Consider the following 144,179-nt stretch of genomic DNA (forward strand, 5'->3'; position numbering starts at 1 on the left):
CATGTAATGTACTGAGAAGCAAATCATGGAATTTGCTTTACAGGATCTTTAACTTCCTTGAATGCGGGTACTCTGTTGAAGTGTAAACTATTGGATCTGCCCAGAGCCACTCTGGATCTGCCATAACCAATCACTAGCGTTCACCTTAGCCAACACCTTCACCACTAACGGAGCTGGCTGGAAAATCAAACATTTCCCGAACCCCGTGGGGAGGAGAGCCACAACATCATGGCCACCAACAAAACTCAGCAAAGATTGTACTTGCTCCGGCTTTAACTTTTGGATGCTCGCATATTTCTCCGCCGCCATTACTGAACTACAACTTAAACTAGTGCAAGACATCAACGTCATCGTTCTCGCTCTGTTCGCTGATTGGACCGGTAAAAAGTTGATTAGAAAAATCCGACTAATATGACGAAATCCCAGACTTAGTACAGAAGCAAAATGAAAATTGAGCGGAAGTACGTAGGAGAACCAGGCTAGCTCTCATCCTCGTTTTGGTATGAAAAGGAAGACGCAAGTTTTATTAGGGACCTGTTTCTGATTGCTTGTTTAATTGAAGGTTTCTGATTAGTTCTACAAACAATGCTAACCAATTGGAAAAATAATTGATAAAAAACAATTACTTTTATTTATTTTCTTTCAAAACTAAGTCAAAACATCACTCCATTTTAGACCAACATCAAATACAAATATTGTGTGTAAATCAAGTGCATAGGTATCAGCTTTTAACCTGGGTTACATTGTTCTTTGGAAAAGATACCTGTATTAAGAAATCAATTTGTTGTGTCTTAAATCCCTTTATGTTTCTCATTAACAGTATGTCTACATAGTCTATGCTTGCCTTGGAACCTTGGTCTTCTCTGTTGTAAGTACAATACAGAAGCTTCCAGGAACAGTTTTACAAGAAAACATGCTAAACTAGTCCTGCACAGAAAAGGGCTCAGTGCTTTATTGTCTTTTGTTATGTTTCTTTCTCTGATAAATAAGAATAGGATTAGTTTGGATTAGGGCTTGAGTTATAAGACACTGAATAGGTGCACACTCTGGACAAAAGAGCAGAACATTTTAAATGTATTCAGTAGAGACTATCAATTAAAAGGGACTTTCTAGAGTAAGCTTATCACCCAAGCCATTAGCACCTACAAAATGTTCTTACCTGCCACAAATTAGGGTTGTAACACAAAATATCTGAAGGGTCAATTGTCCTGTCATCTCAGTCTTTGACAAACAGTGTAACATTGTAATTTTGTCAGTTTCATCTAACATGTAACTTTTTTACTCTTTCCATCTCACTCTGTCTATTACTTGGGGATTGATACTCAGCTTATTCTGGGTGGGAAACATGCTTATAGCATCTCTCCAGAGGAGTAATCTTTGCTGCCCTCAACCTCTATCTGGACATCATCTCACTCTTCCTCCTGTTGCTGCAATTTATGAGTCGTTGAATTCTCTCACCAGATTCAACTAAAACACTACCACCATACAGAGGACAGCGTCTTTCCTCAAAACTGATTACTGACAATGTTTGTCAAAATGCTTAACGATTTACTATATTCACAGTCTGTAGATATGACATAAATGATCCAGTATGACTCATGAAGGTTTTATTAATATGTTCTGAGTAATGCAGTATCACACTCATGACATATGATTTGACCCCCTGGCACCAGACAGTTTAGGCTTAGGACTCTGATTAATCTTGGTGTTATGCTTGATGATTATACCATACCCAATCTTGAGAGATTAATACTGTCAAGATGAGAATCCTCTGTCGAGACTGTAAGAAAACCTCACAGTGATGTGTCATTGTGTGTTGGTGAACACACAACTATGATATCTGTGTACTATGATTTATTTTTTAGACTTGTTAGCAAAGTGTATGTAGTATTGACTTGTCTTGTCAAGAAGTACAACGTAGCCATTGTTCTTCATAACACGTCAACAATGTTCTATGAAGAAATTATATCATAAAAGTAGTAGGCTATACCCTGATAGTATTTTTATTTATATGGCACCTTTCACAAATCAACTTCACAAAAGAGAGAAATCATGTTAATAAATTCTTAAATATCGGTCTTGTCTCTGACATACTCAGTATGGTGAGGCCACCACGCTGCTCCTGAGCTACTGCTCCAAACTTTTCCCAAGCTTTTGTTCTTGCTCCCTGTTAATCGAATATATATATTACTTACTTTATTCATTTATTTTGTCCTTCCCGATTTAACCTATACATTTACTATCTTACTTATAGGTTTACTCGGCGCGGCTTTCTTCGCGGATTTCTTCCTTGGAGCCCGACACTACTGTTCCTGTTGAACTAGCCAACTCAACGCTCTTGACGGATTTCCCTGGCTGGCATAAACTATTAACGTAAGTTAACTATAATGTCTCACACCCACTCACATTGTCCTACATGTGTCATTTTGCTCGAAAAGTTGACTCTGTTAGAGAGTCGCGTTCAGTCGCTTGAGGAAGAACGTATGCTAGTAACTTTAGATGCGACTGGCGCAACATCACTGGCAGGGAGTCCTAGCGCTAGGGAAGACTCAAGATCAGCCCCACCGGTTTCACCTTTGCAGCATGGTGGGAGTGGGATTCCTCAGACGTTAGTGATCGGTGACTCCATCACTCGTAACATTAGATTGGAGCAACCAGCGACAGTTTACTGTGTACCTGGGGCCATCTCAGGGTGCTGGCTAGCACTAGGGCTAAGGCAAAGGCCCAAGCTAAGGCACATGGCGCACGCACTGATGATAGGTATGAGAATATTGTCATTCATGTCGGCACCAATGATGTTAGGCTAAGGCAGTCAGAGGTCACGAAGGTTAATATAGCTTGGGCATGTGACCTTGCCCAAAAGATGTGTCGGCATCGAGTAATAGTCTCTGGCCCACTACCTGTTAGGGGGACTGACTAGATCTACAGCAGACTTGTCTCTCTTAACCACTGGTTGGCTCGCTTCTGTTCAGAACAGGGTTTAGGATTTGTAGATAATTGGTCTAGTTTCTGGGCCAAACCTGGCTTGTTGAAAAGTGACGGGCTCCATCCGAGCTGGAGAGGTGCTTTCCTATTGTCTAGGAATATTGAAGCTATTTTAGAGCAGGCCTGACACTCACTAGAACAAGCCGGGCCACAGTCTCTTAGAGAGTCTGATAGGTATGCTGTGAGCTGTTGGGGGCCCGATAGCCTAGCTTGTAGTGTAGTCAGTGAGGTTGCTGATGTCGTTTCTCCCATTGAGACGGTGTCGGTCCCCCGCCCTTTCTCTAAATTTCGGCCTTCAAGTATTAGGAATTATACCAATTTAATATGTATTCAGCCTTGCTCCCCCGTTCGCTTCCTACTAAGTTTTCTGATGACAGTGCCACCTTCTCAGAAGAATTATCTACGTCTAAATCTGCCAAAAACCCATACTGGAATGTTGGGCTCCTAAACATCAGATCTCTATCCACAAAGGCCGTTTTGATTAATGATCTAATGTCTGAATACAGCCTGGACTTGATTGGACTCACCGAAACCTGGTTAAAACCTGATGAATATTCCCCCCTGAATGAAGCATCGCCTCCGGATTTTGCGTACTCACACATGATATATAAAGCTAGCTTCAACCTCAGCCTAAAATATGTAAATACCTTTAAATCATTTGAAATAATTAGCATGAAACCACCAACTATTTTAAAAAGGAATAATGCTACTACTCCTGGCCCCCCTCCCTCATTTTGTATAGTTACTCTATACCGGCCCCCCGGCCCGTATTCCCTCTTCCTGGAGGAATTTACAGATTTTAGTGCTGATCTTGTGACATATACTGATAACGTCTTGATTATGGGTGATTTTAACATTCATGTGGATGACCCAAAAGATCCTTTAAGTAAGGCCTTTACTGCTCTAATGTATTCCACAGGTCTCACTCAGGTGGTTTCCAAACCTACCCATCTTCACTCGCATACATTGGATTTAGTTCTCACGCGGGGAATTAAGATTAGTGACGTCATTGTCCACACCCACAATCCTATATTATCAGACCATTGCCTGGTCACCTTCAAAATGGACCTCTGCCAGAGCCTTGGAGGCACTAAGAATATTTTTACTAGCCGCTGCATAACCCCAAACACAGCTCTGGAACTGGCTAATATTCTACCCGCTGCACTAGAAGTCCTTGACGTCCCAAATAAATCATTAACCCTTGTGTTATCTTCGGGTCATTCTGACCCATCAGTCATTGTGACCCACCGTCGTATTGCGACAAATTTACCTCATACAAAAACAAAGTGAAGCATTTTCTTTTAACTGTCGGGCTGTCTCAGACCCCCCACATTGGAATGGTTAAAAGAAAATTATTTTTATTTGTTTTTGTATTGGGTAAAATTGGGTAAACACATTGATGGTTCGTTATGAACCTTTGGGTCATGTGACCCGAAGGCAGCACGAGGGTTAAATACTAAAACGAGGGATCTGAATTTGGTTCTTCAGCTATCCCTAGACTCTGTTGCCCCTCTCAAACCAAGGAAAAGAAAGGACAAGAAACTGGCTCCATGGTATTCAGAGGAAACCCGCACTCTTAAGAGGTCCACTAGAAAACTAGAACATAAGTGGCGTACCACTAAATTGCAGGTTTACCGCCTGGCCTGGAAGGACAGCCTAATGGAGTACAAGCATGTCCTCATCAGGTCCAGATCAGATTATTTCTCTAGGTTGATTAGTAAGAACAAACACAACACTAAGTTCCTATTTGATACTGTTGCAAGTCTCACTAAGAAAAGTACACTCTGTGTTAGTTCAGATTTCTCTCCCAATGATTTCTTAGATTTCTTTGACCAAAAAATCTATGCAATAAGGGACAAACTACAGACTAGTCCTGGAGGAGTGGCCATCAACACTGAACTTTCCCCTATACCAAGCATGCTGCATGTTGAGGCTCTCACTCACTTTAACCCTATTTCTATGGAAGCGTTCATCGAGCTGATAGACTCCTCGAAACCCACTAGCTGCCTTCTCGATCCCCTCCCTGCTAAACTCTGTAGGGAACTTCTCCCTATTATTGGACCACCCATGCTTAGTATTATTAATGAATCTATTGTAATTGGCCCCCTCGATTTCAAACAAGCTATTATTAAGCCCCTTCTAAAAAAAGAAAAAACCTGGATCCAGGTTATCTTAGCAACTACAGGCCAATTTCAAATTTGCCATTTCTCTCCAAAATTTTTGAGAAGGCTGTGGCACAACAGCTCACTGAGCACACCTCTCCTGAAATCAGCTTTATGAACCTCTCCAGTCTGGATTTCGTCTCCACCACAGCACTGAAACTGCATTAGCCAGGGTAGTCAATGATCTACTGTTAGCCTCTGATGTGGGTTCTATCTCTGTCCTGGTTCTTTTAGACCTAAGTGCAGCTTTTGACACGGTGGATCATGAGATTCTCTTGGAACGTATGGAGAACTATGTTGGGATTTCTGGTACGTCACTTCAGTGGTTTAGATCGTATCTATCTGATAGATCACAATATGTCCACTATGATGGCTGCTCATCCAGGAGCTCCACTGTAAAATACGGAGTACCACAGGGTTCAGTTCTAGGCCCTCTGTTATTTTCTCTCTATATGCTGCCTTTAGGAAACATAATTAGAAGCTCTGGGGTAAATTTTCACTGTTATTCAGATGATACTCAGCTATATATGTCTATAAAGTCTGGAGAATTTCCACATGCTATGGAAAAATGTGTTTCTAGGTTGAGAGCTTGGATGACTGCAAATTTCCTTCTTCTAAATTCGGATAAAACCGAGGTTCAAATTTTCGGTCCTAAAAAATATAGAAATAATTTTCCCAATCTGACCTTAGACCTAGACGGCGTCAAAGTCTCTCAAAGCCAGCTAGTAAAAAATGTAGGGTCACAATGGACCCAGACCTTTCGTTTGAGTACCATATTAAGCAAATTACCAGAACTGCATTTTTCCATCTACGTAATATTGCCAAAATACCCGATTGGACTATTGCAATGTGTTGTTCTCTGGCCTCCCAATTACCCACCTAAAATTTTTACAGCGGGTGCAAAATGCTGCTGCTAGACTATTGACCAGATCAAGAAAGTTTGATCACATAACATCTACTCTTGTCTCTCTACACTGGCTCCCTATCCAAGCCAGAGCTGACTTCAAAGTTCTACTACAAACATACAAATCTCTGCATGGATTGGCACCACTGTACCTCTCCGGTCTCCTTGCACCCTATTGCCCCGCAAGGACACTTAGATCTCAAGATGCCGGCTATCTGGTGGTTCCCAAAGTTAAGAAAAAAACAGCTGGAGGTAGGGCGTTCTCATATAGAGCACCTCTTCTCTGGAACAAATTACCCGTCTCAATTAAGGAGTCTGATACTGTTTCGACATTTAAAATTAGGTTAAAAACGTTATTGTTTAGTCAATTCTACGACTGTTAAAGGTAAGTATGTTACTAGTTGGAGGCAACGGGGGACGGGTTGCTTCCATCCTTATTCTATAAGTATAACTTATTTTAGAGTTCTCTTCCCCTGGAACAGATTTCATGTTCCAAATGGGGGGGGGGGGGGGCTGTCGCTGTCTTGGTGTGTGGGGTTGCACCAAATTCCCCTTTTTTGCTCTGTTAAATTGCTGCACCAGTCCACACTTGACCGGTGGGGATCTCATTCTATTATGACTGTAACTGTTAGCTGCTCCTGGCATCCTCTAATCCCTGCTCTCCTCTCTCTGTCCCCCCCCCCACACATCCCTTGTGGTGTGGGGGGTTTGAGTTGTCAGCACCTGCCTGGTCGTCGGTCAGCCAACGCTGGACCTGGTCGCGAGTCTCCCGGTCCTGTCCTACATCTATAAAGTTGAACAATGGATTTTGGTGTTTTAAAAACCCACCGACACTGTATGACTATGTTTAGCCTGTGTTCTGCTCCTCTCTCTCACCAACCGTCTCTGGAGGAGGGGATCCCTCTCTGAATTGCTCCTCCCAAGGTTTCTTCCATTTTTTCTCCTGTTGAGTTTTTTGGGAGTTTTTCCTTGTCTTCCTTGAGGGTTTAGGTTGGTTGAGGGGCAGTTCTATGGGCGTATGTGAAGCCCTCTGTGACATGCTTGCGTGTAAAAAGGGCTATACAAATACATTTGATTTGATTATGGTGGAATTTTACTAAAACTATGAAATGGTAACAGCCAACTCTTTAACCATGCAACTTGAAACAACCATGTCTTCACTTTGTTGTTCACTCTTAACTAAGAAACATCTAAACATCTACTGATTGCCACAAATGAGATTCAACACAAAAGTGAAACTCAACTCAGTTTATTGACCACACATCAAACATTATTTCATATAAAGAGGGAATGTATCAAGTATAGACTATGAAAGTGCAAACAGGATTCAAGGATTAGTTGCTTTACAATACAAAATCGTAATGGGTTAGAAAATGTTTGCTATTTCTGAAGTCCTTTGCCTTGGCATTTGAAATTAGATATCAAGGAAAATACAAATTCCAAGTATTTTTACGCCCTATTTCATGCAGAGCATACTGTTATATAAAGAGACAATAGTATTTATTACTCCACAGCTTATCCATTCGACATTACTTAAGTCCAACATAGTTCACTAGATCAGTATATGGCACTTTCTGCTTCTCAGACACATTTTAATCATCTTTCTGTGGTTTCAGTAAAAATTACTATTACTTTAATACAGTCAGACATGAGGTTGGAGAAAGACCAACTCAAGAAGTACATTTTCTGTCATATATTTTTTATACTGAACATTGTACTTTATAGACATTTAATCAACATATTTTGTATCAAATCTCCAATATATCTTGATAAAAATATTAATTTCTAATGTGACAGACTTCTGATTTCAAATAACTAGTCTTTAACACACAGATTATGCTTTGCTTAACTAACCTTCCTCAATACAAGCTTTTATGCAGGACTGCTTTACAAAGTTAGGAGAGTAAATAATTTTTGTAGCCAGACAAAATGTATACTGCAATAGTGTTTTCCTGCAGTAGAAAATACAATACACAATCTTTCGTCAAATAAAGACTTAACTCTGTACTTCAGTTGCTTGGCTATAGATAAAGCTGTATCTACCAACAGGCCCACACGTTAGTCCCCTGCAACACAAATTCAACAACAAAAACTTTTAATAAAAATATGTATTTGGAGATGAGATGTGGTTCAAAACCAAAATGTTCCATAATACAAACTTTAAATCATGTAAAATCAAAGGGTTATATTTCAAGGCATTAGACAAACAGACTGGAAACACAGGGAGGCTACAAATGTGTATTAAAAAATCATCAAAAATGACAGGTTAGGACACTTGTTTTGTGTGAAATTGATCAAACAGATGTTACAGGTGTCTTTATCCACACTGTTAACCTACTATAAGCACAATAAATAATAATAGTTTGACATAAAGGCACTGTAATGAATTGCGTAGAAATAACTGTTTCAAGACAAGTTGACATGTTTCTGAGGTACGATACATGTCATGTCCATGTACTGTAGCCCTGGAGTTGGAAAGCCCTATTGAGGCTCAACGTACATTTTTCAATGACCAGTGACAGGTTACAGTGATTAGGTTTAACGATTCATTCACAGAAAATATCTGATTGCAATTCTACCTGCTGCACTCTCCTGCTTTGCAGCCAGACAGCAGATAGTCGGATCTCCATCCAAGGCTGTCTGTCAACATCAGGTCATACGTTATACAATAATGGTCAGGGACAACCACCTCGGCAAGTGGACAAAATTTGCTTTAAAAATCACTTGGTGATAGCTAACAGCTAACTGTGCTTTTGCTAATCAATGTTTAGCCACTAAGCACAGGCATATAAGGATCTTAGAAGTGGGTGTTACTCCAACTAAGTTTGTTTATACTGGGGTAAATCTACAAACCAGCTGTGCAGCCATCCTTCACAGGAGAGAAACCCTCAGATTGGATCTACACTTACAGTAGGCTTTAACTCCAGTGGAAAACATCAACAATAATTACAGACTTGCAAATGTACTAAATGCACTTCAGTGCTGTCCATAAGTCTTTGGACAGTGACATATTTTAGCCTTTTCTCTACTCCAGCACATTGTAAAGTGTAAACTGTCAACTTTATTTACGTCCTATAAACTGCAAACCAAGATGAAATCACGGTCTTTTTAATAAATAGCTTGTAAAGTAATGACAGTTTTAAACTAACAGGAGGTGGATAATCGTGAAGTATCCCAGACTTCAGGCAGTCATTGCATATAAAAGATAGGCCTAAGAAACCAGAAATATGTACTTTATATAACTTAATTTGGGTTCCTGCCAATTTGTCCAATTGCTGAAATGGCAGAACCATGTATTAAAAGAGCTGTAATTTCTACACTATTCTCAGTTCAGGGATGTAATTACCGTCAAATTACATCTAAAAGTCTGCAATCCCAATCTGTAGTTTAATTTCAACTGAAATGAAAATAAAACCAATTTCAAAATGTTTGAGTCAACAAAACGATGACCCTGTACTTTATATAGTTTCACGTCTTTATCTAATCTAAAACTCATTTTAAAGAAGCAACATGTTCATAACCGTTTCAGGCCATCCATTTTATGTAATACCCTTCCCATTAAAGACAACCTTAACTCGACTGAGGTGGCATCATATACCTAGCATCGGCTTCCAAATGTCTGGTGTACTGAGTAAACACACCTGTAGCTAAAACTGTTCACATCAGTGAATGTTTTTCCAACTAGCAAGTCCTCTCCTAATCCATGAGCCTTTGTCATGAGCCTACATTGTTTTCAGTGGTTTTGCCTTCGGAGAGTTGTTTTTCTTGTGAAATCTCGGCCAGCCAAACAAATTAGACTAGGTGCACTTGCTCCTCCCACTCAGATGAGCTGGTGCTGGGCTGGAGGTCCGAGGCAGAGTCACATTTTGGGGTGTCAGTGTGAGAGATGTTGAGGTCATCCCCAAGCTCTGCTTCTATGTAGGGGAGAGCAAGGGGCAGGGCTTCGACATCCACAAGGTCTAGCTGGGTAGGCCTCTCCGCCTCCTTTTCCTCTGAGGGGACTTGGTGAGGGCAGTGGCCAAATTGGTTAGCCTGCTCCTCCAGTTCCTCTTGTGGCTTGCTGTTAAGAATCTGAAGGAGAGGGCCTTGGTCTGAGCTGCAGGCCGTCTGGACCAGGTCTGTGTCTGAGGAGGGCACCAGTGTGATGCTTTGGGGGTTCATGTCATGGAACCAAGCCATGATGTTGCCAAGCAGGTTGGCGTTGGCTGCAGGATCATGACCTGCGGAGTCTGTGTTACTCGACGACGAAAGGATCATGCCCGGAGGCTCAAAGGTGAACAGGTTGTGGAGATTGTCACAGTGTTGCTGGGCGTTCGCAGCAGTGGTGCTGGACGTGACAGCGTAGTGACTGCTGAGTGTGCCCAACCTCGCCAGACTGTCCCCCAGTTCCAATAGCTCAGAGCTGCTCAGTGACGCCCGAGGCACCTCCAGACTGGTGGGAGTTGAGTCCAGTCTGGAGGGCAGTGATGTACCTATGGCCCCCAGTGATGCCTCATTGACTAAAAACTCCTGATTCTCCTCTCCCATTGCAAATCCTGACTCTTGGAGTGACAGCTGTATAGCCAATAGGATATTAGGATCATCCTCATCTAATGAGCTCAGACCCTGGTACAGGAAGTACAAAAGAAGAATAACTTTGAGGGAAGTTAATACTGCCAAGAGAAAGTTGAACAGTCAAATATACCATTCTACATTTTTTAAGAAATGCAAGGCTCACAATTTACATGTACTACTGTTGAAACTCAAAATGTATTTTGTTTGACAGCAAACATAAGCAGGAAATCTTGACAAGATATGAACAGATATCTGAGAACTCACCATGGAGGTACCTTGTCTCCTACTGCCTCCGATGTCCTGGCCATCTAGGGGATAAAAGAATGTCAAAAGCTCTTAACCACACTGAATGAAACTTTGCCTCACAATTACCCAAACATCTATTATTTTTAGGTCATACTAATGGCCAAAAAATTACTGTTTTTTATTACTGCACCTTTTTAAAGAATCTTCCAGAAAATGGTTATAATCAATATAAAAATTAAACTTTGGTGATGACATTTGCATTGGTCATAATTATTCTATTGTGTGTACTACTATGCACTGAAGTCAACCAGAGAACTGCCTGACACAATATTGTAGCCAAGCATGGACAATCTCAAGGCTCAAAGTTTTAGGTTCCTTTTCTACCATACAATATGTCAAACTTGAGTTGAGGTTCATGGCACTGTAGCCAATCACCTCAGAATTGGCCTCAAAAGAAAACGTCATTGAAGATTGACACAAACGACTTATGGTGGAGAAAAAAAAAAGGAAACAGGAGATTCAACTCACACCAACTCAATAAAGGCGGGTTATTTGTTAGAAGACACAAAAGGACCCCATTGCTGAAACCAACAGCGAGGGAAATACACCCTTTAAAACTACGAATAAAGTAGCTTAAACCGGAAAAGTGGGCCAAACTGCAAAAAGTTAGGTGCAGGAACTTCATCCATGGCAAAAGAAAGAACTTGATAGTTCTTGATCAGATTTTTATTTGATAAACTATTAACAGACAACTACAAAATAAAATAGAAATGTGAGTAAAATTGCCCCTTTTCTATCATTTTCAAAAGGCAGAAAGCACACAGATGTTTTGTACCTAAAGTGCTATCACTGGGGTCTTCTGGTTCAGGAGTGTTACTGCGCAAGCTGGACATGTCGCCACGTCGCCTTTGCCGGTGTCTCCGTCTGTACTGGAACTCTGCATACTCCTGAAACAACAACATTAATAACCATCAAAACATTAACAAACTTAAGTTCTAACAAGCACAATATCCGTATTTACAGACACTTCCTTTCATGTATTCTCAAATCCCCAAACAGCTATCAGGACATAATTAACTAGTGCTTCAGGGTTAAGTTTTCCACTTCTCCACCCAGCAGACGACTTCTCCTCCTTCTTTGAGAAAAAAGTTGCTGACATTAGCAGTCGGTTCCCTGAACCCACCTTTCCTACCCACTCACCCTCTATGACTGACCCAATTAAATTTCTAAACTCTTTCTCTCCCCTGTCCGTGGCAGAGATCTCTGACCTCATTCTCTCTCATCGCCCCACCTCCTGTCCCCTTGATCCAGTCCCCTCCCCTCTCTTTCAAACTATCTCTCTCTCCATCAGAACCTTTCTTCTCCATGTCCTTAACTCATCTCTTACTTCTGGCACTTTCCCCTCTGCTTTCAAACAGGCCAGAATTAGCCCTCTACTCAAAAAACCCTCCCTTAACCCAGCCGTCCTCCAGAACTACAGACTGGTATCACTACTACCCTTCTTTTCTAAAACAATTGAACGCGCTGTATCTAACCGTCTAACTGTCAAACTTCCTCTCTCAAAACAACCTGCTTGACCCCAACCAATCGGGCTTAAAGACCAAGGCCAAGGCCACTGCACAGAAACTGCCCTCCAGTCTGCCAGAGCGGCATCAAGGTCATCCGTCTTCATTCTGCTGGACCTTTCTGTAGCGCTTGATACGGTTAACCATCAAATCCTGCTGGCCAGACTTTCTGAGATGGGCATCACTGGCACTGCACTTCAGTGGATCTCATCCTACCTGTCGGGAAGATCCTACCAGGTCTCATGGGGAGGCAAAGTGTCAGGCCCCTGCCAGCTATCCACTGGTGTCCCACAGGGCTCCGTCCTTGGACCCCTCCTCTTCTCCCTCTACACCACCTCGCTTGGACCAATCATCACCTCCCATGGCTTCTCCTACCACTGCTATGCTGACGACACGCAGTTGTACCTGTCGTTCCCCCGACTGATCCGGGGATCTCAGCTAGGATCGAGGTCTGCCTCACAGACATCTCCGCCTGGATGACCGAGCACCACCTCCAGCTGAACCTCGCCAAAACAGAACTCCTCATCATCCCGGCCAAACCCTCCATCTCCCACAAGCTTTCAATCACCCTGGGGACGGTGACCCCTTCATCCTCTGCCAGGAACCTCAAGGTGACCATGGATGACGAGCTCTCCCTCACAGACCACATTGCTGCGGTCTCCCGGTTGTGTAGATTCACCCTCTATAACATCCGGAAGATCAGGAGATACCTGTCTGAGCATTCTACCCTGCTGCTAGTCCAAGCACTTGTCCTCTCAAAGTTGGACTACTGCAACTCGCTGCTCGCCGGTCTCCCAGCATGCGCAACCCGCCCTCTCCAGAGGATTCAGAACGCGGCGGCCCGTCTGGTCTTCAATCTACCCAGACGCTCCCATGTTACCCCGCTCCTCATCTCCCTCCACTGGCTTCCCATCACAGCCTGTATCAGATTCAAGACTCTGGTACTGACCTTCCGAGCGGTGAACGGGACTGCACCCGACTACATCAAGTCTGGTCCCACCGCTCAAGAGCGCCCTGTCCCAACCCAAGCTCTTCTCCTGTCTGACCCCCCAATGGTGGAATCAACTCCCCACCTCCATCAGGGACACTGACTGTCTCCCCACCTTCAAGAAAAGGCTCAAGACGCACTTGTTCCGGGACTACAACGACACTTAGGAATGCTGGCTGGACCTGATGTTAGTTTCCTCCAGGATCACAATGACTCGTATTGAGAGAATTGTTGCTCTCGTTGGTTAGTTGTAACGGTTTCAAATTATTGTACTCGCTGTGAAATATTTTACTGTTGATTGTTTTTTCTACAGGTACACTCTGGCACTCTTGTGGGGAGTTTCATGTTGTTGAATTGTAACTTGTTTAACTGCATGCTCTTATGGTTCTTCCCTTTGGCATTTATTTGGTTTTCCACAATGTATGCTTCATGTTTTGGCCATTCGCAATGTTTGGGGCTATCTCGTTGTTATGATCAGTGACCTATGCTCTTTTGTAAAGCTCTCTCTTGGAAGTCGTTTTGGATAAAAGCGTCTGCTAAATGCATAAATGTAATGTAAATGTAAGTTGTTCATGTGATCGAAGGTCAGTCAGTGATTTTATTCTCAGAATGATGGTGATCTAGCTGGAACTATATCAGTGCCTGGGACCCTTGTGGTAGCCATGAGGCTGTGGGGGGCATACATATAACTTCTTGGGCTTGACAACTGTCAGCAGAATGCTTTTATATGTCTTGACATTCACAACTACCACTGAAAGTTATGTTTGAAATAAAAACTTAATTATGATGATTGACAGCCCTACTGGCATTTATAAAACATTTCACTTTAGGGAGTTAGACCACAGCTGTTTTGGTGTGGATCAATTCTAGAATTCAAACATTGATCTCACACATTGCAAGCATCACTGTTTAATGCATATGTAAAGAGAAGACAATTCTAGTCATGTGTCATATGGAAATGTAGAGATGACATTAATTCAATTCCAAAGGTCAGGTTCATTAGCAACACCAAGGGCAGAGAAAGTCTGCTGAGGGATAAGAGGAATGTTTCCTCCACATATTATGTGCCACATTCCAACTTTAGACAGAATATTGATGCCTGGTGGGTATTCTGGGGGACAGGAGGTGTTTTGGGACTATGTGATGATAGACGTTTGAGTTAGAAATGTTACAGCAGTCTATCAAATCTCAAATACTTTACAAAACAATTTCATATAGCTTCATATAGCTTAGTACATCCTTTGAAAAGCAGAATTTGTATGAGGTTTTGTTGAGCTGTGCGCAATATTGTGAAACAACAACTGCGGAAATCCTTATAAACAAGGTCAGAATAAATGACTTATGAATATTATGTCCCAACGTAGTTGACAGCAAGAATTTTCATTTAGCAAGAAAAAACATGATTGGATGTGATCAGTGCTTAATTTGTAAAGTGGGAGGTCCCGGAACGTAGAAGGGGGGGTGGATCCGGCGACTCAAAATGGGGTTGGAGGTAATGGAACTCCCCCAAAATTGCACTGCGCAGGCATGCAAACAGGTCAGGGGTAAGGTGAGAACGATGCTGCGAATCCGCAACCCTCTAGGGCAGGGGTTCCCAAACATTTCAACCCACGACCCCTACAATAATGGTGCCAGTGACTCGCGACCGCCGCATGCTAAAATACATGCACATTTTGTGTCTGACGTGATGCTAGTTCGGGAGTTCGATAGTCAATGCGAGCGAGACAAATGTTTGGGCCTTTATTTGAACGCAAAATCGGTTTTGAGCTTTCTGTAAAATAAACATAGCCTTTTTCAATTCCCGCGGCCAAGGTATTCCCTCTCCACTGAAATCCAAAACTCAGCCAGTGTCTTGGCTGAGAACGCTGCCTTTAACGTTCGGTCGCTTGACAGTTCAACTAGTACGTCCTCCTCTTGTCGGATGTCAGATGGTTTGCCGTACTTACAGTGAATAGAAAATCTAAAGGCTGATGGCTTTTATATTTGCATGCATTAATTGAACTACATTTTTCAACTTGTTAACATTTTGGCTAAAATATGCTATTTCTAATTGTTTTAAAATGTTCCTTGATTTCTGGAAATCATCTCGCCACCCCCACTTTGGGAACCACTGCTCTAGGGGGGTCCGGGGGCATGCTCCCCCGCAGGAAAATTTCTCAAATTTTAAACGCATCAATCTAGTGCACTTTGAGAGCAAAATTAAGAGGCTAGATCAATGTATAAAACTTCTCCCCACTCTACCCCTGCAATTATACAAACGAAACGAGGCTAACAGCTAGCCCTCTCAACCAGAACAAGCGCAAGTGTCACTTGAAGTGCCTCCCCCTCTGTCTTACCCTGAAGATTCACCTCAAAATGCATCGAAAATGCAAACACAAGATTTTTGTGGAACTTCAATGGGGAATAAAGACTAACAAGACAGATAACAACATCGAACACTACAGAGTAATTTATTTTTTTCATTTAGGCAAATAATTTTTCTTAGTGACACAGGAGGTGCCGGATCCAATAAAAAAGGTTCCGGATCCAACATCGGAGGTGCCGGACGTTGGATCTGGATAAGCACTGGATGTGATACAAGATTGAAATGATAATCTTGAAAACTAAAATAAACACTAACATGACTTTTTCAATCTGCAGCAAAAATAAAAGCAGTCTGATGCCAGAATCTTCAGAACAGGTTAAAATTGGCCTTTTTGGGGCGTGCAAAAGGTTTTTACACTTTTCCATAAAATCCAAAATGGCGGCCGCGTCAATTCGGTTGTTATGAAATAATATCGATGGTCAGGCTTGGGATCAAGAGACAAAGAAATGACTTTATTAAGGTAAAAACTTCAACAGTTATTAGCCAAAACAAGTTTATGCTTCCGGCCACGCCCCCTTTTAGTCACATGACAACATTTTTGGTGGACATCCTCAGAATAAGGTTCCGAGTAGGCATAACGAATTTGGTGACACTGCCTCAAAGAACTACTGAGATATGACTTCACTTCCTGTTTGGTGGCTTTTCTGCTGAATTTGATTGGCTGTCACGGACAATTGATATTTCTGTATATTTTATATAAAAATTCATACTTATTGTAAGGCAGAGTTTCTGGATACATGTACAGCTTGTGTCTCTATAAGGTCAAGAGGTCATGCCAGGGCCGGATTAACCATTAGGGCAACTGGGCACTTGCCCAGGGGCACATGACATCTAATGGGCCCTGGACAATGTCAACTAAAATTTTACATCACGTTATGAACGCAGTCCTAACTTTCCTTAATGTGAGTACTTTATTACAACTTCGATCAAAATGTTATGTTAAAATCACGTCAAAAACAGTGTTTGTGTAGTCTAGTAGTAGCCAGTGCCGCCGCTCCCATAACGCTCACTACGCGCTGTGCGTAGGGCACCAACTCCTGAGGGGGCACCAAAAAATAGCCAACTGAAAAATCATCATAGTTATAATACCGATATTATTTTAGTATAGAAATATTAGAGACCCCCCCCCCCCCCCCCCCAAAAAACAAAACAAATAGGCTACACACAACTTCCCAAGCTCGCTGTGGGTGCCCTTCCCTCAGTGGGCTGACGAACTTTGACAGTAGGCTAGGTCAACTTTTCTAAGACGGGCTTAAAACGATAACAGGAGTCAGGAGAAGGAAAAAAGAAAGAAAGAGACTGCGAGATGGTGCCCGTGCATCACTTTCAGGTAAGTCCATGTTTAATCATTGTTAAATACGGGAAATGTGCTGCTAATTTAATGGTTAGCCTATGCATACACCTCAAACTTGCTGACGTTATCGCTAATGTTAGCGGACTCAAATATGTTAATTTAGTTAGGTGCAAACTAGATTGAGATTTTACTGTTAAACATTATCTATGCATTTTACAAGTAACTGCGCCAGCTAGCTGTTACTTTCTTACCTACTGTCTGCCAAGATTTTACCAATTGAAAAACGGCTTGTAAAATGTTTATTTTACATAAAGCTCCAAAAACTATTTTGCGCTCAAATAAAGGCCCAAATAAAGGCGCTTTGCACGCGAGCATTAATTTTGGACATCCGTATCTAGCATCACATCAAACACAAGGGGGGGGGGGGCCTTAAGCCTTGTTGCCCAGGGCACAGAAAATTGTTAATCCGGCCCTGGGTCATGCAGCGAGGCCCCCTCTGAGCAGAATATAGCATGCAGTCCAGACAGTGGGGAGACAGTGAGGAAAATCATGTACAAATAGGGCTTATGTGATTAACTACCACTTCACCTGTTGAACGTTCTAGTGTATCAGTGTACTGACCACTGAAGACCCGTTAAGGAAGCGATTCTGTGCATTCTATGTTTGAACATGTCCAGATACTGTATTTAAGCACTCTTGTAAGAGAGTCTTCACTCATGCTAGCCACTCTGTTGTGGATTGGTGGCATGATCCGACGCTGAGATAATAAAACCGAGTCAACCCTTTTTATAATTGTCGTGACTCCTTCCGGCCTGCCTTCTCCAGAATTTACATCTTATCACTTATTATTTATAAAGATTACATAGATTTAAAAGCAGTTTTTTGCTGCTCATTTACAACTCAAAATACGAGTGAAATGTAGAATGAAATAGATCTCTTCTCATTTCCCCTGCAAGAAGCAGCCTCATCGTTAAATCAAAACGAATAATTTTGGCACACCGGTGTAAAAATTGACCTAATCTCTATGACTTAAACATCCTTTTAAGTTTTTCCCTTCTCGTGATATTTTCAGGCATTTAGCCTACTCATTGCATTCATTCATTAATAAAGAACCCCCTTTGAAGATTATTCTACGACAGATGCATCATAGACCACTGTAGTATGTGTTGCCCAGGCAACAGAGGCTAATGTCATGATGCTAATACTTCAGTGAAATAGTAGACTAGCTACTGTTTCCGAACGTAGATGTACTTCCTTAATAAAATCAGCTTATATTGTACATTACATTTCACAATTGTGTTTCACGTCACAAAGTAAAATGAGTAAATAGTTATCACCCTGGCCTCTTTGCTTTTGGCGTTTCTGCAGCTGCCTTGCAGTCCCCCAAGTTAACAGATGAGAAACGAATGTTCTGCTACAGGTAGTCACGCGTGTTGTAGTGACGTTAGTAACGTCAGTGACTGTGGCTAGCAAATTAGCCACCGTTAGCTTCACTTTTCGCCACAAAAACTTAACTTGAGCCTAAACCATGCAACGGAACGTAAATCCCAATAGAAGCAATTCAATCGCTACCAAGACGAAACTTTTGACACCTAGCTTGTCTATGTAGGCCAAATATTGACTGAGTTTTAGGGGGGCAAAAAGAATAATAATAATATATATGTGAGAGAACAAAGGTTGTGCCCTTGCCGAAAGCAAAGCACACCCAATAATAATATGTGAGAGAACAATGGTTGTGCTCGCCAAAGGCGTGAGCACACCAAATAATAAGAAAAGGTAGAAACACAAGTGGCTTCGCAGCTTCGCTGCTTGGCCACCAATTAAACCAATCATCCAACTTCCTGCTTTTCTGTTAATCCATCACTGACTACCCCGAACTGCCAAATGCTCGACCTGACAATACAGTAGACATGATTCAACAGTCCCAGAATGTCTTCAGATTTCAGATTCAAGCTTGTGAGCTGGGCAGTTCTATAACTCGGAATTGAGTAAACAAATTAATTAGACGTTTCTGGATAATACAGTGCACACAAAGTATTCACAGTGCTTCACTTTTTCCACATTTTGTTGTTACAGCCTTCTTCCAAAATGGATTCGATTCATTTTCCCCCTCAACATTACACACAATACCCCATTACGACAAAGTGAAAAACATTTTTTATAGATTTGCAAAAATTAAGAAAGAAAATATAACATGTATTCACAGCCTTTGCTCAATACTTTGTTGAAGCTCCCATTCTTCTTTGCAGGACCTGTCAAGGTCCATCAGGTTAGATGGGCAGTGTCGGTGCACAGCCATCTCTCCAGAGACGTTCAATCGGGTTCAAGTCTGGGCTCTGACTGGGCCACTCAAGGACATTCACAGATTTGTCCCGAGGCCACTCCTTTCTTATCTTCGCTGTGTTTAGGGTCATTGTGTGCTTCGCCCCAGTCTGAGGTTCAGAGCGCTCTGGAGTAGGTTTTCACCAAGGGTGTCTCGGTACATTGCTGCATTCATCTTTCCCTTGATCCTGACAAGTTTCTCAGTTCCTCCGCTGAAAAACATCCCCACAGCATGATGCAGCCACCACCATGCTTCACTGTAGGGATGGTATTGGGTTAATGTTAGGGGATGGTATTGGCCAGGTGATGAGGTAGGTGATGGTACCTGGTTAGGTTTAGCATTCAGTCCAGAGAATTTTGTTTCTCATGGTCTGAGAGTCCTCCAGGTGTCTTTTGGCAAACTCCAGACAGGCTGTCATGTGGGTTTTACTGAGGAGTGGCTTCTGCCTGGCCACTCTACCACACAGGCCTGATCGGTGGAGTGCTGCAGAGATGGTTGTCCTTCTGGAAGGTTCTCCTCTCTTCACAGAGCAACCTGGAGCTCTGTCAGAGTGACCATCGGGTTCTTGATCAGCTCCTTGACTAAGGCCCTTCTGCCCCGATCGCTCAGTTTGGCCAGGCAACCGACGTTAGGAAGAATCCTTGTGGATCCAAACTCTTTCCACTTACGGATGATGAAGGCCACTGTGCTCATTGGGATCTTCAATGCAGCAGAAATGTTTCTGTACCCTTCCCCAGATATGTGCCTCGATACAATCCTTTCTCTGAGGTCTACAGGCTTGGTTTGTTTTCTGACATGCACTGTCAACTGTGGGACATTATAGACAGGTGTGTGCCTTTCCAAATAATGTCCAATCAACTGAAATTACCACAGGTGGACTCCAATCAAGTTGTAGAGACATCTCAAGGATGATCAGTGGAAACAGGATGCACCTGAGCAACACTTGTGTTGTAACACTCACAGCCTTTGCCATGAGTGTCATGGCTAAGGCTGTGAATACTTATGTACATGTGATTTTACCTTTTAATAGATATGCTAAAATTTCACAAAAACGTTTTGCACGTTATCATTATGGGGTATTGTGTGTAGAATTTTGAGATTAATTTTTTTATCCATTTTCGAATACGGCTGTAACATAACATGTGGAAAAAGTGAAGCGCTGTGAATACTTTCCGGATGCACTGTTGGTACTCTATGTCAGGGGTTCCCAAACTTTTCAGCCCACGACCCATAAAATAATGGTGCCAGCGACTCCCGACCCCCGCATCCACGGAGGTGGTTTACGTATACGTGGGAGTAAAAATAGGCCCTGGACTTTGGTCCAGACCGGCCCACCAGAACCGGCCCCCATATACGCCACCACAGCTAACCTGTTAATGCATGCACATTCTGTGTTTGATGTGATGCTAGTTCGGGAGCTCGATAGTTAATGCGAGCGCACTGGGCTAATTTTTTGTCCTTTATTTGAGCGCAAAATAGTTTTTGAGCTTTGTGTAAAATAAACATCACCGTTTTTCAATTGGTAAAACCTTGTCTAGTGAAGGTCTTTTTGTCTCTTATTTTTTCAGCCCCACCCTTACGTTTCTTTAGCCTGGTCCTAACCAGACTCTTGTACATTTCATTTGTACAGAGAGTCTGGCCTCGCTCCATTGACAAGCGTTGACTTCCTTGTAGACGGGTACTCTTGAAGTTTAAAACTATTGGATCTGCCCAGAGCCACTCTGATCTGCCATAACCAATCGCTAGCGTTTGCCTTAGCCAATTCCTTCACCACTACTGTAACAGAGCTAGCTGCCGTAGCTGGAAAATCAATTTACAACTGAAAATACGAGTGAAGTGTAGAATGAAATAGATGTCTTCTCATTTCCCCTGCAAGAGGCAGCCTCATCGTTGAAGCAAAACGAATAAATTTGGCAGACCGGTGTAAAAATTGACCCAATCTCTATGACTTAAACGTCATTTTAAGTTTTTCCCTTCTCATGATATTTTCAGGCATTTAGCCTACTCATTGCATTCATTCATTAATAAAGAACCCCCTTTGAAGATTATTCTACGACGTTACCCGGCAGTAGAAGATGGAATCGCGATTCAAACAGTACCATCTGCTAACTGAAAATATGCCCCCCAAAACGTAAATAAGCTTGACATTTATTTAGTGGAAAATCGCTCATTCATAAAAAGCTCACTGGTAGCGATCATTGTCAGTAACAACGCAAAATGCGATACAGCCTATAGCCCTGTGTGGAGAAGCTGCCCCGGTAAATTGTACTACTACGGTACAGTACTAGTAGACTACTGCTGTGTTCGTCTTGGTAGCGATTGCGTTGGTTGAATTGGATTTAACGTTCCGTTGTACGGTTTAGGCTGAAATTAATTATTTTCATGAACAGATTGACAACATTTAGGCTGTGGCAATGAAATTCAGATTAGTAGTTAGATAGACTTTTGATTTAAGTAAGGGGAGTGCCGAACATGTTCTGTCGCCGTTTGACTTCCTAAACAGCTGTGTACTGTAGATGTTTTTGTAGTGTGTCTTGCGTAAGCTACAGCGTTGCAGTGAGCTACACTGGTTTGAAACCACAGCTAATGGTAATTTCACCAACAAATCGTTTACTAATGTCAGAATAAATCCTACAACGAAAATGTATATGTGAGGAATGTTTATTTTAACGATTGAAAACAGATACATCATAGACCACTGTATTATGTGTTGCCCGGGCAACAAAGGCTAATGTCATGATGCTAATACTTCAGTGAAATAGTAGACTACTGTTTCCGAAAGTAGATGTACTTCCTTAATAATATCAGCTTATATTGTACATTACACATCACAATTGTGTGTCATATCACAAAGTACAATGAGTAAATAGTTATCACCTTGGCCTCTTTACTTGTGGCGTTTCTGCAGCTGCCTTGCAGTAAAGCTATAGTTAGCCTAGCTATCCCCCAAGTTAACAGATGCGAAACGAATGTTCTGCTACAGGTAGTCACGCGTGTTTTCGTGACGTTAGTGACGTAGTGACGTTAGTAACGTCAGTGACTGTGGCTAGCAAATTAGCCACCGTTAGCTTCACTTTTCACCACAAAAACTTAACTTAAGCCTAAACCATGCAACGGAACGTAAATTCCAATAGAAGCAACTCAATCGCTACCAAGACGAAACTTTTGACACCTACGTTGTCTATGTAGGCCAAATATTGACTGAGTTTTAGGGGGGCAAAAAGAAATAAAAATAATAATATATATGTGAGAGAACAAAGGTTGTGCTCTCGCCGAAGGCTTGAGCACACCCAACTAGCGCACAAGATCAACGTCATCGTTCTCAGCCACTCCCTCTGTTCGCTGATTGGCCGGTTGAAAATCAACCTGGAAAATCTGACTTACGTACCGAATGGCCAGACCTAGTACAGAAGCAAAATCAAAATTGAGCGGAAGTACGTAGGAGGGCAGAGCCAGGCTAACGTTTCTTAGCCTGGTTTTCTATCGTTATTCTTCTCCCGGTGCTCCCAATGGCCAGTCCGCTACTGCGGGGCTGTGTCCGCGGTGGTGGATTTTCAAGTCATATTATTTTAAATTCTCGTGCTGTCAGGGGGTGCTGCAGCACTCTCAGCACCCATAGTTCCCGTGGCCATGGGTATTCCCTCTCCACTGAAATCCCAAACTCAGCCAGTGTCTTGGCTGAGAACGCTGCCTTTAACGTTCGGTCGCTTGACAGTTAAACTAATGCGCCCTCCTGGTCGGATGTCAGATGGTTTGCCGTACTTACAGAGAATGGACAATCAAAAGGCTGATGGCTTTTTTATTTGCATGCATTAATTTAAGTACTATTTTTAACGTAAAAAGTTTGGCTAAAATGTGCTATTTCTAATCGCTTTAAAATGTTCCTTGATTTCTGGAAACGATCTTGCGACCCCCGAGATCAATTGTGTCCCACTTTGGGAACCACTGCTCTATGTAGTCTGTGCTGGTACAGATTAAAGTAGTGTATTTGCAGGCTTGTCTGACCTATAACTATGACTATGGTTACAGATTATCTACAGTATGTTAGCAAGTCAGGGAATTAGTTGCTTCGTTATTTAAATAATTACCTCAGGAGATGCAAAACCTAAATACTCCCAGTCCCACGTTCCACCAGCAAAACTGAAGAAAAAAAATCAATTAGTATTCATAGAAACATAAACAATTGAAAAGTGAGCTTGTGTGTGTGTGCGTGTGTATAAACACATGCACATATGTACATGGGTGTGCAAGTCTCACCTGCGCCGTGGGGCCTCTGGCGAGTCATTGGGAGCCACCCCACGGGCCACCGAGGCCAGGAACTCCTGCCTCTTCTGCTGCACCAGGCAGGCGGCACGGATGATGTTATGGCGGGGTGTGCGGAGGTAAGGCCGGTTGACTTTCTGCGCAAGATCCTCCGTCACCATCTCCAGGTCAGTCTGAGGAGGAGAGATGACCGATGTTCAAAAGACCGATGTCAAGCATTGGTTATCTGTCAACGCTGCATGGTACACACCTGCATGAGCTCGAAGATCTCCTTCTTGGTGCTTTTGGGTCCCAGGAAGAAGCCGTAGGGGTAAGAGCACTTGAGGATGCGGCGAGTTTTGAGGAGTTCCAGCACAGCATCCTCAATAAAGGTTGTGTCTGGAGGCCCTCCATCTCCTGGGTTTATAGATACCAGATTTTCACTCTTTACATTCTTTTACACAGCAAGTTAGCCAACTCATGTAGACATATGTAGAACCGTGTCCCAATAGTTTCTGTGATGTTTTAGAAGTGCTGCTAGTTGCAAGCTTGTGTTGCAAGCACTGAGCGTGTGTGTGGAGCATGGATTGGGCAGTATTCACTGACGTCTGCTTAGAGCTCTGCTCAGCTGTTCCATCTTTTCTTTGGCTGTTTTTAACAGGCGCTGTTCCAGCTACATGGGAGAACAGACAGGGCTTTAGCTTCAGGACTAAACCCTGTCATCAGGCCCTATCAGGGCATTTACCTGGTGCATCGCTGCAGATAGAGCCCTGCTCACCTGGTAGCTGTGTTCATGGTTTTTGAAGCGTGTGTAGTAGTGCATGAAACGGTCCAGTTCCTGAAAGCTCTGGTGCTTCCTTTCCGCCTGTAAAGTCAAGTCAGTAGTATGCGTTACTACACTGAGGATGTACCCTCTCAACACAAGAAGCGCCAAGCCATTATTCCGTACTTATTGCGCCGTTAGGGGTCAAATTGACCAGTGAGTCAACAGACAGGGACGTTGTTATTGACATGTAACCCTAGCCCTTTAATCATTCAGAATGTTTTTTTTTATTGGCTAAAGGATGTCAAACACGATGCGGGTTAGGCTAGACTGAAAAAGAAAAGGGGGACTTTGATTGTGAAGGAGGGAGTCATGTGCGAGTGGAGATAATAAAGGTTGCCCGGCCGAATCAAGTCACGGAGCCCCGTAGTCTGTCCGTGTCCCAATTATTATACATTATAAGCTATCAAGAATGATGGGTTACAATATATGAATCCAATAATCATAACAGCCCCCGCCCATGCCGCCATCTCCTTTGATTATTCCTTACTTATTTTATTCATAAATGGATTAGCCTACTATTTGAAAAATAGTTGCAAACTCTCAAAGCGGAGAGCGTGAGCGGGGAGCGTGAGCGGGGAGCGGGTGGATTTTGGACAGAGACCAGAGCGGGATTTATAGTAGGGTTGCCCTATGTCCCACTCCAATTTCGCTCCAGGAATGCTCACGCCACGAGTCTGAAGCATGCCCAAGCCCGACCCAGAATCCATCTGTGTCATATATTGGGGGACGACGACACATCCCCCAATATTCAAATCTGGTCAAAATGCCCCCCCAATATATTGATATAAAAATAAAAATATAAATGTGCTACGCTACGACAGGCAACCACGCACGCTGTCCGAAATTATCATAACATTTTTAATTAGTCCCCCCCAATGTTGACTCCATGGCTACGGCCTTGGAACCCACTGTGTTATAAAGTGTTCTGTTTCGTGACATCTACAGCTAGTTAGGAAGAACAAGTCCAAATGCACTTGCTTTCAAAGCCGCAATCTTCAGCTCCGGTGTGGAGCTGAAGCCGAATGAGATGAGAGCCAATTGGGTGATTCTCATGAAACTAACCTTGAACCATGGTGTTGATGATTTGAATATAAAAATCATTATGAAATTACATGGTAAAACCTTAATCCAATAGATATACTCATATTCTGTCTTGCACATAAAGATATTAAAACACTTCAATTGGTTATTTAAGATTTTTTATGCATTTTCCAGTTAATTTCTCATTACCGCAATGTGTCCCGATTCAAAATTATGGTCATCTAATGTATTACAAGTAAACAAAGCTCTTAAATTTAAAAACAATCAATATATGTTGTGGATAATGTTCAATAATCTATAAAAATTATGAATTAAAAAATCTAGAAATCATCATATGGATAATATAATGAAAAAACATGGTGGCCATCAACCCATTTCTCATTAATTTGTTCGCTGCCCTGTCAAAATCACAACAATAAAGTCTTATTCTCCCATGATGCATCAGCAAGAAGAGAAGTTCAAAGATGGACACAAGGTATGCTAATCTCCTCACTTTTATTCACAAAAAATGTTCTACTTGTATCTTTACCCCCTTTTCCCGACACTATAGATTCTCATTACCACTATTGATGATAAATTGGTATCAAAATGATTTAGATTATCAATTTTTGATCAATATGAAGTCTTTAAATTGCTCTACAAGATGATGTAATATTTTTTGCTGAGTCATAATGGCTGCCCGTATTGTTAGCATTTTTCACTAGGCCTCCTCATCACCGCAATGTACTTTCTCATTACCGCTATTTTATGATACCCATTTCGGTAATGAGAACCTCAGTTTGCGGTAATGATAAAAGGCATATTTCTAAGTATTTTAACTTTAACTTATCTTTTTATCTGTAATATGAATGTATAATATTATTAATATTAATGTATTATGTTTTGCCCAGGTTGACAGGTAGTGATAAAAGGAGAGCTGCTGCAAAAGCTAGCTTGGCAAAGCATAGGGAGAATATATCTATAACAACCCAGAACTGTTGGAGGAATATAGAAGGAAGGAAAGAGAGAGGTAGCTTGAGAGAGGAATTTCAAGTTGTTTAGCTGGTATTAACATATTTGTGCACAGTTCATTCTGACATGACGTTTTACAAGTCAGTGAGTGTTAAGGAGGCTAGGCCTAGGGAAAGAAAAAGTATTAAGGGTAGGCAGGTAGGCAGACGGCTGGTAACATACTTTAGGTGGATAGGCATTGGTTAACAGTAACTGTCCTACCTCTAACCTCTTCTTTGTTGCACTCAGTCAGGTACCAAAAAAGGAAACTAAATGAGAAACTTAAAATGGCTGACAAGATGGGGAAAAAGGAGCATGAAAGAAAAAAGCAGAAATGGAGACAGAACTCTGCCAGGTACTACCAGAAGAGAAAATCTGAAGCCGCAGTCCTGGACTTAACCCCTTCATCATTTGAAGAGCCAGCCCTACTTTATCCAGCAGTTGATCGACCCAGGCAGCCATTAGCACCACTAGGCCTAAATGAATCAAATCCAAACCTCACATCCACACCCAAGTCGAAAAATAAAAGAAGGCGCACAATCTCAAGATTGAGGATGCAGAGGCGAAGCTTCAACAAAAGAACAAAGAAATGAAAAAAAAAAAAAAAAAAGAAAGCTGAACAGACAGGAGCACAGAAAACAGAGAAGAGAGCCGGTACGTGTGGCGGAGCCAGGAACGCGTCCAAAACGTCAGAGAAGAGGACCAATGAACCACAAGAGAAATATGCCAATGAACAGCAGGAGGAGACTGATGGAAAGCTTGGTGTGGAACTTTCTACAAAGAGACGATATCAGCACTGTGATCAATGGGAAAGCTGGGGAGATCAGAAGAAATGGTCAGATCTACCGAAAACGCTCCCTTGCAGAAAATGGAGCACCTTCATATGAAGTTTGTTGGCGAAAACCCCCAGCATAACATTTATAGGGCCCAGTTTTGCAAACTGCGGCCATTTTGGATCAACAGACCAAAAGTGTCGTGATCGTGAAACTTGCCTATGTAGGACACATGAAAACTTTGGCTCGAAGGTCAAGACACTGCACCAGATCAGCATCATCTCCATGCCATCTGTGCCAGACTTGGTTGTCATGGCTGTGTGTGACCAAAAGAAAATGGACTGTATGTATGGGCAATGCCCACATTGCAAAGGCAAAGCATTCCCGTACTCTTTGGACCCAAGCACCAAAAACAATGTAGTAGGCTGGAAGGAATGGGTCACACAAAGCACACCAATGACCAGGAAGACAAAGGATGGCACAGAGGAGTATGACATGAAAGTGACAGCACTGGAGAAAAAGTTTGCAACAACTGAAAAGCTGTTGGACTTCACCAGGGTCAGTCTTCCCAACTTCTGTGTCCACATCTATAACATTGGTCATCAGTATGACAGAATAAACAAACTTAAACAGTGCCTGGCAGACAAACAAGCTATTAAACATATAGATTACAGTGAGAATTATAGCTGCAAGTACTATAAGGAAGTCAAAAGAAATCCACTTTGGAGGGTCACACCAGCCGGTCACCCTGCACACCGGTGTCCTTTATCTGAGTGGGGGGAGAGTCGAATCCTTTGCCTCTCTCTCATCAAGCCTAAAGCACGACGCCATTGCCACTTGGGCACACCTCGAGCCAGTATTAAGAGATTTAAGAGAAAATCACCCAGCTGTCACCGACCTGCACTTCTTGTCTGATGGCCCAACGTCACAATACAGACACAAAAACAACTTTTACCTGGCCTCCACCATCCCCTTTAGGAAGGGATTTAGCTACATCACCTGGAACTTCAGTGAGGCGTCTCATGGTAAAGGAGCTCCTGATGGGTTAGGGGGTGCTCTCAAGAACTTAGCCGACAGGATCGTAGCCTACGTTACCAATGTACCAAATGTGGAAACCATGTTCGACCAACTTAGTGCGCAGTCCTCTGTAAAACTATATAAAGTGATGGAGGAGGACATCACAAATGGGAGTGAACTGATTCCCCCATCATTCAAGTCAGTCCCAGGGACCATGAAAATCCATCAGGTTAGTCTAGAATTTATCAGCTCTACTGTTAAATGTACCATGAATAAATCACACTTGTAGATAATACATATCTTCCTATCTGTAGCTGACTTCAACCAGACCAGGGATCATCCGGACCAGGGCAGTTTCTTGCTTCTGCAAGAAAGCCTGTGGCTGTTTTCTCCCAAAGGAGTTCACCCTCACAGAGCCTGATGAAACTGTCAGAGTAAAGGACAGCCTCTTGGAGCCAGAGGTAACAGCCGTACAAGTGGGGATGTGGGTCCTGGTCGAGTATGATTCCGATCTTTTCCCAGGCATTGTCACACAGGTGTGTTGGACTGAAAATAATTAATTTATACTTTTTAAAAAGGTCTGAGGTCTCATTTATAAAGCTTGTGTACGCACAAAACGGGGCTGAAAATGTGCGTACGCCACTTTCCACGCAAAGGTTGTGATTTATAAAAAACTAACTTGACGGGAGAATGTGCGGTCCTCCACGCAAACTCTGACCCTCCCGTAGGCCTACGCACATTTTGGAAACAGTTGGAATTGGCGACGCAGATGACCGTACTGTAGTCAGACTGCAGAAAGTAAATGTGGGAAGAACGATTACTCGTAATATTTAGCTATATATTTTGTTTTCCTCACACACTTTTTTCACTCGATTTCATCATTATCATGAAGATTTAATCCAGCAGTATTATTTTAGTTTAGCTGTGATAATTGTTCCATAAACACCTTGTACAATCAACTCAAATTTTAAATCAAAATTCAGCGCTGTCTCACCATCATATTGTCCACTACCGGAGTGCAGGAGGGGGAAATGCCCGACTGCATGGAATGCAGATAACATCACATATCCTACCTTTAAATAACTGCAGAATACAGTGTATAACTAAATATATTTATTTAATACTATGCATATATAATCATATGTCAAAAACTGGAAATAAAGTCGTTAAGCTCCCGTGCAATCGCTACACTCCACGTCATTAGTCCAGACTTTAATAGATTACTGTTCAGAACAAAACGCTTTTGTTTTCAAATTGTATCTCGACTCGCGGTATCACTGGCACAGTTGACGCCACTCGCACAGTTTTTGTAATTGGTGATCTACCGGCCACCACATTTTCGGAGTTTTCGGGCTCCACCAATAGGCTAACAGTGTCTGAGAAGTTGTCATGCGCTATGATTCACCGTAAAGAACAATCGCATGCCAGGGTCATGATGAGATACTAGATTAGCATTCATGAGGTGCTTTGCATTGACTATTTATGGTTAGAAATGGGCGTGTTCAGGGAGGGGTACAATGCTGATTCACGTATGCACACTTGTGGGTAATCTGTGATTTATAAAAGGAACATTGCGTACAGGTGTGCGTATGCACGGTTTTATAAATCTGAATTTTTGTGAGCGTACGCCATTTTAGGCTTTTGGGCGTACGTACACTTTTAGTAAGAATCCTACGCACAGTTTTATAAATGAGACCCCTGGTATCGTATGTTTTTAACTTTTTAATGTCCTTCAGGTTGTTGGTGATCAATATGAAGTTGACACTATGAGCAGAGCTGGGGAGAATAGGTTCTTCATCCCATCAATAAAGTTCCCGGGTGACAAGATCTGGTACTTCTTGAATGACATCAAAGACATAATTCCTGAGCTATTTCCAGCAACATCCTCAGCCAGACATTTCAGTGTTCTGCCAGAGATTTGGACGAAACACACCAAGAGGCACACATGAACTGCGATTGTGTGCCATTACTTTAGCATTTTACCATTAATTAATTGAAATCAGTTTTATTGTTTTGATAGCAATGATATGCCAATGTGTCATTAATATCTGCTGTTATGGTGCAATATTGAATTGTAATTATTTAATACGATTCCACTGTTCTAATGTGGCAAGATTCTGCTGACCACGGAAAAAAATGATTTGTTGGATAAATTATTTAAAAGTGGTTAGACCCAAATTAGTTATGTTTTTTGAGGTTAAATAAATATTAAAGATGGACAGTTACATTGTTATGATACTTGATACTTATATTATCTATGTTTCTAAAGTCATATTATCATCTATGGATATTATGTTGCCTTTGATATGAAACATTTCACTTCCCTACACAATGGTCTTTTCTGTTTCTTTTTTTGTTATTATAGTAGTACTATTAATTTCAGGCTGTTACTTTTATAGTGCTCTAGTTGAGATTTTGGATTGGCAACCCCAAATACAAACTTTGACCCTTGTGTTATCTTCGGGTCGTTCTGACCCATCAGTCATTGTGACCCACCGTCGTATTGCGACAACTTTACTGCATACAAAAACTCAGACCCCCCACATTGCGAAGGTTAAAAGAAAATTATTTTTATTTGTTTTTGTATTAGGTAAAATTGGGTAAACACAACGATGGTTCGTTATGAACCTTTGGGTCATGTGACCCGAAGGCAGCACAAGGGTTAAGTAAAGGCGTGGAATGAGATTTATTATGTGAGTCAATGGTACTGATTATGGGTCCTCAACTTCTACATCCATTATCCTGTAATTATACATATTTAAATACATTCAAAAGTCGGCAATATTAGACATAAAATCAAGAAATATTTTAAATCTCAAACCATCTGGATGGATGTCGGCCTAGGTGACCGCCTATAGCCTATGCCTGGAGCCAGCCCTGATTAACTTGAATAATATATAATATAGGCCAACACTATGAGTCACGCTGTTGTAGGAACACAAACATTTTTAATTAAATAAGTAATTAAACATGAATTATCCCAAATGTTCTGATCGCATTCTTGAGGTATATTTCAGTAATGAGAAAATCTTGAAAATAAAATATATTAATAAAGTAAATAATTCTGTTTGTCCATTACTAATAGCTACCTTAGAGCTACTTATTATCATAGCAATTTAAAAAACATGTGAAAAATAATCACATCTTCCAGTCTTGGTGCTTGTGAAATGTTATTACGGTAATGAGAAATGTCATTCAATTGGTATGAAAAAAGCATTAAAATGCATAATAATCATTAAATAGTCTCTTTGAAATCAACATGTATAATGACTTTAAACCCTACTAAGCATACTCTGAAAAAGAATTGTTGGTCAATATCTTAAAAAAAAAAACACAAAGTAGATCACTCTGAAATTAGAATTTCGTGAGAATCACCCAATTAGGCTAACGTGAACAAGCCGGTATGTCGACTTTGTTTAAAAACAGTGGCAACATAACTAACCTAAAATCTCACAACCTGGGAACAACAACTGCAGCTGGAGCTGGAAAGGGGTCTTCCATACAGTTATCTGTTACAGATGCGTTTTCACGACAGTGCAAATATTAACGTGACAACGCGAAATGGCGCACACTCACGGATAGGGTAACTCGCTATATAGCCAAAGAGATGCAACCATTAAACATGGTTGAAAAACCAGCATTTACAAATATGCTGCAAACCTTTGACAAACCGTACTACGAATTGCCAAAGAAAACGTACATCTCTCAAACTGCCATTCCAGCCTTGTACAAATAAGTAAAAGACGACATTCTGAAGGAGATAAAAGACATCTCCTTTTACTCTGCCACTACAGATATGTGGTCAAGTTCAAATATGACGCCTTATATGAGCTTGGCCATACACTTAATAACTGCTGACTGGACTTTGCAGTCCAAGTGCTTAGAGAACAGATAGGGCTGAGGTATGTAGCCTGTCATTATGTAATCAGTGGCTTCAAATGGTCTGAAAATTACAATAATATTGTTTGTCGCAATAGATTTTGGTGCAATATATCGCACAACAAAAAGTAGTTATCGTGACAGCCCTACCGCTCATATGCTCTGTCTCAAAGTCATATTTGTTTGCTCATATGTGAACATGCAAAATGTATTTATTAGTCATGTCAATGTATACACTTTACAATTACAATGATTGTTCTCGCTATGTCATAACATAAGAATTGCACTTACCAGTCAACACACAAACGCCCATGTGAAGTGAATGCACTTCATAGATTTCACAAAAAAAAAATATGCACATAATTATAGACTATATAGGCCTGTAAAGTATACATATTTTGTTAGACATATCTTATTTAGGCTATAAAGGCCTAACCTTTGTCTGAATGACAGCCATCTGCTGATAGAAAGGCGAATTGCAGCCTTGAAAGGCAGGGAAAAAATGGCTGAATGCGTAATGAAACCAAAACACAAGCAAAATAGCCTTAAATTAGCTTTTCCCTGTGTGATTTTGAAAATGTACAAATAGTAGGTGAAAAAACACATATCTAGGAAATTCAAGAAAACAGGTTCCTGGAATTTGATTGAGTTCGAAGAAGAAAAAAAATGCCTGAGCCCAAATGACCCCTCTCGGCACTTATAGCGTTAAGTCTCCCAAATAGCCACGCCAGTAAAAAAGGAGTGTTTTGATATCTGTGTGAATATGACCCTGATAGCATGTGAATGTAGAATGTACAGCTGTCTTACCTCCACAGTCATGTCTTTGGCCTGCTCCTCCACCTGCTGGATGACCTCGTAACGTGTGCACCGGTAGTAGCCTCCAGTGGATGAGCTGTGCTTCTTCCACTCCTCCAGGCAGATCCAACAGAAGTCGTACTTGCACTGCACACACAGAGGGTAGTCAGCAAAGTGTGGTTACACTTGAGGAACAGAGTTCAACTAAAAGAATAACTAATAGATTTGTCTTTCTTTCTTTTTATTTATTTCTTTTTATTTATTTTCACGTCAATTGACGTGACAATTTACAATGTTTACAGTTTCTGGAATGAATTACACTCAGCTGTGTTTCTATGACTTTCCACGAGTCGCCACTCTCCAAAACCCCAAATCTAATTAGGATCAGTCTGACCTTGCACTGCAGAACAACAAAATAAATTTTTGCCAACGGCATGAAGGGAAAACTATAAGTCCCAGTTAAAGCTTAAGTGGTTTCTACAAATAACACTGCTGGGAAGTGACAAAAACAAACTGCTGTGACACACTGAGGACTTCTTAGAAAACCAATACAGAGAAAGGGAAACGAGAAAGAGTGCAAGTGTAAAATAGGGCCACTTTACACTTTGTCTCACCGATGATGGTGAATGTGAACAGATCAGTTACCCACGTCAACCCCACAAAAAAATCCACTGCACATTACAGAAAGAAATGAGGCCAGTACTTTGCCAACATAAGGTTGCAGACGCTCAGAAAGACAGGCAGAGAGACAAAAGGAGATATCTCTTGGCAAAAGTGAGTCTTGTGTTTCTAAGCAACGGGAGGGAAAAAGCCATTTCGCCACAGGTCAGGTGCTGCCCTTTCCTGCGCTCCCTCTGCTGCTGTCCCAAGCTTCCTCTCCTTAGGGGACGCCTGTCTCTTTACAGATGCAAAGAATGGGCCCTACTGTCTGAGGGAATCAACAGCCCAGTACAGAAGCCTATAAACCACACGCTTTACTACTCCTTGCCCGACACACACACACAGTAGACATTCATCTTTATCGTCCTGAGAGCTCTGAGAGATAGATACAGGATACAGTGACAACTTCCACCACTGTCGGTGTCTTTGGTAAATTATATCCAGGCAACTAAGAGGTGATTGGCTGCAACGACCACAACACAGGATGACTACGACAGAGAACAAAAAATATCAGTAATTCAACTTCCTGCAGAAAAATACATTTAAGTCTGAAACATTACACACAATTATTTTGGAAGAAAGTACAATGCAAATATTAAAGCCAGATTTTGAACCTTTCTCCCTAGCAGCTTGAAGAATGTAGGCCTAAATTAAAGTTTCAGATTCACAGTGTTATTAGAACCTTGCTCTTAGCCTGGAAAACGGTCTCAGAGCCGGCCTACTTTCTATGAGTCATGAAAGTGTATTTCCTAGCTATGAGACAGTCACTCCTCCGAGTCTCTTAACCGTACTGCCTGGACAGACAGCCTGTCACAGGAAATTTGCTGCGCTTAAAATGGACAAGAGAATATATTACTGAATATGCACATATTTGATTAGAGGGCAAACATATTGACACTTCTTCTAGCCTTGTCGCCTCTGAGATAACTAGACAGACTAAACATTGGGACTCTACATAAGATGACATTCACCGATGGTAACTCACAAATGGCAACGGGTGACATGTGCATAAGTGATTGGACATTTGAATGATAGACATTCAAAGACTTGTTTTCTTTCTTTTTTTCATATTATCAAAGTTAATGTTGCAGAAGTCACTCAATATAAAAAAAACTTGTTTTAGGATTACTGAAGGGGCGTGATGGGAGTTGATTGATAAGCGCTTTTGGTGTCTTTACATACCAATTTCAATCAAGTCACCACCGATAAACAAAGACGCATATGTTTAGTTAATTAAACTAATTATTAATAGCCAATCCTATTAACAAACATATTGCTGCTGATAAGACAACGGAAATCTAATAGATTATCTTGGAGTACGTGTCATGTATAATGGAAGTGAAACAATGTACAACACCGTTGTCTGCCGTGAAATGTTTTGTACTTAAATAAGCAAGTCAAATATAGCTGCAAGCAGCAAATAAGGGGCCAAGCACATAATACACTAAATAAGGAGCTAAACAAGCATAGCAGGACAAACTGTAAAAAATATCAATTTTAGACAGTTGTAAATGTTTTTGGGCAAACTTTTTGGTTGAAAAGTTATAAATACAATCCATTGTTATATGATTTAATTACTTATATTTGACCAATAGCTGGCACTGTGACCAAACTGAGGTGGTCTGGTCAGTGTGGGGTCACAATGACACACACATTTTGGGGTCAATATACCAAAGCAGGGCTCCAGGCTAACTTTATTTTACTAGGAGCACAGTAGCCCCTGATTGAACATTTTAGGAGCACAAGCAGAACATTTAGGGGCACACCTTAAATCGACTTGCAATGCAATTATTAATGTAACTAGAGAGGGTACCATTTTCCGGGAACATTTTGGGGTGTGCTTGCGTCCGTTTTTGATCTTGAGTTTAAATACATTATTAAATGTGACATTACGTACTGTACATGCAAGTCTTAGCTAAATGACTTAAATGTATGATGCGCTTGTCGATCAGTCCTCCTACACCACGACACGATACTTGCTGAGCAACAGTGCAAACACAAGCAGGGATACCGTAGCAACGTTACTGCTAAATAAGTATTTAGCTGCTCGGCCCCATGACGCGGGGTAAGAAGGGCTCGTAAGTACGGTGTCCCTGAAGTGCAAATCACACCCACTAACATGAGTGCATCCCCCAAATGAAAACACTACTCCCAAATACGAGTCAACTCCCCCCAAATAGGATGACTTGCTCACCTCCCCCCAATACAAGGACACGCTCCCCCAAATGGGAAACGACATTACATTAACTCAAAAACACATTACATTAACTCAAAACGGAAAGGGTTGGTACTACACTTTGTTGCTGAATGGATGCAGTAACTAACAAGAAATTGATCGACAGAAGTACAAAATGCAATAGCCTGACAGAGTTACGTGCACCAGGACATTTGTTTGGCTATCGAAGCATGTAGCAAATAGTACGCTACTTATGCAAAAGTATATATTGCGTGTTAAACGTAAAAATCGATAGCCAAACAATTATCCTGGTCCACGTAACTCTGTCATTACCATGAAATTGATCGTTTTGGTCCCAACGGCCACAATATTAACTTTTCAAGCTTAATTTTGGAACAAAACGATGCCGTGCTTGTGCTGGTCGGACTCATGGGTATGGAAACCCACAGTTATTTACTTTTTGCGTGAGGAGCCCGAGAGTGAGACAAAGTCTGTCTCAAGCCCCATAGAGACTAATGCAAATGTTGGGACAAATTCGTCAGAGAAAGCAAAAAGAACAAGATTTTGAAACTGCCGGTAGAGTCGTATTTCTGCACATACATATAAAATACATCTCCGGTTTCGGCAGAGTCTTGGGTCTCGGAAAATATCCTTATTTTTTGGATTGGACGTATAGTTTTGCGTCTAGGTTAACTTGTTTGAGGTGTGGATTCTAGCAACATTTCTGTTATTCTCTGCCCTTAGCGCGTTAGCAATCATAGCTGCACCATCACCGTGGCAACGACAGACACGCACCGCTCAGTCTCTCACACAGGTGATTTGTATTAGCTGATTAGTGGAGTCACAAGACAGAGCTATTCAGTCAACTCGTCTCATTAAAAGACTAAGAGCACTATAATTTCAGCTACTAAAACGAATATACTACGTCTACTACTTCTACAGTTTAACAGTTCATCTTCTCCCGCATTGTATTTAAGCACTTAGCTTTGTTAGATGATGCAGTTCAGCTTCCACACTGCCTCTTTTGTGTGACTCACACATTTTTGAAATTCATTTCAGCTTTCAGCTTGCGGGTATTTTCTCATTCTGTAGCCTATTTTCAGCAATTTAAAAACAAATAATTCATCTTTCAGCATTCCACTTTCTAGTTTTTTTTTTATTGTGAGAATGCTGTTCAGCATTCTCACTATATGTTTTTCCAACTTCTTAGTTCTTCCGCCGTTTTTTGTCCTTTAACTAGTCCTGCATACTTTCACCGATTCCTACAATTTTTGTATCAAAACATTCAGCTCCTTCAGGAGATGTGTGCTATGTCTCACTTTTATACTTTTTAAGATATTAAGGTTTTTGTTCAAATTATTCTCCCATTAAAAGTAATGGTAAATCCTTTCAAATAATTAAAAAGCTTCCTCTTTCAAACGTAACTACTTCAGCACACAAGACATTCAGCTATTCCCAAATGATTCAGCTGTTTTAAATATTCAGCCAATTTTGAATTATGACCATTTGAAATACATTAAAATGTTTGCTCCTTCTTGATTTTTATGAATGAGCAGCTGGCTGTTCTTTTTCTGATATTCAACTAAATTGTCAAACAAATTCCTCTAATTTTCATATAGTTTAACTTACAGAAACAAGTTATACCTTAAAATGTAGGAAAAGGTGTCCTCTTTCAGCCAATGTAACTACTAACGAGCTCACATTTACAGATTTTCAGCTATGAGCCTTGAAGCGAGAGCAGCCTTTCAAATTCTCTCACTACCTTCAATGGAGAGGTCGGTAAAATTCGTCAGAGAAAGCAGAAGGAAGAAGATTTTGAAACTGCCGGTAGAGTCGTATTTCTGACCGCACAGACATATAAAGGACATCTCTGGTTTCGGCAAAGTTTTGGGTCTCGGAAAATATCCTCATTTTATTGATTGGACGTGTAGTTTTGCGTCTAGGTCAACTTGTTTGAGGTGTGGATGCTAAGTAAATGTTCGTTTTTCTCTCTGCCTAGCTCGTTAGCTATCACAGCTGCGCCATCACCGTGGCAACCAAACAGACACGCACCATGAACGTTTTTGAAACTGCCAAAGGAGTTGTATTTCTGACCGCACAGACACATAAAGGATATCTATGGTTTCGGCAGAGTCTTGGAATGAAATATACGTAATTATGTGGGCAATGTAGAACAGCGGACAAATTCGATATTTGATCTTTTGTTAGTTATGGCCATTCTAGTGACGCTACTGTCCTCATGGCTGCTAATAGAACGGCGAAACCAGGTCACATACGGTCTAATAACTATCATTCATTACCTAGCTACAAACAAATGCTTCGTAACTGAAGAGTATTTACTTTTTATTGGCGATATTGACAATAGAGGTTAAGGAACTTGTCTTTAATCAAAAGATGGTCTCCGTTTTCAATTTGAAGCAGTAGATCTAGCTTACGTAGGACATTTTCCATTGCTTCCTCTCTAGCTTCACGCCTTCGGTTATTATTCAAGCCTACGGTGTTAATACAGTCTGGAAAAATACCACTTTGACACACTTGCAAGAAATGATCCTGGTTAGATGTAGCATGATCTTATTATTTAAGTATAAAAAACTCACCAGGGACAACGACAACATTGGCAACCCTGCACTATGAATTATTATTTTGATGTCATCTTAAATTAAGTGTCTGAACAAGACTGGGTGTCCAGGCACACATGATTAGTTTCTCCTCTGTCTTGAACCTGAAACCTAGATTCTAGGTTAGAAATGTTGCCAGTCTGTTGCCAATGACCAACGGTTGCTACGTTTTTCCAGCCTTCAAATTCGTTCAACCCAGACTTCAGCAACTGGTTTTCTGCTAAATTTTCACATTTTCCTGAAGCTCATCTTTCTGAATTTTTGCCCTTATTGTTTTGCATTTTTCTTCTTCTTTTCTTCTCTTTTCTTCTGTTTTCTGCCTTCATTTTGCTCCAGGTCCTTTAAAAAATACCTTTCACAGCAGTACCTTCCAACTGCCAGTACTTTTGCATTTTCTTATCATTTCTGTACTTTTCTGCCTTCATCTTGCTGCAGGTCCTTTCTAACATACATTTCAGGCCTTTTGAAACTCCAGCAAATAATTTTCAGCTAAATTTTCAAATTCTTCAGAATTATTTATCTTTATGCATTTTTCTTCTCTTTTCTGTAGTTTTATACCTTCGTCCAGCTCCAGCCCCTTTCAAAAATACCTTACAGGCGCTTCAGCTTATAACTTTCTACTAAATTTTCACAATCTTCCGCTTTTTTAGCATGGTCAGCTATCCCCATTCAGGTTTTCAGCATTCTCACTGCTGTTTCGCAGGAACAGCCGTTTGTAGTTATTGTTTATTTTCGCCCCCCTAAGGATCAGTCAATATTTGGACTACATAGACAACCTAGGTGTCAAAAGTTTCGTATTGGTAGCGATTGCATTGGTTGTATTTTTATTTACGTTCCGTTGCATGGTTTCAGTAGAAATTGCGTTTTTGTGGTGAAAAGTGAAGCTAACGGTGGCTAATTTGCTAGCCACAGGCACTGACGTTACTAACGTCACTAACATCACGAAACCACGCATGATTACCTGTAGCAGAACATTCGTTTCGCATCTGTTAAGTTGGGGGATAGCTAGGCTAACTATAGCTTTACTGCAAGGCAGCTGCAGAAACGCCACAAGCAAAGAGGCCAGGGTGATAACTATTTACTTATTTTACTTTGTGATGTGAAACACAATTGTGAAATGTAATGTACAATATTAGCTGATATTATTAAGGAAGTAGGCCCACATCTACTTTCGGAAACGGTAGTCTACTATTTCACTGAAGCATTAGCATCATGACATTAGCCTCTGTTGCCCGGGCAACACATACTAATGGATTCCTCGTCGGAGAGGGCGTTCCCTGTGTCCGTTTCCGTAAAAACGGATAAGTATAAATCGGACTTTAGGCACTCCCCTTACTTAAATCAAAAGTCTATCTAACTACTAACCTTAACTTCATTGCCACAGCCTAAACTTTGTCAATCTGTTCATGAAAATAATTAATTTCAGCCTAAACCATACAACGGAACGTTAAATCCAATTCAACCAACGCAACCGCTATCTAGACGAACACAGCAGTAGTCTACTGTACTGTAGTAGTACAATTTACCGGGGCAGCTTCTCCACACAGGGCTATATCGCACTTTGCGTTGTTACTGACAATGATTGCTACCAGTGAGCTTTTTATGAAAGCGATTTTCCACTAAATAAATGTCAAGCTTATTTACGTTTTCAGTTAGCAGATGTTACTGTTTGAATCGCGATTACATCTTCTACTGCCGGTAACGTCGTAGAATAATCTTCAAAGGGGGTTCTTTATTCATGAATGAATGCAATATGAGTAGGCTAAATGCCTGAAAATATCACAAGAAGGGAAAAACTTAAAAGGACGTTTAAGTCATAGAGATTAGGCCAATTTTTACACCGGTCTGCCAAATGTATTTGTTTTGATTCAACTATGAGGCTGCCTCTTGCAGGGGAAATGAGAAGACATCTATTTCATTCTACACTTCACTCGTATTTTGAGTTGTAAATTAGCAGCAAAAAAATATGCTTTTAAATCTATGTAATCTTTATAAATAATAAGTATGCATTTTTATATAAAATATACAGAAATATCAGTTGTAAAAATGTCATTAAAAAACTGACCCCCTGTGCAACCGACGCAAGCAAGCACACCCTACAATTTCCCCAGAAATTGTACCCTCTCTAGTTAACCATTGCTGCTTGCAGCCATATTTAACCGTGTAACCGTTAACCGACAATACGAATGTTTAGTGGGTAATACTATTGTTTAAACTGTGTTGCCAATTTAGCGATAATGTTGCTAGATTTAGCAACCTTTCACCTTCCCTAGTGACAAAAAGTCACATCTAGGGCTAGTGACAAATCTCTGTATTCGTTGTTAAGCAGCAGCAAGATAACTGTAATTGTACTTTCCTGTTGTCATCGCCGACCAGCCAGCGCTCTCTGCTCTCTCGGATTCAATGTGTTTTCATTTTGTAAATCTGTTTTTGTTCTGTTGTTGTTTAAGCCGCTATTTAAAAAATCAACCCCTTGAAAAAAACATTTGTTGTATTGTTTTTTTTTTTTTTTTTATGGGTCACAGACACATCCGTTCAACATTTTTTATCTTGTAGGTTAACGGTTAATTGTCATCACCGAGCGTTGGTTATCCCTATCTAGCCGGCCCATTCAAATATGGGTCGAAAAAGACCCATAAGACCCGCCTTAATATCTTTGCCGTCCAATCACCGATTTTATTTCTGAAAACTGCCAGATACTCATGACAAGTTAAGCTCAAAGTACATATCATTGGTTAAGGGGTTACTGGGAGGGGGAAATAAATGTATCGTCTGCAACGGCAGCCATTGTTTTTCGAGGCGGAGCCAGAGCGGAGACCATGGGAGATTGCCTACAGTGTTAGATTTACAGCTTCGAATTGAAATCTGAGACGATATTCTGAGTAAAGACAAGTTTATTAATATGTGTTGTCAATATTGTCAAGTAAAAGTCTAAACTTTTTACATACGAAGAATTTGTTTGTGGGAGTGATGCGAGTTTTTTCCAGAAAAAAACTCGCGTTCTGCCGTGTCCGGCAGGACAGGCAGTAATGACGTTAGTAGCACTGTTTAGCCTCGATTTGAGCAGATTTCTAAAAAACTTAGAAAAACAACATTAACTAGCTAGATTATATACACTGTAAGCTAAATGTACATGCCTTGTTTGGCCAATTCGGTCGATTGTGGAAGAAACTCCAACGTTTTTTAGTTATCGAGAGGAGTATCCAGCCATAGCGCTAGCTACTTTTGGGGCAGAGAAATGTAGGTTTCCCCCATGTTTCCACGTGTTTCCATGTAGTCACTAGAATGGTCATAACTTTTAATCAAAATATGATATTTCTAATCTGTCTTCTGTTCCACATTGCCCACAGATGTGTGGATATTCCACCTGCTCAAAGTTTTCCTCCATCTTGTAATTAAAGTGGTTAAAAATGAAGTTGTCTGATGAGGTATGGTGGATGGAGAAGTTTTTGTAAAAAATGGCTGCCTGAAATCACCTTGATAAAATATGATTTGCCTTAAGTAATCATATATTTATTCACATCATAAAAATCCCCTAGTTCTGTTCTTCAATATGGTGTCAACAGTTAAGGTGTATGATTTAATATGAAAATTCATAACATTTGCATATTAATATGAATATCATATTTCAACAGCATATGGAATGTTTGGAATGTTGGCTTAGGCAGCAAAAGGTTATCTGTGAATTTTCTCTCCAAAATGAGCATCCCTAGTTACAACCCTACCTTAGCGCACTGCATGTGGTTACAGCCCTCATTCTTCTGAATGGGAGACTTGCAGTTGGCACATGGCTTGGAGTTAGAGAGTAGCCATAAGCAGTTGGCCGCATCTTCATACGCCTCACTCACACCAGCCACTTAACAGGGAAAACACACAAAAATTATTCTTACAATTAAAATACAAATAACATGGCATAATTTCACAATTTGTCTGAGCATTTTTGGAGGTTGTTCTGTGAGAATAATACAATTTTAAAAGAAGACTTAAAACAAAAAGTTCAGTACAAAATATTGCACTTCATCATTGTCATTACAACCTAGAGCTAGTAACTCAGCTATATAAATAAATGTAAATCTACTCACATTCCTCTGGCTTCATTTCAGTAACTTTATGGAGCCACATCCTCCATATCTCACAGTCACATGGTTCATGGGCCTCACCCTGGCACTCCCTTGAAACACAGAGATGAGCACTTAGTTTGGCCCAAAGTTACAAGCAGTCATTATTCTTACCCGCACATATTTCCCACATGCCATTAGGTACATTTCCACTACCTTGGACTACCTCGTTTGTACCTACAGTTATATTACTTGACAAAGCAGGAGAAAGTCACTTGTGTAGAGTATAAGTGGATTTTATAGCATTGAAGGAGAACTGAACGAGCGACGAGAGTGGGTTGTTAAAGACCTGACAGAAGGTAAAACGCTACAGGCACCTGGTCCCTTTCATCCTGTTAGCATGCCAACACGCAGAGAGGGTACATTTGCAGACGTGCAAGCATGCGTGCACGCAATTGTGTGCGCGCACACACGCACATGCAGGACCAGTTACATAGAAACACACAAGCATAGTGCCATGGAGACACAACAATTAAAACATTTCAAATTTAATTCATAATCCTTAGGGGTATCCCATCTGATGCAAAAACTGTTGTACCATATGAACAATGAGAGGCACTGCCTCATATACTGCTCGCCATATCAAAAACACAATGTGTAATAAGGAATTTCCTCTCTGCGATAAAGTGTTTGGAATTGACTGGCTACTGACCAACAGAAAAGATGTCCCTTGCCACAATCGACGGCAGGGGCCCTTAGCAGAGGGAAACTTAGAGGGTCAGACGAGCTGTTGCCAGGATCCTGGATGGAAAGACGTACTGCCCGCTCACAGCCTGCCCTGGGGCACCAGCGGATGGCAGGGTTGTTATCCACAAAAGCCTAAATAACAGCAAAGTTAATGTCAGCTTTGTGTCTGTCGATTGTTTAATCAATGATGGATAGCTCTCTTCCACCAAATTAGCTCTGGATTTTGAACTGTTCAGAATGTCCAGACATGTTCCTGACAACCAAAAACCATACATAGGGTCTTATTTAGAAGATCAAGGCAAAATAACATTTAACCAGGCTGCACACATACGGTGCAAGGATTGATGACATATGCCAAGTCACTGACAGAGGGCTGATATTGCTATGGAAACCTGAGGAGAGGTTGGTACATGACTTTAATACCTGTCACTCACAGACATGTTGAGATAACGGAGTACCACTGTAACTGTCAACCAGGATACACCCACCAGAAATTCTGTATACTGACAGTACAGTTGTGGCCAAAAGTATTGCCAGGGACAAATTTTGGGTTTTGCAAATTTGCTGGTTTGTAGATTATTTTGTATTTGTAGATTATTTTTTCACATTTCTATGGTATACTGGAAAACAGTAGGCATTTCATAAGTTTTAAAGGCTTTCATTGGCAAAAACATTTGATACAAAGAGTCCCCCCTTTTATAGTAATCAGAATGATAAATGATCGGTGGTGGTGTTGCCCGTGAGGTAGCAACGTTAGCCAGGCAGGTTTTGCACAACACCTGTCGAGCCTGAGGCCATCGTATATGGAACGCCGTGTTAGTCACAATTAAATAAATAGATCGGTAAATAAATAGATAAATACATAAATAAATAAGGCTGTGAAATAAACCATGAAATTACAAAAGATGGCAATAAATATAGCATCATATAATTATATAGCTGAATCCATTTACCTACATCGATAAATAAATACATTTATTTATTTCAAAATGACTTTGTAAAAATGTTTTTGTAAAGACAACATTTTATTTCCTAATGCCACATTTATTTACTTTTTGAGACTTATTTCCTAACGCCACATATATTTCCGAGCACCACATTTATTTCTGTGCTGTATTTATTTCCAGTCTCACATGCAAACGAGAGGGGCGTGGTTATCTTCAGACCAACGCAGACCAACGCAGCTGCACAAGATCGAAGGCAGCTAGGGACACCTAGATTCTAGAGATGATGGAAGGCCTTTAGTAGATCAAATTGATCAGCATGGCTTGTCACAGGTAGTATGGGGGGTGATTAGTGCCAGGTAATGTTAGCTAACAAAGTTAGCAACCGTTGCTACGCCTAACAAAGAAGACCAACCCTCTAACTCCAACTCCAATGCGAGTAAATCACTCGCATATGCGACCAAATTTCACATTAGGCGAGTAAAGATGATAGTCACTGGATAGTTTATTGTTTGATTTCACTCGCCTGTGACTGAGTTAGAGGCATATAATAAGTTTAGCGTAGATTTCAATGACGCATTTGACTGCGAGTTAACATGATTGGCTGCTATGAAAACAGATGTACAATTAGTTATTTTTCTGCTGCTCAATAACGAAAACGGAGATTGCCAAAGTAACGGAAAGTCGCTAGATTTGTTGCTCGTCGCTAGATAAGATTTTGTCGCTAGGGAAGGTAAAACGCTACACTGCCTCAGTCGCGTTCTCTCACAAAAAGATCGACTTGCTTTTTACGGTACTCGTCACGCACAGAGATGGACGCAAAAAAATCTACAATTCCAGTCTGAGCAAAAAATGCTTAATAGTTCTTTTTGTTATCAAGACAATTTAAGATTACTGTTGCTTGTTCAGATTATTCTTGCTCTGCTAATCAGCACTGCCAACTGCGAAAGCGCCTTCAGTGACCAAAAGAGAATAAAATCAGATGTCCGCAGCAGTCTCACATCCTCACGCCTTTCAGACCTGATCTTCATTTAAAAAGGCCAGGGGTCTCATTTATAAAGCTTGCCACTTTCCACGCAAAGGTTGTGATTTATAAAAAACAAACTTGACGGGAGAATGTGCGGTCTTACACGCAAACTCTGACCCTCCCGTAGGCCTACGCACATTTTGGAAACAGTTGGAATTGGCGACACAGATGACCGTACTGTAGTCAGACTGCAGAAAGTAAATGTGGGAAGAACGATTACTCGTAATATTTATATATTTTGTTTTCCTCACACACTTTTTTCACTCGATTTCATCATTATCATGAAGATTTAATCCAGCAGTATTATTTTAGCTTGTACTGAGTGATAATTGTTCCATAAACACCTTGTACAATCAACTCAAATTTTTAATCAAAATTCAGCGCTGTCTCACCATCATATTGTCCACTACCGGAGTGCAGGAGGGGGAAATGCCCGACTGCATGGAATGCAGATAACATCACATATCCTACCTTTAAATAACTGCAGAATACAGTGTATAACTAAATATATTTATTTAATACTATGCATATATAATCTATGTCAAAAACTGGAAATACAGTCGTTAAGCTCCCGTGCAATCGCTACACTCCACGTCATCAGTCCAGACTTTAATAGATTACTGTTCATAACAAAACGCTTTTGTTTTCAAATTGTATCTCGACTCGCGGTATCACTGGCACAGTTGACGCCACTCGCAGTTTTTGTAATTGGTGATCTACCGGCCACCACATTTTCGGAGTTTTCGGGCTCCACTAATAGGCTAACGGTGTCTGAGAAGTTTTCATGCGCTATGATTCACCGTAAAGAACAATCGCATGCCAGGGTCCAGATGAGATACTAGATTAGCATTCATGAGGTGCTTTGCATTGACTATTTATGGTTAAAAATGGGCATGTTCAGGGCGGGGTACAATGCTGATTCACGTACGCACACTTGTGGGTAATCTGTGATTTATAAAGGGAACATTGTGTACAGGTGTGCGTACGCACGGTTTTATAAATCAGAATTTTTGTGTGCGTACGCCATTAGGCTTTTGGGCGTACATACACTTTTAGTAACAATCCTACGCACAGTTTTATAAATGAGACCCCAGAGCTTCAGCAGTAGCCTATGATCCATCATCAGCTGTGGAGAGGTGGCTGAAGTCAAGTGACAAGAGAAAGCCATTTGCTAAAAAATGGTGGATTAAATCCATATGCAACATAAAGACTAATTCAGACAGATAATGTGCTTTTTTTCCAGTTGCATTGTTCATGCATTTCATGTTAAAAGTCTGGCGAGTAAAATAAAAGAAATTACTAGCCAATGGCGACTCAAGCTTCATTGTGTCCGTAGAGGGTTGAAGAAGACAATCACTGCCACCGCTACGTCGCTCTGCCATTATGTGGATAGCTAGGTCGATAAGAAGGCAGCTAGCTATAACTATCTAGCCTCACCATTATGCCATGCCAGTATTACCATTTAGTGAGACGAGACCTGAAGTGAAGCCAGACCATTCAAGACATTACTTTTGGATACCTTTGGATTTACTGCTTCAAATTGAAGTCAAGTTTCTTAACGTGTTGTCAATATTGGCAATGAAAAGTTGCAACTAACCAAGAGGTGTCCAGTAGGGATGGGAAGATTCACCGGTTCGCATCGATGCATCGGCATAAAAGCTCATGATGAGATGGCCCAGATCAAAAAAAGTGTGCACTGGATACAATGTGGGATGAATGGCGATGCATCGTTTCTAACATTTTTGCGTCGGTATAATCTGATGTATTTATATAGAATCGTGTGTAGGCAAACACCATTTACTATTTAGAAATGTGACCAATGATTTGTGACCAATAATTTTATATTTATATAGAATCCTCCTCTATAACTGTTTCTTAAGCGCGCTCTCATCTCCACTGCTGTCAGTGGACGATTCTCGTCAAGTCTTTCTGCCAAGTTTCGCGCGAGTTGGAGGCGTGTTCCGGCGAGTGTTATCATGGCGAATTACACGTTCCTATGAATTGCAATAAATCCAAGGTTTGGCAACACTTCGGATTTTACAAGAAAGATGGGCAATTTGACAAGACCCATGCAATTGGCAAGATATGTCGTGCTGCTATAAAGTACACAGGGAGCACGGCTAATTTAGGTAGTCACCTGAAGAGGCTACATGGTATTTCTTTGTGTGGAGACGGCTGCCTCCCCCTCGGATTCAGCTATGGCTACAGTGGACCTGATGTTAGTTTCCTCCAGGATCACAGTGACTTATTGAGAGACTTGTTGCTCTTGTTGGTTAGTTGTAACGGTTTTAAATTCTTGTACTCGCTGTGAACTATTTTACTGTTGATTGTTTTTCTACAGGTACACTCTTGCACTTTTTGAGTTTCATGTTGTTTGATTGTAACTTGTTTAACTGCATGCTCTTATGGTTCTTCCCTTTGGCACTTATTTGGTTTTTCACAATTTATGCTTCATGTTTTGGCTGCTCGCAATGTTTGGGGCTATCTCGTTATGATCAGTGACCTATGCTCTTTTGTAAAGCTCTCTCTTGGAAGTCCCTTTGGATAAAGCGTCTGCTAAATGCATGAATGTAAATGTACAGTCAGTGGCTAGCTCCTCCGGTACCCCTAGCAAGAATAGGAAGCTATTCTCCGGAGAAACAAATCCCTGTTGTGTACGACAAAGTAAGACGAGAGATAGCTGAGTCATTGAGAAAAACCTTAAGGTAGGACGTACAAGTTCAATTTAGTGTGTGGTGTTATGACAGTGTTTACAGCAGCTTGTGACTGCCAGTAATAGTTTACCCTTTTTTACATTCAGAGAACACATACAACAGGAAAGAAGGACTGGTTTAAGGCAAGGTCCAGGCCTGATGTTATTTTATCTTTTGTCAGAGACTTTGTTTAATATGTGAAGTAAACCTTTCACTTGTTTAGTTAATTGATGTTTGATATTATGTACCATATTAAATTGCATAGCATCATATTATTTTGCATCGCATCTCATTGAATAGCATCGTGTCGAATCACACTGCATCGCAATAGGGGTGAATCGTATCTTATCACATTAGTAGTTGTTTTTATGTATCTTTAATGTATCGGATCGTTGGCAGTGCATCGAGATGTGTATCGCATCGTTGTCAGTGATGGAGATGCACATCCCTAGTGTCCAGACCAAGACCCAAGGGCGTAGGTTTGCATAGGGTCCATAGGGACTAGTCACGACCAAAGTTTGGGAAAGACACAATTGTCCCCACCAATATTTTGTTAATTTTCCCCAAAAATATTTTGCACAATATATTTGCAAAACTCTCTCGTATTATTATCTATACTCTGTTTGTCGCCCAGAAAAGTGAAAAATAAATTTCTAAGTTAAACAATGCGCCCTCGAGCCTGCTGATGATGATGATGTCATTTAATTGGTTGAAGTGGCAGAGTCAGAAACACTTTGTGAATCGTGACTTGCAGAAAGAGCTGGCAGTAGTCTGACTCGGTAATCTACTAAATACGCCAGGAAATAAAAGCCTCATTTTGTTTGGTCTCAGCATTGATATTTTTGACCCTTTTGTGCTTTCTAGATAGGAAAATGTCACCCATCAGACATATCAGAAGTTTTTTCACCACCCAGAGAGTAAGTAGCTATCAAGAAGGTCGTTAGTTAGCGCAAACCTGTAGCCTTACATTGCCACCCATTCTACAATGGAAACATGTTTTGAAAGTTGTTAGTGTAGTAGAGCATGTAACTTTTGCTTGTATTAAATCTATCCCTAGCGTCTGCAATCTTTCGACCAATGTGTTAGCAGCAGCTGGTCTTGCTGAAGCCAGAAGGATAAAGCTAACCTACCAGAAAAGTAATTTCTGAACAAACAAATGTATTGCATGTACTTCTCATTAGGTCATTTTGTTAATGAAGGCATTATTTTAAAATGCATTCAGGAAACTCAGAAATCCAGTGCAGATATAGTGCAGACTGAGGAAGCACCAGCTGGGCCATCAGGGCTTCAGGTGAGGTCTTACTCATGGCATTTCGTTAAGAATTTCCATGCATTAGCAATGAAATTGAAGGACGTTGAGGGAATCTGACCTTATGTCAGCACTTTTTGATTTGAATTATGTGATGTTGAATAAAAAAAACAAGGCTGTTCCATAAAACCGGGCAGGGAGCCGGGCAGTGTCACTACCAAAGCTGAGACCAAACCTACGCCCTTGCCAAGACCCATTCAACACGGTACACAATACCCAAACCCAGATATTATAATTTATGTAATTCTTCAAAATTAAATCAAACCACTACTACTGGTCTCGTTTTAATGACCAGTCAGTGACAAAACGGGTTTGGCTGTTCAGGTCTGTGCCAATACAGCACAACACTAGTTAGCTGAAATGGCCACACTGATGTCATCTTTTTAATATTTTTCCCATTGATAGCTAGCCGGCCACTTAGCCTACAGTTGCCGACTTGAGACCGGTTATAGCCAACATACCACCTTGGAAGACGTAGTGGTGGCAGTGAATGTTAGCTTTGCAGACGAGTTACACGTAACACGAACTAAAGCAATGTTTACAAAGGTAACTTCAGCGCTACGTCGCAGCTATCAAAGACAAAGTCCCCACACGTACTAGGTCGCCGCCATCCCTCCTATTGGGAACCAATGATAAAAAGGCAGAGACGACACGGACATTGTGGGAAAAACTTGTCTACATTGTATGATCCAAGATGGCGCCGATGAAGGCTGCCTCGGTCGTTAGGTGCGCTCTTTTTTGTTTTGTTTTGTCTGTTAATTCAGTGTTCTGCCAAGATTTCCAGGGTTCTCTAACAAGAGAAGTACTTCTAAACATCAGGACTACAACTCCTGTGGATTTATTTCCCACTTTTCTGCTTCCAGCGGCAGAATTAGTGGGAATTATAGTCAAAGCCACCCTCGGCTTTGTCCTAGCAGCGAAGTGTTGTAGGAGAGGCAAACGAGCCGGTGCACTGGTGCGACTCCGTCGGTGTGGGGCACGCACAGCGTTACTGGGGATATTTCTCTCCAACATGCGTTCACTGAGCAACAAACTGGATGAACTTCAGATACTGGTGTGGAAAAACAGAGACTTTCATTCATCTTCCGTTTTGTGCTTTACGGAGACATGGCTGAGTGAACTGATCCCAGACTCTGCGCTACAGCTAGCAGGTATCAAACTGCTGAGAGTGGATTGTGACCCTGTGCTCTCTGGCAAAACGAAAGGCGGTGGTATTTGTTTTTTACATTAACAGTGGCTGGTGTGAAGATGTGACTGTGAATGTGATTCTGCAGCACTGTTCTCCTGATCTGGAATCATTTTTTATTAACTGTAGATCTTTTTACTCTCCACAAGACTTTGCATCATTCATTCTGGTTGGCGTCTACATGCCTCCGCAGGCTAGCATCAATGAGGCTCAACGTGTGCTCGCCAGCCAGATACTGAGTGTGGAGCATGAAAATCCGTATTCCCTGGTTATTGTGCTAGGCGACTTTAACATCATCAAATGCCCTACCAGAGAAGGAAACACCTCAGATCACTGCTACTTTACAATCAGAAAAGCATACCATGCGGTCCCCCGAGCAGCACTGGGTCACTCTGACCACGCCATGGTCCACCTGATTCCTGCATACAGGCAGAAGCTAAAGCACTGTAAGCCTGCTGTGAGGACATCGAAACAGTGGACCAGTGAAGCTATGGAGGATCTGCGGGCGTGCTTGGACTGCACTGACTGGGACATGTTCACGACTGCTACCAATAGTCTGGATGAGCTCACAGAGGCTGTGACATCATACATCAGCTTCTGTGAGGACTTCTGTATACCAACAGGCACCAGGGTGACAGCTGACCAGCTGTCTCCGGTGTTTACCTACATCTTTAACACCTCCCTTGAGACATGCCATGTGCCAGCCTGTCTCAAGTCCTCCACCATCATCCCTGTGCCCAAAAAGCGAAGGCCAACAGGACATAATGACTACAGACCCGTCACCCTGACCTCTGTGGTAATGAAGTCTTTCGAGTGCCTGGTGCTGGCACACCTTAAATCCATCACAGACCCTCTACTGGACCCCCTGCAGTTAACCTACAGAGCCAACAGGTCTGTGGACGATGCAGTTAACATGGCCCTCCACTTAACCCTACAGCACCTGGACTCCCCAGCATCCTATGCCAGGATCCTGTTTGTGGACTTCAGCTCTGCCTTCAATACCATCATCCCCGCCCTGCTTCAGGACAAGCTCTCCCAGCTGGACGTGCCTGATTCCACCTGCAGGTGGATCACAGACTTCCTGTCTGACAGGAAGCAGTGCGTTAAGCTGGGATCACAAGTCTCTGACTCCCGGTCCATCAGCACCGGATCACCTCAGGGCTGCGTCCTTTCTCCTCTGCTCTTCTCCCTGTACACCAACAGCTGCACCTCAAGTCATCCGTCCGTCAAACTCCTGAAGTTTGCGGACGACACCACCCTCATTGGGCTCATCTCTGGTGGAGACGAGTCTGATTATAGGTGGGAAGCGGCCAACCTGGTGACCTGGTGCAGCCAGAACAACTTAGAGCTCAATGCTCTTAAGACAGTGGAGATGGTTGTGGACTTCATGAAGAACACAGCCCCACTCACCCCCATCACCCTGTGTGACTCCCCAGTCAACACTGTGGAGTCCTTCCGCTTCCTGGGCCCTATCCTCTCCCAGGACATCAAGTGGGAACTGAACATCGGCTCCCTCATCAAGAAAGCACAACAGAGGATGTACTTCCTTCGGCAGCTGAAGAAGTTCAACCTGCCAAAGACAATGATAGTGCACTTCTACTCAGCCATCATTGAGTCTATCCTCACCTCCTCCATCACCATCTGGTACGCTGCTGCCACTGCCAAGGACAAGAGCAGGCTGCAGCGTATCATCCGCACTGCTGAGAAGGTGATTGGCTGCAATCTGCCTACCCTCGAGGACGTGCACACCTGAGGCGAGCGAGGAAGATTGTGGCCGACTCCTCCCACCCTGGACACTCCCTGTTTCAGTCACTCCCCTCCGGCAGAAGGCTGCGGTCCATCAGGACCAATAACACATGCCACAAAAACAGTTTCTTCCCTTCCGCTGTTGGCCTCTTCAACAAGGCCAAGGGTTCACACTTACTTCATGACTCAATGCCCTTAAAACACACTGATTTTTGCACTGCACAATACAATCTTGTACCATTTGTATTTTTTTTATATTTGTATTTTTTGTATTTTTATAATTGTAAATTACTGCAACTTATATTTTATTGTATAGTTTATTTTAATCTAATTCCACTTAGTATAGCTAGTTATATACCCTTAGTATAGTTAGTCCTCATATTTAAATTTTAGATTCCTATATGTTTAATGTTTGCACCTTCCTGCCAAAGCAAACTCCTTGTCTGTGCAAACTTTCATGGCGAATAAAACCCATTCTGATTCTGATGCTTTTCGGCCGTGCGTTGGCAATTGTCACCCCCCATACAAGTAGAGCTATCCCCCTAACACAGGTGCTGGACACCCGGTGTTATCGCCCTGGATTCCAGACTACCTGGTTTCCGTAAACATGCGAGCTGTGCGTTCACCTAACAGCAGCAGCTGCCGTTGGCCCCGTTGGATTCGTCACAAATTCACTCAACATTCAACATTATTGGCGATTTTCAAGTCGCATCTCATATTTGCTGTTGTACGATAAGAAAATAAAACAGTTGCAAGCTGGCATGAAGTAGGATTCAATCGCACTAGAGCAAAAACACATGATTGTTGGTCCGTTGCTATACAATGCGAGCTTTTCAGGCTCATGAAGGAAAGGAGCTTTCAGTCATGGGTTAGGGTTAATTTATTGGCATTCAGGCAACATTTTGTATGGGTTCATCGAAAACAACTGGTTATCGTGGGCACACCAGAAAATACCCGAATGTGTAGGCTAATCACGTATTTGGGGTTGTCTTGAGGCAATAGTCTAATTTCCAACGATACCACAGCCCCTTATGAAACAAAACATCTTACAAATTAATACATAAATCGTCACTGTGAACCCAGACAATAGGCTACGATCAAAATACGCTTAACTCTTAACCGTAAAGGAAGATTATTTTTTGCCCCATGGTGGCTTTCTACACTTGCCGTCTTGCACACAAACACAGTGCTCGATAAGTCTCAAACTATTTAAGACTTCAATGTCTATGTTCTGTAGAGCACTTATCCACCCAAGTACCTCTACAAAATCTACAATGTGTGCAAAAATGATATCCCCTGACAAGCCATGCTGATCAATTTGATCTACTAAGGCCAGCATGCCAACACTGACACGACTATGTTTTCCATCATCTCTCGAATCTAGGTGTCCCTAACTGCCTTCGATCTTGTGCAGCTGCGTTGGTCTTAAGATAACAACGCCCCTCTCGTTTGCATGTGAGACTGGAAATAAATCCAGCACAGAAATAAATGTGGTGCTCAGAAATATATGTGGCGTTAGGAAATAAAAGTCCCATCAAAAAAAATTCTTTACAAAAACATCATTTTGAAATAAATACATGTATTTATTTATTGATGTAGGTAAATGGATTAAGCTATATTATTATATGATGCTATATTTATATATTTATTGCCATCTTTTTTAATTTCAGTGTATTTCATAGCCATATTTATTAGGGTTCATCCGGTAGGAGGGGACCTATTGTATTTGTTAGTTTTATTATTAGGGTTCCTCCAGTATGAGGGAACCTATTGTTTTTGTTAGTATTCCTATTATTATTATTTTTCCTCTTCTCCGCTAAATGGCTTAATAGCTCAAAAAGTCCTTGACCCGTTTTTTTTTTCAAATTTGGCCCAATTTAACAACAGGTCACTCACTACTCCCAGACGGCTAGTGGCCCATGTACGTCCATAGGTGACGCTATAAGCCACGCCCAAAGCTTACTTCGCCCCATTACTCCAAAATGCCTGAAAATTGGTATACTTGCCATATTTCTCATGGGGAACAAAAACGCCTCAAGGACCCATAAGGTCCGCCATGACAGATTTTGCTTTACTGTCCAAATTTGGTACAACCTTCAAAACCCTTCTCCTCATGAACCATAGATCCAATCGACTTGAAATTTGTTACAGATGTGTAGAATACATGTCTTTATATAGGGTGAAATTGAATAAGACATGCAATACAAAATGGCTGAAAGGGGTGTATTTATGTAAGTGTCCACATTGCCTCAATATCTTTGTGTTAATAAATTCAATATCATTTTGACTGATGGTTATTCAAAAATTATTGGCTTCAAGATTACTTAATTCTGAAGTACCATGCGCAATTTCATGCAATTTTACATAGAAATGTCAACCGTTTCTTAACCTTTGTCCCAAAGCTGACCAAAGCTAATACTCTGCCCTTTCTATTCTTAAAATCTCAACTGTTGGTGTGTAGCAGAGAGGATAGAAAGACTGACTTGTAACCTAATGCTCATAAGTTCAAATCCCCATCCAGGCTATTGTTGATGGCCAGTAGTAGTAGTAGTAAGAGAGCAAAAGTAGTTTTGCTCTCTTGTTGTCCAACTCTCCATCTTCAACAGTGTACATGTCTATAATATTTTGCCATTTTGCGGAGGAACCCGCATCGCTGCTTGCAGCTATATTTAGTATTATTATTATTAATCTTCTTCTCCTTGCGCCACAATAACTCAACATGTTATTGGTAACACATTTTCCAATTTGGCACATTGATACTACATCCGAGTGTGTACCCCCACACCAAATATGGGACACCTTCGACTGTAGGGGGCGCCACAGGCCACGCCCTAAAGTCAGATTATCAAAGTGATGGCATTTCCACCCCATTGCTCCAATTCTTCTGAAACTTGGTGTACATGCCTCATTTTTCATGGGGATCAAAAAAGCCTCAAGGACCCATAAGGTCAGCCATGATGGATTTTCCTGTACAGTGAAAACTTGGGGAAATCTTTAAAATGCATCTCCTCTTAAACCAAAGATCCAATTGACTTGAAATTTTGAACAGATGTGTAGAATTGATGTCTTTACATAGGGTGACATGGAATACGAAATGCAATTCAAAATGGCTGAAAGGGGTGTATTTATGTAAATATCCACATTGAGTACCACGTCTTTCTGATTGACAGAAAGAAAATGTCTTATTTGTACTGAAATAAGTATATTTCCCTGTGCAATAGATTGGTGTTACGTTTGACAATGTGAATACCTTGATGTCAAACTGGAGGTAACGCTTATCCATCTCCCTGGAAACCACGCTTTCAATGACCTCCACAGGCACTAGCTGGAAGCAGTCGTAAGCAGGGCAGAAGATGTTGTGGGCTTCCCCCTCCTGAATCTTAAGGTTCAGGAACCTTACACGTACCAAGATACAGACACACATTTTGGTGACCACTCCTGAGTTATTGCTCACAAATGAATTACTAAGAAACAAACAAGCAACTCACCCTTCCCAGCATGCCCGGCAGAACTCGTGACCACATGACATATCAATGGGTTCCTCAAAGATGGAGATGGTGCTCATGCAGATACCACACTATCAAAAATACAAGACAAAAAAAGATTGAGAGATTATTAAGAATCAAAGCATAACATGGTAGTTGATCATTAAAATACCTCTCCCACAGATGTTTTGGGGGCAAGACCTGTGCAAGACTTGTATAAGGTCATTACCTTATACAAGTCTTAAATCTTATTAAATCTCTGTTTAAGGCTCACACTTTAATAAAGTTAGACAAACTCAAAACTAGTCTTTCCCTCATCTGTCCATATTTTAGTGCCTTGAGTTTGAGAAACGCTTGCGGACAGCAAACTAATGAAGACAATGTATAGCCATAGTGATATATTTGGTTTGACTTCTCAAAAGTAAAAATCAACTACAAAAGCTAATAAACTGTCCCTCTAACAGTAATTACATTTTGTGCTAGCCTTAGTCTTTGCTGGCTAAATTAACTATTGCATACTACTGTAAACCAGAGCGGGACCGGGTCTGGGACCTCATAGGATGTCAAAAGATGCTGAATATTCACCTATGCAGTTTCCAAACAAACCAAATCCCACTGCATTGAACTGAATGACGTTATCTAGCTAATCGAAAAAGTTGGAGCAAATTTAGAAATGAGCAGTTTCTTGAAAAAAAATATAAGCCTACTACACTTCCCATTTCTCGTCACATTTTTATTCAGATGCTGATTTACAGGTACAGTTTACCTGAAATAAGAAAATTTCAAACACAGTTGTGAAGTTTTTCCAGTTCTCCTAGCATCTCGTAATGACTTGTGGGATATCAGATGCATTCTCGCTGGTTAAGTCACCAACTGATGCATCTCGATAAAAGGGGCAGATCAAGAACACATCCGGGAATTTTAGGCGTTGTTGGTGACTTGTGTTCTTTGGACTGGAACCGTACTTGGGCAATGAAAGATGACATCAAACGAGTTCACAATCACACAAGAACGGAAAAAACGTAGACTGATAAACCACCAATATCTGCCATGGTCCACATGCATGCAAAGAAAAGGACTACCGAAACCAAGGTTTGATGAACTTATCAAAAGCCTCATCTGATAATAATCAGCTGTTACACATGAATACACACTCACATAAGGAAGGGTTTTTGGCTCAAAATAAGGCAGAGGTGGTAACCTAATTACAAGTAGTAAATATTCCTTCTAATAATTATTATTAAAGAAAATGATCATCGTGTTATGGCATATTGTATTTATTATAAATAACTTTGATTTACACATAACCTGCAAAATGTGGCTTTATTACAGGGTAGTTGAACATCTCTCTATTAATTCCAGGAATCTGGGTGTGTTTGTTCCACTTTAGTTTCTCACGATTATCTGGAGAACTGGAAACTCTCGTGATTGTTCGGATCAGCATTTAAACATTTTTTTTAACTAATTCTTGTCTTTCACGTGCGTCCATGGGCTTCATGGGAACTCATTCCAGCCCCTTCACTCTGATTAGTCCTCTCGTCATCCCTTTCCCCTCACGTTACACAGCAACTTTTGCAACAGATTTTTTTCAGACATGTTCAGCTCACTAGCATGTGCGCTAGGAGGGTATCGGAGGCTATATGATAACTTCAGTGAATTTTGTTTTGTTAATAAAATAATGCATTTAACTAAGGCATTCGCAATTAAATGAAACTAAGCTCTGAACACACCGGAGTTCATAGCAAGGAAAATAGGGATATTCTGTTTTGTTATTTAGAAGCGAATTCACTTTCACAACCAATATGGCCATAGTGCTGACTGTTGGGGTGACATTGGATCAGCTGCTTTCAAATGGGTTTGCTGACAATATAAAGTGGATATACTTTCAGTACAGATCAGTGAATTTTGTTACATAAACTTATGTGTTTACTGATGTCAAAACTGCCTGCACATTGCAAATGTACATGCAAGCTGTATGGCAAATTAGGCCAACAAATATGACTGGCTCAACCATTGTGCATGTAATGACTTATGTTATGAACTAAATGTCTAGATGTTTGAAGTGGTAAGACAAATGAACAGAGAACCGATATAATACATTTTGATAAACATAAGCAATAATTAACGTAGGAAACAGCAGACAAATGAAGGCTACATAATAATTTGCATGAAACCACTGAGAATAACTGTAATCACCAACTGCATCATGGGCACTGGGCACTAGTGGCATTAAAGCCATTGTTTTTCCACACACAGTACCGTATTTTGCGGAAAATAGCTTTGTGTTTGTAAATCTGAGTATAAGCCACACTGGAATATAAGCTGCACTTGATACGGGAACAATGATACCAAGCAATGCACGAGTCTCTGGAGGAGGGGATCCCTTGAATAGCTCCTCCCAAGGTTTCTTCCTTTTTTTTTTTCCTCTTGTGAGTTTTTCTTGGAGGTTTTCCATGTCTTCCTTGAAGGTTTAGGTTGGTTGAGGGGCAGTTCTGTGGGCGTATGTGAAGCCCTCTGTGACATTGCTTGTAAAAAGGGCTATACAAATACATTTTGATTTTTAGTATACAGGCAGAACATTTTAGCCTCCTATATTCATTTAAAAAAACTTCTTCATGAATTCCTTGTAGTCCAAGGCCTCCTTGTCTGGTCCATCGATGGGCAACAAGTATCTCTATAACAAGTAAGCCTATCTGTTGCACACAAGTGTGCTAAAGTTTTTTTTTTTTACATTCATGTCTTAAGAAACTCTGTTGTAGTCTGATACATACTGTAAATGAATTGTGATAGTGTTCTCAATCATTTAGTACAATCTTGAGTGCAGAAATATTTATGATTGGAAGATGTTAAAGAAACTAGTTAGCGTCTTTAAATCAACATTTTCATTTTATGCCGCTAGCTAGCCAACTTTACTAAACAAAAAGCTGAATACATTACACTGATGTGATGTAATCTTAATTTAGGAAACCCTTTCATAAAATAATGACTGGCTTGGCTCCAAAAGACACAATATTCACCTGTATGAACTACCATGAAATATCAGGGCGCCACTTGAAACATTCTCAGAAGGCAGTTTTGGCAGCGCTTTTCCCGATGCACTTTTCTTATTACTATACAGCTCTACCATATCGGCATAATGCCGCAATTGCAGTTATAAACAACAGAAATGCACCAATAGCATCGCTTTTTAGAAAATTGTGTTTTCCATGAAGACACCCATCATAGTTTTGTCAAGAGCTGGAGGCGGCACAAAATTTGACTGAGGTGACTGCCTCTTAATTCTCTATGCAGGAAAAACCCTACATAAAGACTTGAATAACAGATTTTTAAAAAATGGTGTGTATTTCATGACTGATGCTTACCTTGAAGGGATACCCTGTGCTGCCTTCGGGTCACATGACCCAAAGGTTCACAACGAACCATCGAACCACCAATCGTGTTTACCCAATTTTACCCAATACAAAAACTAAATATAGCTGCAAGCAGCAATGAAGGGGCCAAGCCAGGGCTCGACAATAATGATGGCCCGATGGCACGGGGCCAGTAAAAAGTAACGTCGGGACAGTTAAACTAGCAACTCACTGGCCCGATCGGGCCACTGCAAATTATTGATTGAAAACAAAATTCGCATTGTAAAAGTTAACATCCTTCATATGTTTTGCTAAATGCATAAATAATTTCAGCTTGTGGGGCGCACATTTTGCAAATCAAGAGTTGAGTGACGAGTGGTTGTCAAATTGTAATTCTCTATTCTCGATACATTTTTTAACAACTGGCGCGAGACAATAAAGTTAAGATGGCAGCGAAGTAGAGCTACGAGCTCAAACGCAAGCAATTTTTTATGGAACGAAGATGCACTGTGTCGTCTGTCGTATGTTCCCGTCTAAAGCAGACAAAAGTGGATCTTTTTACACAGGCACCGACTATTTTTAGTTTTTTTTTACTACTTTCAAAAACAATCCCTGACCAGCCATGCTAGCAGACAGCACCTGGTTTGCGTGACAGCTAAGCGGATGGTTGACAATTCATCTTCCAGGCCGTTGACCATGCTGGTCAGGAATTTAAATGTAGATGCCCATCGTGTTATTGCACGACTTATAACAACGGCATATCATGTAATTAAGACGAGCCAGCCGTTCACCTCGTTCCCCCAGGCTATTGAACTGCAGCAGAAGAATGGTGTCGACTTGGGTACTTAGTATCATACTGATGAAATGCTATGGAAGCTTTTATATATTAGCATTGAGGGACCAGAGGTTTCAGTTTCAGCCTGACAGAGCTGTGCAGAGATGGCTGTCAGCAGGGAAGAGAGCACGTCATGTTTGAGGTTAAAAGTCAATTGTTTGGCTGACAACCTTTTTATTTTTTATCACTAGAAATGTGATCTGTGAGAATTGTTCTTTTTATATCCAGGATGTGTTTAATAAATGGTTAAACATGTTAACAGAATAACACAACTTAGAAGTCTTTGGTTTTGTTGTAACAATGATAAATTACAACTTTTGGAGGGGGGGGCCAGTAAAAATTGTCTTGGGGCCAGTAAGTTTCAAACCCACTGGCCCAGTGGGGCCAGTGCCAAAAAATGTTAATGTTGAGCCCTGCAAGCAGTCTAGAGCAGGACATGGTCTACATGACACTCGTGCAACAAGCAGGTCACAACAAGCTATTGCACTCATGCAACACACCCAGTTTGGTTGAAATATCTGTGTTCAGAAAAAGCCATCATAAATAAAATAAAAAATGTGTCTGTGACCTGTAGCACTACCTACAGTCGAAAATGAGTGCAGAAAAAGATTTTCCAAGCCATTTAGTTCGATAGCTTTCACATTTAGAGTGACTGACAACTACCCAAGCCAACAGCTACCTCCAACACAACAATCTAAACACTACCTCAGCAATACACAATTAAATAATGTTTTTTCAAACTACATAAATCCCCGACAGTATCCTTTTTGTCCTGCAGCAAGGCATGTTGGGAACCAATAGCGTCTCCACTACAATGCTGTAGGGTTCTCTTAGTGTTGCACATACCAAGTACATATGGTTAATGTAACAATGATCTTGTTGTCAAAAAAGTTGTAAATTGTTTGTGTATGCATGTTTAAAAGGTATAAATTGTATTTATGACTATTTTTATGAATACAAAATTATGTGGCAGACTAGGGGATCAAACCTACAACCTTCTGACTTGAATACATGCGTCTTATCCATTACACCACTGACTTCACTCAATCATGTCAGGTTTCCTAAACACAAGATGCAAGAAATCCGATGCGCTGACTAGCAGCATCTTATCTACAAAGCAAAAGAGTTCTGGCTCTTCTTGAGTAGAGATCCCCTCAGAATGAAACATTACCATTATGATTATACTGCTATGACCACTACTGTGATGTACCTGGATTCCTGTTTCACTAAACAGATAATCAGTATCATGACAGACTTGAAGGCTATGGCTGGATTTGAACCTATGACATTGCACTTCACAGGAGACCATCTTATCCCAGTGAGCTATTGTCAGTGCTGTGACTTCCTGAAGATAATTTGTGTCAAAGACGGTGAAGATTGGACAAACTTTGAAAGGAGGGGTAGCGGAAAAACGTTTTTTAATTTCTTGAAAATGGCAGCTGCATAAATTTGGCTGGTATCACAAGTTAACACGTGTCAGACATGGGATCTCCCAAGTTATCACAAGACACCGGAATCACTTATTTAAGGTAAACAAATCAACAGTTATTGTCCAAAACGCATTTTTGCTTTCTGCGGCCCCTCTCAGTGGTAACATGATACCAAATTGTTTGGACATCCTCAGGAGAGGGTCCCATGTCACTGTACCAAGTTTGATGTCAATGCAGCAAGGATTCCCTGAGATATGACCTCACTTCCTTTTTGGAGGCTTCGTTGCCATCTTTGATTTGCTGTAACTGAAAAACTGAAAAAATCTGGGGATGATTGAACACAAAAAACACAAACCTGTGAAACATTTCTAAGCTTTTTGATAAAACCGGAAATAGCGGAAATTCCAAATAACCGGAAATGACGCAATTGCGTGCATTGAACTCGTCTTGATCCAGGGAATCCAAAGGTACCTCATTTTTGAATATAGGACATAAGATTCAAAAGTTACGTATGTAAACACCTTCAACTTTGCCCCATTGGTGGCGCTCTAGTGCTTGAGACACTGGCATGACACTTGGTGACAAGAGCCACTGTACTATCCCCAACCACTGTGCCAAATTTCAAAACTTTCTCACAAGCGGTTCTACGGGATGCCATAGACTCGCATGGCAGAATAAGTATAACTAGAGGGTACAATTTCTGGGGAAATTGTAGGGTGTGCTTGCTTGCGTCGGTTGCAGAGGGGTCCGTTTTTTAATGACATTTTTACAACTGATATTTCTGTATATTTTATATAAAAATGCATAGCCTTATTATTTATAAAGATTACATAGATTTAAAAGCTTTTTTTTTTTTGCTCATTTACAACTCAAAATTCTAAGAGTGAAGTGTAGAATGAAATAGTTGTCTTCTCATTTCCCCTGCAAGGGCGTCAGGTGGCTGAGCGGTGAGGGAAGCGGGCTAGTAATCTGAAGGTTGCCAGTTCGATTCCCGGTCATGCCTATGACGTTGTGTCCTTGGGCAAGGCACTTCACCCTACTTGCCTCGGGGAGAATGTCCCTGTACTTACTGTAAGTCGCTCTGGATAAGAGCGTCCGCTAAATGACTAAATGTAAGAGGGAATGGTGATCAGCAGTCTCATAGTTGAATCAAAACGAATACATTTGGCAGACCGGTGTAAAAATTTGCCTAATCTCTATGACTTAAACGTCCTTTTAAGTTTTTCCATTCTTGTGATATTTTCAGGCATTTAGCCTACTCATTGCATTCATTAATTAATAAAGAACCCCCTTTTAAGATTATTGTACAACGTTACCGGCAGTAGAAGATGGAATCGCGATTCAAACAGTACCATCTGCTAACTGAAAATATGCCCCCAAAAACGTAAAATAAGATTGACATTTATTTAGTGGAAAATCACTCATTCATAAAAAGCTCACTGGTAGCGATCATTGTCAGTAACAAGGCAAAATGCAATATAGCCCTATGTGGAGAAGCTGCCCCAGTAAATTGTACTACTACAGTACAGTACTAGACTACTGCTGTGTTCGTCTTGGTAACGATTGCGTTGGTTGAATTCGATTTAACGTTCCATTGTACGGTTTAGGCTGAAATTAATTATTTTCATGAAGAGATTGACAAAGTTTAGGCAGTGGCAATGAAGTTCAGGTTAGTATAGACTTGATTGCCGAACATGTTCTGTCGCCGTTTGACTTCCTAAACAGCTGTGTAGATGTTTTTGTAGTGTGTCTCGCGTAGGCTACAGCGTTGCAGTGAGCAACACTGGTTTGAAACCACAGGTAATGATAATTTCACCAACAAATCGTTTACTTGTAATGTAATGTCATAATAAATCCTACAACGAAAATGTATTTGTGAGGAATGTTTATTTTAACGATTGAAAACAGATGCATCATAGACCGCTGTAGTATGTGTTGCCCAGGCAACAGAGGCTAATGTCATGATGTTAATGCTTCAGTGAAATAGTAGACTACTGTTTCCGAAAGTAGATGTACTTCCTTAACTCCTTCTGAGATCACTGAACCTGGTTTTCCACTGATTAGGTGTTTTGGAGGCCCCAGACAAAGATACACTGACGGTTCAAGACGTAGAAATCCATGTATTTGGGTTGAATGCCTCCATAAATAAAATAATCTTATGTCTATGTTGGTAAATGTCCATCTCAGACATGGACATGTCCATCTTCACATGAAAAAAAAAAAAATACTCCTGCCTCATTCATGATGCCCACAACCTGATGTGCAGGGTAGGAGTTTCTGTAACATGTTGTGCCAAATACAAAATCCACTGGCCCTGGTCCCAGCACTAATATGGAAGCAAAGTAAATAATGGACCCTTATTATTTTTATTTCTGAGCTAATGTAAACATAGTGTGGTTTACTACTTGGGGGCTTACTAGGGGGGAGTCCTCATCCCCGGGAGTGATGCTGATCTCGTCCGGTGAGGTGATGGAGGAGCGGGTGGTACGTGGAGTCCTTGGTGAGGGCAGAGTGTCCCAAGCATTGTACCCACTGGGGGGAGGATTGGGCATCTGCACCCCTGAACGCTGGCAGCAGTCCTCTGCGTTTGACATCCAGGCCTCCAGCAGCTTTTCCCTGTCCCAATCTGTACCCCAAGAAAGAACGAAAATATTTGGCACAGTTATAATTATAGTAACTGACAAAGGAAATGAACGTGACGAGTAGACAGGTCAATTTAACCTCAAACCAAAATTGACAGCCCCAAAAGGTTGTAGCACAGGACTTGAAATAAGGAGATACGAATAATTGATACCGTTTGAAAATGAAACCCTGTAGTTTATGAAGAACAAAACTATAGAAAAGTATAACAGTTCATGTCTGACAAAGGGAACCCCAAAAAATTTATTGTCATTGCAAAAATATTAATCCCCCATTGCAAATCAGATTTATTGTAAAAATGTACAGATTGACAGCTGTTTGTAATGAAATAAATCTAACAAAAGCTATTGAAATAGCTCAACACAATGGATGCGTCAAGTGGTTTCCCCGAAATCAACAGAAAATGCAACTTATACAGTAGTGACTTCTCCAGTCCAAAAATGTTTCAACGCCTTCATGGCATGCATCTTTAGTACTTATTAGAGTACCCTTTTGCTGTTATGACCTGCAGCAAACAAGATGCATTGCCAGACACCATCTTCTGGCAGCATTCCTGAGCAATCTTAGCCCATTCGTCATGAGCAATGGCCTCCAGAGTGTGTGTGTGTGTGTGCGCGTGTGTATGCGTGTGTATGCATACATACATATATATATATATATATACACACACAGTGAGAGAACTGTATTTGATCCCCTGCTGATTTTGTACATTTGCCCACTGACAAAGAAATGACCAGTCTATAATTTTAACGGTAGGTTTATTTGAACAGTGAGAGACAAAGCCTCCATGGTGGAGGGTTTGGAATCTGATTGATTGATTGCTTCTGTGGACAGGTGTATTTAGTCATTTAGCAGACGCTCTTATCCAGAGCGACTGCCAGTAAGTACAGGGACTTGTTACCTGTACAGGTTACCTGTATAAAAGACACCTGTCCACAGAAGCAATCAATCAATCAGATCCCAAACCCTCCACCATGGCCAAGACCAAAGAGCTTATTCGTAAATGGAAGAAACACAAAAGAACTGTCAATCTTCCTCGGTCTGGGGCTCCATGCAAGATCTCACCTCATGGAGTTGCAATGATCATGAGAACGGTGAGGAATCAGCTCAAAAGTACACAGGAGGATGTTGTCAATGATCTCAAGGCAGCTGGGACTATGGTTACCAAGAAAACTATTGGTAACACACTACGCCATGAAGGACTAAAATCCTGTAGGATCCTGTCTGAAGTTTGCCAATGAACATCTGAATGATTCAGAGGAGAACTGGGTGATGTGTTGGTCAGATGAGACCAAAATCGAGCTCTTTGGCATCAACTCAACTCCTCTTGGAGGAGGAGAAATGCTGCTGCCTTTGAGCCCAAGAACACCATCCCCACCATCAAACACAGAGGTGGAAACATTATGGGGGGTGTTTTTCTGCTGAGGGGACAGGAAAACTTCACCGCATCAAAGGGACGATGGACGGGGGACAATCAAATCTTGGCTTAGAACCTCCTTCCCTCAGCTAGGGCATTGACAATGCGTCGTGGATGGGTATTCCAGCATGACCATAACCCAAAACACACGGCCAAGGCAACAAAGGAGTGACTCAAGAAGAAGCACATTAAGGTCCTGGAGTAGCCTAGCCAGTCTCCAGACCTTAATCCCATAGAAAATCTGTGGAGGGAGCTGAAGGTTCGAGTTGCCAAACGTCATCCTCAAAACCTTAATGACTTGGAGAAGATCTGCAAAGAAGAGTGGGACAAAATCCCTCCTGAGATGTAGTACTTGGTGGCAAAACCCTTGTTGGCAATCACAGAGGTCAGACATTTCTTGTAGGTAAAGAAATGTCTGACCTCTGTGATTGCCAACAAGGGTAAAGAAATGTCTGACCTCTGTGATTGCCAACAAGGGTTTTGCCACCAAGTACTAAATCATGTTTTAAAGTTTGGTCAAATACTTATTTCACTCATTAAAATGCTAATACATTTATAACAATTTCGACATGCATTTTTCTGGATTTTTTGTTGTTATTCTGTCTATCACTGTTCAATAAACCTACCATAAAAATTATAGACTGATCATTTATTTGTCAGTGGGCAAACATACAAAATCAGCAGGGGAACAAATAATTTATTCCCCCTCACTGATAGTCAGGTCCATAAATATTTGGACATTGACACAATTTTCATCATTTTGGCACTGTATACCACCACAATGGATTTGAAATGAAACAATCAAGATGTGCTTTAAGTGCAGACTTTCAGCTTTAATTTCAGGGTATTTACATCCAAATCAGGTGAACGGTGTAGGAATTACAACACATTTTATATGTGCCCCCCCCTTTTTAAGGGACCAAAAATAATTGGACAAACTAACAATCATAAATATAATTGTCACTTTTAATACTTGGTTGCAAATCCTTTGCAGTCAATGACAGCCTGAAGTCTGGAACCCATAGACATCACCAGACGCTGGGTTTCGTCCCTGGTGATGCTCTTCAGGCCTCTACTGCAACTGTCTTCAGTTCCTGCTTGTTCTTGGGGCATTTTCCCTTCAGTTTTGTCTTTAGCAAGTGAAATGCATGCTTAATTGGATTTAGGTCAGGTGATTGACTTGGCCATTGCAGAACATTCCACTTCTTTGCCTTAAAAAACTCTTTGGTTGCTTTCGCAGTATGCTTCGGGTCATTGTCCATCTGCACTGTGAAGCGCCGTCCTATGAGTTCTGAAACATTTGGCTGAATCTGAGCAGATAATATTGCCCGAAACACTTCAGAATTCATCCTACTGCTTTTGTCAGCAGTCACATCATCGATAAATACAAGGGAACCAGTTCCATTGGCAGCCATACATGCCCACGCCATAACACTACCTCCACCATGCTTCACTGATGAGGTGATATGCTTTGGATCATGAGCAGTTCCTTCCCTTCTCCATACTCTTCAGAATCAGAATCAGAATGGGATTTAATCACCATGAAAGTTTGCACAGACGAGGAATTTGCTTTGGCAGGAAGGTGCATATAATAAACATATACCTAAAATTTAAATATCTATACTAAGGGTACATAAACTAGCAGTACTAAGTGGGATTAGAATAGAATTAAATATACAATAAAATAAAATATAAATTGCCGTAAATTACAATATAAAAATACAAAAATTACAAAAAATACAAATGTACAAGATACCATTATTGTAATGCAGTGCAAAAAGCTGTGTGTTTTAAGCAAGAAGTCATTAGTCAGTGTGGTCCCTTGGCCTTGTTGAAGAGGCCAACAGCGGAAGGGAAGAAACTGTTTTTGTGGCATGAGGTATTGGTCCTGATGGACCGCAGCCTTCTGCAGGAGGGGAGTGACTGAAACAGGGAGTGTCCAGGGTGGGAGGAGTCAGCCACAATCTTCCTCGCTCGCCTCAGGGTCCTCGAGGTGTGCAGGTCCTCGAGGGTAGGCAGATTGCAGCCAATCACCTTCTCAGCAGTGCGGATGATACGCTGCAGTCTGCTCTTGTCCTTGGCAGTGGCAGCAGCGTACCAGACGGTGATGGAGGAGGTGAGGATGGACTCAATGATGGCTGAGTAGAAGTGCACCATCATTGTCTTTGGCAGGTTGAACTTCTTCAGCTGCCGAAGGAAGTACATCCTCTGTTGTGCTTTCTTGATGAGGGAGCTGATGTTCAGTTCCCACTTGAGGTCCTGGGAGAGGATAGGGCCCAGGAAGCGGAAGGACTCCACAGTGTTGACTGGGGAGTCACACAGGGTGATGGGGGTGAGTGGGGCTGTGTTCTTCCTGAAGTCCACAACCATCTCCACTGTCTTAAGAGCATTGAGCTCTAAGTTGTTCTGGCTGCACCAGGTCGGCCGCTTCCCAACTATAATCAGACTCGTCTCCACCAGAGATGAGCCCAATAAGGGTGGTGTCGTCCGCAAACTTCAGGAGTTTGACGGACGGATGACTGGAGGTGCAACTGTTGGTGTACAGGGAGAAGAGCAGAGGAGAAAGGACGCAGCCCTGAGGTGATCCGGTGCTGATGGACCGGGAGTCAGAGACTTGTGTTCCCAGCTTAACGCACTGCTTCCTGTCAGACAGGAAGTCTGTGATCCACCTGCAGGTGGAATCAGGCACGTCCAGCTGGGAGAGCTTGTCCTGAAGCAGGGCGGGGATGATGGTATTGAAGGCAGAGCTGAAGTTCACAAACAGGATCCTGGCATAGGATGCTGGGGAGTCCAGGTGCTGTAGGGTGAAGTGGAGGGCCATGTTAACTGCATCGTCCACAGACCTGTTGGCTCTGTAGGCAAACTGCAGGGGGTCCAGTAGAGGGTCAGTGATGGATTTAAGGTGTGCCAGCACCAGGCGCTCGAAAGACTTCATTACCAGAGGTCAGGGCGATGGGTCTGTAGTCATTGTGTCCTGTTGGCCTTGGCTTTTTGGGCACAGGGATGATGGTTGAGGACTTGAGACAGGCTGGCACATGGCATGTCTCAAGGGAGGTGTTAAAGATTCTCTTCCCATCATTCTGGTACAAGTTGATCTTGGTCTCATCTGTCCATAGGATGTTGTTCCAGAACTGTACAGGCTCTTTTAGATGTTTTTTGGCAAACTCTAATCTGGTCTTCCTGTTTTTGAGACTCACCAATGGTTTACATCTTGTGGTGAACCCTCTGTATTTACTCTGGTGAAGTCTTCTCTTAATTGTTGACTTTGACACAGATACGCCTACCTCCTGGAGAGTGTTCTTGATCTGGCAAACTGTTGTGAAGGGGTTTTTCTTCACCAGGGAAAGAATTATTCTGTCATCCACCACAGTTGTTTTCCGTGGTCTTCCGGGTCTTTTGGTGTTGCTGAGCTCACCAGTGCGTTCTTTCTTTTTAAGAATGTACCTAACAGTTGATTTGGCCACACCTAATGTTTTTGCTATCTCTCTGATAGGTTTGTTTAGATTTTTCAGCCTAACGATGGCTTGCTTCACTGATGGTGACAGCTCTTTGGACTTCATATTGAGAGTTGACAGCAACAGATTCCAACTACAAATACCATACTTGAAATGAACTCTAGACCTTTTATCTGCTCCTTGTCAATGAAATAACGAACTCCCTTTATGAGGGAATAACATACACCTGGCCATGGAACAGCTGAGCAGCCAATTGTCCAATTACTTTTGGTCCCTTAAAAAGGGGGGGGGCACATATCAAATGTGTTGTAATTCCTACACCGTTCACCTGATTTGGATGTAAATACCCTGAAATTAAATCTGAAAGTCTGCACTTAGAGCACATTTTGATTGTTTCATTTCAAATCCATTGTGGTGGTATACAGAGCCAAAATGATGGAAATTGTGTCAATGTCCAAATATTTATGGACCTGACTGTATATGTAGATATGCAGTAATTTGCCATAAAATGTGATATTATCCTCATTTAAGTCAGAATAATACATTTACATTACATTTAGTCATTTAGCAGACGCTCTTATCCAGAGCGACTTACAGTAAGTACAGGGACATTCACCCAGAGGCAAGTAGGGTGAAGTGCCTTGCCCAAGGACACAACATCATTTGTCACAGGGAATCGAACTGGCAACCTTCTGATTACTAGTCCGATTCCCTAACCGTTCAGCTACCTGACTCCTAATAGACAAATGTGATTAAGATGTAAAGAAAAAAAAATCTCAACTCTATCGAACGCACCCATTAAACATTCACAATGCTGGAGGAAAAAGTATGTGAACCCAAAGACTATTTACTTCAACAAAAACGGTTTGGGCGGTAAGGGTACTTTTTTCAGGGGTTCATTCATAGAGGGGGTGAGTCTAGGAGTGAACACCTTTTTGTTGACCGCACTCATGCAGTGTTTAGTCTCTCGCAGCCTATTTTTATGGATGGCCTACATAAGCCTAAAGCCGCTACAGGAGTTCTCTCAAGACATACGATCGAGAGTACTTGATCTGCATATAGCTGGAAAGGGATACAAAGCTATCTCAGTATCCATCAGTCGACAGTTAGACAAGTTGTCTATAGAGACATGTCCTTGGAGACTGGCTACTCTTCCTAGAAGTGGGTGCCAAGCCAAAATGACTCCCAAGGCACAATGCAGAATCCTCAATGAGGCAAAGAAGAACCCATGAGTAATAGCTAAAGCCTTTAAGACATACCGTAATTTTCAGACTATAAGCTGCGCTTTTTTCAAATTTTTCGACCCTGCGACTTATATAACGGTGCGGCTAATCTATGGATTTTTACAGCTAACGGACACTAAGATATCAGTAAATGTTCGCTTTAAAAAATATATAAATATTCAAAGATGTGCACACTTTTTCAAGGTTTTTCAAAAATAGCCAAAGTTAAGTGGTTAAATGATTGTGATGCAATTAACTAATTTTGATGGGGAACCCCTAGCACTCCCTCAAGGACCACTGGTTGAAAACCACTGCTGTAGATCACTGCCGGTATGTGCGCTGGGAGCGAACCGTTTAAGTTTGAAAAGTTGCATGAAAGTTTGCATGTACATTCTTTTTTTGGGGGGTTTGATGTGATGCTAGTAGGGAGCTCTACAGTTAATGTGAGCGCGCATGGCGCGCGAGCCAATTATTTTGGCTGATTTGAGCGAAAAATTGTTTTTGGAGCTTTATGTAAAATAAACATGGCGCTACCGATGGTCAGTCCGCTACTGGCAGTAGGTATAACATTACAGTAACTATTTTATGGATGCAAGCCAAGACAATCAGTCTATAGCCTACATGACAACACACACACACTTAACTATTTTTGATAATCCGATATGCTATTATTCTAGTATTCTACAATCTACAACTATATGGTAGGCTAGTATTCGTAAAGCAACACTGACATAAGAGGTTGCATTGGCTAAAGTTGTTTAGATGCATGTTGTTTTATAAGAGGCAAAGTTGTGCATTACAATGCAGACATGACAATAATTGGCACCAATCTGGCGCACTTACAAGAGCAATTAAATGAATAAATGCCAGGTATAGCCTATCGGAGACAGTTGCGGTCTTTCCATGCGCCCACCTGCTTCGTTGACCAACCAGCCGGCAAGTCACTTGTGCTAGCAGCAGTAGCAGCTAACGTTACCTTAGCACCTGCTGCGTCTTCGGAGCACTCGGCCTCGTTTCTTCTGGGGAATCACTGGGTGGGAGATGATCCTCTGTTCTGGTAGTGAGTGGGCCCACTGTGCTAGCTGCAACAGCATTGTCATTCGGTGCCTCTTCATCTCTGAGTGCCACCTTTTAGGATGTGAACCCAAAGTGTGTGAATGATTGACACTCTGGTTAGCTTTCGCTTGCTAGCCATTGACTTCTCAACGTTTCTGTTTGACGCACAGGACAGGCTGGCTCCGCTTGGCAAAATAAATGGTGAATAAATGTTTTGATTTCTGAATACTGAACATGGTGAGCTTCAAAAAAATTTGTGACCATTAGTGACAATATTTATTTATTTAGAAACAAATTGAGACCGCCTTCAAATTTTGCTTTTGAGGCTTTCAGGGGGGCTCATGGGTTAATCGGGGGGGTCGAGCCCCCCCGGACCCCCCCCGTATTTCGCACACTGGTAACACTTGAATACGTTATGCAAATATGCAACTTGTTTGTTGAAATGTTAATAAATGGGAGCTTCCTCAAGCAGCCATCTCTTTCCCGACAATCCCCTCTGTGCACGAACCCTTACATATGGTAATTAAACATTAAAACACCTGCAGCTTATAGTCCAGTGCGGCTTATATATGTACACATCATTCAATTTAGCTGCTGCGGCTTATATTCAGGTGCACCTTATAGTCCGAAAATTACGGTAATTGGAACTGGCAAACATCCCTGTTCATGAGAATTTCAGTGCCCAGTCTGACCGTGTTGTTCTGTGCATCTGACAATAAAAGACGAACTTGAACTTGAGATGCTGTTGAATGACATCAATAGACCTGATCCTGAGCTACCAAAAGCTCTTGTTTGAAGTCCTTACTGCCAAAGGATGTTTAACCAGCTATTAACTTTAAGGGTTCACTTACTTTTTCCTCCAGCACTGTGAATATTTAATGAGTGTTTGATAAAAACACAAGAAATTAAGCATATAGTGTTTGTCTATTGTGTGACTTGGATGAGGATCACATTTCGTCAAATAACTGCAGAAAACCAGTTAACTCCAAGGGGTTCACATGCTTTTTCTTGGCACTGTATTTTAATTTCACGTTTCAATTTCAAATGCTATAGAACAGGACTCTTCAATAGGTGGCCAGCGGGCCGAATCCGGCCCCCGAGCTAATTTGGACTGGCCCCCGGAGTGTGCTCCGGTAACCTCATTCAGTTTGTGACTATGACAACAACAACAACAAAAAATATATAGCTGCAAGCAGCAATGGCGGATTCCTCGTAACATTGCGAACCATTGAAAAATGTATATTCTTCACAAGTTGTCACTGTATAGAAAAATCCATGTTGCAGACTTCCCCCCAATGGGATACCAAATCTGAAATGCAATACCATCAGGATCCACAAGGGCCTTTGCTTCAAGCCAAGGAATGAGTGGGGGCTTGGTCAGCCCACAATCTCTTGAAATGTTGTGTGTGCGTCTTGCCAAGCTTGCGCGTGTGTCAAGGGAAAGGCAGACTGTGTGAGAATGTGGAGCGCGCGCTGAGGAGCAAGCGGAGACATTACATTGGAAATATCCCTAGCAATTAACCAAGCATGCATTTTTCAAATATTCACAAAAAATCTATTTTTCATCTTTTTCTCAGATTTGTGTACTAAACATTCTCAATAGTTTTCATATGAACTTGTGATTGAATCAGAGTATCAGTTTTTGACTGGCGGATGTGTAAAGCATTACTTTAGCTTTAGCGATAAATTCGATTTGCTTTTTATCAATCATTTTTGGAGATATGAAGTTGCATTTGCACATGGTAACATGTTGTAGTGTCTTCCTTCCACCAAGTTTGGTGTTGATATCTCAAAGATTTGCTGAGATTTGACCCAACTTCCTGTTTGGTTGCTTTGTTGCCAAATTTGATTGGCTGTACCAGACAAACGGCTGTGAAAATCCAAAATCTGTTGAAGAATTGAGTGAGGGTTGCTCTGACGATGATGTGTGCCAATTCTGGGGAAGATTGGACAAAAATTGTAGGAGGAGTAGGCTTTCAAAGGTTTTTGATAAAACCGGAAATGGCGGGAAATCTATATAACCATAAATTGACGTCATAGGGTGAACTCGTCTTGATCCAGGGAATCCAATGGTACCTCATTTTTGAAAATCAGTCATACGGTTCAAAAGTTGCGTGTGTAAACACAAGTCCAACATTGAACCATTGGTGGCGCTAGAGTGGTCTAATGGGAGACATGAAACTTTGTGTAAGTATAGAAGCGACTGTCCTTAATGAGTGTAGCAAATTTCACAAAAGGTTATCGTATGGTTCTAGGGGCTGCCATTGACTCCCATGGGACTATAATAATAATAATAAAACTAGCAATAATAATAATAGGTTTCCTCCTCACGGAGGAATCCTAATAATAATAATCATTCGTGACTATGTATACTCTCACGTGCAGTAGGTGGTGGCAGGGTAGGAAATTTACATATATTTTTCAATTCTTGCCCCCACTGACTGAAATCCAGGGGCATTTAAAAAAAATTGGGGGCACTTTTTGAAAATTGTGAAATAACATTTAACCTTTGTTCAAGATAATAAATATGCTTATTTAGGCTAACAGTATACGAGCAATTGTCACCAAATGGCAAAAATAAGACTTAAGCAGTAGTCTACAGATTCAAAGTGTTTTCTTAGATTCTTTTTACAAAGAAAGAAATCAGACAATCATATTTGTTTTGTTTTTTTACAACTATTAAGTTATATATATTTTTTTAAATAATTATAACTTATTATATTTAGAAGTAATAAGTAATGAAGTAAGTTGGAAAATCGGACTAATATAGGCTACATGGTAATTATAATGTACAACAGTTTGATCGCACATGCAGCGCATCTTGTTTATAGGCAACATATGGAAAGGGCATTAAGGCGAGAAAGATTTGTCCGTCATCGCACAAATCCACTGTTAATTTGATTGGTGATCGATTTCCAAACTGATTATTTCTGTTTGTTTGTGTTGATAGCCTATTATTAAATTTCCCCGTGAGCACGCTTCTATTCTGAGTAAACAACTCTAGAAGTTTTCTAATTTCTCTATCAGAAATTTATTTTCTTTTGTTTTGTTTTTTTAACCCATGGCTTGTTTTGAAGGGAGATAGGCCAGCTATAGAGTGCGCTTTGGATAGGCTCTTAAATGGGTTGCTTGGCAACGATCGACGCTTTCGCATTTTCAACAAGGACGTGCATCTTAAAACCAGGCGTAGCTACGACCGTGGTCTGTCAAGCTTGGTGCACTTGGTGTAAATTCAAATCACAAAGTCGGACGTAGCTAAGACCGACCTAGGAGTTAAGACCAACTTTTTTTACGCCCAGCTGGTGCACTCGGCTTATCAGCCGGGGCTGCGTTTCCCGATAACGATGGATCGTAGCAACGATCGAGCAAAAAACGAAACCATCGATATTTCTTACGTGCGTTTCCCAAACATGCTCGTAAGGAGTAGGCTAATCTATGCACTTTCAAGAGTTACGAATTTCCAAGAGACACTTTAGCTACGATGTCTTTAGGAACGGCCAGTAAAACTAAGATTCGTCCTACGATGGATTCTACGATCAACTTAGGCTTACGACGCTTTCGGGAAACGCACCCCTGGGCTCTCCTCCGTTGAGTCCCTTGCTTTGTGACGCGTTTGACGTCAAATGCGGCACAAAGCGAGCAGTAAGTGCTGCTGCCTATGGCAATGAGCGCTTCTGCCTCCGGAGCAAACATCGCATTTAAGTTGTTTTTGAAGCAAATACTGGATAGATTAAAGAAATTACAAAACGTTTGTTTTGGGGGCAATTTTTGCCCCTCTCCTAGTGATATCAGTGGCAAAATGATATTTCTTAGGTGCATTTTTGCCCTTTGCCCTCGTGTATTTCCGACGCTGGGTGGTGGTATGGTGGCGGTATGCACCCGTTTAAGCCAAGTAAACAGGCACTGTTTTGGCCCCTTCGCGCTCTAGAGTGCATCACTATGAATATTCTGACTCATACCTTTCCACCTGCGCTAACGAAAAATTTCTCTCTCCACCTTAAAAAAAAAGGAAAGTTGACTCAGAAAATAGGCAGTTCAAAAATGAATGTAAAGAGAAATAGGTTTTTATTACTGTGGATAGAAAGAACCCAGTATGTTTAATCAGCAATGAGTACCTTGCCGTGTGTAAAGAATACAATTTGAGAAGGCATTTGAAGACGGTGCATGCTAATTTTGATGCAACTTTCCCACTGGGCTCTGCTGCTCGGAAGCAGAAGATAACGAGCCTTAAATCCTGTTATGAGCGAAGATGTCAATCTTTATTTCGGGCCTCTACGGATCAAGAGAGAGCAACGGTGGCATCATTACGAGTGGCATGGATATTGACTAAAAAGAAAAAGTCGTTTACAGACTCCGAGATGGTCAAGGAGTGTATGCTAGCATCCATTGAGGAGTTGGTAGCAGATGAGAAAACACGAAAAAGCGTCATCGATTCCATCAAGCAAGTTCCGATATCTGACTCATCAAATATGAGAGTGGAGTCCCTTGCATCGGAGGTTTTCAAGACGCTTTTGGAAAATCTGAGGAAGGCCGAAGTGATGTCTCTCGCCGTGGATGAGTCCACCGATAACAATGATGTTGCACAGCTGTGCCTCTGTGCGATTTTTTGATGGGGAATGTTTTCGTGAGGATCTGCTTGGACTAATTCCCATGGAGGGACGTACTACTGGTGAGATTCTTTTCACCAAAATCGTTTCATTCTTTGAAGTGAACAACCTGGATTTGGCGCGCGTCAACATGTTGGTGACTGATGGTGCACCCTCGATGGCCGGCAGGGAGCACGGATTAACTGCGAGGATGGCAGCTGTGGCTCCGCAGATGAGATCACTTCATTGCCTCATCCACCAGAGCCTCCTGTGTGCCAAGCTCAGAGGTGATTTGAAAGAGGCCATGGACTCTGTCATGGCAATCATAAATTTTATCCGGTCAACTTCCAGTTTACAGCACCGTCTTTTCCGCAAGCTATTGGCTGACATGTCTGCTAAATATAAAGATTTGCTCATTCACAATGACATTAGATGGCTTAGCAAAGGAAACGCATTGAAACGTTTTTGTGAGCTTAGAGAGGATATTCTGGTGTTTCTCCGGTCTTCAAAGTTGAAAAAATATGGCAAGTTTCTGTCTCTGATGGAAAATTATGAGTTTAATGGCACTGTTTGTTTTTTGAGCGACGTTTTCCACCATTCGAACCAACTCAACTTGGAGTTGCAGGGCAGGGATAAAACAGCCGCGGAGCTTGTAGAGAAGCTTCGTTCTTTTCAAAAGAAGGAAGCTCTTACTTTTCTCTGTTGATCTTTGTCCTGGGAGGATGCTCCACTTACCCATATTGAGGAGTTCTGGCATAAAAATTACAGAAATGATGTCAAGCTTCATTGACTCGATGAAAAACTACTTTGCCACAAGGTTTCATGATTTTAGCATCCCCAGTGGAGTTATGACATTTGTAAAGGATCCTTTCTCTGTGAACGTTCAATCTGACTTTGCTTTGAAAGGAACTTTTATCCTCTGTGGATGAGGGGTCTTTACTATGGAAGCAAATCGTTACCAAAATTCAAATGCAAATGCATTTCCAGAAATTCATTTGCATTTTAAGAATGTGGCTGCATTATTTGAATATGAAATTAGTAATCAATCATCCTATTTGCATTTTAATTTTCTTCTTTAAGAGTGCTCAATCTTTCACTTAATTAAAATGAAAAAGAAAGACATTTGAGATATAATTTTCAAAACATGCCCCAGCAAATAGATACCAAAATTCAATTTGAAATGTAAAATTTGAAAATTAAAATGCATTTGCAGAAATGCATTTTCATTTTCAAGAACGTGGCTGTAAAATTGTGACCACAATTCAAATTCAAATGCATTTGCAGAAATGCAAAATGAACGAAAAAGCATTCTGAGCGGCGCAGCAGAGTGACGTCAGTAGCCGTTCTTCTTCAGCTCCCTGCTGACCGAGCTATCCATCTTGTTCGGTAGGGGGCGGTGTGCACATCTGCATTGCATTACATTGCAAATGTGCCAGGAAATTGATTGAATTGCCGGGTCTTTAGAGCAGCGTTCCCCAACCGGTGCCCACCGGTCCGCGGACCGGTACCGGTCCGTGGGTCATTTCGTACCGAGCCGCACAAAAAATAATTAATAACATTTCCTTTTAATTTATTATAAGAGTCTGAAAGACGTTTTATTCTGAAAAATGACCTGATTATCTCCTTCTCTGTGGGCCTTTTCCCCTGAGCAAAAAAGCTCTGCAAAAATGAGTAAATGTTTACTCATTTTTTAACCATCCATCCATCCATTCTGGACCCATGAAGTCTGCCAAGAGAAATTTCCACACAAGGGATCTTGCACTTTTTGTTCTGACAATGTTTGGTTCAACATACACTTTGGAGTCATCATTCTCACACATGAATGCCATTAAAACTCACAATCGCACATCCCTTACTGACCAGCATCTACATGACTGCATGCGTATTGCCCTGACAATTATATACCTGACTTCACTGCTCTTGCCAAGTCAAAAAGATGCCATTTCTCTCATTAGATAGCAAATGTAGGCAAATTACATGCAAGTTAATAGGCATGTTAGTCAAGCAAGCAATTAAGGTTCATTTTTGTAACAGTATGATGTATTTATGATGTTATTCACCTCATATTATCCACTTAATGTTTTGCTTGATGTGGTTTGGTTCAGATGGACTGAATATTGAGATATCTGAGGCTATTTAATTATAGACAGATATGCAAAATGCAGTGCGTCTGCATTGTTTGTCTACTTTTGGCCACAGCAGATTAACTGCTTAACCCTGTTATTGAAATGGCATCTTTTTGACTTGGCAAGAGCAGTGAAGTCAGGTATATAAGTTGTCAGGGCAATGCGCATGCAGTCATGTAGATGCTGGTCAGTAAGGGATGTGCGATTGTGAGTTTTAATGGCATTCATGTGTGAGAATGATGACTCACAAGTGTATGTTGAACCAAACATTGTCAGAACAAAAAGTGCAAGATCCCTTGTGTGGAAATTTCTCTCGGCTGACTTCATGGGTCCAGAATTTTTCAAAACCTGCCTGCTGCCATGACTGTCGCAAGTCACCTGATGACTGAATGTCAATGGTTTCCAGTTGTAAAGTATGGAAGCAAATCGTTACCAAAATTCAAATGCAAATGCATTTCCAGAAATGCATTTGCATTTTAAGAATGTGGCTGCATTATTTGACTCATAAATGAAATTAGTAATCAATCATCCTATTTGCATTTTAATTTTCTTCTTTAAGAGTGCTCAATCTTTCACTTAATTAAAATGAAAAAGAAATAGACATTTGAGATATAATTTTCAAAACCTGCCCCAGCAAATAGATACCAAAATTCAATTTGAAATGTAAAATTTGAAAATTAAAATGCATTTCCAGAAATGCATTTTCATTTTAAGAACATGGCTGCAAAATCGTGACCACAATTCAAATTAAAATGCGTTTCCAGAAATGCATTTTCATTTTCAAGAACGTGGCTTCAAAATCGTGACCACAATTCAAATGACAATGCATTTCCAGAAATGCATTTTCATTTTAAGAACATGGCTGCAAAATCGTGACCACAATTCAAATTCAAATGCATTTCCAGAAATGCATTTTCATTTTAAGAACGTGGCTGTAAAATCGTACATATATATACACACATACGTGTGTACGTCTTGCTCCGCCCCTGCCTACCGCCAGAAATATAATCACATTGTGTGGGAAACACTGTGAAATAAGAACTATGCCGAGGGCTTACCCAAAGAAAACTTCTTTAAGATCTTAAACATCTGTGTGTAACTCCTCTAGCTTCCTACCTCAAAACATGGACCTTCTATAGCAGGGCTCTTCAATTAGTTTGGTGCTGGGGCCGGTTCTTGAAACTGAGGCAAAGTCAGGGGCCGGAGGATATGAGTAATCACGGTAACATATATATATATATATATATATATATATATATATATATATATATATAGTGCTTTTGACATTCATGCTGTCTAGCTGAATTGTGCTTTTGACATTCATACTGTCTAGCACAGGGCCCATGAAGGGTGCCAGAGGAGCTAGCACCCTAGACTCACCCCAAGTTCTCCAAGTTTGTAGTAGAAGGGCCACCTTTTCTTGGCACACACGTTGCATATAGCTTGACAGGGAGTCAGGTGGCTGAGCGGTGAGGGAGTCGGGCTAGTAATCCGAAGGTTGCCAGTTCGATTCCCCGTCATGCCAACTGATGTTACATTTACATTTAGTCATTTAGCAGACGCTCTTATCCAGAGCGACTTACAGTAACGTCAATTTGACACAGCCTGGAATCGAACCAGCGACCTTCTGATTACTAGCCCGATTCTCTAACCGCTCAGCCACCTGACAGATGTTGTGTCCTTGGGCAAGGCACTTCACCCTACTTGCCTCGGGGGAATGTCCCTGTACTTACTGTAAGTCGCTCTGGATAAGAGCGTCTGCTAAATGACTAAATGTAAATGTCTAAATGTAAATATAGCTACTTTTTTGGTATTTTTCCGACACCTGATATAACTGCCAAACCGCTGATGGGGGAAGCCATTTTAGTTGGTTGTAGAATGTCCCTGTATTTACTGTAAGTCGCTCTGGATAAGAGCGTCTGCTAAATGACTAAATGTAAATGTAGAAAAAGGGTCTTGCGAGTTTTGAATCATCTGTTCTAATCGAATCTTCTGATCACCCTTTATAGTCCACGAATAAATCAATTTTAAACCTCTATCGGCCAATACTGATTGGCGGCCGATCGATCGATCGGAGCACCCTTAGTTTACATGCAATATTACGTTTTTCACATGCAACTGCATGTTACACAAAGGAAAGTTACATATGCTTGGAAAGCTCAACTAGATCTAGCTTGTTTGGTTTTATTAACCAAAAGTAACAACTAGACTAGGTTGATGGGTTGGAACAAAAGCGAGGCTTGTGTATTGCTGCATGATGTGTTGACAGCTCCTGTAGCTAATACACAATCTAGAATTATTTTATTATTATTTTGGATTCCGTACGGGATAGTGTGTTAACTATGTCCACAAATATAATTGTGTTATCCTCACTAAGAACCATGGTATTTTATAGTCTTATGTTTTGAACTGGACACTGTGCAAGAGAATAATGACTGTGAATGGGAAATGGAAAGAAATTAATCAAAAAAGGATACATTCATAATTCAAATTATTTTAAATGTATAAAAAAAGTTCTCCGGAGAATGTGAAATTAAGGGAGAGCAGTCTGGTATGGTGATCAACACTCCCTTATAGCAGAGCAAATCTCGAAGCTTCCAGGGGTTAAAATGACCTGGTTTTCCCAGGTTACCTTATAATGTAAAGCACCTTGAAACAGCCAGCTAATAGAATCAAAGATGGTGATCAGTTTCACGATCAGTGACATGATTCAAAACTTTCACTTGAAGCCTTCCATTTCTTATATCAATCTTGAAGTTCAGACTGTCTCCATCCGATATTATATGTGAGTGTATGTCTGCTGTAGCATACCATGGGCCCTGAGCAGAGCCTCTGCAGTGAAAAGAGGGGCCTGCAACATGTCTGCGGTTTCCACGATCAACATGTCCTTTAGACGACGCAGCTCCTGAGGCCTCAGACCCTCATACATCTGGGAGACACAGCCGCAGAGAGGGGAGAGTGAAGATAGAAGGAAAGGAGAGGAAGAGATTAACAAAATTTAAACACAGACCAATATACATGACTCTGTTCTGGTGCACACTAAGATAGTGGAGCACTGTGGTTACCGGAATCACATTCTGATTCTGGGAAGACAAAAAGTTATAATTTGTGTGTGTGCATCTAGCCAGAAGCACAGCTGCAGCACAAGTTGTCAGCTGACTCCTATAACAACAAATTCCAGTATGACAACAATGAGGACTGCTGTACAGATGTGCAGCCAAAGGACATTAGCAGACAATATGAAAGGCAATTCCAATACTGAGACAAGTAGATTGTGATACTTATAAGGCGAGGCATGGCACCAGGAAGACAGGGTGGTAGGTTGAGGCAGACACACCTCTCTGTGGTCCAAGGCTGCGTACTCTGCCTCTATGCCCTCTGCCTCCGGGGCAAGGGAGAACACCATCTGGGACTCCAGGCTGAGGGCCAGCTCCTTGTGGTGCTGCTTCTCCGCACAATCGCACGGTGTCTCCCGGTTCTCATTCTCCATAAACAGGTCTGCCTGCCTCTGGACCAAAAGCTGCACACAGTCCGTACATGAGAGAAAGAACAGGTTAGAGTGTTGTTACTCCTCTCTTGTTGTTGATAATAAACCCTATGACTCCCCAAAACTTTTACCCAATTTTATGCATCTGCCTTTAAATGTCTCATTAAATGCAAATATGAAACTATGGTAACAACTTTCACCCCAGGAAAACCAAGGCTACAAGAAAACGCTATCCTATGTATGGTTGCAGTCAAAGTCAACTTGAAATTTAGCTAAAATTGTTTAGCAAAAATAATTTTAAAGATGGGATATAGTCCACTAGGGCTGTCCCCACTCAGTCGACTAGTCAATTTTCTGGTCGATATGCTCTTGGTCGACTAAGATGTTTTTAGTCAAGCTGCTGTATGGCAGTGTGAGATCTGATTCCCGCTTGTGAAATCATTGCTGAATTAACAAAATGTTCTACAGAAATTGTAGATTATATTATTTAAGACAAATAAAGCAACTCTAAAAATATATAATTTAAAAGAAAAGGTGCTACTGTTTTCCCTTTCGTTAATCTGCGCTTTGTTTTGGTTTGGTATTTTGCACACGGCACAAGCACAATTGGCTGCCGAACTACAAACTCTGCCATAGGCTACTTTGTCGGTGTTATTAGTCAAAATGGCAAAGAAATCTGCGGTATGGCAGTACCGGGTGACTCGAAAACGTTGAATCTGCAATGTCCAGCAGCCATTGAGTCAGATCGGGAAAATGTTTGTACGTTTTGTTTTTGTGAAAAAAAAAGCGTTTCAAATTTCGATTAGTTGATTTTCAGACGTTTTAGTCTAGTCTTGGTCGACCAAAGAAAATATTAGTCAGGGACAGCCCTATAGTCCACTTCATATTAGTGTCACAGCAGAGTGTCTGACTTGTTCACAGAGACTGAGGTCAGACAGAACCAACAAACCTAACCTTCTGCAGTGGTCAAAAGAAAAAGTATGTGCCAGTGCTTAATCATTAAAGATGGTGGACCAAGCAGATAAAGTTGCAGTATGTCCCAAAATTATTAAATTTATGAATTTATATTTTATGAATTTATCATGATAATGGTATGTAGCTGATTTTTATTTTAATCGAACTGTGTTTTGTTCTGGGATGCTTTAGAAGGGAGATAGAACCTGTTTGTTTCCAATGAGTTAATAACTAGGTTTCTACAGTGCAGGTTAGGTTCTAGTGTTAAGTTTCTAAATTATTTTTTCTCGGATATGTTCTATAGATAACTGGCCTGAACTATACACAAACTATGGAGGACATGTATTCCAAAAGTATAAGTCATCAGAGGCAGTCCTACTACGTCAGAAGCTTTTACTGCCCTCGGCTGAGGGCAGTAAAAGCATAAGAGGCAAAAGCATTTGTTTGAAAGAAAAAACAATCCGTAACTTAGTATGGTCATACCGTAAGGGCATACCGTATTTTACGGAAAATAAGCCGCGGCTTGTACTCTGATTTTACGGTTTTCTTGTGCGGCTTATATTTCGAAGCGGCTTATAGTCAGATTTTAGAACAAAAAAGTGGCTTCGTCTAAAGATCTCTACAGACCGTGCAGCTAATTTAATTCTCAACACTTGAACGGGGGCTTATTACTTGAAAGAGGAATCATTCATAATTAAAGTGAAAGTGCAGCTTATATTCCAGTGCATTTACAAACACAAAGTCCTCCTTCTGGGGGGGTCAGGCTTATACACGATGCGGCTTATTTTCCATAAAATACAGTACCTACCATACCACCTTAGAGTATTGAGATCTCACCTCTACACAGGTCTTCATTCCTGAGGCAGCAGCGTAGTGCAAACAAGTGTTTTTATTGTTGTCTGTGGTGTTCACATTGGCGCTCTCATATTCCCCCTGGCCCAGCTTGGCACCTGTCCACTTCAGGACAATCTGAATGCACTCTGCCCGCCTCTGCTCATCCTCGTAGGGCCGGTACAGGCGTGGCTGCAGTGCCCCCTCGGACATGAGGATCTGAGGGCCCATACACAGCAGGTGCAGTACATTCTCATTGTGAATGTTGCGTTTATTGGGGTTGCCATCTTTGCTGAAGAGAAAGGACCTGGGGGTGGGACAGGAGGGACCAGGGTTTAGAGTCACCATCACCACACACACACACACACACACACACACACACACACACACACACACTAGGCAAGTAGGGTAAAGCGCACAACCATTCACATTAAAACCAAGTCTGAAAGTGAATTATCCCTTTTGCTGGTTACTACAAGAAAAAACATCCTCAGACTTATGCAATAACAAGCTTCCAGAAAGTCTCAAAGAACTTTTTACAGTTGTGCGCAATTTATAATGCCCAGTTAGTTAAATTATGTTAGACGGAGACTTCTTGCTTTCCAATTACAATGTAAAGCCTTCTTGTTTGTGTCTAACAGATGGTTCAATGAAGAGGCAGATGGGCCGAAACAGGCCCACAGAGATTCCCGGGACACAGGAGCACAACCCTGTGAGTGGTCTACTGTAACACACGCAATCTTTTTATTTATTTTTACACAATAACCGAACAGAAAGTGCACGTAAAAACACATAAAACAAATAAATAAGCCCCATAAACAAACAGGACTTTCCCAGAAAAGCTTAAACCATGGATGACCACAGAACAAAATCTAATTTTGAATATGAAACTAAACTAAATGTATGGCAAGTCAAGTATTTATTTTACATAACGTTTTTTGTCCACAATCACATTATAACCAGTGATCCTGTTTGACACAGGAAAACAATCATAAATGACAAGTACGACAAAAAGGTAACATGACATTTCTAGGTCTATAACTATATGGGGATACCAATAAAAAAAAATCCATATATGTTTTAGCCCAACTAAATGATGTGTGTGACCTCACCTGAGCAAGCGAGTCATGGCGTGCCGTGCAGCGTAGTGCAGAGGAGTGTTGTGTTGGTAAGGTTCTCCATATGAAGTGTTGGGGTCCAGTGACTCCTTGAATTGGGGGTTACTCTCATACAGCTGGCAGGCCAGACCTTCGTCCCCGTTGATCAATGCCTTACGGAACTTAGTGGCTGTGTTCCCCATTGCTCTGCTCTTCTCCAATCCAAGCTTTAGCAGCGGACGCTTTCTAGTTGTCTGCTTCTTAACCACGCCACGTCCACATCAACAGCATTGCTCGGTATCCTAGGAAAGGGAAAAATAAAGAGTTAAAGATTCAAAATGTTAATGACTTTGTGTCAATTAGACCCTGTAAGTATAATAGTCTATTTTATTTTAAAAAAATAAATAAAAAAGATGAAGGTAACACTGAATTTTTGTAAATCTGAAAACAGAAGACACCTTTCCATTTAAAGGATATCTTCCAGGAGTCTTCTTTTTTAAACTTCTTCACAAACTTTACAGAATTTAGCTTTGTACTGTACTACCACAATATTATTAATCACTTTAAATCTCCTTTTAAAGAACTGATGCACTGCATGAGGAGTAGGCTAGCTGAGAAGAGTAACTTCTATGCCAGTCCTTGTGTTGTCATGCACCTTGATTCCTTGTTTTCTGGTATTTTGAACTCAACATGCCAACATACATTCATGTGGGGAAAGGAACAAGGCTTCCGCTGGCCTCAATGGGGACTTCCGCCCTTCCTTGCCAACTGAACTTCACCACAGGATCTGGAACAGTGGAAGGGTAGATATCATGCTCCAGTCAAGAAAAACATGCAGAGTTCAGCATATTGCTGCCACAACAGCCATATGTTACTATGTGCACTGGGATGCTCCTATGCCATCAGGAGAATAAATTACTCAAAATAGAGATACAAAATAAATTCTGTGGTTATAATTCTCAACATAATTGTATTTATATTCATATAGAAATAACACAATAAACCTATATTTTACTACTTAAAGGAAATCTAGAACAGTTAGGCATGCAAATGAAACCGTGTTGAGCTGTCTTATTCTTCGTGAATTTAATCAGAATCAGAAAGGGTTTTAATCGCCATGAAAGTTTGCACAGACAAGGAATTTACTTTGGTTAAGTTAAGTGTGAAAACTTCTACAGCTACTTCTTCAGCTTGTAAAAGTTTGTTCAGCAATGCATAACACGGTCAAGTACAGGTCAACTAGCCCATGTAGTTAGCTCTAACTACTACTACCGAAGTAGTATCTTGCTGTGCCGTGGTCAACAAAGCCATGGAGATACAATTCTGATGTCTTAAAGACTGATTTGCAACAGCAGGATAAGGGTAGCTCATTGCTAAGTTAATTGAGTCTGTACTGTATACCCTCGGCAAGCCAGCAGTTAAATTTAAATTATAATTGCGTTTTTTTTTCTTTTTTTCTAAAAGGCAGGTCTTGGATGTGCATTATGTTCTTACTTTTTTGTACGATTATGTGTTGAAAGTTTAGCCTGTTTCCTCGTGCTGCAACTGTAAAAGTATACATCCTGACTAAACTCCAAAGGTTTGGTTACTACATACTTACTGTAATTCAGATGACGTTGATCTCTACTATGATATGTGAGTGGTCATAGATTGACCCTACCACTTAGCTAAGTCAGTAGGTCGCAGTGGATATCTGTTCATAAATAAACCATTTTGACACTTCAACCAGAAACCGTCGTAAGACTAATGGTCTGCTTTTAATTTTACGATGGCAACTAACGTATATGTAAACCCTTGCCAACAAAGAAATAGTCTCAAAACATTAAGATATGTTTTACATTTCAATTCGGATATTATCGTCATCCAGACTAGTTATCCAGCTAATGTGACGGTCGTTAGGGTTGTCGAATGTTGTTAATTATAGCAAGCTAGCAACCAACACGTTAGCTAGTATGCTAGAGCTATCTGGGTAGACATTTCAAAGTTGCATGCACAGAACTGTCCCTTAAAACAACATCAACACAGCTTTGAAATGTACTGGCTAGCTAGCTAGCTAACATGTTTCATATCAAGGCCTAGAGCTGGCAAGCTAGAGTTGGCATGACAGTTTTGCTAACGTCTCTAGCAACCTACTGAAATAGTACTAGCTACTCTTTAACTATCTAAAACATTTATGACATGAATTAGGTAGTCTACGCTACTACATAGCCCAAGTGCTAGAAAACTTGAAAAGCTGGACTTACATTACAAGCAAAAGGCTAACGCGTTAGTTGTAACGTTAGCACTGAGAATCTCCCGTAACTGCTGTCAACTCTGACTGTAGAGGTTTGCCTTATGTCACGCTTTAGCTATTTAACTATTCATTTTCTTTAGTTTTGATGGGTTGGAGGCAGGCCATCTAGCTGATTAGTGAGTATTCCCAAATGCGCGTTGTTTTCCTTAGATGCCTCTTGTGTGTTTCTGTACAGACGTGTTGACTGCTAGAGCCTCTAGCTCTAGTAGCGTCTAGTAGAGGTGGAGACCTTCGATCAAAATCCTTGATTCGGGTTTGCACAGCGGGCGGATGTGATTTCGTATTAGTTGAAGTGGGTAGAGTTTCTGGAGTGATAAACTCCGCCCAGCTGGTGTAATAGGGTAGGTAAATCGAGAATAACAGTGACGACAAGCTCGAGTACAACAACAGATCATGTTTTAGGAATCAGAATCAGAATGGGTTTTAATCGCCATGAAAGTTTGTCAGTTGAATTAGTGATGAACTGCTGGTCGTTTGAATAAGTTTGAATAAGTTCAAGAAGCCAGTGCATATGCATGAAGGTTACGAATTCCTACTGTAGAATACATGCTGTATGTCCAGGTAATGGTAATTTCGGACTGTTTTACGCAAGGCTGGATTATGGACTGAGCCAGTGGGGCCAGTGCCCCGGGCCTCAGACTGCCAGGGGGCCTCCAAGCCTCAGGAGCAGTCGGCACGTGGCCAAATACTTTTCTAGAAAAATTGAACGGGAGGGCCCTCAGTGCGCACAAAGCAAGTTGACTACTAGGCCCATGGGTATTTATAGGGCCCCCAACCTCATCATTGCTTACAATGTGAGGACCCCCAGACCCATTGGTGTTTAAAATGTGAGCTCACCACATACTCCTCAGTGCTTACAATGTGAGGGCTCCCAGGGCCCTTTGGGTTTAAAATGTGAGCTAACCACTAGGGTCCTTAGGCCCCTGGGGCTTTAAGCATGATCTGACCACAAGGGCTCCTCGACACACGCATGATGAGGGTACCCAGGCCCCTCTGTGCTTAAAACATCACCTGACCACTAGAGTCCCGGGTGCTTAAAGTGTGAGTTGACATGCACTAGGGTCCCCCAGGCCCCTCAGTGCATGCATCAAGCATAACACCTGATCTACAGTGCATGCTTAAAATGAACCTCTTCTGTACAGCTGAGCCACTGGTTGGTATGCTACAATATGTTGTGACATGATACAATATTCCCCAACAAGTTAGTTCATACATACCAGGACAGTTTAACAGGTGTCATATCATGCAAGCCGTCCATTATTTGACAATTACTAGCTATCCCTTTATTTTGCTCTGCCCATTTTTGCCAGCTAGCTGCTCTTAAAATTACTTAACTAGTTAGTTAGGTGGCATTTGTTTGCGGGTATTTGTGAAAGTGTTATCAGATAAAGCTGTGGCTCGCGAACTATTAGTGCTATTAGTTAAAAACTACTATTAGTTCAAAACATGAGATTCTGTGGCCATGGGAATAAAAACCTAGTTGTGAGCTTGTTAACTAGCCCAAATGAACCAGTGCTAAATGGGGAAAAAGGGAATAAAAGTACTAAAAATGGCTTATTGTTGGAAAGCTGCTTCAGCATTCCAACTGTTGTTCTTCGAATCTTTATTCAACTTCTTCATATTATTCTATTTCTTCTGTCGCACCTTTCAGCTCTTTCACATTTTCAGCTATTAAAACCGTTCAGCTATCAAACAATTCAGCAGTTTCAGGGGTTTCCATCTTATACTTAGCTTTCTCCCTCCTATTCTTGAATTCATATAAATCAATATTCATAATATTTTCAACGTTTTTTTTCAAATCCTCATCTTCAACTTTTAACCCTTATGTTATCTTCGGGTCATTCTGACCCATCAGTCATTGTGACCCACCGTCGTATTGCGACAACTTTACCACATACAAAAACAAAGTGAAGCATTTCTTTTAACTGTCGGGGTGTCTTAGACCCCCCACATTGCGAAGGTTAAAAGAAAATGCTATTTATTTGTTTTTGTATTGGGTAAACACAACGATGGTTCGTTGTGAACCTTTGGGTCATGTGACCCGAAGGCAGCACAAGGGTTAAATCCTTCTTCTTCCTCACTCTTTCAGCTACAGCCACCATTTACAAAACCCGAAACAAACTTTTTTTAATATCTATTCAACCTTTTTCAATATTACTGATTATGTTTCATGAGTTTTTCAGACTGTTTTTGAGATTTACATGGGTGTGTATGTGAGAGCCTATAGTGTGGACTGAAATGCTAGAGTGGAGAGGAACTTCAGAATCTGGTTCAAAAAATATTTCTAGTTTGCCAGCATTGCGACAATTTTCACTCTTCATGCTTCATTTTAGGATCAATAGATAGGAAATGTTGTGCTGGTCATAGACAGTTGTCTGTGGAATACAACAGACTTACACATTTGTTCAGAACCCCACAAGAGCGAGACAAAGTCCAACCCTCGCCCAATGCAATCCAAACTGAGCCGTATTTCTGACCGCACAGGATATCTCTGGTTTGGCAGTCTTGGGGTCTCGGAAAATATCCTTATTTTTTTGGATTGGACGCAAGGGCGTAGGTTTGCATAGGGTCCATAAGGACTAGTCACGACCAAAGTCTGGGAAAGACACAATAGACCAATTACTTGTTTGTAAACATTCGGGATGCGCGCGCAATGTGGTTGCAGAAAACCGGGAAAGGATAGCCTAATGGCTAGAGAAGTACACAGATTATACAAATAGTTCGATTTAAAAACACCAAAAAGGTCGAGGAGGACAGCCTTTAAGAGAGAAAGCGATTCCCCATTGATCTGTCACATCAGAATTTTGATTTGGGTTACGAAAGTCTTGAAATTTGAGACCGCCCGGTAGACCGCATAGTCTTAGGCGGCAACCATGTCTTCAAATCATGTCACAAAGTTAATAATTTTACAGTTTTACAATTAATTCTACACCTAAAAAGTCAAGCAGGGCAGCTTTCATTCGTCATTTGCCTGAGAAAGTGACCTCCGTTAGCCAGGCTAGTTTTGCATGATCACTTGGTCAGGCTATTTAAAGGTATCGGGTCAAGTGACTTTTGTGCATGGACAAATGAAATGTAAATGTACTTGTCCAAAGGACAAGTGCCTCAAAAAGTTAATGTCAAGCCCTGAAATCCAGTGGCCAGAGATATATGATGACCTGATCAACACTCCAAGTGTATTATACCCGGGAGAAGTTTGTCTTTTGCAACCGACATGCGCAGTTGAGCATGCTTGACAGTCGTGTGACGTAGGGTGATAATTGGTCTATTGTCCCCACCAATATTTTGTTAATTTTTGAAAAAAATATTTTACATTTAGTCATTTAGCAGATGCTCTTATCCAGATGCTCTTATCTTACAGATAGTACAGGGACAGTCCCCCCGAGGCAAGTAGGGTGAAGTGCCTTGCCCAAGGACACAACGTAATTTTCCACAGCCGGGAATCTAACTGGCAACCTTCAGATTACTAGCCCAATTCCCTAACCGCTCAGCCACCTGACTCCCCTTTTGCACAATATATTTACAAAACTCATTCATATTATTATCTATACTATGTTTGTCGCCCAGAAAAGTGAAAAAGACATTTCCATGTTAACCAATGCGCCAGGGCCGGAGTGGGGCCACTTTTCAGCCCGGGAGTTTCAGGCCCAAGACCGGCCCTTTTTTTTGTAGACCAAACAGGGCCGGATGCAGCCTGCTTAGACTGTGGGTGCAGTGAACTTTTCTGGGGGGTATCATGATTACAGAAAGGGATTGTATTATTTTTTATATTGATACCATTTTTGAGACTGCTTAACGATCCGAGTGTTAATCAGGCAGGGAGCCAGACGTTGTAAACATTCGGATCTTTGCCCCAACCTAGGAAGTATGGATCTGATGTAATGCAAGATAGGCACTTGAACACTTAATGCGAGCGCAAATCTTTTGGCCATTATTTGAGTGCAAAATACTTTTTTGAGCTTTATGTAAAATAAATAGACGTTTTTCAATTGGTAAAACCTTGTCTTGTGATGCCATCACTCCGGCCCTGCTCCCATCCATCCTCCATGACGCGTATCGTTACGGTAGGGCCGCCCTTCCCAGCTATCGGTAGCCGATCTGAGAAAACTTTTAGGAAAAGACGCGCTATGGACACAACCAACTCTATTTGGGAGGGGAGAAATCCCTCACATGGTACAACCAGAGGTTGAGGTGTCAGAATGTGGAACATGTGTAGCCTACAAGATTGTCATTTAATTGGCTGAAGTGGCAGAGTCAGAAACACTTTGTGAATCGTGACTTGCAGAAAGAGAGCTTGCAGTAGTCTTGACATGGTAAACTACTAAATACACCAGGAAATAATAAGCCTCATATTAGTATTTCGTTTGGTCTCAGCATTGATATTTTTTACCCTTTTGTTCTTTGTAGATAGGAAAATGTCACCCAAAAAGAAGAGAGATATCAGAAGTTTTTTCACCACCCAGAGAGTAAGTAGCTATCAAGAAGGTCTTTAGTTAGCTAGTATGGGAGGTGACAAGCAGTGGCGGGCAGTCAGGGCCTGCAAGGCCTTCTCTGCTGGCCTAAACATACTCAAAAAATATGTAAATGATATTATTAAAAAAATGTTGCGGTTCTATATTTTTTCTTCATAATTCCCCCCCCATCTTAATGTCATTCCATAAATACACTGACATAATTAACAAAAAATATTCTCCGTAGTCTGTTCTCTTCATGTCGCATTATATCCGCTTGATTGAGCTGCTGACAGTGTTGTATATTATGGTAGAGTTTTTATCCAATCATAAATCAGCTAGCTTGTGTTGTCAGGTTCTATGAAATCTGCCTGAGGCCTTCAGAATCAACAGAGCAGGCTCCCGTGTGCTGTAAATGAACGGAGACGGTCAATTGCAATAGCCAATCAGATCTCGAGTCTTCAACACCAAGGCCAGCTAGAAGGCCTTACGCTGAACTTGACATGTACGCGTCCTGTGATTGGATAAGCACTCATGAGAACCTGAAAGAGGACAATCCGTTAGCGAGAGAGATCGATCCGTTATATCTATCAACTGCTGTCGCTTATTGCTGTTAGTGTTCATTTTTTTAAACCCATGATGGCTGAAGGACAAGAATTAGATTTGGTTGCAGATATACTTGCCATGCCATTTTCAAGACGGACCTTTGAGGAAAATCTGGAGCTTGTGAAAAGAGGTCGGCCAACCCCTATGCTAACTAGCCTGTCCCAGCAAGGAAAAGGGTTTGTCCACCATTTTCAAACTAGCAACTATAAACGGTACCCTTGGCTCACAGCTTCTGAGAAACGCTACAAATTATACTGCTGGGAATTCTTGTTGCTTGGAACTGATTGATTTGGTGTTTGGAGCTACACTGGATTTGCCAACTTAGCTTGTTTGACCCAAAGCAGCAACAAGACACCAAAGCACGATTGGGCACTTACAAGCTACGGTGCATTGTTACGGCAGTTTTTGACATAGTTACAATATCTATATATATATCAATATCTTTCTTTAAGCGGTAAAAAGTAAGTTCCTTTGTTATAGACAGACGAATGTAAGAAAGTGAGGCTCTGTGGTGTGGTTTACTCTGTAGAATGGACAGTCAGATTGTCTTAAGGTATTTATGATACCTAACTAAGAGCCAGAGGGTCTTAGTTAGGTCTGGAGGTTGGGGGGATTCTTGAGTTCCCGTGGCCTAAAGGGAGAAGATGAACTGATCAAGCTGCTCTGACCCTTCCTGTTGCATGGGTGGTGTTAATTAAATACTTGTTTGAAGATGTCCACACAAAGGACAGTTGACCATTTGACTGGTGAACTCCTGTGGCTTTAGTATCTACTGGTTTGGGGAGAGATGCCACATCAAAGAACTGTGGGAAAAAAGGTATGGAGATGTATTGTTTCAAACTGTCACTGAGTTGAGTTAGCCAATCACAGAGTTTGCTACATTGATTGATTGACCTTATAGAATGCCATTTGATCTAAAGTTTATATAAGGCAGGGTTTTAGGGTTGTTCTTCATCACTCTTGCAAACAATCTGTGGCTAGCACCTCCTTCGTTATGACTGATCACAAAGTACTTTGTTAATTCTTAATTTGTACAAGCTAAATAAATTATATTGAAACCGCCATCTCTTGACTATTCAAATCTACACAGTGCCACTAGAATTCTTCCATTGCAGCATTTAAAAATGTTTGGTGACACACGAGTGGATCTGCAACTCAGCGAACAGGTGCGCAGGGAAACGGAGCTCCACAACGAAAGGGTGAAAAAAAACAGGGAGATACTGAAAAGGCTGATGGACAGGAACTTTCATTTAGGGGACACGATGAAAGCCCCCAGTCCTCAAATAGAGGTAACTATGTGGAGCTTCTTTCTTTTCTTGCTGAACATGACCCAGACTTGCATTACCACCTGTCCACTAACAGGGTGTTTACTGGGACATCCGGCAAAATACAAAATAACCTCATTTATGCTATTGCTGAAGTGATGGGAGATGAGATCAAAATGGAGATAAAAGAGGCCCGTTTTGTCACTGTGATGGTTGACGAAACCACAGACGTGGGTAACATGGCACAGCTCGCACTCGTCCTGCGCTATGTGACGGCCACAGGTGTCAAGGAGCGTTTTGTCAAATATGTAGACGTAACCAGTGGAAAGCAGGCTGATGATCTTGCCGCTCTTATTTTCCATTTCTTCGAAGAATATGAATGTTGTCTGGACAAAGTTGTGGCACAGTGTTACAATAGCGCAGCAGTAATGGCATCTGGACTAAATGGGGTGCAGGCCAAAGTTAAGGAGAAGGCACCTTTGGCCTTATTCATTCACTGTTATGCACATCGGCTTAATTTAGTTCTGACTCAAAGGGCCTCAAAGCTCAAACAGTGCAAGGTCTTTTTTTGCCAACCTGAATGGCCTAGCTGCGTTCTTCTCCAGATCCCAGAAACGCACTCGACTACTGGATGACCTGTGCAAACGGCGTCTTCCTCACATTGCGCCAACGCGGTGGCAATATACATCAAGATTGGTGAATGCAGTCTTTGAGAAGATAGTTGCGTTGAAGGAGTTGTTTGATCACATATTGGAACACCATGATGAGTATGATGAGGACACTGTGCTTTGTGCAGATGGATTTAATGCACGTCTGGATGATTTTTACATTACATTTAGTCATTTAGCAGACGCTCTTAACCAGAGCGACTTACAGAAAGTACAGGGACATTCCCCCGAGGCAGGTAGGGTGAAGTGCACAACGTCATTTGGTTGGCATAGCCGGGAATCGAACTAGCAACCTTCTGATTACTAGCCCGATTCCCTCACCGCTCAGCCACCTGACTCCCCTTTTTAGTTTTGTTTGCTTAACACATTCAATGGGATTTTTGAGTATGATGATGTGCTATTTGGAATACTGCAGACAAAATCATTGGATGTACAATTCTGCACGGCAAGGGTGAACGAGTTTTGTGACACAATTGAGCGAGCGAGGGGCAAATTCAGTGAGATATATGAAGAAACAGTGCGCATCTCGAGTGGTCCAAGCTTGCGCAGAGGCCAAGGCGACCTGCGTGCACACTACCAACAACTTCACATCAGAATTCTGGACCACATTCTTTCCCAGATACGGAATCGATTTCAAGACCATGAAATGTTGATGTTTTTCTCCCTTCTCGACCCCCAAGACTTTCAAACATCCAGGAAAAAATTCCCGCAAACAGCCTTCTCCAGCCTAACACAGAGCCATGGAACACTGTTTGACCTTCCCTGACTTCAAACAGAAGTGACTGTGATGTATGCCATGACTGATTTTGAAGGGAAAAGTCCCGCTGATCTCCATTATTTTCTTCGGAGCAAAGATCTGAGAGAGAGTATGGGACAACTTTATGCACTGGCCTGTTTGGCTGTGAATATCCCTGTGTCCACTGCTTCTGTTGAGCGGTCATTCTCGGCATTAAAGCGTATTAAAACGAATGCCAGAATCACGACCGGACAGATATGACTTTCAGCATTAGCCTCCATGTCCATAGAAAAGGACCTATTGATGGAACTGAAACGCACAGATAAACTGTACAGCAGAGTCATTGAAGTCTTCTTGAAAAAAGAAAGGAGGATGGATTTTATTTCAAATTTTCAAGGAGATGAGGAGATCCGTGTTGGTAAGTGCACTTCACTCACAGCTGCGCCAACATGTTCAATTGTTTGACATATTCTCCAAAACAAATGCAAATTGTTTCGTTGGTGACATATATGAAACGGTGACAATGCGCAGTTTACTGGACAAACTTGTTTAAGCTCACATAGCGTACTTTTGGTGGACTTTAGTGGACAAACTTTGTTGACTCATCTCTTGAAATCACCTTTTATTGTTGAGTTTTGACAGTATCCGTGATCTTAGTTTCCTACTCTTAATTGGGAATGCGAGCTTATTGATTTTCAATGCTCCAGAAATTAAGTGTTACTCGACTAGCCAATATTAAGGTGATGTAATGTGTAAGTGTGATTCTGTATGGATTCTCGAGCCGTGGTGTCATATTGATGCTGTTATTATCTTCTTTGGCTCTCGACGAAGGCGGTCGCATTTTTCTCTCCTCCCCTCCCTGACCTTCCCTGCTTGGCTGTGTCTTGTGTCTTGTCTTGTCTCAAGATACTCTCTCATCATCACTCTCCGAAACTAGAAGCATGGAATTAATTAGCTGGTCTCTCAATGCTATTGACACCATCTTCTCGAAGAGAAGCTCGGGTTCGGGGGAACCCAACTGTCCGGACGGGACGTTCGCAGCTGGCTACACGATGGACGCGTGGGAGAATTGGCGTGTCGTGTGTCTAGCGGCGCTTTCCGTGGAGGACGTTGAAGACATCTTCATATTCGGAACCATGATTACAGGCTTTCTGCTGTTTGGAATAGGCGCTGGCTTTGTATATCGGAAAATTAAGTAAACGGCTGCAGCCATCAAAAGCCCCGTTAGGCTGCCCGATATGATTGATGCGGTTGGAGCTCAGACTGTGAACTTACAACGCAGCATTGATTACAACAGGGATAAGTTGCGGCTCTGCAAAGGAAGATGGAGGACATGGAGACCTTCCTGAAGGGTGGACGTGAAAATTTAGTTGCGGCTACTCGTCAAAACAACTACCCCCTTATCCACTTTCGGCGCCGTAACCAGCACAGGCCTTGGCCAAGGCCGTCGCTGGAAAACAACTCCCCTGGAGAGCGCTTAAGCGAGACTATCTTGCTCCTCCCTCCCCCCCCCCCCCCCCAGACATCTGTGGTTTGGTCTCTGCCCGGGTCATGACCAAGGATGTCTCCTGGCCAACACAATCTGCATAGGGAGAATCGGACTGATTGTGGCCTAGGTCGAGGGCGCCAACCCAGACCTACTCACCCATTAACTTTCACCTACTACAGATATCCCCATCCAACGCCTTCGCCTGCTTGTTTCCCCAGGGTGGCTGGCGGGTCTGTGTCCAGCGCCTACCATGGCTGCAGGTCCAGATGCTGCTTGTCTACCCTCCCCCACTCCCCGTTGCAAGTCACGTGTTTTTGTAAATGTTGTTGTGCTTATGTGCTGAGGTTTTTGTCTGTTCCCACACTGTACTCCTCTAGGAGCATTGTCTGGGTGTTGCCTTTTTCTCTCCTCCTCTCTCCTCATGTTATGCTGTAACTTTCTAGTTGGCGCTGAAAATGGCTGCCTAGGTAGGCTCTCCTGCCAAAGTAAATTCCTTGTCTGTGCAAACTTTCATGGCGAATAAAAACCCATTCTGATTCTTATGCGGTGTATTAATTTTGGTAGGACTAAGTATGACGTCACTGAAGGCCTAGGCGTGAAATGCACGGCCCGCCACTGGTGACAAGTGTCCTCGCACACCCGAACAGCATACAATGTATACTAGCTTTGCCCACAATGTGCGCGTCGTCTTAGCCTTTTTATCATTGGTTCCCAATCGGGGTGATAGCGGCGACGTAGCGGCGATGTTACCTTTGTAAACATTGCATTAGTGCGTGTGACGTGTAGCCCGTCTGCAATCACGGCCGCCGCTACGCCAAGCGTCTGCAATCACTGCCGCCGCTACGCCAAGCGTCTGCAATCACTGCCGCCGCTACGCCAAGCGTCTGCAATCACGGCCGCCGCTACGCCAAGCGTCTGAAATCACGGCCGCCGCTACGCCAAGCGTCTGCAATGTCTGCCGACGCTCAAGTTGGCAACTGTAGGCTAAGTGGCTGGCTAGCTATCAATGGGGAACATAATGAAAGTACATCTTCAGTGTGGCTGTTTCAGCTAGCTAGTGTTGGGCTGTATTGGCAGACCTGAATTAGACTAAAAAATAACCATAGAAAATTGTGTTGTGTGTAAATATCGTTTTAAGCAAGTTTTCATGTCATGTTTGATATTATGTTTGATATTAATTAGTCAGGCAATTGTTCTTTCATATAGCCGGCGGCACTATTTTAGTATGCAGGATGGTTTAACAAAAGGAGAAGCTAAACCGATCACTGAGTTTGATTAGCCTCCTATACTTGCTCAGGTTAGGTGCGCTAGGTTTATTAAATACCTTTTGTTACATTGTCATAATGTATTGATTATCTTACTATTTTGAGAATAAACAATGTTTTTGCATTTAAAGTTACTTGTCTTTGTGCCTGCTTTCAATGTTTGGACAATAGAATTTGCTGGAGTCCTAAGTCACTATCAAGAGAGAGCATTTTTATGTGTCCCTGACAACAAGAGGTGAATATGAGTTGGATGTGCTAGTTTTAAAATGCAATACCATTTCATGTATTTTAAGTTGTTTTGTGTCCACAGGACGATTGGTTTTCACCACTGTTCTACCATTTAGTCTGATTGTTAGCTGAGTTCCAGTTCAATTCTTTTATTGTCAGATGCACAGAACAACACAAGGTCAGACTGGGCGCTGAAATTCTTAGGACACGACAACGCAAAGCAACCAGGCATAACATAACATCTGAACATAGATTACATCTATGATAAGAAAATTAAATAACAACTCCTAAATATACAAAATAATATACAATACAGTATACTGTAACTAGAGAGGGTACAATTTCTGGGGAAATTGTAGGGTGTGCTTGCTTGCGTCGATTGCACAGGGGGGGTCCGTTTTTTAATGAAATGTTTACAACTGATATTTCTGTATATTTTATATAAAAATGCATACTTATTATTTATAAATATTACTTTTTGCTGCTCATTTACAACTCAAAATACGAGTGAAGTGTAGAATGAAATAGATGTCTTCTCATTTCCCCTGCAAGAGGCAGCCTCATAGCTGAATCAAAACAAATACATTTGGCAGACCGGTGTAAAATTTGACCTAATCTCTATGACTTAAACGTCCTTTTAAGTTTTCCCTTCTCGTGATATTTTCAGGCATTTAGCCTACTCATTGCATTCATTCATTAATAAAGAACCCCCTTTGAAGATTATTCGACGACGTTACCCGGCAGTAGAAGATGGAATCGCGATTCAAACAGTACCATCTGCTAACTGAAAATATGCCCCCAAAAACGTAAATAAGCTTGACATTTATATAGTGGAAAATCGCTCATTCATAAAAAGCTCACTGGTAGCGATCATTGTCAGTAACAACGCAAAATGCGATATAGCCCTGTGTGGAGAAGCTGCCCCGGTAAATTGTACTACTACGGTACAGTACTAGACTACTGCTGTGTTCGTCTTGGTAGCGATTGCGTTGGTTGAATTGGATTTAACGTTCCGTTGTACGGTTTAGGCTGAAGTTAATTATTTTCATGAACAGATTGACAACGTTTAGGCTGTGGCAATGAAGTTCAGGTTAGTAGTTAGATAGACTTTTGATTTAAGTAAGGAGAGTGCCGAACATGTTCTGCCGCTGTTTGACTTCCTAAACAGCTGTGTAGTGTAGATGTTTTGGTAGTGTGTCTCGCGTAAGCTACAGCGTTGCAGTGAGCTACACTGGTTTGAAACGACAGGTAATGGTAATTTCACCAACAAATCGTTTACTAATGTCAGAATAAATCCTACAACGAAAATGTATATGTGAGGAATGTTTATTTTAACGATTGAAAACAGATAACGCTACATCATAGACCACTGTAGTATGTGTTGCCCGGGCAACACAGGCTAATGTCATGATGCTAATACTTCAGTGAAATAGTAGACTACTGTTTCCGAAAGTAGATGTACTTCCTTAATAATATCAGCTTATATTGTACATTACACATCACAATTGTGTGTCATATCACAAAGTAAAATGAGTAAATAGTTATCACCCTGGCCTCTTTTCTTGTGGCGTTTCTGCAGCTGCCTTGCAGTAAAGCTATAGTTAGCCTAGCCATCCCCCAAGTTAACAGATGCAAAACGAATGTTCTGCCAAAGGTAGTCACGCGTGTTTTCGTGACGTAGTGACGTTAGTAACGTCAGTGACTGTGGCTAGCAAATTTGCCACCGTTAGCTTCACTTTTCGCCACAAAAACTTAACTTCAGCCTAAACCATGCAACGGAACGTAAATTCCAATAGAAGCAACTCAATCGCTACCAAGACGAAACTTTTGACACCTACGTTGTCTATGTAGGCCAAATATTTACTGAGTTTTAGGGGGGCAAAAAGAATAATAATAATAATATATATGTGAGAGAACAAAGGTTGTGCCCTTGCCGAAGGCAAAGCACACCCAATAATACACATTAACCTATACTAACCGTATAAACCTATACTAACCTAAAGACAAGTGGGGAACAATTAGTGCAATATTGCTGATGTAATGCAACCAGTAGCTGAAAGTGACAGTGTGTAAAGTGCCAAGTGAGAAAGTGGTGAGAATGTATCAGTGTCCATTCAGAAGCCTGATGGCCCTTGGAAAGTATTCTCCAGTCTACGTGTGTGAGACCGAATGCTTCGGTATTGCCAGCCAGAAGGCAACGGGGTAAAAAGACTGAAGGATGGGTGGTGGTAACAGTCTCATAGAATCCTGTAAGCTTTCCTGAGGCATCATGTGTGGTAGGTGTCCTGTAGGGCTGGGAGCTTCCTGCCGATGATTAACTCAGCAGACCTGACCACACTATGTAGGGCCTTGCGGTCCCCGTCTGTACAGCTCTCATACCATACTGTAATGCAACCAGTCAGTATGCTCTCTATTGTGCATCTGTAAAAGTTAGTGAGGATGACTGAGTCCATGCCAAACTTCTTCTCAGGAAGAACAGGCATTTCCGGGCAGCTTTAACTACCGTGTGAGCAGACCAGGTGAGATCATTGCTGATGTTCACTCCAAGGAACCTGACGCAGCTGACCTGCTTGCAGCTGACCTGAAGCACCATGCTCCTCCTCCTGCCGCCTCCTATAGTCCAAAATAATCTCCTTACGCCTGGGACACACTGCCTGCGATCGGCTGCGATCTGCTGCGACGCGCCTGGAAGCGCCTCCTTTTTTCTTTCGGCGCCTGTGTTATCAAATGGCACCAACCACACTGGCTGCGAAGCGCTGCGATTGCCTGCGATCGCCTGCGATCTGCAGCGATCGTTTCGGCAGCTGGTTGAATTTTTTTGCAAGACGCTTGCGAAATCGGCTGCAGGATGATGAAATACACCATATTAGTTGATATATTTGAATAAAAAAACATGTTATTAAGATTTTACTCCATTAATTGTAGACTACGGTTTACATTTGTAAAGTTGTAGACTTTATAATTACACAATGTTGGTAACGAACGTCCTTTGTGGTTTCCCTGATGAAAACTAATGAAAATTAACGGATTGATCCATTGAGCTAGCATGCCCGTAGTTGTTTTGTTTGTTTGAGAGAATCGAGTTGTCACGCGTTGCACACAACACACACGCAGACATAGCCTACCGAGAGAGAACCCCCAAGTCGATTTCTAAAATCAGCATCAAATGAATTCTCGAAGTCGTAGCCGATCGTAGCCGATCGTGGCGCGTCCAGGCGCTTCGCAGCCAGTGTGTCCCAGGCGTTAGTCTTGCTGACATTGAGAGGTTATTGTCCTGGCACCATTATGTCAGGGTATCAACCACTTGCATAGGGAGGTGCTTAGTCCCAGGTCCACAAACTTGGAGACGAGTCTGGAGGGGATGATGGTATTGAATGCTGAGCTGTAGTCAATGAACAGCATCCTCACATACGTATTCCTTTGTCCAGGTGGAAGAGAGCGGTGTGCATAGTCAGGGTGAAGGCATCGTCTGTAGACCTGTTGGACCGGTATGCAAACTGCATAGGGTCCAGGGTGGGAAGCAGCGATGAGCAAATTAATGTTTTGACTAGCCGCTCGAAGCACTTCATGATGACAGAGGTCAGTGCTATCGGCGATAGTCGTTCATGCAGGTGACCTTGGTGTTTTTGGGCACAGGGACGATGGTGGTCCTCTTGAAGCAAGTGGGGAGTACGGACAGGCTGAGGGAGAGGTTACAGATGTCTCAACTAAATATAAAAAGGTTAAAATCAGACTATTATTGTTATTGTTGATTTATTTGTTGTTTCTTTTAGAACATACAATAATAGCATTTATAGGCCTACAATTACTTAAATGTGTAGGCATCATATTTGAATACAAAAAACTGAAACAAGTCAGGAGTGGTTATAGTGGTTTGATTCAATATTGAAGAATTACATGAATTAGAATATTTGGGTTTGGGTATTGTGTGCCGTGTTAGATGGGTCTTGATCTGGTCTGGGTCCCCAGGAGGTATAGATGTACATTCATAGAATGGTCATATTTTAATGGAAAATTCATGAGTAATAAGACTCTTACACATTGTATTAATTGAGATTAGCAGACACTTTTATACAAAGTGACATACAAATATGGGATTTAGTGCTAGTTGGCACAGCAAGTAAACTAACAATTTAGTGTAATTGAGAAGGATATCGATACACATTTGTACTTTTCTCCAAACTATCATATTCTTACTCAACATATCGATAACACAGGCAAACTGACAACTTCGATTGGGCTGTGAGGAAAGGCAAAAACCAATCACAGCTAGCCTGCCTATCCAGCCAGTGGCACAGTTTGCTGAAGCTTTTTAAAACTATAGTTACAAAGTAAAAACGAATGGGTGAAACTACTTGGTTGGTTAGTTACAACTTTTAATTGACAAAATTGACAACAGATGGAAGGATCGCCTCACATGTTCACTTCCGGTCTCACTAGATGATAATACCGGCATGGCATAATGGTGAGCTAGCTGCTTAACTACCTAGCTATTGTAGGGGGTTAAATATTGGCCAAACAACCAAAACGAATTCGCCTATGGTTTAAAGGAAGATGGGAAACTGAACAGTGCATTAGCATGAAGCAAATAATGCCAATACAAATAGAATTACAGTTATTTGACTCTATGGGTTAAATCAGAGCAAGAATGGTCAAAGTACGGTTAAATGAAATAAGCATTTAATAACATTGCAAATGAATGAAATCAATTACAACATTACATTTACATTTAGCAGACGCTCTTATCCAGTGCGACTTACAGTAAGTACAGGGACATTCTCCTCTGAGGCAAGTAGGGTGAAGTGCCTTGCCCAAGGACACAACTTCATTTTGCACGGCCGGGAATCGAACTGACAACCTTCAGATTACTAGCCCAACCGCTTAGCCACCTGACTCCCTATTACAAGGCAAACATGTTACAAAATGAAGGTTTTAAATCTTACCTACTCTACCGTGATCATTGTAAATCAGAGAGAGAGAGAAAGAGGTGAGCAAGGAGTAAGACAGTAGGACAAGCCAGAACTGAGGCTGAGACCTTCTCTTTGGAGAATCCAAAGAACAATGCATTATACACAAGACCAACCAATCAGACCAAATCTTGAATGGGGTGTGAGAGCCATCTCAGAGAGATTTTTTTCTGGACGGTTCTGTCAGTGCATGACGTCACAATTGAATTTGACTTGAACATTCTGAACCATTGAAACCCATTAATTTATCAATGAGAAAAGTAATAGCACACTAGAGCAGTTCAGACTTTATCAAATGAAGTTTGAACGGTGTTTCTAGCTTAAACGGTGTGAAAGGAGTAGGCGACGGAAAAAAGTGGGAGGAAAATTTAAAAAAATAAAAAATAAGTATGCAGAATAACAATAGTGTTTTTGCTTGCAGCAAACACACTAAAAATAACTAGAAAACTTTTTTAAATGGCTGAAAATACAGAAATGAGAAAATACCCGCAAGCTGAAAGCTGAAATTAATTTTAAAAATGTGTGATTCACACAAAAGATGGAGTGTGGAAGCTGAACTGCATCATCTAACAAAGCTAAGAGCTTAAATAGCCTACAATGCGGGAGCAGCTGAAAGCTGAACTGTTAAACAGAAGAAGTAGGCTAGCTAGTCATAACAAGAATATTATAGTTTTAACAGCTGAAATTATAGTTGGGGTAGTAAAAGCTGTAACCTATCATTCAGTGCGTTTACTCGGCTTTCTTAGTCGGATTCAATGTGTTGATGGAATGAAACATACAGCAGTAGGGCCGATACAGGAAGACACAGCGACACTTTGTTGCAGAAGGATGATGGTGCAAGTTTTGTCCGTGGAGCATACAACGATTATTAAAAAAGAATCATGTAGACGCGTTTATTGAGTAATCGCATAACTAACTAGAGAGGGTACAATTTCTGGGGAAATTGTAGGGTGTGCTTGCTTGCGTCGGTTGCACAGGGGTCCGTTTTTTTATGACATATTTACAACTGATATTTCTGTATATTTTATATAAAAATGCATAGGGCCTACTTATTATTTATAAAGATTACATAGATTTAAAAGCATCATTTTTTTGCTGCTTATTTACAACTCAAAATATGAGTTAAGTGTAGAATGAAATATGATGTCTTCTCATTTCCCCTGCAAGAGGCAGCCTCATAGCTGAATCAAAACGAATAAATTTGGCAGACCGGTGTAAAAATTGACCTAATGACTTAAACGTCCTTTTAAGTTTTCCCTTCTCGTGATATTTTCAGGCATTTAGCCTACTCATATTGCATTCATTCATTAATAAAGAACCCCCTTTGAAGATTATTCTACGACGTTACCGGCAGTAGAAGATGGAATCGCGATTCAAACAGTACCATCTGCTAACTGAATATGGCCCCAAAAACTTAAATAAGCTTGACATTTATTTAGCGGAAAATCGCTCATTCGTAAAAAGCTCGCTGGTAGCGATCATTGTCAGTAACAACGCAAAATGCGATATAGCCCTGTGTGGAGAAGCTGCCCCGGTAAATTGTACTACTACAGTACAGTATGCCTACTAGACTACTGCTGTGTTCGTCTTGGTAGCGATTGCGTTGGTTGAATTCGATTTAACGTTCCGTTGTACGGTTTAGCCTGAAATTAATTATTATCATGAACAGATTGACAAAGTTTAGGCTGTGGCAATGAAGTTCAGATTAGTAGTCAGATAGTTTCACCTATTGAAAGACTTTTGATTTAAGTAACCTTGGGGTTACCATGGACGACGAGCTCTCCCTCACGGCTCACATTGCTGCGGTCTCCCGGTCGTGTAGATTCACCCTCTACAACATCCGGAAGATCAGGAGATACCTGTCTGAGCACTCCACCCAGCTGCTAGTCCAAGCACTTGTCCTCTCCAAGTTGGAATATTGCAACTCGCTGCTCGCTGGTCTCCCAGCATGTGCAACCCGCCCTCTTCAGAGGATTCAGAACGCACTGGCCCGCCTGGTCTACTATCTACCCAGACGCTCCCATGTTACCCCGCTCCTCATCTCTCTCCACTGGCTACCTATCATGGCCCGTATCAGATTCAAGACCCAAGAGTGCCAGTGATACCCATCTCAGAAGGTCTGGAGAGCAGGATCTGGTGGTTAACCGTATCAAACGCTGCAGAAAGGTCCAGCAGAATGATGACGGATGACCTGGAAGCCGCTCTGGCAGGTTGTTCTGAGAGAGAAAGTTTGACAGTTGGTTAGATACAGCACGTTCAATTGTTTTTGAAAAGAAGGGTAACAGTGATACCGGTCTGTAGTTCTGGAGGACGGCAGGGTTAAGGGAGGTTTTTTTGAGTAGAGGGGTAACTCTAGCCTGTTTGAAGGCAGAGGGGAAGGTGCCGGAGGTAAGAGAGGAGTTTAGGACATGGAGAAGAAAAGTTATGATTGGAGGGGGAGATGGTTTGAAAGAGAGGGGAGGGGATAGGATCAAAGGGACAGGAGGTGGGGCGATGAGAGAGAATGAGGTCAGACAGGGGAGTTTAGACATTTAATTGGGTCAGTCATGGAGGGTGAGAGGGTAGGAAAGGTGGGTTTAGGGAACAGACTACTAATGTCGGCGACTTTTTTCTCAAAGAAGGAGGAGAAGTCGTCTGCTGTCAGGGTGGAGGGAGGGGGTGGGGGAGGTGGGTTAAGAAGGGTGGAGAAGGTAGAAAAACGTTTGTGGGGGTTTGAAGCGGAGTTAATTTTGTTCAGAAAGTAGAGGGTTTTAGCACCAGTTATGTGAGAAGAGAAGGATTTGAGGAGGGAGTGATACTTATCAAGGTCCAGACCGCCTTTGGACTTGGGCCATCTCCTCTCAGCTGCCCGAAGGGTGGACCGTTCTTCACGAATAACATCCGTAAGCCACGGGCAGGAGGGAGAAGATCGTGCAGGCCTGGTTGACAGGGGACAGATGGAGTCAAGTGATGCAGTTAAAGTGGTTAACAAGGTGTTGGTGGCAGTGTTAGTGGGGTGGGACGAGAACTCGTCAATGGGGGGGAGGGAGGATGTTACAATAGAGGAGAAATGGGAGGGGGATAGGGAGCGGAGGTTGCGCCAGAAAGTTACAAGGGGAGGGGAGGTAGGAGGAGTTGGAGGGAGAGAGACAGAGAATTGGATAAAGTAGTGATCAGAAATATGCAGTGGGGTTACAGAGGTTAAGTCAGTGATACAGTTACGTGTCAGGATGAGGTCTAGCTGTTTGCCTGCCTTGTGGGTCGCCGGTGTGCTCAGCAGCGTCAGGTCGAAGGAGGTCAGGAGAGACAAGAAGTCGACGGCCTGCGTTCCTTGGAGGTGGATGTTGAAGTCCCCAAGGACTATCAGGGGGGTTCCATCATCTGGGAGGACGCTGAGGAGCATGTCCAGCTCCTCCACAAAGTCTGCTAGCGGGCCTGGTGGGCGATAAAGAACAATTAAGCATGCTTTGATAGGATCAGTTAGCATCACATAATGGTGTTCAAATGATTTGGCAGTAACAGGGAGTGATGTGGATGTGTATTTAATATGTGGGGAAAGAAGCAACCCTGTCCCACCACCCCGCCCGGTTGAGCGGGGTGAGTGAGTGAAGGAGTGGTTGACGGAGAGAGCAGCTGGAGTTGCAGTGTTCTCAGGGCGGATCCATGTCTCTGTCAGCGCAAGGGCATGAAGAGAAGCATGAGATGCAAACGCTGGGATGAAGTCTGCCTTGTTCACAGCAGACTGGCAGTTCCAGAGCCACAGTCAAAATAATATTTGATTTATTGACACAAACATATTGAGGCAATGTGAACATTTACGGACATTGAGGAGATTTTCAAACAGAGCAATTGAGCCTTCATTTTCTCAAAGGGGGAGAAGAACACCCAGGGCTTGGTTTACACCTATCAAAAATTCTAGCCACTGGGGGACCAAAGGCAGGCTAGGGGAACTCATATTAATGTTAAATAACCTCCTAAAGTGAAGTTTTCATGTCATGTCACCTTTAAGGTCTCCGAATAGGGTATGTAACATTGGTTGGGCTGAAAATGGCCCGGGTGCTGTTCTATGCCCCCTTATACATCCAGTGAAATTTTCCCAGGAAAAAACGGTAGGTTTTCTCCTTTTATGGTATGCTCATGAATATTTACATGAGCTGCGCGCTGATTAGTTGGTTTACAACGAATGAAGCTGCGGAGCAAAGACGCAACACTACCAACACTCACTGAAACATGAAGGTGGAGACTTGAAATAAAAACGTACAAATAAATCTATTGTGTCTACACAACACTGTTTTCAACAGATTGACTAGATATCATTTGAAATGATTACGTTAGTTGTTTCCACTTCTGTTGTCGAAGCAAACAGGATCGCCTTAAGTGGGTAACGTTAGCACTACAGCTTAGCAAACAAACTATCGTGATTCAACTCAGCTTCAGTTAGCTCTAGCTATCTTGCTGAAAAATAGATTTGGACAAACATGCATCATGAATTGTAGATTTACATGACAACATTCTTTATTATTTATTTGAATGAAACAGTCAGGAACATGAAATAACGTTAGCCCCATTGCCAATAAACTAGGCTAAATCATCACACATTCTATGCTCTTGCGTTAGCAAGCTAAACTAGTTTTACAGTCTAGGTTTTTTCGCTATCTAGCTGTTCTTGCATTCCTTGCAAATCAGCGTTATTAAAAAGCAGATGAGCTACAGTCTAGCTCACATTGACTAGACGGGCATGTTTGTCTATCCACCTTTTTCCTGGTTAGCGAATCTACCCATGATTCATAGCGGGTTTCAACCGGAAGCCGGTTGTCTTATTCCGGTTCGAAGCTTGTGTACGTTTGATAGCTTGTAGTTTTTTTTATCTTGTTTGCTGTAAAAGCCGGTGTTTCTCAATGGATGAAGCACAAATGGACAAAAAACGGAGGTAGATACACACCATGGATGTTTTAACAAGTTGTGACGACAGTACCGTAACAGTCCCTCATCCATCTCTTCTGACGGAGTGGCTAGATGACATGAAGCAATGGCCCGATGTTAGCTACATCGACGTTGTTAATTACCTTTTATTTTCTGAAGGTGTTGATGGCGAATAATTGCGTAATTACAAAAGCACAGAAGCTTATACTTACTTGCATAGTAACAAAATAGGTACAGTATTGTTGAAGAAACACAGCAGCTTTATATATTTGAAGGCAGCAGTAGAGCCCAGTCAGTGTCAATAATGCTAAACATACAGCATGAGCCATGCTCAGTGATACATGAAACTGTCTGCTTAGATCACCTATTACACAGTGTTTTTAATTTCATAAGTGTCATAAGAACTTGATCTCGAACAGGCATTGTAAATGAATTACTGGCATGTCCTTCCAGTGTTGATGCAAAAATGTCAAATGTTTCTAGATCTAGACCAGTGTAGAGCAAAGCATCTGCGTTATGTTGAAGCAAAAAGTAGGCAATGTCATCACACTAAGTCATCTTATCCTGCACATCTTTTCTTCTGGCTGCCTTGCAGTAATCATGATCTTGTCGGGCAGGGTCCTCCCACTGTGTATGTACTGAGTGTAACTGTTGGTGAATGGGAGTTGCAGAACTTGAGTTGCTGATCTGGTCTGAATCAGTTGAGGACAGGGGAAAAATTCCCGCTGAGCAGTCTGACCAAAACAAAAGTATTGCCAAAGTTACACAGTAGGAAAGTAAACACTAGAAGTACAACATGTCATAATTGACCAGTAAATGTACATTTTGTATTAATTATCTAAAACTGAAAAGGTAACTAGCAACTAAAGCTCTCAAATAATTGTAGTGGTGTACAAGTAGGCTATAATATTCGCCTTTTGAAATGTATTGGAGTAGAAGTATAGGGATGAACTGATAATGAGTGAAACACGTGACGAATGAAAATTTCTCTGAGCTCATACAACACTGACATTACATCAGCATGTACAGTATGAAGTACTTAAGCAGAACCCTAACGTCTGTAACGTTTTCTTTATATATGGCTTGCAGCTTTGAAACTAAAACACCCTCCCACGAATTGGTGTATGTTTGCTCTTTCCATTTCTTAAAATAAATATATATATTGCTGCATAAAACATGGAATAACCGTAAAGTTACAGTTTAAGTTACGAGGTCTGCCTTCGATGTCTTCATTGCTGCTGCTAGCTGTTTCCGACAGTTAGCCGGACTAGCTTTCTCCTCGTCTTCGGAGGTGGTCGGTCGTAGCCCAGATAAGCTCCGGATCAGGATACCGTTCGGTTGGATTTTTTTTAACCCTCGTGCTGCCTTCGAGTCACATGACCCAAAGGTTCATAACGAACCATCGTTGTGTTTACCCAATTTTACCCAATACAAAAACAAATAAAAATAATTTTCTTTTAACCATTCCAATGTGGGGGGTCTGAGACAGCCCGACAGTTAAAAGAAAATGCTTCACTTTGTTTTTGTATAAGGTAAATTTGTCGCAATACGACGGTGGGTCACAATGACTGATGGGTCAGAATGACCCGAAGATAACACAAGGGTTAAAGAAATGGAAACAGCAAACATATACTTTCTTTGGAGGGTGTTTAAGTTTCAAGGCTGCAAGCCACGCTGTTTTGCGTTCCTCAGTCCTTGGCATGCAGTGCAAAGCATACGGCGATGGACACGGACATTTTTTTCTAAGTTGTTTATGTTCGAAGCAAGACGTTTCTGACAACATTTTCAATTTTCTGGAATTGTTATGGCAACCAACAACGGCACAAGTTGAACCTGAGCTCATGTTAACAATTAAACACAACTTATTGTAATCAATGTAATCAATGTAATGTTCTCTGTCGATAAACGCTAGTAGAGGTTAGCCGCTGAACAGGAAACACAAAACCGGAGAGCGGAGCGCGGAAGTACGTCAGCACCCATAGGTTGCTGGAGAAACAATGTAAAGCAAGATGTGTTGCTGTTGCTGAAAAGAGGTGCGTTCCGACCTTATGTTCATCACAACCGCAAGCTGTAGTATGATTTTGTTGGTAACAGTTATTAGCAATGCTAACGTATCCTGTATCTAGCACCTGCCTTTCTCCAGTTATTTCAAATAGATAATCTTGACAGGCGTAAGCAATAGGCTAGACTGCTATTCGTTTTCTGGCTATTTTTTGGAAGCTTCCCTTCTAATGCCAACTACAGTCTAGCTAGAGTCATTTACTAAGTAAGGTATGTTGATGTGTTTAGAAATGTATTTAGCATTCTACCTATGCTAGATACAGGAGACGTAGCATTGCTAACTGTTATCGACAAAATCATACTTACAGCTTGCGTTTGTGTGTGGAACAGCACCTCTTTTCAGCAACAGCGGCTTAGCAAATTCTTCTTTAAATTGTCCAAGGTTTTCATTCAAAACTGTCCTCGGTGAAATGGTTCAAGCAAATGTGTAATTGAGGGTCGAACTGCACAGGGATCTTCTCATAGACAAACATCACAGCCCGTCGAGTTTTTGTTTCCTTCGGAAGACTCTGAAAAGTGTCAGCATTCCCTGTGCAGCCTGGAACACTTAATTTACAACCATAGTCCATTTTCAATATGCTAGAAAAACGTTCTTTGTAATTCTGTGGAAGTACACAGAGCAGCGTGCAGCAAATTTTGGGGCGTGACCAAGGTACAGACCACAGCCAAAAAAGGTGGAGCCACCGAACTGACCTACTGTTTTTCAGCTACATTTTTCAATTGTGAGATTTACATAGGAAAGAGGTGTCAATGGACTTTGAGGTTCACTGTATGTCCATTTTACCCACTGAACTGTCGTTATTCAACTGTGACAAGGTAAATTTGGTTCTGCAATCAATGACCCCTTTAAAGCATTCTGCTTCTGCATATCTCCGACATATTTTTTGACCCCCCCCCCCCCACACACACACACACACACATATACAACTTCTAAATAAAAGCCCTGTTGAAGGAATTCTATATGTATCTAATGTGATGAGGTGCATCATTTAATAACTTTTTAGTCTATATACCAAACATTCGGAATCTGTATCCTCACCCCCTCTCTCCTTCACCCAATCCTATCACCTCCTCTATTGGTTATCAGGCCCCTCGCATTTACATTTAGTCATTTAGCAGACGCTCTTATCCAGAGCGACTTACAGTAAGTACAGGGACATTCCCCCCGAAGCAAGTAGGGTGAAGTGCCTTGCCCAAGGACACATCATTTTGCGCGGCTGGGAATCAAACTGGCAACCTTCAGATTACTAACCCGACTCCCTCACCGCTCAGCCATCTGACTGACGTCTGACCGCATCCCTGCAGTTGCTGAGTGGGGTCAGCGGACAGGGGGGATGGATCAAAGCTTTTTTTTTTTTTTCAGCTTTCAGCATTCCAACGCATTTTTTAAGTTGATATATGTTGGTACTATAGTTTTTTCAATTTCAAAATATGACATGATATTCATCTTCCCAGAACGTCGTAATCACAGACTGTAAAAAGAATGCTTCCTTCCACTGTACAAAATGAAGCCAAAATATCCTGGATACGGGTGCTGTCATCTTGCGCTGGTGATGTCATTTGGAGCCAGAGTCTGCGCAGTTGTGATTGGGTGGTGGAGCCGCGGAATCAGGGTCCCACCCATACACTCGCCCAACCCAATCGCAAGCACACACTAACCCCTTTTTATATAGTCAAATAACTAATTAAAAACAAACTGATCCGAAAAATTAGCACTTGAACAGACATCAGCGTGATGAGAACTACTTAAAGGGCAGAAACCATAATTGAAAAAAAGCACTTTGATTTTTTTTTTTGGCTCATTGTCTCATGATTTGGCTTCACTTTTGAGCAGCTGTCGTTTTACAGTCAATGGTCATAATGGTGAGACTGAGGGCTCGTCGTTTGTGGAGAGATCATTTAGCCGTTGACAAATCAATTGTTAGGAATACAGTGGTTGTGTCAAAAAGCTTTATTTTTCACATGCTAACACATGAGACTAAATATATACTTTAAGATTAAGGAAAACCCCATAAATGCTTTCATGTGATCATCAGTTTTTAGATGCATGGAAGTAGATTTAATGTACCTGGCTGCGAAGAAACCTTAATTTGCCTTCACATCAGGGGCGGATCTAGAAACATATTCATGGGGTGGCAAGAGGGTGGCAGGAGATTTGAGGGGTGGCACCCACACGGCAGAAGTATATATATGCTGATGTAATTGCAGTCATATTAATCAATGTTTATTTGGAATCAATGTTTATTTGGAATGCCCCCAAATAAGACACTTTTACTTCAACATTACACTACATTATTATGGAACACTATTAAAGCCTTAAATCAAAGATATTGAGGAAACACTGAAAAATGGTTTCAAAAGTGTTTTCATTGATTTATTGGCTATTGGTTAATCAATAATAAACTGTATCACCAAACCGAAGGTTGGACAACTTGGTCAGCTAGTAGTAGAAGAATGTGCAACAAGTTTATATGGTCGATTATGACAAAGATATTGAAGAAACACTGAAAATTGTGTGTATTCAAATGTCTGCTAGGTTTTTCTGCATTTAGGCTCTCTACTCTTTTACCCCGGTCCCTAAATATGACACAGCGCCTGAACGGAGGTACGAATATGAATGTTTGTTGAATCTCGAATATAAAACTGATTTCACCTCGGTCTCGGCGCAGTGGGGAGGGTGGTTGGAGTCATCTAGTGCTGCATTCACTTGCAGTGGGATATTAGCAGGCCCAAACGTACACTGTAAAAAAAATCTGTCGATTTTACGGTAAAATACTGGCAGCTGTGGTTGCCAGAATTTTACCGTAAAAAATATGGTGACCATGTATAAGGCATTACGGTATGATTTTTGAGAACTGTAAAATGCAATGTTTAAAATTGTGTTATTTACAGTAAATTACTATTTTAAAAATGTCATAAACCTGTTTACAGTAATTTGCTGTCAATATAACAGGCAGAATGTAAACTATCTTACAGTAAACAACCGTAATAAATATAGTGACCATGTATAAGACATTACGGTATCATTTTTTAGGAACTATAAATTTCATGGTTGAAAACTGTTTTTCCAACGGTAAATTACTATGTAAAAACCAGATCTATTGTAAACTAGTTTACAGTGATTTTCTTTTAAAATAACAGCAATACTATGAATCTTTTTACGGTAAACACATTTTTTTAAATAATTTACAGTAAATTACTGGCAGCTGTGGTTGCCAGAATTTTACCATAAAAAATACAGTGATAACATATAGAACATTACGGTATGCCAGTAAATTTCACAGTTGAAAATGTTTTTTGTTTGTGGTAAATCTCTATGGAAAAACATATATTGTTAACCTAATATAATGTAAACTTTCAAATCAATTCCAATGCATCAATAACCAAGCAAACTTACTGCTAGTACCATAAATACTTCAACTTACTGAATATTGTGTAATAAGGAAAGGTTGCTTCTGGGAACAAAAACCAAGTCAAAACTGGAAAGCACAACTCAAACTTTAATCAAGTCACGGATGTTCAGAGCAGCTTCCAACAAAAATGGCAACAAAATAGCTGTTGCCTTGATCTTAGTGTTCAAGTAATAACTTCTTATTGTTTGACTTACTGAAAGGACAGCCTTTAACAAAAAATACACAAAATTGCTGCTTATTGCTTGTGTAATCAAAAGGCATTAGTAATTCAACAGAAAATGCACAATGAGCCAGTTTACATAAATTTAACAAAATCGCTTATTTTAACCCTTAAGTCGACCGAAAAGAAAGAATACAGAAAATTATTATTATTGTGTATACCGTTTCATACCAGTTTATACAGCTGGCGCTGTGCGGTCAGACAACAGTTCAGTTGGATAGGTCCATCTTTAACATGTCCCTCTCCAATCCTGGTCAGCGAGATCTGCGATGAGGGTAAGGACCCTTAAGTTGACCGAAAAGAAAGAATACTGAAAATTATGATCATTTGCAGCCCTTGTGTATACTGTTTCATACCAGTTTATACAGCTGGCGCTGTGTGGTCAGACAACAGTTCAGTTGGATAGGTCCATCTTTAACATGTCCCTCTCCAATCCTGGTCAGCGAGATCTGCGATGAGGGTGAGGACTCTTGGGTTCACCGTCAGCTGTTTCTTGTTCTTCTTTGTTTCAACTTTTGTGCCCCTCTCCGGATTGATCATGAAGAAACACCTTTGAACATAATTTCATAATCAAGGAATCTTTTTATTTTATTATCTAATAAAAATATAAATAAAAACACTTATTTACCTCTGAATGAACTCAAGTGTGGAGCCCAGATCCACGGGATAATGGATATTGAGGCAGTAGTAGGTTCCAAACATCAAACAGATGGCAGAGATGAAGTTGGGGATGTGGTCATTCACGACCTTGCCATCTACACTTAGCATAAACTGTCTTGAGGCATAGCAAGACGTTCCTGCAAAGAACAGACAGGTAAAATAACAGACCAGCCATTACCATCCAGAAGAAGTCTTACCAAAATTGCTAGGCTTTGAAGCAGCACTTTAAAAAATGACAGTGAATGACAGTTTTCATGTAATACTTCCTAACATTAGCTTAATGAAACTGATTATCAACACTTACCACATACAATGATGCATGGTGTCACAGGCAAGCTTTCCACTTGTACTTCCTTTGCCAGACATGTTTGTTCCACATAGTGGAAGAGGTTCTCCTCTTTTTCATTAAAGTACGAGAGAAGAAGGAGTATCATATCCTTGACATCTTCTGAGCAGCCCTCTAACGGTCCTCTCAGAATTTCCAGCTTTGTGACAGCCTGAAGAACTCTTTTGCTCTTGTCTGCACAAAAGGTTCTCATTAAGTCCAGAAGCCGTTTTCCCTTTTTTTCAACATTGGTGAGGAAAGTCTCTTTCAGTGATATGCCAGTGAGCTCTTGGAAGTGGACTGTCATGCCAATCTCCTGGAACAAAAAAGGCCACTCCTCCATGAGGGATTGCAGATCTGTTCCCTGGTTTATCTCTTTACGTTGGGAGTAGTAGGTACACTTCATTAGAGTTTCTACCTCGCCTGGGGTGAAGTTAGTCTGTTCACTGAGCGCTTTCATTTGGTCTTTCTTCTCTTGTTGGCTTTCTGGTGTCTCACTCACTGGCATATATTTCATGTCCCACTTTACGCAACCATAGGTGTCCTGCTTAGCTGCCCTTTGTTCAGCTGGGATTTCATCTGTTTCGTACTCTTCTGACCCCTGTTTGCGCTTCTTAATCCTTGGTGTTGAAGACCGCTTCACATTTTCAATCCGGGCTTGTAATTGCTTGACTAGTGAGTGATATCCTGGTCCAATCACATCACCTGCTATGACATCTTGCAGTGACTGTGGATACTTTGCAACCATTTTTTTGGCAACTTCTGTGGAGGCTTTTGTATTGGGAGAGGCACAGGCTTCCATCATGAAAGTAACAACAATCCAGACCATTTCTCTACGTAGCCGTGGACTTGGCCTTTTCCCCCTCTCTAAACACTGCATCAAGCCTTCAGGAAACTTTGTCCATGGGATCTGGAAGTCGTCAACCCAGTCTGCAGCAGTAATCGACGGGGAGAGACTGACTGAAGAGCATGTTGAGGAAGATGGAGGAGACAATGCTGACTGGCTATGGCCTTCATTGGTTTGTGCTGTAAAGAATGGAATCAACAAAATGTATTTAAAGTATGTTTTATCCTTAGTTCAGACCTACTTCAAAAATGGTTGTCAAAATTACTTACTGGTTTGTTTCCAGGCAGCTACCAATCTTCTTGCTTGAATTGGTCTCAGTGTTGAAAGCAGATCAGCTTCCTGGATGAAGTGAAAATCCTCGCTGGTCTCTACCCCCAATGATTGGAGTGTCTCCACTAAATTATCCAATACTGAGGCTGGGAGGTCTGGTATCACATTTGTGATGGCACTGCGAATGTTGATTTGCTCTGGATTATCCATTTCTGAGTATGTAAGTGATTAAAGCACAATTAACCACAGAATGACAGTCCAAGACAGTTAACAATGTGATAACACACTGTGTTTCAAAGGAACTATTTGGTATCCATCTTTCATATAAGATGGCAATGGATAGAAATCAATCAAGTCACTGATGTTCAGACACTGCATCTTTTCATTGTCTTTCCTAACTGAGTAAAGGTGGTAGTCAGAAAGGAATTCTGCTGTTTACACTGACATCAGAAAATGAACAGTGTCATTTTTAATCAAAATGAGCACTAGTTCACCAAACTGCACTGAGTCAATGTTCCGTGATAAGGAATTGCCCTTTTTTATATGACGTTCCCTTATACAGGATTTCTACTGTGACCTTTGTGTTGGTCTCAGTGAAGCCAAATTGTCTGACTGCATCTTGAATGGCTTTACTGTATAGTCCTGAGTAAAATGGACAACCATCTTTAACTTGGAAGACAGCCTTGCCCGATCCTGCTGAAAGATATGCATGTAACAGCTGATGTCTTTCAGACAGAGTAAGACAGAGGTTTTTGAAATTTTTCAAATTCCTTGCACATCTCTTGAAATAACTGTGCTTACTTTCAAAGCGCATTGTCCATAATCTGATCAGGGGTCCACATTTCAGAATCATTTCTGGGTAGTGACGTAAATAATGATGCTTTGGTTTCAGGCAACATTCTGGGAATAGAGCCTTTCTTGACTCTAAATATTCTTGAATAAGAACATCAAGGTATGCAACCTGAGGGACAGATTTTCTGAGCACATATCATGTCCACAATGTCTTTCAGCTGCAGAGTCAACTGCCACACATTATCTGCTTTATCTTCCACTCTGTCACCAATCATGAGAGGCAACAGCCTTAGAAAATTCAAATTCTGTACAGCTTGACCTGAGAGTTTAGTTCCATGGGGGCTGACCTCACATGGTTTTGTAGAAGCATCGGAAGCGCAGTATTTAAACTGTTTAATCCGTCGATTCAGAATGGAATAAGTGAACCAAGCCTTTTTCTTTATGAAATACTTAAGATACAGTGCAACATCGTAAGACAAAACACCCTCAAAGATGTCGTGTCCCAGACAAGGTGGCAAACCTGGCAGACAGACATTAAAGTATTTCAAAGAATTAAAGACCGACTTAAACTTTACTCCTTCCACATCTGTGGATGTACCTTCGGTCTGGAGGCGATCAACAGCAGAATTGTAGGACAATAGTCCTCTCTGGTCCACACAGATTTGGATCACCCTGAAAGTCAGATCTGTTTATTAAGCAGTACCTACAGAAATATTTTGAGGTGCTGAAATTTTCAGTGAATCCACCGATGCAATGGGAGCCCAAATTATCTCCAGCAATGCAATACAAGGTTCCCTTGACTGTTTCATTTGATACAACAATCCCATTATCCTACAATTCCTTCAAGTCTGTTATTAGTTCAGAGAACACCTTAGCATGCCCAAACGCTTTGAAATCTTTCTCTCTACACAATAACACAAGTGACATGTGGTCTGTATCAGACCGTACATGAAGTGGTAAGTTGGCAACAGATGCATAGACAGCTAAAACTTTATGTCTTGTCTTGGCAGAGCCTAAAGGGTTAACTACTTCGAAGGCATCCTGGTATAGAACTAACTTGACACATGATGGATTTTGAGAAAATAAATCATTGTTTTTGAATATCTGACCATCCCTAATGTCACTTAGAACATCTGAAGGAGATTTGGGTGAGTGCTCTCCTGACACACAGTTCTGCCACTGATCAGATTCTAACAAACAAGTCTCTCTCACAGGCACATAATAGGCAAACCTATCTATCCTGTTCTCATCTCTTCCTAAAAATATTTTCTTGGGCTCCACAGTTGAATTTTTCTTTGAAAGACTTGGCTCTTGAATAATCTGTTCGCATTGGCCCTGTATGATATGCAGTGAACAGATCAAATCCCTTGACAGCCTCACAAACCTTGGTTATGTCCTCATCTGATAATGAGGTGTCATTTTTTTTAGCAGTGAACTAAGTTTACTCAAAGTATATGTTTGACCCAACTCATTTATGTTTTGCATTTCCTCAACAATGTTCTGTATAGTTGAAGCAGGCTAAGGAACTGCCCCTGCAATCTCAAGTAGAACAAACTCACGTTTCTAAGATAAAGATCACTGAAATGTTCAGATATGTCCAAATCGACTTCATCTGTGCCTGTCGCTGGACCTGCATCACAGTGAGGGACAATGTCACCTGACTCAGGTGGAGTAGATGTTGACGGATGAGAAGCAGATTCTCTATACACATCACTTACACTGCTGTCTGTAAAACCTGTGCTTCCGTGACATATGCGCGGTAAATGAAGACTTGACTCGGAAATCTGTATTACATCCTCTAACTGGACAACTTACAGCACGTCCTTCTACAATATGCTCCTTCAAGTGAGCAATCAGTTCATGGGTATCTTTACACTGGCGTTCACACAAGGCCACTACACATTTAAAAGTGGTAACAGCCGTCCAGACTGTTTCATTAGCAGATACAACATTATGCCTCCGGTAAAAATGAGCCTTAAAAGCTCCATACCTGCAAAATGTCTGCTTGCATCCATCTCCAAAGCACTTAAAAAAACAGCGAGGTTCGTTTCTGTGGAGTTTGCAGTGAAGCACATAACCTCTCAAAGTCTTATGAGACTTACCACAGAAATCACAATTTACCATTGTGTATGTTCGACACAACATACACAATGTGGCAAAAGACAATTTAACCCAACTAACATTTAGCAAAATTAACACATTTTGTTAAATTAAGCAAAACTAACATTCACCTTTCAAGCAAGTGCAACACAAAACGGCAGAAAAGCCCGCGTTGTAGAGCTAGCATACCTATGTTAACTATGGCGTGAAATTAGTGCCAGGAGAGCGAGCTCTGTAAAAACGATTTGTAACTTGCAAAAAAGATTTGTGTCTCTGTAGAAAATGATTCGTGTACTTGCAAAAAAAAGTTTTGTGTCTCCGTAGAAGAAGGCAAGATTTGTGTACTTGCAAAAAAGATTTGTAACTTGCAAAAAAGATTTGTGTACTTGTAAAAAAAAGTTTTGTGTCTCCGTAGAAGAAAAAGATTTGTGTACTTGTAAAAAAAAGTTTTGTGTCTCCGTAGAAGAAAGAGATTTGTGTACTTGTAAAAAAAAGTTTTGTGTCTCCGTAGAAGAAAAAGATTTGTGTACTTGTAAAAAAAAGTTTTGTGTCTCCGTAGAAGAAAGAGATTTGTGTACTTGTAAAAAAAAGTTTTGTGTCTCCGTAGAAGAAAAAGATTTGTGTACTTGTAAAAAAAAGTTTTGTGTCTCCGTAGAAGAAGGCGGGAACACTGCTCCCAAAACCATCTAAGCCAATCAAATATAGCCATTTCTGTGTCTAATATCATTGGACATTTACGTCTGTCTATCACACAAAGAACGTCAGCGAATAAGAACAAAACTAGAATGCTGATGATTTCAATGGTGAGTCATTTGGTAAGTAGTTCAAAATATCCATGGGCATGTATCTTTAATGCAACATTTAAAGATTATTCGGTTAGCACACTCTTAACAGTATAAGGTATCCAGTATATGGATAAGAGTCGTAGTAAGTTGAATAGTTTTTTAATGTAAATATGTATACGGATATTTAATTAGACGACCAGTCATTAAACCTAGCATTAGATGGACAATGTGCAGCTAAATGGCAAGGAACTGCCGCGAAATCACTCAATGTAGTTAGTGGTTTTCATTCGAAATGAAAGCTGGCAGTAAATAATACACTCTAGAGTGAAAGATCCATATCTTTTTAATTTTTTGCGCTTAACTTTCCCAGCCAACATTTGAGATCAGTGTGTCCAGCTCATGTTTAGTTAAGCATGGCGAATACACCAACATTGCAGCCGGTAAGCATCATACTAAGCGTTCACAGCTTACATAACCACCATTGCTATGGTGTCATTGAACTATTACCAATCTTTTGGTTAGCTAACTAGTGGCCCAGCTGAATGTTAGTTAAGTGTTGTTATATAGCTTAACTAATGTTTTAATGAATAAACTCTACTAGTGTTAACGTCAGCCACATCAACATAATTATCTTTTTCAGGACGAGCTACAGAACCAAATCAAGGATGCAGCTCAAAACCTGTTCTCTCTGCTGGCCAGACATACCAGCAGCCCAACCGCATCCCTGGTGGACACCCCCTCCCAATCACTTCCTGGCCCTGCATTAAGTGGTGGCCGTGGTGCGAGCCCAAGCCTGCATCTAGTACACCAGCCGCCACCTACTCACCACCTAGTCCCAGCTGGTGGCCGTGGTGCGAGCCCAAGCCTGCATCTAGTACACCAGCCGCCACCTACTCACCACCTAGTCCCAGCTGGTGGCCGTGGCCATCCATCAGTACAGGAGGAGATGGAGAGGTTATAACAGATTGAACAGCATTGTTTATCTTCATATGTTGTCTCCATGTAAACTGTTATCAATTCTTGAAATTGCTTGAATCTTTACTCAGATCCTTTCCATACTACGGAAAGCGGAGGAAGGGGGTGCCTGGAAGGAGGCCTCCGCCATCAAATAAGATTCAACCAGTGAAATACATCAGGTTGCAGTTCATACTGATGGCGGAGGTCACGGACAAGACTCCAAAACCAAAACAGGAGACCCAACTCCTTGAGGCGGGCCTTGGAAGAAGGACCATTAATATGCCGGAGAGAGCTGAATATGAAGAGGTATTGTAAAATGTATCTTTTGGTATGTTGAATATCGTTGTAGAATGTTGTGTGTAGGGATGTGATGGTTACCGGTATTAACTGTTAATGTGATGTGGAGACTTTGTGAAAATGTGATGGTTTGCCATCATAGTCAAAATATTTATTTTTGATTGAATGTGTTCAGATTGTCGGCCTTCTTGAAGACACCTATCCGAAACTAAAGCTGTTATCGGGGGGATGGCTGTTCTATAAAGCGGCAGGTAAAATGTAATGATTTGTAGGCCAAGAAAGTCATTGTTGGGAGGGTCCGATGACAGTGCAGTGATGGATATTATACCTAATGCTGTTACAATTCATCATGAATTCTCTCTTTGATAGAATATTCATAATATTTTCCAAATTAAGGTGGTAGTGGACAGAGAAAGCTGTCCGTGATACCTTCGGAAACAGAAGGGTATAATGCCACCATGCTGAAAGCTGCAACCACGAACGGAAAGAACATTCTTTACATAGTACCTTTACAAAACAGTCTGGACACATCTCCACTGCCACACACATCACCAGAATTTTCAAGAATGCCTAAATCAATTTGCAACACATGTGGCAAGACCATGCCTCTTCCATTCCTGCCTATGCATATTGAACAGTGCATGGAAGAGATCATTGAGGTAGACTACATTAAGGAGGTAACTGAAGAGGAGGTAACTGAAGAGGCTACACCGGCATGGAATGTGGAAAATGTAAGCAAAAGCTTTTTTGTCTGAAGTATCTTGGCATACAATATTTTGTAGTGTGATAATAAATATTTGACATATAAATATTTTCATGAGCATTTTACATATTCTTTTAGGAGAGATGTCCAACATGTGGAAAATCATTCTTAAAAGCCTTCATAGAGCTCCATGCCAGCTCCTGTGGTGACATGTAAGTATAACCTTACATAAAATCTGAAATCTTTCTGTTATTTGATCTGTCTTGATTGTGACTGCAAATTGTTTTATGCAAGTCTGATAATTGATGCGGATGACAAAGAAGATCCTTCTGCATCTCCGGAAGGCGGTATATTAAGAGGAACTGTGGCAGGAGGAGATAGAGAGCAGAGAGCTGAAGCAGGAGGTCCCAGTACGGTCCAGAGAGGAGGAGCTGAAGCAGGAGGTCCCAGTACGGTCCAGAGAGGAGGAGCTGAAGCGGGAGGTCCCAGTACGGTCCAGAGAGGAGGAGCTGAAGCAGGAGGTCCCAGTACGGTCCAGAGAGGAGGAGCTGAAGCGGGAGGTCCCAGTACGGTCCAGAGAGGAGGAGCTGAAGCGGGAGGTCCCAGTGAAGAGGTTGCATTTGGGCCTGGCAGGTCTATTACTGAACCAACACCGGGTAAGCATATTGCCATCTCAAACTCGTACTACCTATTTAAAAGATTGTGATTGCAGTGATACTTGATGTTAACCCATTTCTCGCGTCAACAAGTCTTAGGATAGATGTTCTTTGTAGGTATACTTTTAGATGTCTTGTATAATTATGGTACTGAATTCCTCCCAGTTAAAAAAAATATCATAAGTACACTTTTTGGCTACATTTAAGACTGGATGCTCACTGAGTGCCCCCAACGAGCAGCAGTGCTTTTCAAAAGGAGTTTATTGGCAAAGGAGGTTGACAGCGAACCGCTCAAGTTTAGCCTGGATCTCAGACAGAGTGTTGAGGACAGAGAGAGGGCCATAATCTGCTTTTACAAGGCCAACACCACAAACTGGGCTAGACCTCTTCGGTGCTGGCTGGAAGGTAGGATGTCACTTTTGAAACAGACCTATTCGCAAATGGTCATCCTCCCATTATCGTGTGTATACATACACAAAGCATTTGGACTTTTGTAGCTCATATATTCAAACCATTTATTGCAATATCAATATGAAATTGGGAATCTACAGCACTTTCTTTTTTAACACTTTTATTGAATTTGATGGGTCAACTTTTCATATGTCAACAATAGCTCTCTTTACACCATACATTTTCATAGCTTTAACAGTATTATTTAAGTGAAAAGATATTTACTTTATCATGAAAAGGATCTGAGGGGGCTAGCATTTGGCCAGAACTAGACATCATGTAATATAGATTGATTTAAATACAACATTATGACCCTCACTTATATCTATCTATTTATTTCTATCATAATCTACCTACCTCACAGGGGATGCTGCCATTGGTGAAGGTGTGAACCGTCATGTCCTAAACCTAACAGTTCAGACTCTCCAAACTGGCTTCCATGTGAACTATGGTATGTGGCCCAATAATCAAAGTTTCTGTCATCTGGAAAGTCCTTTTATGATAAGTGCTTAATGCTGTTTTTATCTCCCGTATCTCCATTACTTTTTTACTCAGGTAACGGAGATGTAACCATACTTTTTGAAGGGCAGCAGGACCACTTAGTGCCCTGTGCTTCTCAACTTCTTCTGGATAGTGACCTCTTCCTCATGGCTGGGAGGATTCTGGGACATTCCTTCCTTCATGGAGGCCCTGTGCTGGCCGGACTATGTCCAGCCGTGGTGTGCGTGCTCTTGGGAGACAAGCCAGACGCTACTACCATCACCCTGGATGATGTTCCTGATATGGACATGCGGAAGATTATTGCATCCGTATGTATAACAGTAATAACAAACATTGTTTTGTTATTTTATGGTCCAGGTTAACTGATTTTTTAAACGATAAGATTCCGTCTGTTGGATCGGACCAATATATCTCAACCACCGACAGGGTCTATGACAATGAAATTATCAGTTTTATTCACGTCACATGACAATGGTCATAATGTTATGGCGGTGTATTCATCCTATGCATAAAGAGCACATTTAAACTACACATTGAGCTTTAATTAAGTGACTTGGTTGTTTTGAAGCTGGAGGGTCAAGCAGATCTAAGCGAGGAAGAACAGAGCGCTGTAAAGCAGTTGGCGGAGAGCTGGGAGATAGGGAGACAGTTCCTCACAGAGGAGACCCGCCACTGGCTGTTCCACCGCCTTTTACAACATGCGGTACTCTACATATCTAGTCAGATTTAAACAGAGGCAGAATTTATCTTTCTATCCAAAAAACATTACACATCTTAAGACACGGAGCTGTCAATTTAATATCAAGTTCTTCACAGAAGTTAGTTCCTACTGTACTAGACTTGAGGATGGTCACCAGACCACACTAGCGTCTCACATTGATATTTGTCTTGCCTTAACTTTTATGATCATGTTACCTATGTTTTACTGTTTTTTAGGTCCTTGGTAGAACTGCACAACAGATAGTACAGTTAAGAAAAGGCATCAAACAGACTGGAGTGTGGCCTTTGCTATCCACCAAAAGAGCAACAGCCAGATTGATGTTTCCCCGCTTGGCCGATGTGGCCATCAGCCCTGAGGTAAAATAAGGTTGTTGTGTGTCAGTAAGTCATTTAAAAATGTTGGTAATATACTTTGTTGGTATTGAATCTATAATGATTTTGAATATACATTTGTTTAAATCAGAAGTCACAATGGACTTGCACCTATTTAGTCATTTTCCTCTTAGCACCTTTTAGTGTAATCATGTGCAGATGAGTACAATGAAAGTGACTAACATTTGGAATGGTTCAACATGCTTTTTTTGTTTTTTTTATACATCAGACGATCCTTGATCGCATTATCTGGCCTGTGGAGAAACCAATGGAGGAGGAGGAGGATGAGCCCTACTCTCTGGATATTAGATGCACTGTAGCAGGATACCTCCGCCAATTCATTGAGACAGGTTTTTGTTACATCTGCCTATTATGCTTGCTTAAAGGTGTGACACATAAAGATATTCTTTTTTAGTTGTGAGGTTTTAAGCATTCAAAGTTGCACATCAACCAGGCAAAAGTAAAAGGCAGGAAGCTTCCTGTAATATGTATTGAATTTAGATTTCTTACTCAGCGTCACAAAAGTCTTTGAGGGCCCTGCTTCGGTTTTGGACAGGATGGGAGGTCCCAACAGAGGATCTCCACATGGAGGTGGTCCATGGCTCGCACCCTCGATCTTCCACTTGTTTCCAGTCCCTGAAGTTGCCTGGAAACTATGACAATTATGCCATGTTCAGCTTGTCACTGGAGTCCTGCATATCAACCTGTGACACAGGTTTTGGTCTCGTCTAAGGCCAGGAATACACCGGGCTTGTTCAATTTGCAATATATATATTAGGAAGGTCTAGACAAATGTACCATTTCATTCAACGTTTCGTTTTTGTACAAGGTTTTATTCACAAATTAAACACTCAGAATATTTTTCATTGTCAGGATTCATTCAATTATCAGATTGCCATGTCAATGATACTATACTCTACCAGCAAGATGTGACGTATGCCTGACACACATTAGGTAAATGTCCCTGCCAAAACTGACTGAATGTGCAGTAGGTTGTACAGCCATGCGCAGCTCCGCAATGGCGGCCTGGTCTAATGGGCAGTCGATGTCTGGGACTACAACTCCACTGTCTGGATCTTCTTCAAATCCTGTGGCATCCCAGTCAATGTCATCAATCTGCATTCCCTAAAATGGAGAACAGATCATTAGAAATACTTCCAATTTTAAAACCCTTTAGCAATCGAATGGGTTCCAGGATCTGTGTTAGGATAATTTCTCAAGTAATGCAGTTGTCGGATTCAAAGAAAGTACAATGGTTCAATGCTTGCCGGCAAAGAGACAAAATCTGATCGCAATACAAAGTTTGTCTGTCAGTATGTTGTGCTAGCTACACTATTTAAGCAACACCATGCTAAACAGTCATTGGTTCATACACAGGCATGCAAATGTCCCATGGCCCTTCTTTCATTGGCTCCCTTGCATAGACCTGGCGCGCGTGTGCATGCATGTTTACGTGTGTGCGTGTTTACGACATGATGTCAAGCAAATGGTCACCAGACCTTGCGTCTCCACCTAGTCCTTGTCACACGGTATCTCCTTAAAACAACGAAAACCCCCAACATCTAGTCTTAACAAATACTCACCCATCCCCCAGAGTTATAAGAAAAGCCTAGAGTTTGTTAAGGGAGTCTCTCTTATCTACTGACAAAGAATGCTAAGCACAGTATCATTTTATACAGAATAAAAGTTGTGACATCTTCAATTTTTCCAACAGTCTGTTATTTCAGTGTGCTGACAGGGCTTATTGTAATTAGGCCTTTAAGTGAATTACCTCTGCAGCGTCTGGCTCGGTAACTGGATTCTCCATGAGACCCAAGTGCCAAAGCTGGTTTGGGGTCCGGCCTCTCTCTGTGCGCAGAGAGTGGTCATCCCAGCCTTTAGCAAAATGTTCAAGGTCCTGCTGCAGCCGAGGTACAAAGACAAAGTGTACACAGAACAGATGCAAACTGTCAGCAAGGTCCAGGAGTCCTTCATCCTCTAAGCTGTGCAGGACATCGTAGTAGACATGGGTCACTGCAGTCCACACGTCCCTCCATAGGCGTTCAATCCTTTAAAATAAGGCCATGATAGAAGAATCAGTTTGTACAACATAACATGAATCTAATCACGTTGGGACATTTTCTTTCTGTAGATAATAATAGTAATCTAAAAATGTATTTAGAATGATTCTTAACTCAATTGGATAAATGTCAATTGATCTGCCTTAATGTGTGTAGGTGTTTAACAGATTTCCTTGTCTTGCAAAGGCACACTTGGTCTACTGCAGCCTTGATTAATGATCCTATTTGAATTTGTATGCGTTAGACAACTTTTCTAGTGGGGACAAACACAAAGTGTGTCCGGCATTACGATTCACACCTACATGTGTTAAGTTACAAAAAGCTGGCACATTGAGACAAGGCTGAGTTGAGTGTGCTGGTATTACCTCTGGTTATGGACGCTCTTTCCAGATATGAAGCTTCCATGTCCAGTTCCTCGGGTGGTGAACATTGCTCTAGCAATGTCAACATTCTCTACACCCTGATCAGCTCTCACCCTTCAAAGAGAAAGTCTATGATCTGTTTTGCAATAGTAAAGGACATTTCAAACATGCTGTATTAATTATTGAAAACACTATGACAATCACTCATCATAAATTGAACCATTTACAAAACTAAGAGGTGAGAAAAACTTTACTTGTAAGGCCAACCAAACATCATAACACCTTCCATGAAAAAGTCAAAGGCAGTGGCAGCACGGTTGTTGGTGGCTGTTTTAAGGTACATGATCTGTAGGGAAATAAAAATCCCAATTTAGAACATTGACTCATAAAAGTATGTATCAAAGATTAGGAAATGGTGCATAGATAACCAAAAAATTAGATATACATTCTTGAACCGAAGATGTGACACTTAGCGCAGTCTATAAGTTGCAAATAGATTGTCAAAATAGCATGTGTGTGAGGAATGCAAAATGATGGTTAACAGTCAGTAGGACAATGCATTAACCTCTAGCTTGTGCCCCAAATGAACAAATGGACAAAGAAAATAGACAAATTACAGTACCTTGCGTGAAAACCCGTCGATCCCACCAAAGATCACTATGTTGTATCTAAATAGAAAATTTAAAGCATTGTCACTATTTAGATATGTTATATCTGGTTGATCAGTAACAAAGCCAAGGTTTGATGTGATATACCTGATGAGTTTATGGTTTGTGTCTATGTGCTGTAAGTGTCTTGGTCCACAAACTGAATATACACGACGAACAACACAGCCCATGCCTGTCAACCTGTCCAAGATCCCAGCTGTATCCACACGGTGCATGGAAGCCTTCACTCTCTCCCACTGCACATGGTAGCCCTCTGACTGCAGGCACCCTTTCATAAGGCGGTAACCTGTGTGGGGGAGTCTTGACTTGATTGCCCTCACTTTACCGTCTAGTTCATCATCAGTCATGGTGGAATACTGACTTCTCACTGACAGGTTGAAGTCACTCATCCGGCGAAAGATGGTTCTTCTCGACACCCCAGTTACTTCTGCAATGCAGGTAGCAGAAAGGCCAAGATCAAGCAGACTTCTTATGTGTTCTACTGAAACTTCAAGTATCAGACGTCCATTGGGTGTAATCTGCCATGTCACGGATGGTGAGGGTGAAGAATGAGTTTGCCTCATAAGCAAATGATAGAGATGTTCAAGGGCTTCACTGATTCCATTTGGCAGGATTTGGCCTGCTGCACTGAGGAAAGTCCTCTCCTGTGTGACCATATACTTTAAGTAGTCAAGGTCTAGCGGGTTGTCATTGAGGGCATGCTGCAGTCTTGTCATTAGCCTTGACGTACAATCTTGAACAAAAATGTCCTGTAATAACAAGATTCAGATTCAAGATTCAGGTCAGTTACAGCATTACTTTGATTTTAAAAAGTGACATTAGTTACATTAAAAAACATGTAAAGTTGTGAACGCTTAGTATGATGCTTACCGGCTGCAATGTTGGTGTATTTGCCATGCTTAACTAAACATGAGCTGGACACACTGATCTCAAATGTTGGCTGGGAAAGTTAAGCGCAAAAAATTAAAAAGATATGGATCTTTCACTCTAGAGTGTATTATTTACTGCCAGTAATGACTGGTCGTCTAATTAAATATTGGTATAAATATTTACATTAAAAAACTATTCAACTTACTACGACTCTTATCCATATACTGGATACCTTATACTGTTAAGAGTGTGCTAACCGAATAATCTTTAAATGTTGCATTAAAGGTACATGCCCATGGATATTTTGAACTACTTACCAAATGACTCACCGTTGAAATCATCAGCATTCTAGTTTTGTTCTTATTCGCTGACGTTCTTTGTGTGATAGACAGACGTAAATGTCCAATGATATTAGACACAGAAATGGCTATATTTGATTGGCTTAGATGGTTTTGGGAGCAGTGTTCCCGCCTTCTTCTACGGAGACACAAAACTTTTTTTTACAAGTACACAAATCTTTTTCTTCTACGGAGACACAAAACTTTTTTTTACAAGTACACAAATCTTTTTCTTCTACGGAGACACAAAACTTTTTTTTACAAGTACACAAATCTCTTTCTTCTACGGAGACACAAAACTTTTTTTTACAAGTACACAAATCTTTTTCTTCTACGGAGACACAAAACTTTTTTTTACAAGTACACAAATCTTTTTTGCAAGTTACAAATCTTTTTTGCAAGTACACAAATCTTGCCTTCTTCTACGGAGACACAAAACTTTTTTTTGCAAGTACACGAATCATTTTCTACAGAGACACAAATCTTTTTTGCAAGTTACAAATCGTTTTTACAGAGCTCGCTCTCCTGGCACTAATTTCACGCCATAGTTAACTAGCCTAACATTATTACAAAGCTTTGTTTGCTATCACGCTGGAACAAATTCTTTAGACATGCAGACATATCTAATGAAGATAATTTTACCACCGTGCTCTTAAGTCGAGTTGTGCCATCACAAAATAAAGCTAGCTAGCTAGCTAGTTAGTTAATCCTCAAAAGAAAGAAAAAACTGCATCCACATGCAGAAAATTTAACGGTTTGAATTGTGTGACCTTAACGTGACAAAAGACAATTCAACTCAACTAACATTTAGCAAAATAACACATTTTGTAAAGTTAAGGAAAACTAAAATCCACCTTTTAAGCGAGGGCAACACAAAACTGCAGAAAAGACCGCGTTAAATTTAACCTGATGCATGTAGCTAGAGCTAGCACACCTAGCCTATGTAAACTAAACTAACATTAGCTACAAAGCTTTGTTTGCTATCAAGGTGGAACCAATTCTTTAGACATGGAGACATATCTAAAAGAAAATTTTACCACAGTGCTCTTTAGTCTCGTTGTGCCATCACAAATTAATCCTCACAGAAGAAACCCCAAAAATGCCTCACCTTAGCTCAGTTTGATTTGTGTGACCGTTACGTTGCGCGTGTCTCTTTCTCCTGTGTGTGTTTGTGCGCGCGTGCGCGTCTCTGCCTCAGTCACTGGTTGGCGGGCCTCAGCAGAGTGCACACAATATTCTCCAAATACTCTGCAGTCACAGCAGGCCCGTTTTGAGGATTATAATGCTGAACTCAAAAAGTACTCAAAAATTCACATCTGCAAAATCTGACATTCGCGGGCGCAGAATTACGACGAAAACCTGCGGAATTCCAAATAGAATGCATTGGTCTGAGGAAAAATTTAAATAAACTTGTCAACTCATATTACGTCTATTCTTTCGAAATATTTAACCTGTAAACAGAGCCCATTGCCATCAGTGTAGGTAGTAGGTCTGTGATAGCAATCAAAGGAAGTATGTCAACCCTGAAACTGATACAGTAACTTACATTTACATTTATTCATTTAGCAGATGTTTTTATCCAAAGCGACTTCCAAGAGAGAGCTTTACAAAGTGCATAGGTCACTGATCATAACAACAAGATAGCCACAAAACATTGCGAGTAGCCAAAACATGAAGCACACATTGTGACCAACCAAAATAAGTGCCAAAGGGAAGAACCATAAGAGCATGTAGTTAAACAAGTTACAATTAAACAACATGAACCGCTATAAGTGCAAGTGTACCTGTGGAAAAAAGCAAGCAACAATAATGAAAACAATATATCACAGCGAGTACAAAAATTTCAGTCAATTACCACTAACCACAAGAGCAACAAGTCTCTAAGCAAGAGTCATTGTGATCCTTGAGGAAACTAACATCGGGTCAAGCGAACCGTTCCTAAGTACCGTTGTACTCCCGGAACAAGTGCGTCTTGAGCCTTTTCTTGAAGGTGGAGAGACAGTCAGTGTCTCTGATGGAGGTGGGGAGTTGATTCCACCACTGGGGGGCCAGACAGGAGAAGAGCTTGTGTTGGGACCGGGCGGTCTTGAGCGGTGGGACCACCAGGCGGTTGTCTGAAGAAGGCCGTAGGTGACGGGTGGGGGTGTAAGGCTGCAGGAGAGACTTGATGTAGACGGGTGCAGTCCCGTTCACTGCTCGGAAGGTCAATACCAGGGTCTTGAATCTGATACGGGCCATGATAGGTAGCCAGTGGAGAGAGATGAGGAGTGGGGTAACATGGGAGCGTCTGGGTAGATTGTAGACCAGGCGGGCCGCTGCGTTCTGAATCCTCTGAAGAGGGCGGGTTGCACATGCTGGGAGACCAGCGAGCAGCGAGTTGCAATAGTCCAACTTGGAGAGGACGAGTGCTTGGACTAGCAGCTGGGTGGAGTGCTCAGACAGGTATCTCCTGATCTTCCGGATGTTGTAGAGGGTGAATCTACACGACCGGGAGACCGCAGCAATGTGGGCCGTGAGGGAGAGCTCGTTGTCCAAGGTTCCTGGCAGAGGATGAAGGGGTCACTGTCGCAGATCCCAGGGTGATTGAGAGATCGTGGGAGATGGAGGGTTTAGCCGGGATGATGAGAAGTTCTGTTTTGGCGAGGTTCAGCTGGAGGTGGTGCTCGGTCATCCAGGCGGAGATGTCTGTGAGGCAGGCCTCAATCCTAGCTGAGATCCCCGGATCGGTCGGGGGGAACGACAGGTACAGCTGCGTGTCGTCAGCATAGCAGTGGTAGGAGAAGCCATGGGAGGTGATGATTGGTCCAAGTGAGGTGGTGTACAGAGAGAAGAGGAGGGGTCCAAGGACGGAGCCCTGTGGGACACCAGTGGAGAGCTGGCGAGGGCCTGACAGTTTGCCTCCCCAGGAAACCTGGTAGGATCTTCCCGACAGGTAGGATGAGATCCACTGGAGTGCAGTGCCAGTGATGCCCATCTCAGAAAGTCTGGCGAGCAGGATCTGGTGGTTAACCGTATCAAACGCTGCAGAAAGGTCCAGCAGAATGATAACGGATGACCTGGAAGCCGCTCTGGCAGACTGGAGGGCAGTGGTGACTGAAAGGAGGGCAGTCTCTGTGGAGTGGCCAGTCTTGAAGCCCGATTGGTTGGGGTCAAGCAGGTTGTTCTGAGAGAGAAAGTTAGACAGTTGGTTAGATACAGCACGTTCAATTGTTTTTGAAAGGAAGGGTAACAGTGATACCGGTCTGTAGTTCTGGAGAACGGCAGGGTTAAGGGAGGGTTTTTTGAGTAGAGGGGTAACTCTAGCCTGTTTGTAGGCAGAGGGGAAGGTGCCAGAGGTGAGAGAGGAGTTTAGGACATGGAGAAGAAAAGTTATGATGGAGGGGGAGATGGTTTGAAAGAGAGGGGAGGGTATAGGATCAAGGGGACAGGAGGTGGGGCGATGAGAGAGAATGAGGTCAGAGATCTCTGCCTCAGACAGGGGAGAAAAAGAGTTTAGACATTTAGTTGGGTCAGTCATGGAGGGTGAGAGGGTAGGAAAGGTGGGTTTAGGGAACAGACTGCTAATGTCGGCGACTTTTTTCTCAAAGAAGGAGGAGAAGTCGTCTGCTGTCAGGGTGGAGGGAGGGGGTGGGGGAGGTGGGTTAAGAAGGGTGGAGAAGGTAGAGAAAAGTTTGTGGGGGTTTGAAGCAGAGTTAATTTTTTTCAGAAAGTAGAGGGTTTTAGCACCAGTTATGTGAGAAGAGAAGGATTTGAGGAGGGAGTGATACTTATCAAGGTCCAGACCGCCTTTGGACTTGCGCCATCTCCTCTCAGCTGCCCGAAGGGTGGACCGTTCTTCACGAATAACATCCGTAAGCCACGGGCAGGAGGGAGAAGATCGTGCAGGCCTGGTTGACAGGGGACAGAGAGAGTCAAGTGATGCAGTTAAAGTGGTTAACAAGGTGTCGGTGGCAGTGTTAGTGGGGTGGGACGAGAACTCGTCAATGGGGGGGAGGGAGGATGTTACAATAGAGGAGAAATGGGGGGGGGATAGGGAGCGGAGGTTGCGCCGGAAAGTTACAAGGGGAGGGGAGGTAGAAGGAGTTGGAGGGAGAGAGACAGAGAATTGGATAAAGTAGTGATCAGAAATATGCAGTGGGGTTACAGAGGTTAAGTCAGTGATACAGTTACGTGTCAGGATGAGGTCTAGCTGTTTGCCTGCCTTGTGGGTCGCCGGTGTGCTCAGCAGCGTCAGGTCGAAGGAGGTCAGGAGAGACAAGAAGTCGACGGCCTGAGTTCCTTGGAGGTGGATGTTGAAGTCCCCAAGGACTATCAGGGGGGTTCCATCATCCGGGAGGACGCTGAGGAGCATGTCCAGCTCCTCCACAAAGTCGGCTAGCGGGCCTGGTGGCCGATAAAGAACAATTAAGCATGCTTTGATAGGATCAGTTAGCATCGCATAATGGTGTTCAAATGATTTGGCAGTAACAGGGAGTGGTGTGGATGTGTATTTAATATGTGGGGAAAGAAGCAACCCTGTCCCACCACCCCGCCCGGTTGAGCGGGGTGAGTGAGTGAAGGAGTGGTTGACGGAGAGAGCAGCTGGAGTTGCAGTGTTCTCAGGGCGGATCCATGTCTCTGTCAGCGCCAGGGCATGAAGAGAAGCATGAGATGTAAACGCTGGGATGAAGTCTGCCTTGTTCACAGCAGACTGGCAGTTCCAGAGCCCTATAGAAAGAGAGAGGGCAGGTGGAGAAGATCTGGATAGGTAGTGAAGGTTAGAAGTTGACCGTATACACTTTGTGATATATCTACGTCTACGAGTAGTGTAATGAACGGGAATGCTGAAGAAACACATTCTAGCTATGAATATGTTCTAGGTGGATTAGAATACAAATAGGGTGATGCTTATCAGAAGAGGTGATCCGCCTCGTCGGCCATCCTCGGTGGACTCCCGCAGGTAGACTCCCTGTCTTTGTTCGACCGAGTCTTCGTGCACCGAGGCTGCCTCTGCAGTGCTAATCGCCTAAATATGCTAAAGGCGCAGCTGACAATGGCCCTAATTATGTAAACAAAGCCAGGGTCTCACTCGGCAGCAAGTACCCTGAAACTCGATCTCTAGCTAGCTACCTATTGACCAATTTAGCTGCTATACCCTTACCCTCTGTCCGAGAGGCAAATATTTAGCAAAACACAAATGAATGAAACAAACTCTGGTTACTTACAGTCAGATGGCAGTCACCAAGTACACTCAGTAAGACACTATTAGCTCTGAATCTGATTACAGAAGTCAGGGCTGATTTAACCAAATTCTACAATGGCCCTAATTATGTAAACAAAGCCAGGGTCTCACTCGGCAGCAAGTACCCTGAAACTCGATCTCTAGCTACCTACCTATTGACCAATTTAGCTGCTATACCCTTACCCTCTGTCCGAGGCAAATATTTAGCAAAACACAAATGAATGAAACAAACTCTGGTTACTTACAGTCAGATGGCAGTCACGAAGTACACTCAGTAAGACACTATTAGCTCTGAATCTGATTACAGAAGTCAGGGCTGATTTAACCAAATTCTACAATGGCCCTAATTATGTAAACAAAGCCAGGGTCTCACTCGGCGGCAAGTACCCTGAAACTCGATCTCTAGCTAGCTACCTATTGACCAATTTAGCTGCTATACCCTTACCCTCTGTCCGAGAGGCAAATATTTAGCAAAACACAAATGAATGAAACAAACTCTGGTTACTTACAGTCAGATGGCAGTCACGAAGTACACTCAGTAAGACACTATTAGCTCAACTTTCACGTTACACCAGCTACTGTAGCCAATATTAAAACGTTAGTCAAAAATGCCCAGATTCAGCCCTGAAGAATTGACACGGAAAAACTTATCAACCAAAATAACAGGAATAAACAGGGCCAGGGAGTTTTCAGGCGATCTTTAGCCAGGAAGGCTATCGGAATTCCGCAGGTTTTCAGTTTGAATAACCGCAGAAAATGTGAAAAATGTGTTTGGGCTTGTATATTAGAAATTCGCTCTCGCAAATGTCCAACTCTGCAGAGTGGGGAGGGGGGTTGGAGTCGTCTAGTGCTGCATTCACTTGCAGTGGGATATTAGAAATTCTCTCTCGCAAATGTCCAACTCGGTGGAGTGGGGAGGGTGGGTGGAGTTGTCTTGTGCTGCATTCGCTTGCAGTCGGATATTAGAAATTCGCTCTTGCATATGTTCGATGAGCCACAACTTTTCTTTGTTTTCAAAGCTGCCAACAGGGGTGGCAGCTGGGGTGGCAAGGCTATATTTAGGGTGGCAGTTGCCACCCCATGCCACCCCAGTAGATCCGCCCCTGCTTCACATTGCCTGAAATTTGCGATTCATAAAGTTATCTAATGAGGTAATTGTTACGTCGATGTCAAGTGCCTTCCCACTAATAGGACAAGCCTTGACCACTCCCCCCACTCCAGGTTTTGTAAATCTCTAGCACACAACCCCAACACGGATGACCAGGACAGGTAATGGCTCACATAATGCTTTATTACAAAGTTAGATCCAATACGATAAAAATTACTCCCCAAATGACAACCGCCCAACACAAAGTAGAGTCTTTCCTTAATTAGCAACAATACCAGCCTGGCATTTTCCCAAAGCGTCAGGTCCACGGAGTGGCACTGTGTCCCGAGCAGTGACGCCGCCCAAAGCTACGCCAACAGGCGGTGACAGCTTGCAGTCGAGAACGTCGGGCGTGGTGTCCGTCTTTCACAGTCTCAGACGTTTTACGGGGAGCATGGTAGAATGTCCAACTCCATTGTGTCTATTTTCAAGCAGCGCTAAAAAGGCACGATTCTCGCGCCGATCCCCAGGGAAAGAATAAACATACGTCAGTCAGCATGCCTGGTGAACCACCCTCCCCTCACAAACAACCATTGCAGTATTATATATCAGAACACAGCCAATCCAATGCTCCCTATCTAATTTGCCACAGGTGTATCGAATGAACAATTATCTATGGTTATTCCTGGCCTGTGACATCGACATGCAAATTATCAATAGCCTTTAAGCCTTTTTTCCCTTCCACCCTAATGGGTGTGGCCTATATACCAAATCTTACTTATCAGAACACTTTGTTGGTTCTTCAGCCAATGAAAATAAACGTTTTCTTTTGAATATCAAGCAACATAATTTACATTTAGTCATTTAGCAGACGCTCTTATCCAGAGCGACTTACACAGGGACATTCCCCCCAAGGCAAGTAGGGTGAAGTGCCTTTCCCAAGGACACAACGTAATTTCCCTGTCAGTCAGGCCACCTGACTCCCTGTCAGGTGGCTGTCAGATAGGACATTTCTTGATAGGAAAAGCCACAGACAGATGCCTGTTTTCTTGCTTGGTACACCATATTGAAATTCTTTATTCTAAAACAACAGCCTTTTAAAGGCTATTTCAACAATTCCTCCTAACAGCCTTTTAAAAGGGTTAGGGGCAGTGCTTGAAGTGGAGAGAAAAAGGTGCCGGTACTCTCTTGCATTGGCAAATCATTATGACATTTGAGATTTCTACTTGGAGATATTGCTGGTACAACAACAATTTATTGTTAGCCTATTTAGTAACAACATAAATGCATAGCCTCGGGAACATATTTTATCAGGGGGGTGACTTAACTGATTTCGGTCCGGGCCCGCCCGCGGGTCCGAAACGCTGCCCCCTCCTCCCCCAGTTACTATGCACTAAATGTTAATAAATATATTTTTTAGACTGCTACACATGTTTTACATCATTGGAAAGCTACGATTCTTGTGCTTCCATTGAAATAAACCTTTTCAAGATAAAGTCGCAACAGCAAGTACAGTCAACGTTTTTGTCCGGTGACCAATATATCAACAAAACCAGAGGAAAAGGTTGTACTTACCTACCATTACTTCGGAATGGTCCAGGTATGCAAACAACCCATCAAAACCTCACCTGCTTACATTCCCAAAGGTCCAAAGTATCTAACCATGTCGAGTAGTTGTCCAAACAATGAATTATATCCACGATCTTGTTGCTTCATTCTTCCTTTGCCAATTATTTTAATTTCAGTCTCTCAAGCACTATCGCTCATAGGAGGAGATGTGGTTCGAGTACTTACGAGTGGATTGTCTTAAAATGTCCGCTACACTCTGCCCTTTCGATTGACACCTTGTTTGACCCAATAGGAGCTTCCATGCCCCGTTGACAGCCCTCTACAGCCAACTAGGTCCCCCCCCCACACACACACACACACTCGTTCTAAACACATTTCTCAAACTGGCTTTGACGGGCTCTGAAATTAGCTTGTTAGCCTTGTAGCTGAGGGCTAGCTGTAAATGCTAATACCCCATATGCTATGTATCTATGGAGCCTTCAAAATAAAAGTTTATTGCGCAATATGGTTGACAGAATCAGTGTTCTTTGTGCGCCAATCCTGGGAATCAGATAAAGCACTCCAATGTGTTCATGCTTCAGTTTTTGTGTTTCAGTAATACTAATGAGGGATTTAGCTATTATTTATGATAGTTCTAAGTACCACCTTTCATTAGAGATAACAATTATGAAAAATAATACCTTTTTATCCGAAGTATTTGACTTTGGTTAAAAGGGTAATTCTGGAGTCTCCAAAAGGCCCTTTTAGAAAACGCCTGGATGTACTGGATTGTGTAAAATATGAATATATTGTGGTATGTTTGACTTTTGATTTGAATTGTGTTAGGCTTCAAGCTGTGGTCCAATTCTGTCTTCCTACTAATACCTACCTGCCACCTCTAGGCCTCTTCTTCTAGACCTGCCTAGAGGTGGCAGGTTTTCAAAACAAAATATAGGCGGAAATAGAAACTTTCACTTTCCTTGTGTTCAAGCTTCCATTACTGTAGGACAGGGGTCCTGACAACAGGGGAAATAACTTCAGAGTATCACCTTTCAAAAGAGACCATTTACATGCATGTACTCCAAATGGTTCAAGAACAGCTTTCAATTTACTTTGGGTATGCTGTTTAGGCGTTTTCAGGCCAATTTAACAGGAATCCTACTGTTGCGGGGCGGCAGGGACGGACTGGGAGTAAAAATAGGCCCTGGACTTTTATCCAGACCAGCCCACCAGAACCGGCCCTCGTATACGCCACCACAGCTGCCTGCTAATGCATGCATAGTCTGTGTTTGTTGTGATGCTTTTTTGAACTTTTTTGGCCTTTATTTGAGCGCAAAGTCGTTTTTTGAGCTTTGTGTAAAAAAAAATTTGCAGTTTTTTAATTGGTAAAACCTTGTCTCGTCTTTTTTTCTCTTTATTATTCAACTCCACTCTTACGTTTTTTTATCCTGGTTTTCCATCGTTAATCTTCTCCCGGTGCTCCCGATGGCCAGTCCGCTACTGCGGGGCTATTCCGCGGTGGTGGTTCCGCGGTTAAATTCTCGTGCTGTCAAGGGGTGCTGCGGCACCCCTAGTTCCCGCAGCCATGCATAAATGTATTTATTTATTTAAACAAGTTTGAAGCTCATGATTCGTAGCCTACCAGATGTTTCTGGTTGGACTTGGACCTCGGTTGACGTGTCTGGCTCTGGCACACGCGTTCTTTTAGTGCCTTTCTGAAGCCAGGCTAACATAATTACTTAAAAACGAATGTTGATTAGTTTTTGTAGGTTTGAAAGCAGCAGTGAAAAATCAGTTTTACTCAGGCATCAGCTGATGCTGTCTAGATAACTTTTTCGAATCTAGCGTACAGGCACGCAAGAAAAGGTGCCGGTACGCAAAAAAAGGTGCCGGTATGCTTAAGAGTAAAATGTAGAGGTACCGGTGAGGACCGGCCCACATCGAGCACTGGTTAGGGGTATTTTGTTTTATGTGCTTTTTTAATTTATCTGCTCAAAGCTGACTTTAGGTACAAGTACTATAAAATAATCGGCTAGAATTTTTGATAGGTGTATACCAAGCCCTTCTCCGCCTTTGAGAAAATGAAAGCTGAAACGCTCCGTTTTGAAAATGCTACTTTTATGACGTCATAAGAGTGAAGGTTATCTCCCCTTTCTCTGCCCTGCCCGCCCAGATAATCTGGCATGCCCATGAGAAACTGGGCTACTACGACCATGCAAGTACGATACTGTTTTTTCCTCGAGAGACATCATTGCTTGCAAACGAACAAAGTACAAGAACAGTTGCTCAGTGTTTGGATGTACAAATTAAAACCAAAGTCTTTTTTTAGTTCCTTAATCTGAGCCTCTGAAGAACCAGTGTCTTCATTTTTTTCTGGAAATGCGCCAACACAACTTCCCAAAGTTTTGTATGTCTCCGCCAAACATTTCAGCGACGACTGTTTCCTCAACTTGGGCCAATACAAAGCTGGCCTTGCTGACTGTCTGAAATTGAAGTCTGGATCAGTACCAACTCTCCTTGATCAAGCTACAAACCTCGGACGAGTCAACTAACGATAACAGGGTTCACCGTAAGGTGAACCCTGTTTCAACCCGCTCCACAGTCTGGCATCTACACAATCTTTAGCTCATAAAAAAGAACGAGTCCAGCAAAGCTACCAAAAAAAGGTTTGTCGCTGAAATTCCAGTCGATTGTCGATGCGTCTATGTTTTATGCAGAACTAGTTTCTTCAGAGCGTAATTGGATTTTGGTGGCACGGTTCGACATGTGATCGTTCTACACCAATAAGGTAGCTGCTTTATGTCAACATGGATGGATATGGTTGTCAAATAGAGGATGGGACCTTGCACGTTACAGTGTTTCCTCTATGTTTATTTTGCCGTGGCGGCCCGCCACGACTAAATTTCTGCCGCCATGGTATCAGAAATAGGGCTGTACAAAGTTTTAGGACGTCTGTGATTGTAAGAGTGCATGTCGGAGAATAGCACAGATACGCGCTTCACACCGCAGTTAAGATTGTGCGTCTTTGAGAAGTCGTATAGCTAACTTGTCAATTAATTTAAGCCTGATATTGTATTAGTCTATAGTTCTTGCTAATTTAAATTAAGTTAACTGGTGATCTTCGTTGTTTGTATTATTCCCCTGCTAGCTAAATTGCACATGTCTGTTGATTCGATAGCGATTGCTGCCTTTGCTTACGTTTGTATTTTCGGTGCATTACTATGCAGAAGTAGTTTTGATTAATAAATATTGGGTTTATTGTTATTATTTGCTACAAAATGCTTAGCCTATCAAGCTCAAATGAAGCAGACAGTGTACATGCTTTCGAGTACCTTAATTGATAGGCTAGGCTACTGACCAACTATCAATTTATTCATACATTAATTAATAATTGGCAGCATTTATGCCATTTACAACATACTTTATGAGTGGAACTAAGGTCTCTAAGTAGCCTAACCTTATTGCTTTAGGGGAAATAGTACGAAAATATGTGCAATATTACATTAGTTATTAAACTAGGCTATTACACTAACGGGGGGGGGGGGGGGGGGGCAGACTTATGTCGTTGTTGTAACATTTTCATTCATTCTTCCACAAATGAAAACACTGATCAACCATAAAAACAATCGTTATGAAAAATATGATATATAAAACTGTACAAAACAGAATAAGGAATAACAGGTTAAGGACACTCAGTCCTCACTGTCAGTGTCAGGACAGTTATCTTCCAGTTCCTCAGTTTCTTTTGTGTTGGCACAATTACAACAACGACGTAAGTCTGTGCAACACAGTTCTGCAGAAAAACACGAACATCTCCCTGTATCACACGCACTTTTGCAGCCGCAGTGTATCACATGCAAAACACTGTCAGGGGCCGAATTTCTGTTACGTGCAAGGTCCCATCCTCTATTTGCTAAACATATCCATCCATGTTGACAAAAAGCAGCTACCTTATTGGTGTAGAACGATCACGTGTCGAACCGTGCCACCAAAATCCTATTACACTCTGAAGAAACTAGTTCTGCATAAAACATAGACGCAACAATAATCGACTGGAATTTCAGTGACAAACTTTTTTTTGGTAGCTTAGCACGACTCGTTCTTTTTTATGAGCTAAAGATCGTGTAGATGCCAGACTGTAGAGCGGGAAACATTTTCTAAAAGACTTTTCGTGGTTCACCTTGCGGCCTATATAGCCTATGGTTACCTAGCTTGTTACCCTTAGAATGTGGCTGTAACATTAGCTCTGCAGCTAATAGCTAACAGCCCAGTTACTGTTGCTAATGTATAGGTAGATAGCATCAAGTATGTGTGTGAATACACCCATTGTAACGCGAGTACCCTTTGTTATTTGGATAACCGTTCTGCTGTTGGTGTTATGGCGCGCGCGATACCCGCCTCTTCCCTCCTCATTAGCATTTAAAGCTACAGACACAGAAACAGCACGTCCTGAGAAAAGCTCATTGTGGGACTGCTCGTAGTGGCTGTAATTCTGAATTTCGAGAAAAGTGACTTCAGATACAATATTAGGGGACCACTAACGCCTATATAAAAGCATCCAAAAACAGCCTGTCATCGGACCTTTAATTCAAATATAGCTGCAAGCAGCGATGCGGGTTCCTCCGCAAAATGGCACAATATTATAAACATGTACACTGTTGAAGATGGAGAATTGGACAAGAAGAGAACAAAACTAGTTCATGTTTGGCCAACAACAATGGGCTGAATGGGGATTTGAACTCATGAGCATAAGGTCACAAGTCAGTCTCTCTATCCTCTCTGCTACACACCAATTGTTGAGATTGTATGAGTAGAAAGGGAAGAGTATGAGCTTTGGTCAACTTTGGGACAAAGGTTAAGAAATGGTTGACATTTCAAGGTAAAATTGCATACAATTGCGCATGGTACATCAGAATGATGTCACCTTGAAGCCAATAAGGTTTGAAGAACCATCAGTCAAAATTATATTTGATTTATTGACACAATGATATTGAGGCAATGTGGACTAAATACACCCCTTTCAGACATTTTTGCCCTCCTCGACCTTTTTGATGAACAATTCGCCGAGATGCAAAATGATTCACGAATTAAAAACACAGAGGAAAAAAGCTAGAGCTAGCTACTTTTCGAGTTCGGTTTTCCGTCACTTCAGACTCACGATCTAAAGATCTAAAAGTGCTAAAACCTTCACCATAATTCAAGAGTAGTGTACTTTCACGAACCCAATCATTGATTCTAGCTTAAAATGTGTAGAAATAGGTGATATGACTTACCGAACGTGGCTGCCTCCAACACTATCAGGCGATTCCAGTTGAAAACAACAATGGCCGCCGAAAAATAATTTATATTCGTAACGGCGAGCTGCGATTGGAAGCGAAATGAAACAGGAGCTAAAAACCGAGGGTGGGGGGTTGGTTAGCACACAATTTCCAGAAAGGATGTGTGTGCGTCTCGTGCCAAGCTTGCAGGTGTGTCACGTAGTCCCGCTTTGCGCTGTATCGCACAGCATTTTCAATATGCGACGTGCGAGGCAAGGGGTGATAATGCTCTGCGACACAACGCAAAGCGCGACAGGTGGCCACCCTAGTGTCAAGAGGCAGGATGAGTCTGAGAATTTGGAGCATGCACGCTATGGAGCAATTCAATTGAATTCAATCATATCATATTGCGTATGGCACTTCAGAATGATGTCATCTTGAAGGCAATAAGGTTTGAAAAACCATCAGTCAAAATTATATTTGATTTATTAACACAAATATATTGTGGCAATGTGGACATTTACATAAATACACTTCTTTCAGCCATTTTGTATTGCATTCCTTATTCAATTTGACTCTACAGAAAGACATGTGTTCTACACATCTGTAACAATTTTCAAGTCGATTGGATCTATGGTTCATGAGGAGAAGGGTTTTGAAGATTGTACCAAATTTGGACAGTACAGCAAAATCTATCATGGCGGACCTTATGTGTTCTTGAGGCTTTTTTGTTCCCCATGAGAAATAAGGTAGGTGTACCAATTTTCCGGCATTTTGGAGTAATATGGCGCTGAGGAAATCACGTAGACTTTGGGCGTGGCTTATAGCGCCACCTATGGACGTACATGGGCCATTAGCGGTCTGGGAGTAGCGAGTGACCTGGGGTCTCATTTATAAAACTGTGCGTAGGATTCTTACTAAAAGTGTACGTACGCCCAAAAGCCTAAAATGGCGTACGCTCACAAAAATTCAGATTTATAAAACCGTGCGTACGCACACCTGTACGCAATGTTCCCTTTATAAATCACAGATTACCCACAAGTGTGCGTACGTGAATCAACATTGTACCCCGCCCTGAACACGCCCATTTTTAACCATAAATAGTCAATGCAAAGCACCTCATGAATGCTAATCTAGTATCTCATCATGACCCTGGCATGCGATTGTTCTTTATGGTGAATCATAGCGCATGACAACTTCTCAGACACTGTTAGCCTATTGGTGGAGCCCGAAAACTCCGAAAATGTGGTGGCCGGTAGATCACCAATTACAAAAACTGTGCGAGTGGCGTCAACTGTGCCATTGATACCGCGAGTCGAGATACAATTTGAAAACAAAAGCGTTTTGTTATGAACAGTAATCTATTAAAGTCTGGACTGATGACGTGGAGTGTAGCGATTGCACGGGAGCTTAACGACTGTATTTCCAGTTTTTGACATAAGATTATATATGCATAGTATTAAATAAATATATTTAGTTATACACTGTATTCTGCAGTTATTTAAAGGTAGGATATGTGATGTTATCTGCATTCCATGCAGTCGGGCATTTCCCCCTCCTGCACTCCGGTAGTGGACAATATGATGGTGAGACAGCGCTGAATTTTGGTTTAAAATTTGAGTTGATTGTACAAGGTGGAACAATTATCACTCAGTACAAGCTAAAATAATACTGCTGGATTAAATCTTCATGATAATGATGAAATCGAGTGAAAAAAGTGCGTGAGGAAAACAAAATATATAAATATTACGAGTAATCGTTCTTCCCACATTTACTTTCTGCAGTCTGACTACAGTACGGTCATCTGTGTCGCCAATTCCAACTGTTCCCAAAATGTGCGTAGGCCTACGGGAGGGTCAAAGTTTGCGTGGAGGACCGCACATTCTCCCGTCAAGTTTGTTTTTTATAAATCACAACCTTTGCGTGGAAAGTGGCGTACGCACATTTTCAGCCCCGTTTTGTGCGTACGCAAACTTTATAAATGAGACCCCTGGTGTATCATTGGGCCGAATTGGAAAAAATCGGAGATTACTAACAAAAACAATAGGTTCCCTCCTATTATTATATTTATCCGCTAAATGGCTCAATAGCTCAAAAAGTCCTTGACACAAAGTCTACGTGATTTCCCCAGCGCCCCATTATTCCAAAATGCCGGAAAATTGGTACACCTACCTTATTTCTCATGGGGAACAAAAAAGCCTCAAGAACACATAAGGTCCGCCATGATAGATTTTGCTGTACTGTCCAAATTTGGTACAATCTTCAAAACCCTTCTCCTCATGAACCATAGATCCAATCGACTTGAAAATTGTTACAGATGTGTAGAACACATGTCTTTCTGTAGAGTCAAATTGAATAAGGAATGCAATACAAAATGGCTGAAAGAAGTGTATTTATGTAAATGTCCACATTGCCACAATATATTTGTGTTAATAAATCAAATATAATTTTGACTGATGGTTTTTCAAACCTTATTGCCTTCAAGATGACATCATTCTGAAGTGCCATACGCAATATGATATGATTGAATTCAATTGAATTGCTCCATAGCGTGCATGCTCCAAATTCTCAGACTCATCCTGCCTCTTGACACTAGGGTGGCCACCTGTCGCGCTTTGCGTTGTGTCGCAGAGCATTATCACCCCTTGCCTCGCACGTCGCATATTGAAAATGCTGTGCGATACAGCGCAAAGCAGGACTACTTGACACACGTGCAAGCTTGGCACGAGACGCACACACATCCTTTCTGGAAATTGTGTGCTGACCAACCCCCCACCCTCGGTTTTTAGCTCCTGTTTCATTTCGCTTCCAATCGCAGCTGGCCGTTACGAATATAAATTATTTTTCGGCGGCCATTGTTGTTTTCAACTGGACTTAATCGCCGAAATACAGTCGTTAAGCTCCCGTGCAATCGCTACACTCCACGTCATCAGTCCAGACTTTAATAGATTACTGTTCATAACAAAACGCTTTTGGTTTCAAATTGTATCTCGACTCGCGGTATCAATGGCACAGTTGACGCCACTCGCACAGTTTTTGTAATTGGTGATCTACCGGCCACCACATTTTCGGAGTTTTCGGGCTCCACCAATAGGCTAACAGTGTCTGAGAAGTTGTCATGCGCTATGATTCACCATAAAGAACAATCGCATGCCAGGGTCATGATGAGATACTAGATTAGCATTCATGAGGTGCTTTGCATTTACTATTTATGGTTAAAAATGGGCGTGTTCAGGGCGGGGTACAATGTTGATTCACGTACGCACACTTGTGGGTAATCTGTGATTTATAAAGGGAACATTGCGTACAGGTGTGCGTACGCACGGTTTTATAAATCTGAATTTTTGTGAGCGTACGCCATTTTAGGCTTTTGGGCGTACGTACACTTTTAGTAAGAATCCTACGCACAGTTTTATAAATGAGACCCCAGGTCACTCGCTACTCCCAGACCGCTAATGGCCCATGTACGCCCATAGGTGGCGCTATAAGCCACGCCCAAAGTCTACGTGATTTCCTCAGCGCCATATTACTCCAAAATGCCTGAATATTGGTATCCTTGCCTTATTTCTCATGGTGAACAAAAAAGCCTCAAGGACCCATAAGGTCCGCCATGACAGATTTGGCTGTACTGTCCAAATTTGGTACAACCTTCAAAACCCTTCTCTTCATGAACCATAGATCCA

General features: G+C 41.6%; 3 protein-coding genes across 6 annotated transcripts; all 3 read right to left on the bottom strand.

The window, feature by feature from the left end:
- Positions 1 to 7,290: 7,290 nt before the first annotated feature.
- LOC136944112 (ankyrin repeat and IBR domain-containing protein 1-like) lies at positions 7,291 to 86,599 on the bottom strand. Of its 4 annotated transcripts, none has more exons than XM_067237719.1 (21): positions 86,329 to 86,552; positions 84,788 to 84,872; positions 84,101 to 84,387; positions 82,995 to 83,295; positions 81,054 to 81,236; positions 80,528 to 80,645; positions 63,631 to 63,839; positions 55,602 to 55,690; positions 55,364 to 55,508; positions 43,174 to 43,340; positions 42,486 to 42,574; positions 42,129 to 42,259; positions 32,962 to 33,096; positions 24,407 to 24,493; positions 24,235 to 24,301; positions 23,900 to 24,045; positions 23,644 to 23,822; positions 23,475 to 23,526; positions 11,687 to 11,798; positions 10,870 to 10,913; positions 7,291 to 10,656 (listed from the first exon to the last, which is right to left on the bottom strand). In XM_067237719.1, the coding sequence occupies exons 3-21, from the start codon at positions 84,286 to 84,288 to the stop codon at positions 9,844 to 9,846; spliced, it is 3,255 nt and encodes a 1,084-aa protein (XP_067093820.1). In that variant the 5' UTR covers positions 84,289 to 84,387; positions 84,788 to 84,872; positions 86,329 to 86,552; the 3' UTR covers positions 7,291 to 9,843. The 4 variants fall into 4 exon arrangements, with proteins under 4 accessions (XP_067093820.1, XP_067093818.1, XP_067093819.1 ...); XM_067237717.1 differs by having other exon boundaries at positions 63,619 to 63,839; XM_067237718.1 differs by lacking the exon at positions 84,788 to 84,872 and having other exon boundaries at positions 63,619 to 63,839; positions 86,329 to 86,599.
- A 26,438-nt stretch (positions 86,600 to 113,037) lies between these two features.
- LOC136944856 (uncharacterized) lies at positions 113,038 to 114,351 on the bottom strand. The gene is made up of 3 exons (XM_067238776.1): positions 113,614 to 114,351; positions 113,278 to 113,446; positions 113,038 to 113,199 (listed from the first exon to the last, which is right to left on the bottom strand). Exons 1-3 carry the CDS (start codon positions 114,149 to 114,151, stop codon positions 113,064 to 113,066), a joined length of 843 nt encoding a protein of 280 aa, XP_067094877.1. The 5' UTR covers positions 114,152 to 114,351; the 3' UTR covers positions 113,038 to 113,063.
- Positions 114,352 to 123,984: 9,633 nt separating this feature from the next.
- On the bottom strand, positions 123,985 to 126,563 carry LOC136944356 (uncharacterized). Its single transcript, XM_067238102.1, has 6 exons — positions 126,262 to 126,563; positions 126,129 to 126,174; positions 125,761 to 125,852; positions 125,510 to 125,620; positions 124,856 to 125,132; positions 123,985 to 124,209 (listed from the first exon to the last, which is right to left on the bottom strand). The coding sequence occupies exons 1-6, from the start codon at positions 126,561 to 126,563 to the stop codon at positions 123,994 to 123,996; spliced, it is 1,044 nt and encodes a 347-aa protein (XP_067094203.1). The 3' UTR covers positions 123,985 to 123,993.
- Between the last annotated feature and the right edge of the window lie 17,616 nt (positions 126,564 to 144,179).

Source organism: Osmerus mordax, chromosome 6, assembly GCF_038355195.1.
Source record: "Osmerus mordax isolate fOsmMor3 chromosome 6, fOsmMor3.pri, whole genome shotgun sequence".
Lineage (NCBI taxonomy): Eukaryota > Metazoa > Chordata > Actinopteri > Osmeriformes > Osmeridae > Osmerus > Osmerus mordax.

Coding starts and splice junctions, on each gene's coding strand:
- LOC136944356 (XM_067238102.1), bottom strand. CDS start 126,563: ATGAGTGACTTCAACCTGTCAGTGAGAAGTCAGTATTCCACCATGACT. Junction 125,621..125,760: donor ATGTTTGGTTGGCCTTACAA/GTAAAGTTTTTC, acceptor TTCTCTTTGAAG/GGTGAGAGCTGATCAGGGTG. Junction 125,133..125,509: donor AAGAGCGTCCATAACCAGAG/GTAATACCAGCA, acceptor CTTATTTTAAAG/GATTGAACGCCTATGGAGGG.
- LOC136944856 (XM_067238776.1), bottom strand. CDS start 114,151: ATGAAATATATGCCAGTGAGTGAGACACCAGAAAGCCAACAAGAGAAG. Junction 113,447..113,613: donor ACCATGCATCATTGTATGTG/GTAAGTGTTGAT, acceptor TGTTCTTTGCAG/GAACGTCTTGCTATGCCTCA. Junction 113,200..113,277: donor ACACTTGAGTTCATTCAGAG/GTAAATAAGTGT, acceptor TTATGTTCAAAG/GTGTTTCTTCATGATCAATC.
- LOC136944112 (XM_067237718.1), bottom strand. CDS start 84,288: ATGGGGAACACAGCCACTAAGTTCCGTAAGGCATTGATCAACGGGGAC. Junction 24,046..24,234: donor GAGCAGAGCTCTAAGCAGAC/GTCAGTGAATAC, acceptor CTATAAACCCAG/GAGATGGAGGGCCTCCAGAC. Junction 23,823..23,899: donor AGATCTTCGAGCTCATGCAG/GTGTGTACCATG, acceptor TCTCCTCCTCAG/ACTGACCTGGAGATGGTGAC.